At 40.3% G+C, this 144,179-nt stretch overlaps 2 protein-coding genes and 3 long non-coding RNA genes across 14 annotated transcripts in view; 1 reads left to right on the top strand and 4 right to left on the bottom strand.

The window, feature by feature from the left end:
• The window catches only part of zgc:113263 (uncharacterized), a 20,431-nt gene extending 8,062 nt beyond the window's left edge, over nucleotides 1-12,369 (bottom strand). Inside the window, exons 1-12 of one of the 2 annotated variants that reach the window (XM_025899756.1) lie at nucleotides 12,106-12,369; nucleotides 10,940-11,142; nucleotides 10,750-10,854; nucleotides 9,446-9,541; nucleotides 6,805-6,915; nucleotides 6,033-6,156; nucleotides 4,900-5,359; nucleotides 3,758-3,825; nucleotides 3,425-3,668; nucleotides 3,131-3,297; nucleotides 1,354-1,576; nucleotides 1,116-1,264 (exon numbers count right to left, since the gene is read on the bottom strand). In XM_025899756.1, the coding sequence (XP_025755541.1) occupies nucleotides 1,116-1,264; nucleotides 1,354-1,576; nucleotides 3,131-3,297; nucleotides 3,425-3,668; nucleotides 3,758-3,825; nucleotides 4,900-5,359; nucleotides 6,033-6,156; nucleotides 6,805-6,915; nucleotides 9,446-9,541; nucleotides 10,750-10,854; nucleotides 10,940-11,142; nucleotides 12,106-12,145 (1,990 nt within the window). In that variant the 5' untranslated portion in view covers nucleotides 12,146-12,369. The remainder of the gene's footprint in view (nucleotides 1-1,115; nucleotides 1,265-1,353; nucleotides 1,577-3,130; nucleotides 3,298-3,424; nucleotides 3,669-3,757; nucleotides 3,826-4,899; nucleotides 5,360-6,032; nucleotides 6,157-6,804; nucleotides 6,916-9,445; nucleotides 9,542-10,749; nucleotides 10,855-10,939; nucleotides 11,143-12,105) is intronic. The other variant, XM_005451696.4, reaches the window with a different exon arrangement.
• A 131-nt stretch (nucleotides 12,370-12,500) lies between these two features.
• On the top strand, nucleotides 12,501-13,467 carry LOC112842666 (uncharacterized). Its single transcript, XR_003214594.1, has 2 exons — nucleotides 12,501-12,609; nucleotides 12,714-13,467. It is a non-coding gene; the product is annotated as an uncharacterized LOC112842666 (long non-coding RNA).
• A 5,661-nt stretch (nucleotides 13,468-19,128) lies between these two features.
• Nucleotides 19,129-22,456, bottom strand: LOC102078788 (uncharacterized). 2 transcript variants are annotated; one of them, XR_001224363.3, is made up of 5 exons: nucleotides 22,084-22,447; nucleotides 20,943-21,323; nucleotides 20,497-20,746; nucleotides 19,416-19,582; nucleotides 19,129-19,287 (listed from the first exon to the last, which is right to left on the bottom strand). It is a non-coding gene; the product is annotated as an uncharacterized LOC102078788 (long non-coding RNA). The 2 variants fall into 2 exon arrangements; XR_002056680.2 differs by having other exon boundaries at nucleotides 19,416-20,746; nucleotides 22,084-22,456.
• Nucleotides 22,457-37,213: 14,757 nt separating this feature from the next.
• LOC102078923 (uncharacterized) lies at nucleotides 37,214-96,673 on the bottom strand. Of its 2 annotated transcripts, none has more exons than XR_003214617.1 (3): nucleotides 96,500-96,673; nucleotides 85,517-85,590; nucleotides 37,214-42,635 (listed from the first exon to the last, which is right to left on the bottom strand). It is a non-coding gene; the product is annotated as an uncharacterized LOC102078923 (long non-coding RNA). The 2 variants fall into 2 exon arrangements; XR_001224358.3 differs by lacking the exon at nucleotides 96,500-96,673 and adding an exon at nucleotides 87,161-87,314.
• A 14,515-nt stretch (nucleotides 96,674-111,188) lies between these two features.
• rassf8b (Ras association domain family member 8b) lies at nucleotides 111,189-135,416 on the bottom strand. Of its 7 annotated transcripts, none has more exons than XM_025899781.1 (11): nucleotides 135,013-135,411; nucleotides 133,676-133,802; nucleotides 133,496-133,534; nucleotides 121,682-121,838; nucleotides 118,055-118,405; nucleotides 117,752-117,957; nucleotides 117,400-117,603; nucleotides 117,169-117,243; nucleotides 116,101-116,223; nucleotides 115,319-115,445; nucleotides 111,189-114,782 (listed from the first exon to the last, which is right to left on the bottom strand). In XM_025899781.1, the coding sequence occupies exons 4-11, from the start codon at nucleotides 121,791-121,793 to the stop codon at nucleotides 114,667-114,669; spliced, it is 1,314 nt and encodes a 437-aa protein (XP_025755566.1). In that variant the 5' UTR covers nucleotides 121,794-121,838; nucleotides 133,496-133,534; nucleotides 133,676-133,802; nucleotides 135,013-135,411; the 3' UTR covers nucleotides 111,189-114,666. The 7 variants fall into 7 exon arrangements, with proteins under 7 accessions (XP_025755566.1, XP_025755568.1, XP_005451756.1 ...); XM_025899783.1 differs by lacking the exon at nucleotides 135,013-135,411 and adding an exon at nucleotides 134,510-134,708; XM_005451699.4 differs by lacking the exon at nucleotides 133,496-133,534.
• Between the last annotated feature and the right edge of the window lie 8,763 nt (nucleotides 135,417-144,179).

Below are 144,179 nucleotides of genomic sequence, written 5' to 3'. Positions count from 1 at the left end.
CATTCATATAATAAAAAAACGTATTATATTGATACTGCAATGGTTCATCCTGTAAGAAGATATATATTTTGTCTTATGCTTGAATGATTCGTAGGTCAGTGTTAAGTAGCTTTCATTTCTCTGAAAACAATAAGATACAAGAACTGCATTAAAAATGAGTGAAAAAGCTTCAGTGCTCAAAGAAAAACTATGAAAGACCTTAAGAACACTTCAGAATAACAGTCTGGATCCTTGGAATATAAGGAAATGATGAGTGGCTCAAGGCTTTGGCACAACACTGTGGTTTAAATAGATTCTGCTGCCATGTACTCTTCTTTCACATAATCCATCAGTAAAGTTTACATTATGTTATAGTGAGATGATTATGATCTGAAGGCAGATATCCATTCTGTGTATCTCAGTCAGTTAGTTATAAACAACACAAAAGTTTACGCTGTTAAATATAATTTCTGGTTTTCAAATTGAACCATAAATAAAGAAAACAGTTACTAAATACAACAAACTGACAACCGAAATAATAATAAATATACACAAAGTCGTGGAAGAAGTGTGGGTGCAAAATTTAGAAAAACAAGCTTTCACTTCTAACTTCAGATATCTGTTACATGTTCACAGCGCCCCCCAGAGGACAAAATCAGAAAGTACAAAAACAAATGACGGGGACTTTTATAATGTGGAGCTTTGGTCATCTATCTTGTACCTCCCTACATTTAACTGCCTAGACGTAGTACTTCATCTGGCTCATGATCAAAATTGTAATGTGGGAAGCAGAGAAAGAAAGTTACAAGTTTTTCTGTCATCGCTTGGCTGTACTGCACAAACAAATGAGAATTAAAATCCACAGAGAAATCCAGGAGGCTCACAAACAGTGAAATCCACTACAAATCAGTCTAGTTTTACTAAAACCTTACCAACGCTTACTGAAGAGTAGCGATTGCTCCTGCTATGCCATGCCATAGCAGGAGCTCATTGGCTCTTTGCCCAAAAGGACCAATGAGCTCAATAGATTCCTTGTCAGCTCATGTCTCGACCACACAATAGCCAATCAGTGCAAACAAATTGGGAAGCAAGCTGTTTATCTAAACGGTCCTCCTGAGCAGAGAAACTGAGCTTACCCATGTCTGGATGAGTGTAGGCAGGAAAGTCGCGTTCTTCGGGCTCTCCTGGTATTTCTTCCAGCTGTGGCACTGAAGGGAAGTCTTTCACTAGAATTCTTCCCAGCTCGTTGTAAAACTTGCACTGAACTTGCTCCTGTCCTTTCAGGCTACAGTGCAGGGATAACAGAAGAGCAGATATATTAGTTTGACAAATCGAAAACTTTTCTTTTACTCTTTCCACTCCGAGCACACACACTTGTTTTGGTAGCACTGCCTGAAGTTCGATTTCAGCCTTTTTAACCTCGTCTGGCACTGCTCTGGCGTCCGGGAGAAACCCTGCGTGGCCATTTTGTTGGATATGATGGAAAAAATGTGCCCGGTTCTGTGCATTCCTCTCAGCTCCTGCTGCATCTTATCTTCACCCCATGTGTTGATCAGGGCCAAGGTCTCCAAGTCTGTCCAGGGAACGCTTCTCGTTCCTAAAATAACAAATCACGGAATTTTGTCAGAAGTATTCATTCCATTTTGAGCAAAACAATACTGTGTCCAAAAAAATGGACACATCTCTACATATGATGTGGACAAAAGTACTGGACCACCTCCACATTGCACCTGCAAGAGCTGCTCATTTATGGAAACCCAAGCCATGAAGCTCCCATACACAGTTCCCGTGCTGATGTTAATGTTAAAGTTTGGACTATGCAGACATTAAGTTAGCAGAGTATGGGCGACTATTATGGACTCAGCACTCAGCAACCCCACTCTGCTACCTCACATGCTCTGCCACTTTGTGGTTGATTTGCTACGGTTAATAAATACTTTCACTTTGAAATAATACCACTAATAGCTGAGTGTGGAATATCTAGGAGGGAAGAAATTTCAACAAAGGCAACAGAGGCATCCTGTTACAGCATCACGCTTGAATTACGTAATATTAACCTTCCTTACTCCCCATGCTGCTGCCATCCTTGTCCATAGTCTTATTGTGTCCCGTATTGATTACTGCAATTCCCTCTAATTTGGTGTCCCTAAAAGGTCCCTTCATAAACTCCAACTTCTTCAAAATTCTGCAGCTCGGATCATAACTCGTACTCCGTCGAGAGCTCATATAAGCCCAGTTCTTCAGCAGCTTCACTGGTTGCCCACAGAAGCCAGGATAAACTTTAAAATCTTACTTCTCACATACAAGTGTATCCATAAATCTCCTCCTTCCTATTTGTGTGACCTGCTTCATATCACCACTGTTTCCCACCCTCTCAGATCCTCATCATCTTACTGTTCTGTTCGAACGTCTTATCACGATGGGGAACAGAGCCTTCAGTCGCTCTGCTCCTCGGCTCTGGAACTCTCTTCCTCCAGCCATAAGAAATATTGACACTCTTCGCGTATTTAAGTCAAAGCTCAAAACACATCTGTTCAAACTGGCTTATTCGCTTTAGTGCTGATTTTATCTGTTGTCAAGTTCTGTTTTGCAATTTTAACTTATTTTATGACTATTGCTCCTTTTATTAATTTTGTTCTTTTGTAAGGTGACCTTGGGTTTCTTGAAGGCACCCTTGAGTGAAATTTATTATTATTATTATGATTATTGTTGAATTCTTTGAGCTCTTTAGATCGACCCACTCTTTCACAAATGTTTGCAATGGCAGCCTGCGCGGTTTTGTGCTTGATTTTATACGACTGTAGCAATGAGACTTAAAACATCTGGATTCAAAGATTGGACGGACAAACAGCATTACGAGTCAGAGGAAAAATAGTAAATTTAGTTTTAAATAGTAAATTTAAGACTCTTTCGGAGTATGGTGGAATTAAAAAATGGCTAATCCTATGGATAAAGTTTTTCTGAGATTTCTTTTTAAATTTAACTGCATCTGTTTACTTCCTTTTTATCTGCACGGGCAAAAATTCTGTAATCCTTAGCATTTCTTTCAGATGCAAAATTGTATGAAGCCTTAAAAGACAGAAAAGCTGTTCATGTCACTAACAACTGTGCTGCAAGAGTTAAACTTAAGTACAAATATGTGACCTCGTACCAATTTCCAGATGGCCCGTTTGTCCGATAAACTGCAGGTCATCATCACCGTCTCGGGACTCGTCTTCATCGACAATTTCCTCGACGTCATAGGTGATCTCAGGAACGGCCAAGGAAGCCGATGAGCCGAGGACCTGATCCAGCTGCGTGTAAAATTTATGCTCCAGCCTGGAGTTCCCTCCGGCGACAGATCAGGGAGAAAACAACAGGAGATTTAGTCTAAGCATCCCTTCGCAGTGAACGTATCTGACAAACGTCAGCGAGAGCTTCAAAATCTGTGTCGTTAAATGCCCACTTGTTCTGACGGAAGCACTTCTTCAGTCGTTTGATCCTCGTCTGGCACTGCTCCACTGTCCTCATGTAGCCCCTCTCTGCCATCTTTTGTGCGATTTGGGTGAATATGTGGCGGTTTTTCAAGCAGCCCTTCAGAGCTCGCTGCACAGAGTCCTTCCCCCAGATGTCTAGAAGATGGAGCGTCTCCTCATCCGACCAGGGAACTTTTGTGTCCGTTACAACTGGAAAAGAGCCCTCCTGAGAGTCTGAAATGAAACATGACGCCTCAGTTAAAGCTATGCTTAGAAATACAAAACCAGATAATAGATTGAAACCATGTATAAACTGCACACACCTGTATAATCTCCCCATATGGAGATGAGAGGAGATTCACCTGAATTCTCATCATCCACTGAGGACTCCCTGCAAAGGTTAAAAAACTACGATTGGAGTTGCTTGCTTACAAACCTTTTTGTCATCAAATGTAATTATTTATTTAACGCTGTTCTAGCTGAAATGCAGAAGCATTGTGTAAAAAATTGCACTCTATGATTCAACCACCATTATCAATAACACTGTGTAACTTTATCAATGTTTCACATTCCTGTTGAGGAATTTTGGCCCACTCTTTTTTTATAGCTTTGCTGCAGTTCATTTATTTATGCACAGCTTTCTGTGAAAAGAAATGAAACAAAAAACATGCCTAAATCATCACCTCGCCACCACCGTGCTTGACAACTCGAATGAGGGAAGATTAGTGTCCTGAACGTTTTCCACTAATAAATAATCTTCCTCACTACAGCATGATGGCTTCAAATTGTTTGGAAATTGCTTTATTACCCTTTGCAGATTAACAGCTAACAGCTATTCTTCTCTAAGATCACTGCTGATGTCTTTCTTTGTTAACACACGCCTGGATGCTCAAGATCAGCAAACTGCCAGATCTTCTGCTTTTATAGAGCTGCTCACACCTGCTGATGATCAGTTATTTAAGTGAATTTGATGAGCAGCACCTGGATGCTACTGACCCAAGCAAGCGGTAAAGGTGTACTTAGTTTTTTTTTTTTTTTTTTTTACACACTGCTTATTCTTCTAGTTTGGCTCTTTTTTTGTTAAATTAATAATGACTCTGTGAAATATGTCACGCCTTGTTGTTCATCTGATGTTGTATTTGAATAATTTTAAGTCTTGATTTTTATAAACAAACCTTGTGAATGAGAGAACCTGTACTTTCTATTTCACATGACTCTATATTAGTATTCACGCTCTCTGCAGTGTAGACATCTGCTGAAAATTTAATAGGAAATCATTTATGTCCTGGGGAGAGATTTCAGTCTGGACCAAACATTAAAGGCAGACCAGCAGACCTACATGCTAGCATGACTTTGATCAAACAGATAAAGTTATGGATAGATGCAAACATAAAACCACACTGTGGTGTTGACCGTTTGTGTGCAACAAATGAATAAAACATATATTAACATATGGAAACCTTACAAGAAAGCTGAAGCCTCCACGGGCTGCTTTGTGGGAATGTCCACACCTCCGCTCAGCTTCCTCTTCCTGAGAATGCGAGCTGCCCTCAAGCTTTGGTTGTTCTCACTGGCTTCTGAATCCGTGTCTGCAGTCTCGTTGGATGTAGTGAGGTCTATGGTTTCATCGCATGGCAGTGTGCTAATTATGTTTTGTACTTTCCTCTCCTGAGAAATGTTTCCAGCTCTAGCCTGCAGCTGCCAACTGCCAGAGTCCCTCGTCTCCCTCAGTCCCTGCCTGATCGGCTCGGAGCTCCTCCTTGACTTCTCCGTGCTGCTTGCGTTGACGGGAGCACTGAGAAGTCCTTTGTGGTCGGAGTCTTTGAGAGCAGGCGAGCAGGAGGCTGTTTCCATGACAGTTTTGGTCCCAGGAGGCAGTGACAGGGAGGTGAGGATGCAGTCATCCATGGGTAATAATCTGGGATCTACAATTGAGCGTTTAGACTGTTATTAAAGCTCTGGCTCAACTTAAACACAAATAAAACAGCTGTCAGACACTCCAACTGAAATAAACATAAACTGGCTGTTTAGGCATTTCTTTGTGATCCCTTTTTGCTCTACTTTTCTCTCCTGGCTTTCCCTCCCCAACAGCTGATGGCGACAGATGGCTGTCCTCTCAGGGCCTGGTTCTGCCGGAGGTTTCTTCCTGTTGAAGAGAAGTTTTTTCTCTCCATTGTTGTCAAACGCTTGCTCACAAAGGGACTGCACTTCTCTCTATAATAGTGTAAAGCCTTTACCGCAGAATCTAAAGCGCCTTGAGAATAACTATGGCTTGCATAAATAAAACTGAATGACACAAACTCCAGTGAGCTTTTTTTTTAATGACATGGCTTTGTGACTCATAATTTAGGAAGCATGGGGAATTAAGTAGCAAAATTAATGGAGAGAAAAATATAGCACTCCTGTGACTGCACTCACACAACAAGAGTTCAAAGAGTAAGCATGAATATTTTACCTGTAAATAACATTTTCAATTTATGAATCTAAGAACACCCTCGCGCCACATTTCCAGTGCCGCTGAGCTACGAGCCTTTCTCTTGACACATTTCAGGACACGGTGAAGTGCAATTATCTCCCACCAGTGTGTGCCCGCAGTACCTTTCTCTTTAAAATGGCCGAGGTTTCTGTGGTGTTCAAGTACAGCCTTCATGTCCTCTGGGGGGAAAAGGGTTTGCAAACAGTCGTCTAGGAATGATGGAGTGTCTCTGAGCAAGGCGGCCAACTGAAAGAAAAATCAAGTTAGTTAAATTAATTGTTTATACAGCCAAAATGATCTATATCACAGAATTAAATAAAGAATTTAAATTCATTTGAAGAGACTTAATGCTAGAATATGTGATCCATGTAATAAAATATAGTTGATGTGAACACGTCTATTTCTAATACTCTGGACTGCTTCTAATCTAGCTTTGCTCTAGTGTTTCTCTCTAGTGGCTCAGTACTAAAAAGGGAATGAGCCTTCTGGGAGGCCCTGGTGAGCGTGCACCCTGTTAACCCTCCTTTCTCCACAGTGGTACAGACAGCTGAGCCCCAGGAGTGAGTCTTTGTGTTACAGTCAGCCTTTAATGGCTGTTCAGTTTGGAAACGTGCCAGTGGAGACAGATAAGGTACACTGTGTTAATATGACTACTACAACAGGTTTAAAAAAAGAAGAAACAAGCAAAACTAATCAACAATAAATTCACATGTTCATGTGATGCTGTCTCCACAGTAGCGCTAAATGTCTCTTAATGTAATTCCAAACTGGACATGTTAACATTTATACAGTTAAGTGGGATAGACAAAACAGAGCTGAAGTGTCATATAACAATCATTATCATGCAACAGGCTAGTGATGCCTGGCACGGATGAGCACAAAGATACATAGCACCTGTGTGAAGTCTGGGATGGGCAGCAGCTCCTCCAGTCTGGATATGAACTCCCACACCAGCATCTCTAGTGCTGCATCGTACTTTGAGCCAAAATATACTGGGAAGATTTCCTACAAGTGAGAAAGAAAGACACAGAATTATTCAGAGCCTAAGTCACCAATAGACGGACCACAGAAAAAAATTGATGGGTGGATGGATAGACTACACATTTTCATTATTTTTAAATTGAAACTTTATATCAAAACAGACTTCTCAAAAACTTTTTTTGGGTGTAAATTTTCAATGCAAACTCAAAAGAACATTTCATTCTTATTTTATTATTAAAGTACCATCCGATTAATTAATAATAAACATTGTTGAAATATTGTTGAATTTGTGCTTTTATTTGACACCCAATTGTAAACTATATACAGATACTGATACAATTGTTAGGTTACTTCAAAATATATTGCATTTAGTTATAATGAATTTATTCAACTTTGTGTGAGGAACTTTTCCCTAACTGGACTTCCTTAAATTTTAACTGAATGCCCTTGGTTAAGAGGGTTAAGAGAGGTACAGCTATAAAAGGGGTGCTGTCAGGAAACATTATCCAGATTCAACAGTGATAGTGTAGCAGGTTTGATTTTTGAGGGTTTTTAAAATCGTTTCCCTGATTTGCAGGTGTAACTTATATAAATATTGATATCTCATTTATACCAAGCGTCTCAGCACAAATGAGTCAGCACAACTATACTAAGCCTCCCGACCTGGCTCACACATACTGAAATCAGTATAAATGTGTTTCCCCCACTATGACAAGACAGGCTTTATTCCACACTTGGAGCTGTCTTCTTATTTATCACCTGTGCCTTATGTTATGGAGACCCGTAATTAAAGCACCTCCTAATGAATATACAGCCTCATCTCTTTTGTGGATTTCACGTGCTGACATGTCTAACATCAGTCAACTTCGCAGTTGTACCACATCCCAAAGGTGTCTAGGGAGGCCACTGAACTCACTGCGAACTCTCATAAAGCCACTTTAAGGCCACTTTTACTTGAAGTAGCCATTGGAAAATGTAAAGTTGTTACCACCTCCATCTCACAGTAATATTCAAACCATGATTAACCTTTTAAAACCCCAGGGGCTTTCTGAGGCTCCTGCTTGAAAATGTCATGCCCAAAATGATTTGATTAGTTCTCTACAATTACAAACTCTGTGTAAACCATCTTGATATCAAAATAAAGCTTACACTTGTGAGACTTACTCTTAGGTGTAACCATCACAGCAGATGCCACTGTGTCAAAGGTACTGAGGATGGAACAAAGAAAAACATGAAGAATTTTTTCCTGGACTCATTTTTTGTGTCTTTTATAGCACATAACCCCTTTGAAAATCTGCTGCAGGAGACCAAAAACTAAAGAAAGCCATGAATCAACATCTGGACAACGATAGACGCTGCTGAAGTGACACAGAGCAAAGTTACAGAGGTTTTATTGGAAGCATAGCTAAGCTTTTCGCAATTTGGCACCATCTGCGAAAACTTAAATTTCTTAGGTATTGAATAGCAGAAATTAGGCTTTTATTGTCAGAGGTCTTTTCTGCAAAATAAAAAAATAAAAACACGGACGGCCGCAAAGTACGCACACTGGTGTGTAATGCATCTGTGCGTAAACAAGCGAATAAGACAGAAAACAGCGATTTATGATGGGAAGCTGCTCTTGAAGCACACTGGGAGATGGAAGTGTGCGGCAGGAGCGGTTTTATCGTGGTGGAATTTTTGGAAGCAAGGGAGCAAAGGTAATTGTGTGTTTAGTTTAGTGTGGTAAATTTTGGTTGGAGCATGATCAAACTTGCAGTTTTGGAATCTTTCAGCAGAGACGTTGCTTGTCCGCGTACATGCCGGCAGGTGACTCGACACTTTGCGTTTACATCTTTTCGTGCAATCTTTTATTGTTTGTCGTTTTAGCTGTGTTTGGCGGTCATAGAAATAATTTTGTGAGCTTTTAGCTGAGATTCTGAAGTTTCTGTCGATACCACACGTGTCTATATTTAAACAACAGACCAGGGAGCACAGCCTGTGAAACCAGATGTTCTGCCTGTGTCCCCAGGAATTAGAGTTCAACAAGTTGAAGGACAAAAAATATCTTGGTGCTGGTGAGAAACCTAGAACCAGTACTATACATTTCTGATCAAGAAAGCCACAAAAGCCACAAACTGAGAGGCGTCATAACAGCTTCATACCAGCACCGGTGTCTTAATGGTTCAAAAGAGGCAAAAATGTGCCAAGAAACCATCCCCATATGACTACCCCGCTACCAGCAGCCTGTACAGTTGACACACTTTTGATGCCAAATTGTAACTCTACCATCTGTGTGCCTCAGCAGAAATCAAGACACATCAGACCAGGCTACACCCTCCCCCACCCCCAATCTTCAGCAGCTCAATTTTAGTGAGCCCACTTCAGCCTCACGTTTCTGTTGTTGGCTGACAAAAGTGGATCCTCATTTACTCTTTTGATGCTGTACTCCATCTACCCTCAAGGTCAGGCATATTGTGAATTCTGAGATTGTTATCAGAGAGAGAGTGTTATCAGAGTTACTGAAGTCTTCTTGAAAGCTTGAATGTGTCTGGTTTGTCTCTGCGAGATGTTTCACCTGGAAAAAATATTTTCTCTCAGAGGGATCCTCCAGTAACGAATGCACCAGCTCCACAAAGTTCACCTCCGATTCCTCCACGTGGTTGATGGTTACCTGATATAAACACACACACATGAAAAAAAAGGAATATATTCTTACAGCTCATGAAAATCAGAAATCCAGTATCTCAAATAGTTAAAATATTTCCTAAAATAAATCTCAAAACTATTTCCTGTGGATTTAAACACTAAGTAGGCTCCTAGTCGAGGTTACTTTACCACATCAGTGGCACTGCTGAGGTGACACTGAAGCCCAGGTTGCTTTGAAATCAGCCTTCAGTTCAGTCTGTGTTTTTGGGTCGGGTGTTTCTCACCTTCCTCTTCCTCTAATAGATTCTCTGTCGGGTTCACGTCAGCCAAGTTATCAGGCCAATCAAGTACAGGAATAACATAGCTTGCAAACCATGTAATAGTCACTGTATGCAGTGGGTAAGTCCTGCTGAAAAAGCAGACTGGCATGAGCTTCACAGCAGGTGAACACAGACGTGCTGTAACATCTCCAACTACCACCAACACCAGCAGATGAATTGGCACCCTGATATCCTCACAGGCAGCAGGAACTTCACACGGCACTTCAAACATTTTAGATTTTGTGACTCTCCACTCTTTCCTCTAAGATCTTGATTTCCAGATGAAATGCCCAGGAAATAATACTGACACCAACCCCAGTCCACTCCTTCCTCAAATTCTTTGAATCAACTTTTACTGAAAATCCTCTCAAAGCTGCTCCCTGTTGTCCATGCACAGTTTCCCACCGCACTATTCCCTTCCAGCAAACTTTCAGTTAATGTGCTTCGATACAGAACTCTGAGAACAGGCAGCCTTTTCAGCCGTGACCTTCTGTGGATTAACCTCCTTGTGAAGGGTGTCAATGATCGTCATCTGGACAACTGTCAAGTCAGCAGACTGAACTGGTATTTATACCATTTGAGAATCAATTTATTCAATTCTTCTAAAATGTGGTCATAATTATCAAAACAAACACAAAGAAGTGCTTAAATTATTTCACTACGTATAATGAATCTTGAATATATGAAAGTTTTTTTAATTGAATGGCAAAAAAACCCATTTAAATGACACTATATATTTTTTGAGATGTACTAGTATAATAACTCACTCTAGTTTTACTTAATGAGAAAACCCCCCCAAACAAAACAAGGATGACTTCTTCACTGCATACCAAGATTAAAGCAGGTATGTGCTAGGTCAACCTAGCACTCAGCTTTTACACAGCTGTGCATTTTCCTGCTAAAGTTCACTTACGTGGTGATCCTTGGCAGTACTGACAGGGGCTTTTATTCTGTCCAGATGTGGCTGAATGATCTGCATATCCACTGGATGCTCCCCTCGACACATCTCCAGAACCAGCTGGTTATACGCAAAAATCAGATATGTTTAAATGACTACAGCTTTAGCTTCCTCTCAGTATGACCAAAACGTAAACACTACTGACCCTGGCCCTGAGTCCCAGGATGAGCTGAGCCCTCTGACTGTAGCTCATCAGCTCTGGGACCAGCTCCGTCACCATGGTAACAAACTCTTCCAGCATCCCGTAGTGATCCACAAGTCCCTGCTGCACAACTTGCCACACTCCAGCTGATAAAAGCTGCAAGGGTGGGGCCAGGAGCCGAAGATAACGGAGGGGAAGGTCATTACCTGAAGAGGAGGAGAGAAGAAGTAAAACCACAACAGAGACAAATGTCTTATTGTTTTGTTACAGGCCTACATCACTGTGTGTCCTACAGCAGCAGCGCTTTATATCAAGATGGCTTCAAACTTTGTGAGAACTTCTTAGGTAATTTAGCAAATCAGCAAGCAGGTGAAGCTTTACGGAAAATTTTAGAAAGCTTTGTCATTCCTTTTCTTATCTGAATGTCCACCTCGCAATGATGATTCTCCCCTAACTTTTAAGAAAGTCACTAAATCACATCTCAAGCAGTGCTTTCGTATTGCTGTTATGTTGGATTTCTTTGTGACGTGAGCCTGTCTGCCTAAAAAGAGGAAGTAATTTCAGTAAATCTGCTCAGAAAGACAAAAACCAAAAACAAAACAAAAGGGAAACTACCTCAAAATAAGTGCAAACAAGCTGTGACAGCCTTCCTTTGAGCATCCTGAGTGAACAGCATCCACCTGACGCTTTATATGCTGGCACAGGATGCATAAGTTAACTTGACGTGTAGTGGCAAAGTGCTGCGTAAAATAATGACATGACAGCGCTGCTCCGAGGTGCACTGACAGCAGCATCCATCAAACTCCCCCACAAACTCACAACACGGATTACACGACTTATTGCTGACCTTTATAATGCAGGATGCACAAGCTATTGAATTTCTGGCAGAGGTAATACGGTTAGTAAATAGAAATAATGCTCTGATAGCACAGATGTTTAGCCCAAACCACTGACGGAGTGACGGAAAACAACCTTCACTTTCTAATGAGATCAACTGTGGATTAAGTGAGTCCTTCTCCAAATACTGCAGGAATATCAACAGAGAACAGAAGCAGGCAATCGCCGTTATCGTTGAGGTCACTGTAAAAATCACTGTTACCAACACAAAGATCGGGGATCATATAAGATAAGATACCGTGATTTTCCCCCGTTTATTAGGATACACGCACCTCGGTTGCTTCCACTTTCAGTTCCGCGTTTTATTTCCATTTCGCAGCTGACAGAAAAAAAATGGCCAGTTGTCCCCCTCGGGTTGTAGCTATCGGGAAAAAAATGTATGTATAAAGCCTAATGAATGAATTCTGCAAATGTTTGATTAATAAAATGACCATCTGCGATCGCCAAGCAGCAAAATACGAGCGCAGTGTTGTTGGAGGTATGAACGTTCTCTAGGTTTTACTCGGTACTGGGAGGAAAAGGCAGAACAAAGGTTTCTGGTCTCATCCGCCTCAGTCCAGATCACGGCAAGCCCTCTTTCCTGGTTGGTTGACGAAGACCGGATCGACCAGGAAATTTTAGATTTCATGACACTAGATGGCGCCAGACCGCCATCAGGTCCGACCAGGTTTTCCTCTGGCTCAGTGTTGTGTTTGTTTCTATGGAGGGATGCTGTCAGGGCCGTAACCAGAATGTAGACTTTACTGAGGCCCGCAATTTCTACTGCTGGAGAGCATGTAAGCACATTCGCCTATAACTGATCACATGGCTGATCACAGTTTCATGCTCATCTCTGCCTGTCTGAACAACCCTGCTCCATGTTTCCCCTCTCTGATTTCAGATCAGCTGCACTGACTTCTCATATTCTTCAAGCTGCTGGACCCCCTGCAGTTTGCTTACCAGGAGAAGGCGGGTGTGGAAGATGCCATTCCCTCTGTGGTGCACATCTGGTGCTGTGAGGATCATGTTTTTTCTATTTCACCAGAGCTTTCAACAATATCCAACCACTCCTATTGAGAGACAAACTGACTGAGATGGAGTGGACCCAAACCTCTTCTGAAACAGTGACCAGCAAATCTGGTGCAGCACAGGGCACGGTGTGCTCTCCTGCCTCTTTCACCTTGTACGCCTCAGACTTCAAATACAAATCGCAGTCATGGAGAAGGTTCAGATGAGAAAAGAAATGTCATGGCCCATGGTTGATCACGCCTCTTAGTATCTTGAGCCTTCATTTCTTTCAGTTAATGTTTGTATTTTGTTTAGTTTCTTGCTATTTCCTTAGTCTTTCCTCCGTGCCCATATGTGTCAAGCTTGTATGTTTAGTTTTCAGTTTTACTTTCCCTGGTCTCATTTACCCCGTCTACCTTGATTGGCTCTGTGCATTGTTTCTCAGCTGTGATCACTTCCAGTTCAGTAGTTATTCTTTGTCAGTGCATTTCATGTTTCCAGTTAGTTTTCTGTCTGTTTTCCTGCTCTCTTGTTACCCTTCGGACAGTTTCTTCGTTTGGGGATCCTCTTTCACAACTCATGACAAGCATCCCCGGACCATCACACTACCACCACCATGTTTGATTGTTGGTGTGATGTTCCTTTAATGAAATGCTGTGTTAGTTTTATGTAACAGGACTTAAATGTTCCAAAAAGTTAAAGTTTTGTCTCATTGGTCCACAGAATATTTTCACAAAAGTCTTGGGGATCATCAAGAAGTATTTTAGCAAATATGAGATCGGCCTTTGTGTTCTTTTTGATCAGAATTGTCTTCTCTTCAGCTACCTCTCCTCCTTCAGAATTACAGCATCCACTTCTGGCCCATTTTTTTTCCTATAATTTTGTTGTACTTTGCTTTGTTTAAACATTAAGTGAATTAACACAAAGCCAAAACTGGGAGCTAGCCAGAAGCTGGAAAAAAAGTACACAAACAGTACCAGACCCGCAGTGCTGAAGGAAATCTGCCTCTTTTAATAATAAAGTTACTTATGCCCTTTTTTCATATTAAATCTATATGTGACTTTTCCCATCACCAGGATCTCCTCAACACCAGCAACCCAAGTCTATAGCTCAGTGTTTCAGTTCCCGGTTTGAATTCATCATCATGGGTGATCCATCTTAGAACTCCAAGTCCTTATCCTAATTACAACTGCTTTACAACTGAGTACCATTTATCTAAAGTAAACATTATTATTGGAGGCTTTATAGTCTCGGGCCTCAGTCTCACCAGTACTGGTATGGATCTGTTTTTTTAATGGCTTGAGTATCTTTCCTCAAAGCAGCATCAGTAATATAACACTAATCAGAATCAGAATCAGCATACTTTATTAATCGCTAGGGAAATTATGTAGGTTACAGTTGCTCCTGTACCTTAATATGAACAAAAACAGACTTAACTATTTAACAATACAATATGTTAAGGTATAAGGAATAGCACAATATATACAAATCACCAAATAATAAATATCCAGGTTTGGCAGATGTGATTAAAAATAAAAAAATTGACAGCAACATTACCGAGTAAGAAAGAGTGTGTGCAAAAAGGATGTAACTATTGCAGTGTTTACAGTGTATTAGATGGAGGAGTTGTACAGGGAGATGGCCACAGGCAGGAATGATTTCCTGTGTTGTTCAGTGGTGCTTTTTGGTAATCTCAGTCTCTCACTGAACGTGCTCCTGTGACCGACCAGCATGTCATGGAGTGGGTGGGAGGTATTATCCAACATTGTCTTTATCTTGGACAACATTCACCTCTCCGACACCACGTTAAGGGAGTCCAGCTCCATACCCAAAACATTACTGGCCTTGCGGATCAGTTTTTTGTGTCTGTATAGACATACAGACTCAGACTCAACATATAGACATACATAGTAGTCAAGTTGATGTAGTTGAGCTTGAAAATATATATTCGGAAGTACCATCCATCCATTTTCTTCCTATTATCCGGGGCGGGGTCATGGGGTTTGCAGCCTAAGCAGAGAAGCCCAAACCTCCCTATCCCCAGCCACCTCCTCTAGCCACTGTCGACCTCTGAGATGCTCCCCATGTAATCTCTCCAGAGTGTCTATGGTCTGCCCCGAGGCCTTCCTGGTCAGACATGCCCAGAACATCTCACCCAGGCTCAGAAGTACCATTAGATCTTTATTTTTAGATAGTTGTAGTATAGTGTGACAGATCCTAGGTCTCTTTCTATCCCATATACATCCAGAAATGAGTTTATCCCATCTATGGAATTGAATTGGTGTTATATCTGCTGGCACTGATTAAAATAGGCATAGTAACAAATAACTAGAAATAAATTAACAAACAAAGAAACAATAGTAGATGTGGCATATATTCAGCTTTATTACAGTTAATTCTAACATTTAATCCCAAAGGGTGGTTAAACCATCATTCAAAGTCTTTTCTTATGTTGGTATCAATATAGTCATGATTGCTTTGGTATAGTTTTAACAGATTTATTTATTTTTTTTTTAGCTACATTCAGATATTTGAGAGCTTTATCTTCTTTTGATCTGTTAAAGGGCTGGGTACTTGCTAAATGTATCTAATATTTGGATCAACCGAGTACAGGGGTAAAGAAATCATAACATTGTCTAAGAATGAGCTTATGGTGTGTATTTGATTGTATTCCAGTTATGAGTTTACTTTGCTGGATCATTTGGGTAAGTTGTTCAATATACAGAGGAAACAGCGTAGGACTGAGACAACAGGCCCATCTAATCCCCTCTCCACTACAAAGCTCTTTATAAAAAGATCCTTTGACTTTTATGCTGGCTGTGGGTTTGTTACAGAGAGAACTAATGCACTGAATTGATTTTATATCGCCTGCTTTCAAGCATAGAGACACAGGAATATCGACTGAAGATGGTTCGCATCATGTTGACACCTACCCCAGCCTTCCAAAGGTCACAATTACTTCAGGCTGGAGAGATGATCTTCATGAGATGTAATGAATTGGTGAAGTGCAATTATTGGTGCAGAAAAGAACAAGAAAAACTCAGTGGATGCTTGTTCCTGGACTTCAAGCAGAGCAGTGGCCTTTTACTGCAAGCTCACCTCGTCTTCCTGTCTCTCTTTGCTTTCACTATTCAACGAAGGCAAAAATGCCCCCCAAAATAATATAAAAGATCATCATCACCCAGCATTTCCCACAAGGGAGCCTACGGTCAGTAATAAAGCTCAATCAAAGTGAATCTTGTGTCTTCATATAGTTTCTATAACTGATTGCAGACCGAATCTTGGGACTGATAAAGCACTACATGTCTGACATAGACTGGACAAAAAGGACTTGTATTGTGCATAATCTATTATTTCGGATGACTGTCCAAATGAACGTGTTTTATAATGAGGAGTTGTGTATTTCTAAAATTTTAGAAAGTAATATTTTACTTGTGTTGAAACATCATGTTGTATTTAAAGAAATTGCCTTTTGGAAATAAAGTTCAATCACCCAATCCTCAGTGGAAGCTTTCAAACTAAAGTCTTAAAAATACACCTTGAGCCCACTATTGTTCAGGATGAGAGAGTTGTATGGAGGTTCACCCAAATCCTTGTTTCAAACAAATGTGTTGATGAATAGTAGATGAGCTTCAGTTTATATCCTGGTCAAGCTATAAGAGCTGTCGTCGAGTACACTGTGAAGACTCATATGTGTAGGTGCCTGCTTGACTCCTTACTTAGTTAAGCAAGCACCCACAGATGCAGAGTCTCGGCTTTCCAGTATTCTCTCCACTGTCCTATCAAAATAAAGACTAAAAAGTTCAAAAAACATATTAACATATACAACAATCGTAATATGAGGTATAGACACAAGTGATTTAGGTGTATCACATTTAATATGCATTTAAAAATGCATTTCTGTAGTGATTTTTAAATTCTTCCTTTTGTTTTTCCCTCTACTGCATCGTCATCAGTATCAAATGATGCTCGCTTACTTGTTAATGTGGACAGGATGGAAACTTTCATGCAGAAAACAACAGACCAGGCATCACAACAGAAGCTGGTAAAAAACATTAGAAGGAAGCTAAGCTTTCTTTCGTTCCATTAGTTCCATACAAATGCAAATATTACATCTTTCTAGTGCATTTATCCAGTGACGACCATTCTCAAAGCACCAACAGCTCATTTATAAGTGTTTGGTCCACGGGACAGTTTTACTCAAAATCCATTATGTCCATGAATTAGGACATGGCCACCTTAATTTGGGTCATCCAGAACACCCATTTACAGTAACGTGCGATATTAGCGCACAAACTTAACACTTAAATTCAGTGCACAGGAACAAAATCTACATTTTAATACACTATCCAAATGCAAATTATTATTTTTAGCATCAAAACTTGTCCTGACACTCAAATGAACGACATCTGTAACAAACTGTGTCTCCAAAAGCTCCCACAGCCACTTTGCTAGATGTTCTTGTGGACTTTGAGATGTATTTTCAGGTTGGATTTCTGAGCAAACGTCTTGTGACATGTTACACACCTGTGAGGCTTCTTTCCTGTGCGCGTAAACATGTGTTCCTTCAGTCCTGTACAACTACTGAACATTTTGTTGCACTGTGAGCAAGGCTAGGGCCTCTCTCCCGTGTAGGACTGCCGATGTTGCATCAAGCTGTATGTGGTAGGGAAGAGATTTTTGCAGAATTCACAGATTTGGCCGTTCCCCCGCGTGACAGCACGAATGCACCAGCAAGGCTCTGGAACTACAAAAGGACCTACTGCATGTGCTGCACAGGTATGGCCTCTCTTGCCCGTGCATCCTGAGGTGGATGGTGAAAGGATAACTCTGTGTGAATTTTCTGTGTACGGACACTCGCCTGTGTGAATGCGCACGTGAGACTTGAAGACCGAGTTCGTCAGGAACTTTTAATCGCAGTGCGGACAGTGATGCGGCCTCTTTCCACGGTGACACAGAAGATGAACTTTATGTGAGGAGTGGCTATTAAATCTTTTATCACAAAGATGGCAAGCAATGGGCGGGACTCCAGGATTGGTGTGAATAAGAACATGACAATTAAGGTCTTTATGCTGCCTATATGCCTTGTTGCAATAAGGACATTTGACTGGCGGGACTGTCGATCGAGGACGCTGAAGATATCTACCTATTCGGAACCATGATAACAGGGTTGCTGATCGGAGCTGGCTTGGCCCTGGCTTATCGGAGAATTAAGAAAGTGGAACCGGCTGTTCAAACCCCCCCAAAGCTGCCCGCTGGGATTGAAACGATGGGACGAGGCGCGACTTCTCAGAATGGGCTCACTGAGTGCAGCATGGTTAAGATCTTGGAGAAGCTTACGGCTGCAGTGAATACTCAGAATAACACCTCTGAGCGTACATTGGATTACATCAAGGAAAAGTCCACTCAGAACAACACCTCTGAGCGGAAGTTGGATTACATCTTGGAGCAGCTGACTGCGGTCATGAGGTCTCAGAATCTGCTCTTTGAGCACAAGAATGACGAGACCATGGAGCGCAAGTTTGAAAACATCATGGAGAAACTCGCGGCTCTCCAACGGGAGATTGAGAGACCAGTGTCGGAGTGTTAAAGAACAGCTTTGAAATTCTCATGAGCTGTTGCAAAAGAAAAATCACCATCATAATGCGGATACCCCTTCGGCGCCAGCTGTGGGCTCAAGGCTGGAGCTGAACAAAAACTCCCTGATAACGACTGTGTTTAGTCTGTTCCTTCCCATTCCATACAAGGCCACCTGGGTTGGCTGGAAGACTGTTTACTTAGCCTGGTAGGCCGAAGGACACTGTCTCAGCTGAACTATGGACACGCATACACATACATATACTGATACTGATAAGCACTCACTGATACATCACCCCCCCTACCCCGGATCCAACGCCTGCTCCAACGCTTACCTCCCACCCGGTGTGGACACCGGATCAGCTGGAGGCGCAATCACAGATTGCAGCGGTCCCAGATCAGCTGTACACACTGGAACACTTTCCCATGTTGCTTGTCTGTGTTTACTGTGTTTATGTTGTGTGGATAGCTGTGCATTCCTGTATTATCCTTTTGTGTTACACATTTCGATGTTTTTTTTCCTTGCTACCTAGCCTGACCTGTCTCCCCAATGTGATGTTTGTGTATTGTATGTACGGTTGGCAAGGTCTGTCATCTCGGTTGTGGGCAAAAGAACTGCAACTGACAAATAAAGGCTATCTCATCTCTCATCATCATCATCATCAATGGCTTAACTGAAGAGTGAGTCAAATCATGGTATTTCAGTCTGGCTGAAGATGGAAAAGTCTTGCCACAGTCCGAACAGACGTGTTTATTTGCATTGTTCTCGCTGAATGGAGAAGACTCGACGGTGCTCTCTTCAGCAAACTTCTCGATTCCCCAGAAATCCAGATTTTCCATTAAGCTCTGTGAATACTAGAATGACCGGAAGGCTACTTCACCAGCTGTCCCTGTTGACAAAAGAAGAAAGACTTAGCCTTTAATACTCAGTATAAATTTCATGTAATAGTACTTTTTAAGATATAAAAAGAAAAGCCACAGATGCACATAATGAGTTCTGATAACCACAGTCACTCACCTGGGCCCTCAGTCCAAGGATCAGCTGAGTCTTATGTTTGTAGCCCAGAAGGTCTGGGACCATCTCTGACACCAGTGAGATGAATTTGTACAGTTTTCCTACTCCCCTACCTTTCTCTCCTGAGCAACCCGCCACATACACGCTGATATCAGCCTGAAAGGCGGAACCTAGAGGTTCAGGGAGGACAGGGGAAGATGGAAATCTGACAAACACCACATTATCACCTTACACCACAATCATCAGCCACGCCACTATACGGCGAGTTCTGCAATAACGAATACTGCGATTTAGCACCTTTTTTTTCCAACTGCAAATTATGCCCTCAAAACTAAACTTCGTCAATATGCGTTTTATCCAATAAGATAACGTTTTCTCACTTTAATCATTACGCTGCAAAATGAGACTGTCAAACATAACCAACACTGTCATAAATTCTTGCCATCCGCAGTTAAATGGAATGAACAGTGATAAATCATCGACTCAGTGTTGGGTGATTTTTCAGTTCCGACGATTTAATCCAAGTTTGCTCGGCTAACGTTATCCTAGGATATCGGTGCACTTGTGCTCTTTTCACTGTATTTCCACAGTATTCTAATTTATTTAATGAAATATTGATATCTGGTGTCCCTGTATTGATACAATATTGCAAATTAACACAATACTGTGGCTGTATTGATATGCCACAAAATTTCACCATGTAGTGGCACAGATTTGTAGAAGCTTCTTCCCACATGTTAAACCACACAGACGCAGCTATACAAACATGTTCCACTTATGGTGCAAGAGCTCAATTGTGACCACACTTTTAAATGTTTATGGACGCTGCAATTGTTACTGTCAGCACAGTCTGTGTGTCAAAAGCTACTTCAGAGTTGCCCTTGTTCATTGCACACAGGCCTCGAGAGAGAATTCAGCCGAGACAGAAATAGTAAGATAAATTCATGAAATAAGAACAATAAAATAAAAATATATATCCTTTTTTATCAAATCACATGAGCAGAACCAGTAATGTTGAAGCTCATTAATACTACAGTTCAAATAAATGCACCCCTTGGACCTGTACCCATCACAAACATCATACCCAAGTCTTGCCTCTTCCTCTGATCTTCTTTGGCCTTCTTAATAATCTTCTTAATCTCCTGGAGTTTGTTTTGAATAAAATCCTCAGTGGTCGCGGATGAGGATTTTTTCACGACAGTTGTTGATGCTGAGTAGGAGGGATTGAGTGGAGATGGCGACCCCTCTGTAGGTGATGCTGTTGAGCGGTGTGGCGAATCGCTGAGATCAACAGTTTTCTGGAGGAGGGTGACTGTATCACTGCCTTCCTCTGCCTGCAACAAATAAGAGCTTCTTATAATTTCATGTACATTTGCACATGAGATATAAAAGAAAATCTTCTTAAACCACCCATCTTTTCAGGTCAACTATTCACTGAAGGCTTGTCCCGCCTCCTCATCAATAAGGGTCTCAGTGGAAGGGTGTATGTGTGTTTGCACATTGCTCAACGCTTTGGTACTAATACGGTACCTTCAAAGATAATCGACATTGCCTCTTCTGCAGACTTGGAATTTAACTCCCATGGGCTCACAAAGTCAGAGAGCCAGCCCATCAAGGAATATATATGGGGAGCAGAAGCAAGGTTGCACAGCTTCTTCTCTTCAGCTGCAGCCTCTTCCTTGTCTTCACAAGCTTGTCTCTTAAAGATTTCCACTTTATCCGACCAGCACTTTCACTCACTCCCAAATTCTTTGCAATTTCCCTCCACAAATTGCTGTCCTTTTCCACGTCTCTATTATGTGTTAAGGACCCATCATAAAGACACGGGCAACGTTGCACCTCTTCACACAATCTCATAACGTCTATTTGGATTTTTGCAGGTTGGGTTAAAGACATCCTCTGAATTTCTGCCTGTAATGAAGACAAAAGAAAGAAAAAGACATTAAACAAACAACCTAAAGGTTTCTCACATGACATCACATGCACATGTCTCAGGAGCTGTGTGCCATTTTGACACAACCACTCCATTCCCCGACTGGCTTTTTAGCTAGCGCACATCTTCTTCACAGAATCCACAGGAATCGTTCTTTCAGTTGAACCATACATTGACTTTTAAAAGTCATTTCTTTAGCTTTGGGCAGAACTGACCAAATTCCTTTTTCTGTCCGGGTTCCTAGAAACAATGATTTTATTTTGGAAAGAATATTTATTATTCCAAAGAGGTCTATTAGGCAAAGTAGTGCAATCACATGCAACACAATGCTTATTTCTGTGAGTTAAAAATTATAACAGAATTTTTATTTTTCGCAAATACACAACAATGGCTGTATCACATCTTAGTGGGTGGGTCGCTGTCCACGTGCAGTTGACAGTCACACGCGCTCCGTCTTCTTTACGTTTTTAAGCGCTAAAAACAAAGCACTGCACTGTATTGCAAGCGATGTACGAATGGCTCTAATTTGCTATGGTGCAAAAGAAATATTCATTTTCTTTGCTTTTCTGACTTTACTACTGTAACGCGCTCATCTTGAGCAATGACACTCCCACCTCGGACATCCGAGGTAAATTGAACGCACCTTTACTGACGTTTATAATATTGTTAGTAAAGGACTTACGTTTACATAAAAAACACAAAGAAAAAACAAAACCGGGCTTTTGTCGTGTTTCTCACCTCCATCGTCTTGTATTAAACAAAGTCCACCAGCCATGACAGCGATTCTAACAACAGTGAGGCGTTCGCGGAACCGCATTCCGCCTTTTTCCTGGCTCGGATAAAACGGTTCCGCAAGCTTGTTTGTGATTTCTCGCCACGATAACAAGCGTTAATCCGTTTGTTCATGTAAAACTCATGATCTGGATCGTACAGGTTGGGATAAAGGGCAACCTGCTCAGCCAACTACTTGTCAAAGCCATTCAGAGAGGCCATGTCTCTTTGGTGTGATGGTCCCGTCTAGAAATTTGTTATTACTCTTTCGTCGAGATTTTTCGTCTTTGGGATGAACTCTGGCAGTAGGTTTCTTTTCCGGTTTAAAGCGGCGTCTTTTACCAATCAGCGTTCGACCTGTGCATAGCGTCATCCAAGTCGAGCGACTGCAGGGGAGGACGACAGGCAAGTATAAAAATTTTATTAACGCTTTTAATGTCTTTCTTCATTGTTACCGTCGTTCTCTCATTGTTTGTTTGGTTACTTAATTATTTATTCTTTTTTTTTTTTTTTTTTTTTTTTTTAAATTTTACGGCATTTTTCTCTTTCCCCTATATGTTTGTGTATTTGTACATATACATACCATATCATACCATAATTTATTTATATAGCACTTTAAAAAACAACAAATTGCCGACCAAAGTGCTGTACAGCAGAAATATAAGAAAATACAAGAATTACAAGAATTCTTGTATTATTACAAGCATAATAAATACAATAAATAAATAATAATATTTTTGTCTTAATTCAGGGATGATTCTAGGTTTCAAACTTTTAGGGGGGGCTCAGCTCCCAGTCATAATGTCATGCATGTAGTACTTGTATTTAATATTAATCAAATGTGCTGTCTGCAAATGAAATCATCCCTTTTCAAATTTGCAAACCTCTATTCCATTGGACTATTGAATACATTCTGTCTAAAAATAATTCAGAGTGAATAATCAGAGATTTCAAGCTAATCCACAGGTTTTAGGGTGGAGCCTTTTGTTGTCAAACTCGAGGCAAAGGCTCAGTCATTAAAAAAGTCAAAGAACTCCCCAAAAGTTGGTTCTGTTCATCTGGATGTAACGTTTTCTAAATGCTACGTCCAGATGAACAGAATCAACTTTTGGGGATTTACTTACCTGGATGATTGAGCATGCATCAAGAAGTTAAAGAACTATTTGTGGCAAAGCACATTATTTCAGTCTCAGTCTTCAGTTAACCACATAGAGGCAGTCCTCCAAATCATCATGCACTTAAAGTAGCATTATTCAGTATAGACACTGGAAAATCATAGACAAAGGAAACTAGTAATAGAGTTGTTTTATTACGTTTTTAAACTTAAAATACAAATCGTCTTTTTGTTATGTAGTCTCAGCACAGAACATCATGTATGGTAATTTCAAGAGTGGAGAATAGATTTGTAGTCCATCACATTAATGTTGTGGCAGTCATCGTGTTCAGCCATGTTTAGAATGATATGAATCCTGCAAAATGCTACCATTAATATCAATATGCTCTGTTTATGCTTTGTTTACCAGCATTTTTACAGTGTGCTACTGGAAAGCCCGCAAAACATCCATGAAATACCAAGGCTCAGTGTCTGAGTGTCTAAATGAGTCTCACAGTCCTCCCCCAACCAAAAAAATGACCTCTGACAAGAGCCTAATTCCTGCTATTCAACACTAAAGAAATGTCAACATTCACAAATTATGCCAAATTCCAACTGCTTAGCTATGTCACTAATAAAACCTCTGTAACTTTGTGAAAAACAGAAAAGTCCAATAAGTCGTGCTGATTTCTTTCTTTGTCACAGCAGCTTTTTCTTTATCATGTAGAAAAATAGATAAATATGTAACCACTTTATGCTTAAGATCAAAGTGTAGGCTGTATGTGGCTGGCGATATAAAATGAGTTTGACACCCCTTCTTTACACTGGAACAGTAGGGAATACTGACATTAATGTTCCCTTCCTCCCAGATGGAGATAAAAAGTCATGTGTCTTTGGGGATGAACAATCTCCTCAGTCTGGAGCAGGGAAATGACAGCAGCATTTCTCTGAAACTGCTCCTCTGTCTGGAGATGATGCTGTGGAGTGGGTGTAGTGGATTGTCCATGATTGACAGGAGTCTGCTTAGCACCCATCACACTGCCACAATTGTCAGTCTATCCAGCTCCATGCCAACAACAAAGCTCGCCTTCCTCTGCATTTTTTCCAGATGTGAAACACTTCTTTATGCTTCCGCCCCCAGACCCCACCCGGACACCCTAAAGTCCACCATTAACTCCTTGGTTTTGCTGCTGTTAAGATGGAATTGTCTGGATTCACACCATTCAACAAAGTCTGCGATTAGTTTTCTGTACTCCTCGTCCTGTCCACTCCTGATACAGCCCACGACTGCAGTAGTGTCAGTGACCTTCTGCTCGTGACAGCACTCCGAGTTGTATATGAAGTCTGATTTGTGCAGGGTGAGCAGGAACAGAGAAAGCACAGTCCCCTGCGGCACTCCCACGTTACTGACCGTAGTCACCCACCCATACTGAGGTCTGCCCAGAGCGAAAAGCAAACAACAGTTTGAAAGCAAACAACTATTCGTAATCACTGATAAATTAGGTTTTTCGTGTCTGGCATTTATGTTTTGGGGTGTGGTATCCAAACTTTTCAGTACCACTGCTGAGGTTTAGCTAGGTTTTGCAGTTTATGCATTATTACAACTGGAAATATAAATGTAAAGACTGACAGCAGACAAGATGAAACTGCACCATCAAACTCTCAGGTGTGGGACTGTGGGCTGTCACCTCTCACTTCCTCTACCGGAGAAGAAGCTGATGCAATTTGAAGTGCCAAGTCATCCAAATTATCAAAGCTGACTGGATACTGGAGGCTTCTTATATTTCCATTTCCCCTGGGCAGCTCAAGAAGATGGTTTGTAACTAAGGCATCTTATAGGCTGGAAGAAAATTGAGAAAAGTGGTAATAAAAATGTGGTATTGTTTCTTTTTTAATTTCTCAGACAGGTAAGCAAGCGACCGGAGTTTATGCTAGCTGGTAAAGCAGCTTACACATTGGGCATATTGCCAGTCAGTTATGAGGGTAATGCAGACAACAACACACTCAAACCCACACTTCTGGCCTATTTAGAACCACCAACTAACATAAAAAGCATGTGTTCTGACTGTGAGAGGAAACTGGAAATCCACAGGCACAGGGAAAAGCTACAAACAACACACACACACACACACACACACACACACACACACACACACACACACACACACACACACACAAAGGCACAGGCGGTCCTTCATGTGGTGTTACCGAACTGAAATGACTGGTATTATTGAATGTGCAGCTGTCAGGTCATCAGCCAGGTCCCCTGCACTGAAACGTCACACTAGTAATCCCTCTTTAAATAACACCAGTCTCTATGAAGCCTTCGATCACTGATCAATCAGCCGTTATGCTGTAATATTTCACACAGATAGGAAAATGTCTGTCACAGTTGACATTTTGTCAGTGTGAAGCTAAAATGGTGAAATTGGACTAAATGAAATTTAAAGTGAGTTTTTGGATCCATGTTGCGGATAGTGTGATGTCAGTATGATACTGAACACTGAAATATGTTCATGTATTGAAATGCAATAAAATAAATAAAGTTGAACCTTTGAATCTTTGTACTTTCTATACAACAGATCTGGAAATTTAAATTTGAAATCACCAACATGAGTCTTGCTGGACTGAGTTAATATCAAATATCCACAGGTAACCTGTCTTTTCTGTTTGATCCATACTTCTAATCATATTTTTTGTTGTCATTTACTTTTTGTCCTTTCCAGCTTACAGAATGAATTATCTTATATTGGGCAAATTACAAGTGAGTGGTCAGCAAATTCAATGACTCTTTCCTGTTTTCTAAGATAAACCTCACAAATAGGGACATATTCATATTCAACTGAACTAAAATGTCTCTATTTTTCTATATGAATCATGGCATCGGAGCCGTCCTTTACAGTTTATTCATTCGTCCATTTTCATCCGTGCATCTATCCAAAAGCAACGATTGGACGTGAAGCCAAGCAGTCGTCGTTATTACTGTATCTTCCACTACAATCTCATGTGCACGTGTACAGCTTTTACCACCAGAGGGAGACACATACCTTTTTATATCACAGCTAAAAGCGGACAAAAACACAGATAAAGGGGCCTGTAAGAAATTCACTTCCCTAATGGCATTCCTCCCAGGAAACAGAACTCAATCATTTTTAACAGGCACTCATAAATTTCAATGAGTTTTTAATTAGGAGGAGCTCAGAGTAATTGTCTCTCAGGCAGTTTTAACAGGAGGAAGATCATGCTGACAGATTGACAGAGTCTGTGTGGCAGATTGCTGCAAATCACCTAATTATGAGAAGAAGTCAAACTTTCAGCTTTTGATGATGATTATTTTGGCTTTATTGGATAATTTCACCATCAACAGAGAAAGGAAGGGCTGCCGAGTGTCTGCATCAGAGAATTATGTGTGACGAAAGTCTCAGACTCATCTTCAGGGCACTGTAAATTTGTTTTTCTTGCCTTTTGTTCAGCTGTTTGTTAAAAACCGCACAGTTAGAAACTTATATATGTTTAAAACTCAAAGGTTTGTTAAGTACTATATTATTTTTTTGTTAATGTTGCTTGCATATTATCTAAAACCTTCCCCTGGGCCATGATTAAAATCATAGAAACCCTTGCTGAATTTTTCCATAAATAAGCTGAATTTCCTGCTGAGAAGTCTTTGAAATGACATCTGCGAAAAATCCAAAATCTATGAATATGCAAATATTATCATATGAAAATTTTGAATTCTTAAATACTTCACTGAAACGGCCCCATTCCCAGCACTTTGTAGTTTGGATTTTAGTTCCCCAAGTTGCCTACTGAAGTAGAATGGGTCCAAATTTAGTTGAGAAAAATGGTGCTTACAAGTAAATGCTCCGGTTTTAGGTGAGCTGGATTTGAAAACAAGGTGAACCAATGTTTTCTTTTGCAGAGGTACTCAGCCACGAGAAGTAACGTCACACATTTTTGAGTGGATTTGAACATTAATTATAATTCATTATGGAGATGTTCAGCAGGCTCAAGCCCAATTTCTGTTTTACTTATAACTGGAAGAGCAGTTTTAGTTGTACCTCTAAGATTTTTTCTTTAATTATCCCACAGGTTTCCAGCATCACCTGTGTTTATAATGTCTGTATGGTAGGCCACAGACATTATTATGCCTGCAGCCTACCCCGTATATCCTAGTGCTCAAATATTTAGTGACCAGATTCTCTTTGGACTCAAGCATCAGAGCCGTTTTAAGATATCTTGTGTGTTCCGATTTCTTTGTGTTTGATTGGAATTATTTATTTTGCTTCCATGATTATACTCCCCTTTTCAAGCCTGGTCACGAAGATTTGGCTTTAGGAGTTGTCATTTGTTTGGATAATATCTGTGAACTTCTATATTTTGGATATTTTGTTGTTCAGTTCTATAAGAGTGAAAGAAAAACAACAGGCTATATTTCCAGGACCAAAATAAGATGCTTTTAGTGTCACTGCAGCTAGAGAAAGCACAACAAAATTAGCTGTGTACACCTAAAAATCACATTTCACACACTCAGACTTGCTAACAATGCACACAGATAGCAATTAGACATCCTCACATGCTTGTGGAATCATGCCAAATAATATGCATTTACACATAGACCCACTGTATATGAGTATTGGTGTGTACAAATTATCCACTCACTCACAGAGGGGTGAGTTCCAGTGGAGTGGAGTGTGTCCTGAAGATGTCCTCCAGTGTGAGGAGAGAGTCCGATGATTTTCTGTAAGTTGCTTATGACTTTCTGGACACTTTTCCTTTCAGCCTCTGTACTGTAATGTATGGTTGTATGTTAGAACACTTTCATTAGTGCAGTGATAAAAGGCCTTGAACAGCTCTGTGGACACATTGGTCTTCTTAAGTGTCTTTAGTTAATAGAGCTGCTGTTGGGCCTTCTTTATCAGAGCAGTGGATTTGGCTGTCCATGTGTGGTCCAAAAATCTAATAGCAGAAGATCCTCTACTCTATCCCCGCCTTTGAAAATTAGCGGAGAGAGGAGCCTCCCATCCATTTCTTTTTACAGATCTAGAGATGATCTTTTAATTCTTCAAAAAGAATTAGACTTCTGTATTTTTGTGGCAAAAACACTGAAATATAATTCTTATTGAGCCAAGTGGTTTTAAGAGTTATTCATTTTGATACGAATTTAAATTAGATGAAAAGCCTTAGTGAACTTTTGTATGACCACTGGAGTAAGAAGCCAGTTAGCTTATCTTAGATCATATATGTGGAAAAGGCCGCCCTGTCTCTGTTCAAAGTATAGAATATAAAAAAGGCTTTTTTTGCAAGTTTTTTGGCAGGTTTGCAATAACAAACCAATGCAGAAGTACTTTAAACCTGCATTTCTTCGAATGGCATAAGGGGGAGACTTCCCTGATTTCAAAAACAAGTGCAATAGTAAAAGACTCTATAAATACTTTCCAAATGATTAAACAGCTTAAGCCCCAGTCATGCAGGTGTGCAGACCAGTTGGCTACTGTCTGGCAACCACTGGTCGCTAGGGAAAAGTGAAAACTCCTCAACCAACTGTGAATGGTTGCTGGAGGTCGTTTGCTGTTGCTGGGTAAAATTGGTCACAAAGAGGTCTGCAGTATATGGCTGCTGAAAACCTCCTTCCAAAAGCAGATTGCCTCATTTGCATGGAAGGTGTCTGTAAACAGAATGAAAGGCAAAAATGAAAACAGACAATGTTCACCTTCAAAGTAAAAGTCACTCCTTTTTGAAATATGTTGGTTTCAGCAATAATTCAAACTTTTAATTTGAAGGAGAACATTCTCTGCTTCCAGTTTGAGTTTCACTTTCTGACCTTTCACTGCATTGCTGGCTTGTTAGTGAGTGTTGCAGACAAGCTTGCAACCAAAGCAATCACAAGTAGGTTTTTGCAGCAGCACCCCCTTTAAATCTGATGCTGCATTCCAAACAGCTCGGAAGTTAAAAATCACGTTGGAAAAACAGGAATTGGTTTTGGTCCTTAGCGAGGTACAGCAAAATTCCTAAAAGCACCGCTGCACCACATTCATGGACAGAGCTTGGTCAATGCTCTGCATATGGCTTATTCAGTGAGTCACAAATACACAAATGTAACAGTACAGATGAACAGTTTTACAATTTTACTGCTGCCACCTTGGATTGTTAATTCAACGTTGGTGGGGCTGCTCCGGTTCTCTGGGTAGGAAGTTAACACGGCCCTCCAAATTAAAATTCTGACTGGAACTTGAAAATTCTGACTTAACCTGGAACATAGCATGATTTCACCCAGCAACAGCCAGCAACCTCCAACACCCAACTGGGGAAGACACATTCTTCCCTAGCATTTCGAGGTTGCCAGGGGATTACCGACTGGTCTTTAGGTCTGTGTGACTGAGACCTAAATTACAAAATGGTGTTTTATATCAGGGTTTCTGTTTGGGTGTAGCCAACGACAAATGAGTTGTAGGACGTCACTGTAGGCCTGAGTGTTAGGACTAGCTTGTTCTTGTCTTTATGCTAGAAAATAAATGACTTCTGGATCCAGATGCATACTGGCATCAACCTTTGGATGATAAACTTGGCCTTCAAGAATATTACTAAAACAAGATAACCTTGGACCGAAAAAAATATGGATAACAGGCTGCCAAGTACATTTGCTTGACTGAATTGCTGCTAATACAGCAGGGAGATGAATAACATTGAGGTGCACTAAAGCGGACAGTGTAATAACAGTAATCACTTTGTGGGGTTCAATTACAGCAGTAAAACAAAGGTCACTGACATCTCTTTTCAGGATGTCTCATGGATATTAGGAAGTATTTACTGATGGTAGATAATTTAGTGAGATAACCCTGAAGGACTGTAGCTGGTGGCTGTGCAGGGACATCCAGAGGTATTTTGTATGTGTGCGAGCGCATGAGCTTTGACTTGGCAGGAGACACTGGACAGGTGGATGCTCAGCCAGCCAAAGTCCCATTACTTGCTCAGGGGGCAGCAAGTGTGTATGTCCCTGAGTGTGTGTGTGCGTGCATGCATGTGGTAATTACTTTTTCTCTCTATGTGTATCTGTTTGTGTGTGTGTGTGTGTGCAGACAGGGTGATTAGAGATGGGTGGTGGGTGGAGGGCTTGTCAGAAGTTATCTTCCCATCTCATCTCATCATAGGCAGTCTGGCGGATTCCCTCGATGGCTCAACAGCCCGACGCCGCAGTGCTGCTGTCAATCGGGCCGTCAACGCCTGCAGAAATCGATGCCAATCTCCCTCGGTTTCTATTTTTAACCGAGGCTTAGCACCCAGGCCTTTGATAAGGATGCTGCCTTCTTTTGGCTCTCCTCCTCACCTCGGATGAGCAGCCCCACTTCCGACCTCGTTCTCGCCCCCCGCTGATGAGGGGTGATAAGAAACAGACAAGATAGAGCGAAATGCACACACCGACCTGACACTCTGAAAGAGCCTTTCATGATGGAGAAAATGATTATTGTTAGCCCAGGTATTGATAATCAGGCTGTAATAATGCAATGTGTGGGAGAGGCATGATTGCATTTAAATTGTTACCTTTATCAACTAAAGTTAGCCACAGGTAGTACCGCTGCTATTGATGGATCTGCTACAACCTTAAAGAAAAAAACCTTTTCATCTTTTATTGGAAAATATACAGGACAGGAAAGAAACCTGATTAAAATTATACCTCATACATAGATGAATCAGCCTAAGTGAAACAATAAAGAGCATAAATTAAATTTAAATTAAAGAGCTCCAGATTTTTTGATGAAGTGGTATTAGACATGTTTTAACTGTCTCAGAAAAAGGAAAGCTTAACATTTGCATCCATGGGTCTCTAGGCAGAATCCATCTGTTGATATGGATAATGCAATATGATGGAAAGCTCCAGAACACACTGAATGGATCTTGAAAGGAGCCAGCTTTGGTAAATGTACTGTAGCAGTGTATTTTGAATATGCTGTCTCTTTATTGAGGAATTTGGTGATGCATTATGTTACATGAGTTCAGACTTCCTTGAGTTTTCAGGATCACGTCTTTGCTATTTGACGATGATGCTGTCCTCCTGGCTTTAAGTCGTACTTCCAGCTTTCACTGAGGCGTTTGGATCAGAGTGCAAAGCAGTGAGGATGTGAATTAGCACCTCCATGTCTGAAGCCACAATTCTCACCCGAAAAAGGGTGGAGTGCCCACTCTGGGTGCTTGACAGAAGAGGTGAAAAGAGAGCTGAGTGTAAAAGGGGAAAACTATTGATTTACCGGTCAATCAATGTTCCTACACTCACCTGCGCTCAAAGGCTGTTAGTATAGTGATGGAAAAAAATGTTGCGATTACACGAGATACATGGAACCTTCAGAGCTTCCTCTGATAAGTGTCGGGGACCAGCCTTTTTTGCTAACTGTGAGGATCATTAAAAAAAAGCCAGTTATGACTGACTTGGATACCTCGTGGGTGAGTTGCTTCAGGCATATCTTACTTGGTTGGACACCCCGGGGCAGAACCTGGACATGCTTGGGAGACTATGTCTCCTGGCTGGCATGGATGGCAGTTGTTTACATATGTATTCAGAGAAATGACAAATAAAATGGAAGTTGTTTGTTCCAGAGTAACCATAACCTCATCCACTGATTTTAGGAAAGATTGCCCGATAGGCAAAACAGGCAACTGTCTCAGGGTCTCAGACTTTATACAATAACACTCAGTGGAACTGTCTTGGAGAAGTGACCTAATTTTAATATTAATATTTTAAGTAAATGCCCTTACACAATGCTTGGACTGCCTGTGATCCAGTATGAGAGGTCAGGCGCTGCTAAATTAATGTAGCTGCTATCAGTATACTCTGTATTCAGTTGGAACTGGAGGCTTAAGGAGGACATTTTTGACCTCCAACAATATTATGTTTTGTTTATAACCTTTATTATATATAAACATTTTACTGCCTTTAATGCTTGATTCTGTTTCTTATGCTCCCAGTGGTGGATGTCAGCCAGCTGAGGTTGCTCCTTATGCACAAATGACCCACATCTATTCACTTCTTGCACTGCTGATATTGCTGTCTTTCACACACTACTGTTAGTTCATTTTTCATTTTTTCTTTCATTTCAAGTAATCTCATTCCAGAGAGCAAACACATTTAGTTTAATCTTGGCTTCTTTTGGCACTCACAGCTTGGTTATGGTACTGGCAAATGTTTTGTTGGCCAGATGATGTCCAAATGTCACCACACCTGACATCTGGCCCATATAAGGTGGAACTGTGGCTGAGTTGAGGCAGCCAGACTCTCCCCGGGTTGCCGCCATCAGTCAAAGCCAAATGCTGTCAATAGAAAACTGCACATGTGGACTACACGCTGTATGGGCCAGATGCTTGGGGTTTCTGTCTTTGAGCCAGTTTGCAACAAATCTGATGTAAACTTATATAATATTGAACTGTTTGCCATAAATATGCACCATTAATTATTATACAACCATCACGTCTCGTGATTTTGAATGGTCATAGCAGGAGAGGCACAACAGGTTTTTGTATCCCAGGCGTCCACTACCTCTATTAAAAAAGGAAAAACCCTGCTTTATTCCTCTGTGAAGTTTAAGCGACTTGTGGAATCTATGCCAACAAGGACCGAGGATGTGGAGGTGTTTAATGCTGAGTATTTTCCCCCTTTACTACACTATATATCTATATATACACTGGAGTAGCATACCCTAGTGTCAGCAACTCAAAACTCTTATTAAGAACAGAACAAGACAGAATGTACCACCTGTCTACTGTTTCTCCTCCTCCTACACTGCTCAAACTTGTGTTGTGTGTGTTTTGTAGCCGGCTGGGGATCTCCTCCCCTCTGTGGACTTGGAGGTACTTTGTCACAGCTCATTGTAGGAACTCCTGGAAAATTAATTCCCCCCTCAAGAGTTAGACTTCAGATGTTGCACATTAATAATCACTATTGCCTCGCAAGAGTCTACGTCGACAGCAATCATGTGCTGACAAGAGGGAAGTTGTGCTGGGAGTTGTTGGAAATGTATCACAGATTAATCGTATCTGGCACAATGGTAATGCTGAGGAATGAAAAGTGTTTGCGGTTTTTAAATCAATATCTCGCATTAATTCAGAGGACTGGTTTCAGAAGCGGAGGATGTTGTTGCTTTGATGATATCTAGAGTTTCTGTACACTTCATCTTACTAATTTGGCCATAACTTATGATTATGTTGAGATCCCTTTCATGGTTTTAATTAGAACAAAAATACAACATGCACCTAATTAGTGCAAGTTGTGTTAGATGTTTTAAAAGCCTCCTTCTTTTTGATGCAAAAACAGCAGCAGCAGTGTGTAGGCAAGGCAGCTTGCTGGTTCGACAGAGCCTTATGTAACTGAGAGGTCACAGGTTTGACCCTCGCCACAACAAGTGTGCGCTAACAGCTGTGCGCTTTTGCATTGTGCCCTTGAGCAAAGTAACCTCGCCTCTCCTGAAGTCATGTTAAAAAAGAATTATCGAAATGCAATAAACAACGTTGTGTTTTAAATGTAAAACAGGAACGAATAGAATTTAAAGCTTCAGTTATTTTCTTTTTGTAGAAAATCTGTTGTAGAATTTCTTTTTGTGCGTGCCCCATTTTGCTCTGAAGTTGTTGGCAAAACTCTATTCAAACATTTTCCCTCTAATTGGGTGTTTTTGTGGATGCAGGATTAATCAGCCGCGGGGTATTTAATGTTGTTTGGGCAGCTGAGAGGTAATACAGCCAAGCCATTAACATATCATTAAAGAGTCCTAAGCACTGTAATTGCAGCCAGAACGCTGACGCTACACTCTCATTAAGTGGACTCTAAGAGGAGACGTCTCGTTGTGATGGGTTTTAGTGAGATGTTGGGGAAAAAATCTGTGTAACTCAGCATGCTGCTGTCACAATGAGAAGTCCAGTGAGCAAAGATTGTTTCCAAAATGGCATGCAGGCTGATGAAAGGCACCCAACTTTCATCAATCGGCTGCTACAAACAGGTTTTTAGCCATTTTAGCCGCATGACTCCATGTATTGCAATGCTGGTCCTCTGGTCAGTCCATCACTTGAGTCCAGGTGGAAACACTGCACAAAACTGTCAGTGCTTCAAACAAGATGAAACCCACTGACTGATAACTCACTAGCTGAAATGAAAACACATCAAATTACCATAAAACCAAGTAGAATACTCAAAGGACTACATAGAGAAGGCGTGGTAGCCAAGTCGGTGATCTACTCCATCCTGACGAAAAAGAACAAATATTTCGTGTTCATGGACACAAATTGCAGATTTTTTTTTTATGTCAGTGAATTAGAAAGTGATCTATCTCAAAAGGAAGTTTAGGCTATTTCGTGTGTAGAGAAAATGGAACGGTGTGACCAAGGCAACCAAGAAACAAAGCTTTAAAAGATGTGCCAACCATAAGCACAAACATCTGCCATGAAAAGTGTTATTATACACCATTATACCGTCAAGCAAGATGGTAGATTTCACCACAGTTTTGTAAACTAATCATTTCAGTCTGCACTAAACTATGTACTATTTTTATGTACATGCACAATATCTCATTAAGAAATGTAGGAGAATTTATAACCTTAACTAAGTACCAAATTTCCAATTTATCAACGGAGCAATCCTTACCTTTGAAAATATTCTCTTGCTGTTTTCTCCTGTCTTTTCTTTGCTCTTTCTTACATCTTCCTCCATCTCTGAGTGCATTTATCATGACTTAATCATTTTTTCATCCCTGGATTTACAGCATCTGTGTCTTGGTCACTGGGTCTTGGTTCCAGGGTTTTGAGTTGTGTGGTTGCTTGAATCGTTTTAGTTTCGAGTATATAACTTATACCAGCATTTCCTGGTTGGTTTCTTATATATTTATTTTTTGAGGTTTTAGTTTTAGATCTAGTTCTGTTCATGATTGTCTGGGTCATAACCAATTCTTTGAGTTCCTGTGTAATCCTGCCTCCCTCATGTTTCTGTGTCTTGAGTAGTCTCCGCTCTGTCTTGTTACTTTTAATTTGGGTAATCTTTTGTCTCGTGTTTAGTTAATTCCTTTTGAGACATTATGTTAGCTGTGTTTCCACCTGTTTGCCATTTCTATCGATATCTGCTGTGTGTTTATATTATCAGAGTTTCCTTCTTTTCATTGTCGCATCATCTTCCATCAACGTGTTACAGCAATGTGAAAGACAAAAGAACGTATTGAGGGTATAAGTGGGCTGTGGGATGACATTATTTTCTTAATGCTGGTCAAGTATCTCCATGCCTTCAACTGAAGTCACATTAAATGCCTACCTAATGGCTACAGCAGAGGAAAAATTAACTCTTTGCAGTATCATGTATTAAACTGTCTATTAGATTTGATTAGACATTAAGTGATGTGCCTGGAATGCTATTCTGGATCATTTCAGTCCGCTTTAACCCATGCTCATAGCAAAATGAGCAAATAGTAGCTATATTTGTCGGTGTGATTGCACCCAAAACTATGGCACTATGTGATATAAGTATATAAAATTGAGCAGTAGATGACTTTGTATCTGTAAAGGGATGCAAACGTTTTTATTTAGACGGCTCATTATATTCATGGATGCCTCCTTGTAACACCATTACTACCATTAGTCTTGAAAGAATCATTTCTACTATGTTGGGGTTTTTTGCTCGTGTGGCTGTCACACTTTGAAAACTGTGGATACCTGCAGAGAGTGACAGACAGTGCAACACTTGCTCTTTTCATGAAACTCTTAAAAATCTGCTGAATGTGAGTCTCTTCAGAACTCCTCCCTCACTGAGTCCACCTGCTAAACCCAATGAGCTCATGACAGGATGTGTCAGTGAACATGAGGAGACATGTCGCTTGAGGATTTAAAGCCAATTAAACAAAAAGATTATGCAAAAGTTTATTAATTTAAAAAATCTGATGGGTTTTATTCATAAGTCATTTTCTTCTCAGATCTAAACGTTATGACAAAATGTCATATTTTGCCCCTGTGCATAAAACTGTGGGATTCTAAAAACTTGTTCGATAATGTTGACTCATCCTCAGTATCTATACTTTGCAGGACTCATCTGTGTCAATATTTGACAGACTTTCTGCTTTAATTACAGATTCCCTTTTGTGCACTCTCCCAAATTTCAGGGATTATCCAATTACTGCTTGCGTGCCGACAAACAAGGGGGCCTCTTTGCCTTTCACTAATTGGAATGAGGAGTGGTGCCAGTGCTCAAAGGAGAGGCCTATCACTGAGAATTATTGAATAGTGAAGGAGTAAAAGGGGGGAAAAAAAGAAGGATGTGTGGTCCGCCTTGGGCTGCTTGTGGATTTCCTCTGATTTCATCAGAAAAAAGATGGCTGAGGCGATTCCCCCAGACAACAGCCAGCTGGTGTGTGTAGGCGAGCTTTGCAGCCCAAAATCTCTGAGAAAAGAAAATGAAAGAATCACGCTGTGCCTCTGCAATTCATCCTCTGCATCAGAGTTACCCCTAAACAATCTTCAGCTCGCCTGCTGTTAGACAACTTTGTGATAACATGGTGCAGCAAGAATGACATCTTTATTTTTTAATGTGGTTCTGGTGTTATACATATATATGGCATTTTGTGCCTTAAAGCAGCTTTAACATACATTGTTAAACAACACAAGCAATTATGGCAGTAATAGGCTGATTAAATGGCACTTACTGGCTCTTTATTAAGCATTTCCATACCTCATATCTATCATTAAACCAATTATTGAAGCATATGTACAGTTAAATGTGCTACTAATGTGCTCCTGATTACTACAGCTCATTGTTGGGCAATTGTGGACTTAAAGTAGTCTTGAGTCAAGCTTTTAGCGAATCCAGGAAGAAATTAGGAGTTAAATCATCCCATCTTAATAGAAAAGAGCTCTCCAGAAGCTTGCCACACGAAGGCTCTAATGTGTGTTTGTGTGTAGATTTGGGCTGAGATTGTGCACAATTTGCAAAACAACACGGAAAAACAAAAAGAGCACGACAGACAAATGAAACGAGAGATATGCGGCAGGTTGAACTGGCGTGATTCATAATTTATTGAGCAGCACTGAGGTTACAACAGGGAACAAATGAAGCACAGAACACAAAAGAGCATTATTTATTACAGGAAAATCAAAGTGTAGCCTGAGGGGGGTGTTGATAAAGTAGAACAACACTCGTACATAACACCTACTGTACACAAACGCACTATATTATTGCAGCTGTCAGATGAAAACCCCATTATGCTGTTGTGGATGATTTTCATGTTTTTACCTGAACCTGGGGATTATGTGACCTTGTATAGGACATATGAAAGCGTTTGCATAATTTAAAGTAAAATGCACGGCTGTCACAATGAAAATGAGGCTGTGCCGTCTCATTTCTCTGATCATTTTGACATTTTTGGAAAGCTGGGGTCTGCACGGCAGTGCAGTCATAACTGAGCATTGCAGGAAAAGACATACACACCCTTAGGCGAAACAAAGAATGGCAGCAATCTATTCAAACACAACTTCCCCTGCATGTGCCAGTGGTGTTTTAAATAATGCAGACTCTTTCCCATAGATGCCAGGATGGTTGATTCCCACCTTTACATTCCCATGGCCCCCCGCTGGTCTAGGATCAAATCCTCTCTCAGTCTCCCCTCAGTCTCCCCTGCTCTACTATTCTCTCAAGCCTCCTCATGTCTCTGTAAAGTAAGAGAAAAAGCCAATGTAGGAGTGGGAACCTGAAAAATAAATTAAACTGATAATGCAAGCAAAAGAAACTTCCCAACCCACCCACTGAATATTAGATCACAACAACGTACAGTCTTAAATAAATCATTAAACCTCTGCAGACCTCCTCTATTACAATTTCATCTTGAATAATTATCTGCCCCTTTATTGGTGCTGGAGTAATGTCACACAGTTGCAAGCGTCTGCCAAAATCTTGTAATATCGTGGGATTAATAATTCATTATTTTTTTGGGTTCTCAGCAACAACCCATTTGGGTTTTATTCGGATTCTGTCCAGGGGGAGACTGAACGAGAACAGCTCATTGCACAGCAAATACAAACAGAAGGTTGACATTTAAACCCAAGCCCCCACAGCACCCTGCTGGACCCAGCAGCAGGATAATTTGAATTTCTTGCTTAATTGGTTGACACTGAGTTCAGCTCAGGCAGAAAGTTACCGCTGATAAATGCCATTATTAGCCATTTTGAGCTGGTGAAAATTTGGACCTAATTTGTGAGCAGACAAGGGGTTCACACTGAGCTGAGTCACTGTTTTCATGCTGGTGCTTAAGAGTTTAAAGGGGTTCGTTTTAAAAAAATACACCCTCACAAAGAGAGGTGGGCTCTGATACAATGTATCAGAATGTGTTTGTTCGTGGTAAAAACTCCTTATCAAGTTTTCAACCATGCTACCTATGTCAAACTACAGATGGTGATGTCATTGAGTCCAGGCTTGAGTTTCATTCATGGTTTATGGTTCTCAGATTGAGAATCCTAACATTGGGAGTCTTATTACTTCTCCTCCGGTGCCGTAAGTTACTTAACTTTTATGGTTTTAAGAAATATGCTTTAACTTCTACATGATGGATGACGGGGAATTTTGGTGTAGACGTTTGAGACCCCCTCGAGCTAAGCTGTAATTACTTTGGTGATCCTCTGATTTCTCATTTAGCTCTATTACTTAGTCAAGATCAAACTTTTTTTAAAATACTTTGGCTCATGAGCTTCAAAACGAATGACATTCTCATCTCAGTACCATTTACCTGTTAATTACCAAATGTCAGGACGAGCTAAAATAAAGATGAACCAACTAAGAAAATGTTTTTTTTGATCAAAGGGAAATGGATTTATTAAAAATAAAAGAAACATACAAAAAAGAGCAATTGTTTTACCCATAATTGCCAATAATTTTAAAAGAGACAACTGCTATAAATGTTTACCTTTCTAAAGTCTAAGTCTGTCACAACCTTCTGCAGATAACCCAAACCCTTAGTCACAACTAACTGTTACACAAGCGGAAAATCCTTCTAAGGACATATAAAAGGATTTAAAACATCGGTCCAAAGAGGAAAAATAATAAGTTATTTTCAAACCTTATGGCCTTGCTTCATTAGATTACATTATTTTAAAAAGGTGTTTTACTTGAGTTTTAAAGTAACCTACGAATCTATAGTCAAAAGTTCTTTATTAATCTAAGAAGAAAACAAATGTAGAAAAATGTGTTTGATTGTGGAAGGATTATGTAGAATTAATCAAAAGTATTTTCATTTAACTCAAGTTTAACCTAGAGGATTAAATAATATAAAACTTTAAAAGTTGGGATTATAGTAAATATAATAAATGTAATATTCCTATCCATTTTAATTATATATTAGGCACCTTCATGACTGATGAGGGGGTTACAGCCCACACAGACTTATGCAGTTTTTATTAGCACAGTAATAATATCATTTAACTTAAAAAATAATGTTTTTTCTTGTTTCCTTTGCTTTGTTAGGTTTGGTTTTGGGTATTTTTTGTGGATTTAAAAGTTATTTCACTTACATCAATAAAAATCACTATAACAACTTTAAAAGTTCTTTGCCAAAGTACAACTTCACAGCCTCACATCTTACTTGGATGACAATAAACTATTTTAAACTGAAGCCTTTTTCAATTAGTAGTTAAATTAATTTACGTGTATATAGCGCTAACTCACACCTTCCTCTCATGGCACTTTATACCATTAGGTAAAATGCAAATCATGTTAGACCTGATGTAAAACATATTTAAATACAGCAGCCTGTAACAGGTTTTCACGTACAGCATTTATTTGCATTCAAAGGAGAAAACAGACTACGTCGCGTACGTTACCAAAGAATATTGATGACCTACCTCTGCACATTGTTTCACTTATTTTTCCATCCTCATCTCTATTTCGAGAACTCGGCACAATGACCCCGGGGCAGAGGAATGCAGGAATGAGTTTGAAATTCAGGGCACATGCCAGCGTGCAGGTGGGAAAAGTAGGTCTGTTCACAACCAAAGATTGACTCGTCAGCCCTTACTTGCCGAGCATTCTGCTTAATTGTTTGCAATTAGCTGTTTAATTTTCGATTTTTCCCCCACTAAAACTTTTATCCAGAGTGGTAAACACTCTCGGCAGGGATCACCCTTGTTCTATTTATAATGTGTGTGTACATTCTTGATAATAGGCAGGACATTGATGTGAACATGGCAGCTGTCATATCCACAGGAAGCTCGCTGCATGTGTTGGCCAGCGTGTTGAGCACTCGCCGCGTGTTTAGTGGCTTCTACTCCTACATGAACCCATCTACCATCACGTAGGAATAAAAAGCCATAAGACACAACAGCAATCTCACAGGAGGAAGGAGAGAGAAGGAAGGAAGGAGGGAAGCGTATTAAAAAGGAACTTCACGTAGCCAAAAAAGGAGATAGGTTGTTCTCTCAGCTGGAAGGATGAGGAAAAGGAGGAAAAGTGATTCACAAGTGGGTAAAACACAGGGAGGGTGGGCGAGGAGAAAGTTAATTTTGCAAAGGGATGATACAAGGAAAGCAACAAGGAGTCATTTAGAAGGCAGAGGTAATCCACAGTTGATAGGTATTCAGAAGGCCATGCTCTCTGTTTGTCTTTCTTTCTGTTTGATTATGTGCTTCTGTGTGCAGCAGATGACTATGTACTGCAGGCATTACTAGATTCAGAAATTCCTCTGTGTGTAAACTATATTTGATATGCTGGAAGCTGCTCTGATGAACCTAACCAAACTCCATCTGCTCTGCTTCCAAATACACACATTTTTCTCCAGGCAGCCGCACATGGTTTAATGTGTATTTCAAATGAAAGCCCGTGTTTCTTTAGATGTTTCACAAATAGATATCTGCTTTTTAAAACTAGACATGCTCCTATTAATATCCACTTCACAGTTTCTGTTCGCAGCCCTCTTGCAGTAGAGAACCACTCACCCTTGGTTGCAAAAGGGGTTACAGTACGAGTGTATGCATGCACAAGTCAGGCAGATAAATATGTATGACTCCACGGCGGTAGGTTTCCTGCTTTGTATGCTAATGATCTTATTCAAGTTTAATAATGCAACGTAGGTGCACTGAGGGTAGGGTGGTGGAGGAGGGCTGACTGAGGAAGGACCTCGTGGATGATCCGCGAGGAGCGAGAAAACTGATTACATTTTTTCTTAATAATCCGTAGAAAGACTTTGGCTTTCTATGGAAACCACAAAGACTGCATTCGATAATCGAGACTACAATGTATGTGATTTGACATTTTTTTAATGGCCAGTAATGGTGCTGTTCAAATTAAGTAAAAAATTCAATTCACTGCAAGGATTCATATGCAGGCTTCTATATGCTGGTTAGATGTTTTGCAACCAAAGGAATCAAAGTGAAGATTCTATAGACTGTATATAAAAGATGGATGTGACTACTGTGACACTGCCCGTTTATTTATGATATCCCATTTGGAAATCTTGAGGCGAGCATTTTGTTCGTCAGGGCCGGGATATTTCAGTAGGTTGAGCGGTGGCCCCATGATCGGAAGGTCAGGGGTTCGAATCCACTGAACGGCTACCCTGAGGTGCCCCTGAGCAAGGTACCATCCCTACACACTGCTCCCCGGGCGCTAGATTGGTGGCTGCTCACTGCTTCACTGAGTGAATGGGTTAAATGCAGAGATGAATTTCGCCCAAGGGGGATCAATAAAATATACATTCTTACTATCTTGGCTCTTTGAAACCAAAAGTTGAACTTAAAAACTTACCTTGCTTTACTTGATGTCTGTTTTACTTTGAACCAGAATTTACAAAGTGAACGTCATGCTGAATTAAATAAGTCTTGAAGTTAGGGTTAGATAGGCCACCAGGAAAACATTTTCTGAGGTCATAGAGCTAGTGACAAGTAGGCTCATTTGCCTATGAGTTTTTTTTTTGTCTTTTTAATCTTTTATACAGTCTTTGACTAAAAGAGTGTTATCCAGGTATTTCAAGCTAAAATCTATTATTTATTTAATGTATTTGAAGGTGAACTGACTGTCTTTCTTTTGTTCTAATTTATATTTTTACTTCATTACATTTCACGTCATTCCCTTATCATTTAAAATATGGTGTTTCATCAAATTACTCCACTTTAAAAACTTTCTCATGCCAACCAGCAAAAACACTAAAATGCATCACTCACGTAACATGAAGTTGTTAATAGTTTCATAGGTATATTACAGGTTTATTTGGTTAATATTCTTTTATCTTCTTTCATCTTTCATTGCAGTCTTGCAACAGATGACAGCGATGGAAAAGATTTTCATTAGTAAAACAAAGGGAAATATGACGAGCGTCTGTGTTGGTGTACGTGTGTGGAACCATATGCGATTCCCTGCGTCTTTCATCTACACTCAGATGAAGGTAGACGTCAGTGCTCATTCGCAGGTCTCTGCATGAAATCCTGAAGGACCCTGGCACAGAAACAGAAGAGAAAGAAGAAGAGTGGAGATGAGAGGTGCGCTCAAACAAGAACTCATCCTGAATAGTGAAATCCTTATTAATGCACTGCAGCTGTTTGGTCTTTTAATAAGTCAATTGTAAGGTTTTAATTATTAAATTAGAGATCATTATGAGTAGCTGCAATGAAAAATGTGCACCCTGGAAGAAGTTTTATGAGTTGTGTGTGTGTGCTTTCAGCTGCCAGTCTGAAAAAGCTGTAAATCTTTAAAAAGTGCTTCTTCCTGGGAAAGAGCTAAAACTGTTATTTTACAGACCCACTGACACAAACAAGCATTAACCACAAACCAATTATGCCAAGTAGGAACCTCTTGGTGATGACTTGTGCAGTTTACAGTGCCTAATGAAAAGTTAATAGCAAGCACACACACGTCGACGTTTCTGCACCTGCTAACACCTCCACTGAGGTAAAAAGTGGGAGATTTCAACAAGGCAGCCATAAAGCGTGTCGATAAAACTTTGTTTGCTCAAAAGTTTAGAGCGCCTATATGTTTTGTTCATACATGTCTGTGAGGACTGACCATCCTGATGGCCAAAAATAAACGGTTTACTTTTAATTTATCATCTAAATGGCGAGGAGAATTGTTTAGGATAACTCTTCACACAATGAGCTGTGACATCTTCATTGAAAAATGATTGATTGGTCTGCCAGGGAGAGGAGCTGTTTGAGAGACAGATCAGTCAAACAGTCAAGCTGTAAAAGCCCAATAATATGATGAATGGTCTATTTACCCAACAGATGAGGGGAGACTTGCATAAAGATTAAACGTGTGGTTTTTGAACGTGTCCTGGTCACAGAATAGATAGAAATTTGAATAATATGTCTGTGTTCTCTGTCAGGGAGCAAGTTGGAAATAAATTTAAGTTGCGAGTGATTTTCAGCTTTGAATAATGCAGCTTGGCTCATTCATCACTTCGGATTGTCTTGCAGCAAGAGAAAAATGGATTTATCGATTATGATGCATGCATTTCACACCTGTGTGGATTTCCACCTGCGCAAATCCCACAAACTCGATCCGCTGAGGATCTGAAAGTTGACGGAAAAAGTGTGGTTCTCTCTGATTAATTTCCCCTTCCTATTTCCCCCGTGCACAAAGAAAGTTTCAGCCACATTATCATTACGGCATAACCATTATTAGTCGTAACATTATTCTCCTTCACTGGAGGCCATTGCGTCTATATGCTCGTGTATCATAAATGGACCATTTAACATGCACAAACTGTATCTAAAGCCGAGCCACTAATCACTTAACTAAACAATGTCTCTGAGGATCGGGAGCAAGTGTTGATAGAGTGACCCAATTTTTTATACGTGGCATTTATAATTGATGTGCAATAGATGTACCAGCCTCAGATCTGATAAGGGCTTGGCTCTGATGGATCTCCAGATAGGCTTTCGTGGGGGGAACAGATGTAGAGTCGTGCATCAGAGAGGGATGAGGGTTGCCTGTGATCGTTTCCACCCTGCAGCGAACAAAATAGCCCTCATATATCCCTGTAATCTGCATTAGCGCCGGAGCACAAGCCAGGAGACGGCACAGAGGGGGATGAGTAATGGGGCTACCGCTGATTTGGCAGGGCTATATTACACCTCAAAACTGAGGCATGCCCAACTGGCAAGAATATGAAATGAGGATGTCATAAATGAACACCATCCCCTCGAACATGATATTCTTCAATCCATATTGTATGCTTTTAGTAGGCAACAGGCAGGTATTGACTTTTTTTTGGTGAAATCTACCAGACTTTGAGTGTTTTTATTTTATTTTACTGCCTTATTTCTATTGATTGGCATGTTTCATCATGTATTCTGTTTCTGTCCAGAAACCAGTAGGTTGTGAGATGACTAATGACCTCACAATGCTTTGGCAACTTCTGCCGGTATGAAAATTGCAAAACTTGAGCCACAAGTAACGCTCTAACTGGCGAGGGTATGAGCACGAGCCCGGAGCCAGAGGAAGAAATGAATGTTTCTGTCCAGCAGCCACAGTGGAGTGTACATGGTGAAAAAAAAAAAAATCATCCAAAATAGTGTATTGCACTCCACACCCAGAGGGGGAAGGCAATTAGTTACATCTACTTTGTGTCTCTCGTTTTACTGCTTATTCTGAAGCAGCCTTTAGAGAAGAGAATTAAGCAGTGAAGTTATTTCCAACTGAATATTTTTAATCATGGGAGTAAATTTTGCAAGACAAGAAAGCCTAGCTGTAGCCCAAATAGCAGAAATCTTTTCATCGCATCTCAAACAGAGCTAAAACCTAACAAGTGGGGATATAAAATGAGAGCATAACAAACACCATCCCCAACACAGCGCCTGGCATTAAAGCCTTGTAATGGCTTGTAACAGGATATGCTCACTTGGTATCTGAAATTAAAGCGTAGATATTACATCCCTTGAGGCCAATCAAGTAATTCTGTGTATATTCTGCTGGGACGCTAATGCACTACAAACTGTTTGTTTGTGGGCTCAGTCTTAGTTGGTTCTCTGTGAATGAATTTAGTTTAATTTCCTCTTATAATTTATGCTTTCTTGCATTGATAAAGTCTGGTGCATTCCTTTTTCTATTTACAATTAAAATATCTCATAAGCAAAACACACAGCTCAAGGAAAAGAGCTCAGCATCTACAGTCTGCTAATGTTGTTATTTTTGCTCCACTTTGAACAAAAATTTGATTAGCAGGAGGAGACAGATAGCGCGCCGCAACATGACAAATGATGCGAAAACTTTACTTCTTCATCAGATAAAGCCGAATCATTTAATCAACACTGGTGCAGGGAAACATCAGCATATGGTGGTATTAAATTTACATCTTGGAGTGATGTGCAGCCACCACACATCAACCCATCAGCCTCTACAGGATATGTACGCAAGCTTCTGCTGCATGGCTTTTCATTATGTGAACGACAAAGCAGCCAAAAAAAAAAAAAAAAAAAACTCAGAAAAAACGGAATCTGTGAAAAGATGAGAATAAGACGAAAAATGCAAGCAATAAGAGCTAAAGTTGTCCCTGAGATAATGAGCGATTGTGTTCGTTTAATCCTTTCTTGCGCCTTTTATGTTTTGTGACGACGACTTTCATTAGAGAGCTTGCTTTCACAACAGGCGAGCCTTTTTCGGCTTTATATAAACCAACTAAAGGTCCAGATCAGGTCATTAGGAGAGCAGGACTTTCATTAGATTATCGTTAAAGTGTGCATGTGTGAAATTCCTTCGTTAGTGACCTTTATACTCCAGCTAATAGCCTCTAAGTTTCTGCTGGTGCTGTTTTTTTCCACTGCAGGGGCATTAGAAGATTGCTTTTTCCATTTCACATGTCTCTACGATAAAAAGTGCTTGTGGAAGCATTTTGGAAGCGAGTAGAAGATTAACTTTCTGCTCCCTGCAACATCCGGCTGACCTGAGAAGTTGAAAGGTGTTGGTGTTTTTCTGTTGATATGTGTTGCACTGCTTTGGAGGATGCCGATTAATGAGAGTATATAGGAAAAAATGAAATGAATAAAGACCCCCAAGATAAAAGATAAGAAGGTTAGAATGCAGTGTGTCGTGCTTTTATTACTCAAAAATAAAACGTAGCGCCGACACTAAGCTTCAGGGAAAAGTCGACTAATCTGATTTTCACCAATTTATTCCGGGTATAAGAACATGCTAATATTTTAGGCTATTAGTGTAATTGTTTTAACTTTGGTTTGATACATCAAAATGCTATACTAAGCACAAGCTTTTGAGATAGCTGTTACATTGTAGCATCGTTGCATTGCTAAAATGCTTTTGTCAAAGCTGAGGGAGGATTCACCTGAGTCCTATCATAAAGGATGACCTGGGACATCAGTGCGTGAAGGGGGTAAAAAAGAACACTGCTTAACCAAACATACTTCTAAAACTTCAATATATTGGGGAAGACGTGCAGAATAATTTGTAAAATTTTATGGTAAGTAAACTTTAGATCTGTCTCAAAGCATGACCAACTACTGAGCTCAGCCATATTTAGTCCGGAAGATTTAATGAATATGCACATTTTTCTTAATCAGCATCACAGCATTTGATTTTTTGTTCTCCATATTTCTCTGTTTGGTTTTTGGAATTTTTGTATTATTTAGTTTTATATTTGTGGGTGTGGATGTATATGCATGCATTTCTGCTATGTTGCTTAGTTGTTTAAATATTTCATGTACTTTAATAGGTTTTTATCGCTGGAAGCCCTTCGAACCTCTATATGTGATATTTGGCTGTACAAATAAACTGAACTGAATGAATTTTGAAAGGAGAAAATTTCTATTCTGGTCAACACTAAGCTCCTGGCAACTAATTTTTCATCCATTTTAACTGAGATAAAATCGAAAAACCTGCAGAAAACATTTAAAACTGAGTCAATTTTAAGTAGGCAAAGTTAAACAGTGGCTAAAAAAATATTTCCCATGCAACCGCTAATCAAATATTGCTGAGTTCTGCAGCACTTTGTACCACGCATAATGTTGCAAACACACTCACATTAGTTTGCAGAGTTTGGCTTACTTTAGCAGTGCTAGCGGCAGCAGCTGTTTCCACATCCTGGTGAACTATGGTTACTCCTGGCCTCTGTTTCTTGGTTCTTGCCATTTTACTTTGGCAAAGCCAGAATACAGCTGTTTTTCTTCTTCTTCTTCCTCTTTATTTCATATTAATGTACTGGAAAAACAGCAGTGGCTAGCATGGCTGTCATCTGTTTCCTTTCCACCTATTCATAAATAGTGAGAGACCCATTTTTCAGGGCTGCACCCAGGGCAGCAGCATTGCATCATTTGCGAATAGAAAGCAGCCATTGTGCATTATTAAAATAAGAGTAATATGTTCAACCAACTAGTGTTTCTGATGCTAACTGCCTGAGAATTTTTTGTGATGTGGTAGCTTTAGTTTAAAATCGATTAATGTGCATGCACCCCAGGTAGCAGACTTCAAGTGGAATTCAAGGAGGTGTAACAGTAAGGACTACTCCGGCATTGTTTCGCCATATTTGCAAGTATAATCAACGCTTAACATTTACAGTGACAGTGACTCTCATCAGTGCACAGCCATTCTAAAAAACAGAATCTTATTCTAAAAGTAATTTGTTAATGACAAGTTATTAAGACGTGATGAATGATCTTCTGATGCCAAGAAAAATTTGTTCGATTTGTTAACGTTGACACTACAATCCAGTGCCTATCCCAAAACCCTGTCAGATTGGCTCACAAAACCCTGCAATACATATTTTATGCACAAATGGGTTCATTTGAACTTGGATTTGGTCTACTTCTAGCCTATTTATTTATTGTCTACTACTTGTTATGTTCACTAATCCTTTTAACAGCTAATTATTATGTTTAGTGACCACATTCAATCTTTTTTAGTGAACATTTTCCAACTGTTATGATTTCATTTTACAATTTTAGCTGCTAGAAATACTTTTAGCTAATAAATCCAACTTTTCATTTGTAACTTAGTAAGCTATTTTAAAAGCATATTTCGCCAACAGTTTCATTAGTTTACTGTTAACTTACAAAATGAAAAGTTAAATGTATTCTTTTACAAGTTTTCATACTATCAGTTAACTGTGAACTATTCCTCATACTCTTATTGAGCTATTTTAATGTTTTTTTAAAAACTTTTTTTTATTATTAATTTCTTTTTAAATTATTTATTTTGACCGGTCATTATGCATCATTTTAACTTAACGGTTAACTTTCCTTCTCAAACATGTGCAGCTCTACTAAATTCTCGAGTTAAATTATAAGATTAATTAAGCTAATTTGTCTATGTACACCCTAGGTGTTGCAAAATTACCCAACAGTTACACCAGTGATTGGAAATCACCACTGTAGTCTACCTCACATCCGTCAGTGCTGCATTACATGGAGCCACACTTGTTTAAACTCGGTTTAGCTCACTTTAAAAAATAAATTTGTGCAGTTTTTTTTGCAAATCATGCACACACGGTATACTGTATACTTGATGTTTATGTGGAGCGACTAAATGAAGAAATTATTAATAGCCTGAAAATCAAAACCATCCTCCCAAATATGCAACAAATCACCCTTATCTACTCTGTCGTTCCTCTTTCTTTCTTTGCTCCCTCCCCGTTTTCATTACTCACTGAAGATTTTCTCTCTCCCGTTGACTCTGAAGTGAGAACATTTTCATGAAGGCAATAAAACGCTCATCAGCAAAGGCCTGAAATGATTTTTTAATATGACGACATTTTAATGAGGACTGAAGGAGATGGCTGGTTTGGCTGATGGCAGCACCTCTTTATCAATGAGTGGCAGGGAAGAACTAATGGCACTAAAACAGGCAAGCTGCCTCGCCTCCCTCTCTCTCTCTCTCTTTGTGTCTTTATGTCTCTCTCTCACACACAACACATACTTTATATTCTTTATTTGCAGGAGCTAAATTAAATTTCAAGCAGTAGAAAGATACGAAACCATTTTTTCCTCCAGCAGGATAGTTATTACTTTCCCGGAGATGCTGTATAAAACCATATTTGACCTTTTTTAGACAGTTACACACAGACTCTCCACTCTCCATCTCACTTTTCGCCCAAGTAAGTGTTTACGTGTTAGGCCATTGATTGAAACTTAATCTGAGGACTGCACAGTTTAGCTGCTTGAGAAAACCTGTCAGATGTGAGCGCCGAGATTGATTGTGCTGACAAAAGGTCGTGTTATTGGACTGGAGAGGTTATGATGAAATTACAGATACAGCCCCAGACAGGGTTCAGCATTTGAAATACACAAGTCACAGGAAGTCCACATCTATCAGCTGGAGGAAAAAAAAAATGCTGTCTGTACAGTCTCACATGCATTGAGATTCAGAGTTTATAAAACTGCTTTCATGCTTTCATGTTCAATGGAAATTACACAGCCTTTGTAAAGATGACCCAAACCTCAACACCACAATACCGCTGAGACGTGTTGTAAATTAATGTCACAAAAGGTGGAACCACATATATCACTGCCAAGATGTGCTAAATTACTGTCAGAATGCATTTTGAGTATGACTTTTACTTGAAGCCTTAAACCTAATAAGTTGTCGCGCGAGGATAAAAGACGGTGCTTTGAAACTATAGTAAAGCTATGATAAGCAGCAAATTAATGTCAGAACAGTGTCACTCACAAAGATGCTTTGCTCATTACATGCTGCTTTATAACACAGTGTGCGATGTAAAGTGCTTACCAGCGTACATTACACCACTACACCACTTCATATTTTTTTAATGAGACTTCCACTTTATGATCTTACTCCAGCTAGTGGCCAGACTTGGCTGACTTTACCATCCAAGGTCAGGACGGGAGCGCTTTGTGGAGGAGAGCCCCCTGCCCACCAGACGCTAAACAAAACCGCTTTCCCTGCCTCCTTCCTCTTATGCCACACAAGGTCGTCTCATGCTGGCTACGCCTCCGCAATTAGCATGCAGCCCGTGGCGTGGCCTGTCTGGTGGCGAACATGCAAGCATGGCGCTCTGCTCTCCTAATGAGATGCCAGTCAGTGAGGGTGCCTGCGGGACTGTGAAAGTAAAATACTTATATGTGTTAAAAAAAAAAAAAAAAAATTAGAAAACCCTCCCGGGGTGTTAGTGCACCATCTCGTGGGTGGTAGGAGGCACAGTGGCTTGGGCAGGCAACTAATTTTACATAACACGTATTATTTAGTGGAGGCTGTGCCTTAAATTGCAGAACTCTACTCATGAAGGCGACTGTAGTCACCTTCAGTAACCCCAAAAAAGGTTTTGTTGTTCCAACCTTTGCTTTGCTAAAGCTTTTGTTACACTGGCTTATTGGAGGACTAAACCAGTTTAAGGTACAAATGCCAAACTGAAGTCCCACTAAATACTTTTCTTTATGTGAAATCTTAACAATAGCACAGCCTGATCTCTTGATTTATATATTATATATTAAGATACAGGTTTGAGTTTTGGCACTGACAATCAGGCAAGATTTATACACAATCCAAAAGTAAAGTGATTCGGTTTCATTAAATCTGTAAATATAGACCAGACTCACACACACCCTGGTCTATAGCTAATTTCCCCCTTTTATAACAGGTTCTACCACTCACCAGTTTAAATTTTAGCGAGACAAGAAGTCATGCATATTTAGGAGCAGAGATGTGTTTGACTGACAGCTGCCAGCTACACCGAGTCACTACTGAACTGGACCTCTCAGCCACAATAGTGATGTTGGTGCTTTCTGGTTCACTTTTAATACAATTATCTGACAGTTAACCTCAGTTGCGATTATCTCTGCAACAATCTGGTACTGGTGAATTAAACTGTAGTGTTTTATTTATGTGCTACGTGTCACTAATTTCCAGATGTGTTCATCTATGCATTCATGTCTTCATCTCTTCCGAATATGGTCCCCTCCAACAAAGACCAAGCTGGCGAAGCGCAGTATAGTCTGTCTCTATAATAACATCAAGGACTTTTACTTGCATGTTTGTAGATAGATTAACAAAACAATTGGGATGCCCAAATCATGTTTTGTGTTGCTGCTGGTCCTTTAATAAAGTCCTTTAATATGGAGAATCTGCCCTTGTTTTATATAGTGCCCTAATGGATCTTCTGTAATATCAGTGGATTAGAGTGTGAGTGTAAATCCGCTGTGGAAGGAGGCTTTGGGGGCTTTTCACATGTCTGTGAGGCTTATTTTCTCATGAGCTGCCCACACATATGGTGTTTTTTAAAAGAGGAAAACCACCAGGAGACTTTTGTTTCAACAAGCCGTGTGTGCAGCATGACAAATGCGGTGTGCATGCAGACACAAACTAGTTGAAAAAACTGCTTTTGCCTTCACTTTGACCGTGCGGGAAAGCACGAATCAAAGAGCGCATAAAGGGAATGTTTCTCTCTTTTAGATAGTATTCTGTCACAACTTCTGTTTACAATGGACACAATCACGAAATGTGTCAGGTATATCAAGTACATGCTTTCACCTCTAAGCAGATTTTTCATCAGCTAATTACCCAATTTCTTGTCTCTTATTCTGTAAATAGCAGCTGCTAAATGCTTCAGTTATCAAGAACAATCCAGTTAAATATAACAGAATAAAAATACTGAGAAGGTGACAAATAAAACCATGAGTGAAACCATGAAAATGTTGGTCTAAATTAAGGTATTAACAGACTTCTGTGTCAGATTTTTTTTTAAAAATGTACGACTGGTAACGTGACCTTGGAGTATAACTGTGCTTTTTTTAATCCTAGTGCCTGTGTAGAGTTTAATATTATAACATCTGGGTGGTATCTGACCGGTCTTTCACCATACAATACAAAGAAGAATAAAGAGGAAACGCCAGTGCACCTAAAAAATATGTTATCGCTGCCGTTTTGCTTCAGTTATCTTCTAAATGCCTATTAATAGTGCGCAGATCTAACTTCTTACGTACAGCATGTACTGTTCCTAAACACTGCAAGAGGCATTTAAAAAAAATAATAATCACAAAGCACATTTTCCTACAGTGAGGAAGTCATTATTATGCCGCTCCAGTCTCTAGCACTGCCTTCAGCAAAGAGAAGCTTTTACGATGGGTGTGCATCTCTTTAAAAATCTTGTGGCAAGAAAATCTGCTCAAAACATGCTATTAGGTGATATTAAACCCTGCATATGGGTAGGATTTTTTGCACCTCTGCATGAAAGAGCAGTGTGAAACTATGCTTTTATTAAAAGCAAACAGGAGGGTTTTGTTCCTAAGTCAGTACCCAGTTCTGGGTCTCGTCCTCTGAGGCGCTGTGGCTACACAGTGTGCCATGTTTTGACCCAAATTGCTTTATTTTGCAAACGGGTCTGTTGTAACTAGGCCTTCAGAGAGATGTGCACCAGATGTTTTACCTTGTTACATGAAATTTTATTTAAGTGGTGCATGTTTCATAAATGCCTTATCTATCTATCTATCTATCTATCTATGTCTGGCTCTGTGTAAGGTTGTCTTAAAAAAGCACGGGGGGCTAAAGGCATGAACAGACGACACGCCTCACAAAGCCTTGGTGCCTGCTAATGGCCCCCTGTTTGTAATGGCATCCGTATAGCACCGCTTGACGAGCTGCCAAAGCGGGTGTTCTGTTATTGCGGAGCCAATCACCCACTAAGTATTTGCTGGCTCCTATTTCCTTTCTGCTAATGTGCGAGCCTCCCCAATGCCGCAGCTAAATCGACTCTTTACGCCTGACTTGTCACCCTGCAGCGACGCGCAGAGAATCCCAAAGATGCATCGGCGGAGGGCAGCGCAATGTCTCTGTTGCCATGGATACGTTTATGGGCAGGGATGTGGCTGGGTGGGTTATGATGCTTTTACTGCAACCCTAAATCATGGAAAGTGATGGCTTTCGGTGATTAGGATGATGACGCTGACGTGACCTTTGCAAGGGTGTTGTTTGGCGGTGATTGCTCACTTTAATGCGTCTTTGAATCTTCTGTGTCAGACGCTGCGTGTGGGCAGAGGATGTGTGTGCGTTAACTGCTTCCATAAGGGCCAGATTCTCTGGATCTTTAAGTGGAAAATGAGGAAAAAAAAATATGTATGTTAGTCATACTGTTATGGATAAAAAGACAAGGAATAGACACAATTGTTACAATTATTGATAAATTGTTTGATTAATAATTTTCCCAGACAAAAAAAAAAAAGTGGTTTAGGTTGAAGATTTTTAGGTTTTCTTTGTCTTAAATTTTTATCAAATTAGTCAACCTAAGTGGTAGGTAAATAAATAAGGTTATTTGAACTACTGTAAGTAAGTAACGAACTATGACAGTATGACTTGTTACTAAGGCTTAACTATCAAAGATGTCAAAGAGAATTCTGGTCAAATTCTGATCAAATACCCCAAAATATAAATACCAATAGTTGGGTTTAAAAAAAAAAGACTTAACAAATAAATAAAAACTGAAGTTCACAGGAATGGTCATTCACAACGAAACTTTACTGCTCGCATAGCTGCTCCCTTCCTTATTAGAAATCCAAGGTGTTATTTGAACGGCCTATCCAAAGAAGCTACGTCTTATTTAACATTTGCCTATCATTTGATGCCCTCAAATATATAACTAGAATTATGTTAACCACTTAGCATGGCCATGTCAGATGTCTCCTCAAATACTAGTGAGATTAAAGTGCAGCTTGCTAATTGTGTATGCTTTAAAAATTAATCTTAAAGTAATCTTTTAATGGCTCGCTTGACTGTAATGTAGCACCATGTTTATTATGCTACTTATACCATCCTCAGCCCCAAAATTCAAACTGATTGAAGCTGAATGTCCCACCTGAAATTGATATATCCATTCATAGGAAATGTAATTTATAACATAAATCTTATACGGCCTGAATTCCTGGTTATAGAATCATTGGCCAAGGGCAGCCCCTGGTGTGGATTTAAATTTTTGCAGTTGGGTAACAGTGTCAGACCTGAAAGTCCATCGGCAAAGTAAACAGAGAGGTGACCTGCTGATACGGGCTTTAAAAAGCAAAGCTATGAAAGTGAGAAGCAAATAAACTCAGAAAGATGTAAGTCCTCAAGAGGTCTGTGTGGGAATGAGTATGTGAAAGCCAGGTGACGGCTAGAAAGCCCAGACATTCTTTGCCCCCTGTTATCGGCCTGCACAGATGTGCCTCAGCCTTCTCTGCAGCGCTCCCATTCGCCACATCCATCACAGAAGTGCACCTTGGGAGATTGAGAGGATGGTGCATGCGCCAAACCCACCATCTGCCGTCGTTTAGAAATAAATGACAGGCCCAAACCTAGTGGGAGCCCGTCTCATTCCACTGCCAGCGTCAGCGCGGTGACGGGTCCGCCCAACCTTCCCTTCTCCCTGAAATCGATGTGTGAGACCCCCGCCAGTCATGCTGGAGTGTGCCTGCGAGAGAGACTTGGAGTGGATTTGGTCGGTGAAGCACAGCCCTTTACTCAGGGGAGCGGGCAGGTGGAACAGCGTGGTGAAGCCAGCTGTCTCCCCACTGATTACAGCAGCCAACACGCGGAGTTGGAGAACTCGTGGATTCGAGGTGGATCAGGCTGGAAAGCAGCTCAAGCTCCACTTTATTTGATTAGCGGTTTATTGATGGGCTACAGATAAAGAAACTATCAGTTACAACAAGCTGGGACTTTTACAGGCTTTCTTATATTCAGACGTGTTCCTGCTAATTAATATTTCACACACAAGTAATGTTTGCAAAAGTCTGCTCCCACAAAAGTATGCTATTTCGCAGTTTTCCCAAGGTAGAGATTAGAGAAAATTAAGTACTTAACTAAACCAAATGGACAACCCAGCCCCTGTGCAAACGACAAATGAAGCCACAGGAATCATAAAACTAACACACAGTCATAACCCTCGTCAGGGTGAAAAACTGCAGCCCAGATATCGTTTGCCTAAAACACAAAAGTGCTTTTCTCTTGTTCTCTTGTTGTCTTTAATCTCCTAAAAGGATGATTTCCTATAGCTCCTCCTTGCCAGCTGCATGAATAGGCAACGTGCGGCTACACCGAGTTCTTTTATTTGACAGCAGTTATAAGTTTGGCCCCGGAAGTGAGTTGGGCGGTAGACTTTATTAATTTCATGGATTTGGAAATGAGCCGTAGTGATAAGGCTATCACTCTCTTATCTGGGGATGGTGGGGGCGTAATTAAGCCGATAGCCGGCGATGATGAGGAAGTAGTGTGAAAAAAAAGAAGCCTTGGGGATATGAGGGCGGAATCTTCAGGGCTCGTTTACCAGAGGGATGATTAGATTGGCATTTAATTGCCACCTTTTCTATTTTTAGGGCGAGAGGCTTTTCTTATGAAGCTCCCGCCTCCATTTTCCCCCCTTTTCTTCGTGGTCAAGGTCAGATTAAAGAATGTTCGATTGTCAGATACGCTGAGGTTAAGTCAAAGTGTTATGTGGCAGGTTAGACTGAGGAGGGTGAATGTGTCCAGCTCCCCTGCCTGCGTGGATATATGGGAGATTGGGGTCAAGAGTAGGTGGACTGCAGTGTAATAGCACAAGACAGAGCGTTTGCTTGAAATGGCTAAGTTTCATCTCTTGAACTTTACCAAGAGCCCGAAACTCTGGTAATTGTTTTGCAGCCACAATCCAGGCTTACCAATCAGTTTTTATTGATTCCTCATGTCACTGTCTCGCTGCGACAAAAAATCCCAACTCCAAACCTGGACATCTCGTGAATCTTCTGAATCCTATTTCATGGCCAATAATGGCTGATACGTGTCAGAGAAGACTATTCCTTAGGGAGGCGACTAGGATTTAAAAACACAAAAAACAAATTAAAAGTACTTAATACTAGTTGGAATCATAAGTCTAATCATCAGAGAGACAGACGAAGAGCCCAGAGGCTAGCAAAAGTTGAAGGAATGGGTGGATCTGAGTATGCCAAGTCTGAAATCACAACTGGAAGCTGGGGGTCTTCACTAGACTGGTGATCTACCAGGCAGACACTTGGTTAAATTAGACAATACACGCTTAGGCTCAAAAGAGCAGTCAAATGTTGGTATTTGCATTTCTTCTAATTCCATATTTCCAGCTGTTTTTCAACTGGAATCATCCCAGGAAAAAAACTTAAATGTCTACCTTGTGGTAGATCACTGTAACTCTGAACTAATTTTGCCTGTCCAAGACATTATGAAGGTGGTTCTGATGGTAGGTGGGCATACAGCATGTCAGGCTCTCATGTAGATGGCTTGAGTTTGGTCTTGCTACATGTACACTCTTTTATTAACTGTATATGCATCGTTTTCAAGTCATTAATTTGGGTAACGTACACATAACCACAATCAATAACATAAAGTAAGAATTTTAGAATCGTTGGATGAATTATTATAACTTTTTCCCCAGGATTTATTCCTAATGGAAAAGAAATGTCTCACAGTAAGGTTGAGTTTCACTGTTTTTGTGGTCAACTTTCTATTATTTTTCCTTCCCACTGCAGTTGAGGACTATTTTCAGCTGTGGATTGACACAGACTCTGGAGCATAAGTACTGAAAGCAGCAGGATGTTGCGCGAACTAAGTAAACTGAAATTACAGTGCCCTTGCTCCTTATAATAAAAGAACATGTCATCCAGTGCAATGATGCGACTTATGGTTGGGGTTTTAAGAGTTTATTTTTAATAGGATAATAACTGAGCTCTACGGTATGGAAAATTAGGCTCTCTCTGGCTACTCTTAATTAGCTGGATCAATTTATTGTTGGTCTTTCCATGGGATTTGTTGACAATAAGAAAAAAACAGACATTTTAAATGTCATGAACCAACATTACTGGAGTATGATTTGTGCTTTGGTTGTGATGCAGCTCTGCAAGAGGACAAAACAAACTCCTTCAGGTAATTTCTCCAGGAATGTCCTGGGAATAAACTTTGATAGGATGACTTTAAATAACCCGTCCACTAGGACATGATTGCACAATGTGAAGCAAAGCTAAAAACTAATGAAGACCTTTGTGTAAGACAGATGTAAGACTATTTCTTTGGTGCCCCGTGACACCCATGATACCTTCCAGTGTAAACATCCCAGCCTGCAGAAAGGTGCCGCATATCGGCAGAGCCTGCCTGTAAACCCATAATCCCCGCTCTTCCGACAGACACGCAGGAGAATAGAGTGTTATCACCCTGGTTGACACACTCCTGTGTTTTCTCCCAGCATTCTCGGGGGTTTATCACTCCTGCATTTCATTCCATTATCCCGAGTACACCGAGGCTGTCCTTGGAGCGCAGGGAACGAGACAACTTGTCAGGGTCGCGGAACAAAGAGGGAGCATGTCGAGCGGCGGATTAGACTCGGAGAAGTAGCGAGGGGCTTCAGGGGGAGGAAATCAAGGAAAAAAGGGGATGCAGGAAGAGAGGAAAGGGAATGGAGGGAGAGAAGGGAAACAGAAAGGTAGAGGTCTTTCTTCCAAAGCTGTAACATTGATTTCCCCCTCTGGTACCTGTTTCCTTTATTTACCTGATGCAAGTTTTGCTGTGAATTAACGAAACCTCCTTTGTTCTTATTCCAAGACACTTTATTATAGAAAACCCTGTGAGGAAAAGTGGCATTTGTTTTTCTTCTGTTGTTTGTAGTGAATACTGCCAGTTCTTTTTATGACATTGTAAAAGAGAAACAGAGATTGAGTTGTTTTTTTTTTTTTACTCTGGTTGGAGCTCATTAATCTATGGCTTTTTACAAGGCAAACAAAGTCCAATTAATGAACTGTTGATCAACTAGCAATTTTTGTTTAGCTCTATATTTTCTTTAATGTTACAAATTCATAAAGTCGGGCCTTTTCAGCTCTTACAAAGACTATAACAACAGCGTGTTTGAGATTTCTTTTAATGTTGAGCCCAAGATTTGACTTCAAAGAATAAGATTTGGGTTCTTGCTTCCATTTTGTTTCTTTTTCATGTGCTTTTTCATAAACCGTTACAAATATAATCATTGTTTTCTATCTGTATCTTTGTATGTCTAATGATGTGTTTGATGAATTCAAAAATCGAGAGCTTTCACAGCAGGTTAAACTTTACCATCTGCATGTAATACACACAGGTGACACATCAGCCCACAATACATCCAAAAAGCTATAAGGCGCAGACAAGTGCGCACGGCAACCCCCAGATCCCACACTTCATTACGCGTCCAGCCATCCCTGACTGGAGTAAATCGATGCAGGATAATAGCCACTACCCTCACCCCTCCATCACTTCATCTCCCCCTCTTTCTCCCCTTCCACCATGCCTCCATCCTTCCACCCTTTCCTCCCACCTTGCCATTTCTCCATGTTCTCCTTCTCCTATCTTTCTCCCATCTTTTCACCCTTTCTATAGTCCAACTCAATACCCTCACTCCATCCCTGTCCTCCACCAGCCTCTCGCTAACTACAGCTCTGCCGCTCTTTTCCCTCCATCCATCCATCCCCTCTTTTCTCCCCATCTAACCCGTCTGTTTTCATCACTGCCGTGCATCATTCCTCTTATCAGCCGCGGCGCCTGTAATACCGCTGTCGTATATAACATGTCTGTTGTGATCACTGACAGCTTGGCCATGCAGCATCAACAGTAACGGGGATAATAAGCTCATTTTGCATGCGTTTCTGTGTCACTTCTGTCTGTCTGGGCTGCTTCCCATAATTTAGGTGTGCTGCATCTCTGGGGAAGGAGGCGTTATTAGTCTGCTGAGGATTGTCTGGGGTGTTTAAAAATTCCATTTCGTTAAGGGTGTCGGTTATCATGCAAGTAGAGAACCTGCCGCGGTTACACTTCGTAATGGCTGCGTTACTTTCATTTAACTAGCCGAATTGATAATGGCTGCCAGCGGAGGGGCATGAAAGCCAAAGTTTTTGCAATTCTTCAAACTAGCTTTGGAAATTATTTATTGTGGTTAATGGCCCACTGCAGGCTTGTTGCATACAATTAAAGGTGCAATCCATTATTGCTAAAAAACAATAAAATGGCCTGTCACGCTTCCTTTATTCACATTCATGAGGCCGGGAAACATTTGAAGTTTGCCCCTGTTGTCGAAATACAATCTGCAAACTGTAAATACTCAGGAGGGAATAAATTATGTTGAATTTTAAAAAAAACATGCCTAGCAACTTTGCAGCACATGCGGTGACGCTACATTTAATGACTTGTGAACTAAAATCTTAAGCTTTCTTTTAATGTGACAGCAGCGTTGCATATGCATTATACACGAAACAGAGAGCGCTCGCCTCATGCCATCCACAGCAGGAAAGCAACAACTTCACTTTTCTCTGTCAGTCATACCGCACACTCAAAAACACTGAATAATTGATAATTAGGCTTTAAACAAGGACATGAGATGTGATTTTCAAGATATTCTGGTTGCAAAACAATGAGAGTGGATTGAAAAAGGAAAAGAAAAAGACATGAAATATTCAGGGGAACTGTGATAAAGTGAGGCTGGAGCAACAGGAGGAAGACAGCTCTCTGAGAAAAATCGGAGATCAAAGACCCCGAACCTCCCCTGCAATATTTCACACGATCGGGCTGCAAACACATTCCTGTGGCCTGAATCAAAAATCACTGCTGACTGAATATAGGACAATACGGAATAGATAATTCCGAACAAAAAGCGCACGTTTGCAAATGTTGGCGAACCTGAAAGCAAATGTCAGTGTTGCATTATTAATGACCTTTGCTTTGTGATAATTATGTGGGTGGAATTTAGATTATTGAATGAGCGAGCGAACATATGTGTGCCCAAGAGGTGTTTCTCCAGTTTCATGTAGTTGTACTGTTGGCATCATTTTGACTTTGTAAAATAAGATTTTAATGAGGCTGAAAATGATATTTTAAACATAAATGACGCACAAAGAATAGCTTGGTTAGTTACTCAGAGAAAGACTAGGAGGCCAGGAGATGAGAAAAAGCCCTCAGGCAGGATCAACTTTAGGCTGGAAACACAGACATTTTGACTTGTCATACTCTGAAACAGCACAGGTGTTGCTGACAATAATGATGGCTCAATTCTATTTGAGCTTTCTAGTAACTCACAACAGTGTGTGACAATGAGGCAGCACCCACATCTTTATCATGACTCACAGCAGACATTTTAGCAGTTTATGGAAAAAGCGCAGGGGTAATTGATAAAATTTAATTTGCGTAGTAGACTGCCTTGCTCACTTAAAGCAGTGAGTTATTGGAAACTTGTTTCACCTGTACTTTCTTGCTGCTGCTGGGAACAAAATGCATGCCAAGTAAAGTCTGATAACAGAAAAATTAAATCTAAAGTAGCTAAAATATTAAGTCACAAAAACCAAAATCAAACTGCTGAAAAAATTGGTTTTCTTCTTTGCCGGTTTTGAAAAATTGCCAACATTTGGAGGCGTTGGTGGATATGTTTAATGAACTGGGATGTCTATCTAATATTGTATCACATGCTGGCAGCTTAGTCATCAAGAGGCTGCACGCTCATCTGGGCACCTGCTGCAGCCATAAAGTAGATCTTCTCACCGTAAGATGCCGAATCTGAAGCTAACGAGGTATCCTCTACAGGTGAGACGTGTCATTCCCCCAGTTAGCCAGTTCACCTGTGGGAGTTCCTGCTATAGCTGCTCTGTGAGCTCCCCTCACTGCAGCCACTGCATCCTCAGGCTAAACAAGGAGAGCGATAAATCTAAAATGGAAGGCTCAGCTCAGCTTGCCAGGCTTTGGGGGATCCACCCAGTTATAAACTATTGTTTGCTCCTTTTAATTAATTAATAAAGAAGACATCCACAAGAAGACATCAAATCTGAAGTTAATGAAGATTCCTCTGTAGGTGAGATGTGCCACTTCCTCAGCCAGCCAGCCAACTTACCTGTGGGAGTTTCTCCACAAGCCCCATTACTACAGCTGCTATATCCGCTGGCCAAACAAGGAGATTTTAAAATAGCTCAGGTAGCCAGGCCATTGGAGCGTCCAGCAATAAAACCTGCCAAACTGAGGCACTTTCTCAGCCAGCAGGCTTTGGGGCAGCAGAGTCTCCCCATACATTTGTTCCTTTCATTTTTTTTCATTAATATACTTTTGGATTTCAGTGCTCTTGCAAAATTTTGATTTACCGCCACATTTCTAACTCCTCAAACTTTGGTGATAGGCTTCAGGCGTAAGACCGCACCTTTAGGACAGCAGATTTTAATGACTGATACTTTAGGCAGCAAAAATGCATTGCTTGCAACTTCAATTTAATTTCAAGTCACGCAAAACATTATAGCCTCCAGACTCTTAACCTTCCACATAAAGAAATAATAAGTAAAATTTATGCACAACGGCACTGAGACTGCCACTCTTACTCGGACTCTGCGTCTCTACCTCTAGTTTTACCTCTCTAAAGCTCGCCTCATTCCCTCTAATGAAGGCGTCTTCTCCATCTACATCTCTGCCTTGCCTCAACTTCTGTGCAGCCACTTCTTTGGCTTGCTCTGAGTTGAAGCAGCTCTCCGCTGTGGCTGAGAACAAAACACTGGGATATGATGTGAAAGGCAGAAGAGTCCTCAGTGTCCACGGAAGAAGAAGCAGACTCAAACACGTTTCTGATTTATTTCTGCTGATTCCTTTTAAAATTGTTCCCACACCTCATTTACAGCAAAACCTGCATTTTTTTTATTAACTCACATTTCGACTTATCTGAAAATGTTCACTATGTGCCTCATCGTTTTTTGCAATCTCATCCATTATAGCAAACTAGAAAAAAAACAGAGGGCAGGGGAACAAGAGAATACAGTGTTCCAGCACTCACCAGTGCATTGAAAGAGACATACAGTTTTTCCTCTGAGCTTTCCTCACTAACTAACTACTGAATCTTGGCAACCAACCTAAAACCACACACAAGTGTTCCTGAGTAAACTTCAGCTCAGGAGCTTTAACTCCATGCACTGAACTCAAGTTCCTGACTCTCGACATCTTCAATTTTCCACTGTTAAACAGAAGAAGCCCTCTGTTTAATCCAGTCTCATGGCAAAACTATCTATTGTTCATGTTTGCGGACATGAATAGTGCTGTTTTTTTTCCTTTTCTTTTCTTTGTGTGTGTGTGTGTGTGTGTGTGTGTGTGTCAGTCAGCATGTTTCTGTAACTGATAGGAAGTATGCATATAGTTGTGTCTGCAGAGATATGCTCTGCAAGTTATCAAGTATTCCACAACCAAACCAGTCTTTTGATGCCCAAGAAAACAAATGAAAAAAGTTTTTCTGAAGCTATTCAGGAATTTTTAAAGCCTAAAAGTGTAACTGAGTACTTTCTAATGACAAGTAACTTGCAATAACACAAATGAAATGTATGTAGCGCTCTAACTGTGGTCTCTTGTGTGAGCAGCACACTGCGTTGCCAACATCCTGCAGACTTTTTTGCCCTTTAAAAGTGGAATATATGTGTTTTGTTTACATGGACACCACAGAATGGAAAACTTGTATCCACAAACATAAATCAGTGGATTAGAAGTTGTGACACTTTGTTGAATTGAACTGAACAGCTAGCAGATCACTAGACCGCACTCAACAAGAATGTAAAATATTTGATTTCATTGATGTAAGGTTAAAGCCTGAAGGTCAGTAGATGTGCTACTAAATGGCCTATGTGGACATAAGCAAGGAATGGCATGTGGTGTGAATATGGCACAGACAAAAATGGGAAGGTGGAATGTAAATAGCCCTGTAGAACCCTTGTCCGGTGTTCTCTTTTATAGCTAAACCTCCTCAGCTCCACCCATGAAATCCCGCAGCAGGTGGACATGCACCACCACTGCATACCAGATTATTCTAAGTCCAATATTTATTTTACTTCTGTCTTTGGTGTTTGCCAGCTCCTGAGGGAAAAGCCTGACTCCTTTGAAGCTGTGATCCACAGCAAGGCTGTGTCTGTGTTTTGGTGCTGAAAGGTGGAGCACATTTAGATTTTAGAATTTTTTGTTGTTGTTGAGAATAACAGTTGAAAGTGGTGAGAGAGAATAAATAGCTGGGCAGCTACACAAGCTGACAAAGAGCCAAAGAGAGCTCAGTTTTCAGGGGAGACTCCTAAGTACAGTCATTGCTGTTATAACATTCTGTATCCACATGTTCATTAATACACTGTCAATCATAACAATGTTCTTCTTACTGGATTTTACTGAGACAGATCTGCCAATGATGATGACAAATTTCTGGTGCATGTTGTAAAGATATTTCCTATATCGCTGTAAATGAAAGCATATATAAATTTTATACATTTTCTACAGAATTCCTTGTATGTATATGCTATAGACTACAACTGGAGCACTGTGTAACATTCAACATGTTAAAATAAATATTTAATGGATTCTGTTTGGAAAAAACAAGTAAGATAAGACATATGAGACTTCATTGTCGTTATGTCACTGCTCAAAGCATCTCAATGAAATTAATGCTGAAGAATAAAAGCTGCTAAATAATTCAATTCAATACAATTTTTCTTTATATGGCACAAAATCACAACCACAATCGCCTCAAGGCACTTTATATTGTAAGGTAAAGACCATCCGATAATACAGAGACCCCCAAAAAACAGACAACCCCGACTGAAGAAGCACTTGGCGACAGTGGGAAAGTAAAACTCCCTTTTAACAGGGAGACACCTGGAGGGAGATGGAGATATATATAATATAAATACAAATACTATATTCTTAAATGCTGTGATTTATCAAACAAGTTAAGAAAAATGCATATATTCAGTTCACTTTCACTTGTTTTAGACTATCAGTAAATGTCCTTCCTTTACCCTTTGTGCATTTACATGCGTCTGCTTTTATCCTAGCAATTTAACTAGGAACATGCATGTATTAGTTGTTTTATTGAGTGTAGGTTGATTTCCAATCCTCTGCTGCAGTTTCACTTTCTAAATCTTTATTCAACAAATTTAGCTTATCGTGTTAACTGACCTGAACATGGTACACACGACTTATAATTTACGATGCCCTTTCTCAAACGGTCCTTTGCATCATATTTTTAGTAGGTGTTTTATGGCGGTATAGTGAGCGAAATATGTTGATGTGATTTTACAAAACTTCTCAGCTGGAGATCTTTAAAAGATGCTTTCCACTGAGAGTGAATTCATGCCTCAGCTCTTCAAAGGACATGAAAACATCAGTATTTGGATGAAACGGATCTAGAATTTTTTAAGCTCTTTAGAGGCCCAAGGATTAAATGTAGCATCTGTTCTTTCTGGTTAAAAAAGGTTACTCATTACTGGCCTATCTGGAGAAAGAGGTCTTTAAAATAATTTCTTACTTCATACTAAATTTTAACCATACCTGTCTTCTTCGAATGGTTTAAACACATGGAAGAAAGTAAAATAGAGCCAATTAAATCCTAATGCAACTATAGACGCTTGTTTTCTTGTCAAAATAGACCTCCCCAATAACGACTGATTTGATTATTATCCTTGTGCTCAGCCACACTTACTTAAAATGAAAATTCAGCTATTTTAAGTACCAGCAATCGCATATTTACCTCATTCCCTTGGGAAATGTGTGCCTGATCTTAAACCATCGGTTCACCTGAGAAACAGCTCAGGAGGATCTCTGTGTGCTTTTGCTTATTCTACGCAACACAAGCCAAGCCATGCACATGTGTCAGATCAGCAGTATGGTTTCTGGCAGTCTGAAAAGTCCATTAATTTTCTGCAATCAAGATCATGGATCTTTTCAATGCTTATCAAGAGCAGACATCTTCTTGGATGGAAAAACTTGTCCCCGTTGGTGGATTATTGAGCAGCATTTCCCATCAGCTCATCATGTGATGAGCAGCGCACATGTATTACCTCATTTATTGCCTGGAGTCTGCAGCAACAATGCCTTATACAACTACCAGTTATCAGCTACCTCAAATCAGCCAGCGCATTGTACCAAATGTGAGCACTATTAGCCGTCTGCAGGAGAAGGTTACAGCGGATGTTGGTACAGAACAGCAGCCAGATAAAGTCGAGCAAATGTGGACAAACTGAACCCACAGCAACCTGAAGATAAAATCGTAAATTTTCGAAAATGACCGCATAATGAAGCTTTTAAATGCCCACTTAAAAGAAAGATTATCATATTATTTATATATATATGTGGCCTTTTGTCAACTCTGAATGAAAAAAAAACCAAACTATCTAGGACTCTTCAGAAGTGCAACAGCCTTTAGGGCAGCAAAAATAATACAACTGTAAATGTCAATAAAAATCCAGTCCTTAAAGCACAAACTCATCCCAGAACTTAAAATGAACTTCAAACTTTTGTGGAGTGTGCCTGCAGCGTACTGAAAATCAAATATTCATTATCTCACCATAAGAGAAACCTATGGATCAGTCACACTGATGCTAACAAGGGGGATATGAAGTAGATGTAACAGACGGATGGCGAAGCACAGCAAACACTGCGGCAGCAGCTGCTCTCTGCAGTACAACCATTAAGAGGAGGCGACACTCCTAGGAGGAGGCACGTAATGAATGTGCATTGGTGGCGCGCCTCAACATCTGTGCACCCCAAAGCCCCGCCATGCCTTCATCTACTCGTCTCTGACTCCATTTCGTTGTTTTAAACCACACCCTGCTTGTCTGTTTGTTCAATTTTCATCTTTATTCTGTTTGCTCTTAACTGCATTTTCCTGTGCGAAAGTGGCAGCGACAAGGGAAAGGTGGATGTGTTAAAAGGTAAGAGACATAGTGACAGAGAGAGAGAGAGAGAGAGCGGGAGAGAGAGAGACCGGGGAATGGAAGGAGAGAGGGAACAGGAAGAGCATCCCCATCCCCCCAAAGCCCTCCACCCCTCCTTACAACTTTTCTTTGGGGGCTTCTTATAAACCAACCATCTATCTCCATTATGCCCCCGAAATTGCTATTTGTCGCTTTGCGGGGAAGAAATAATCAATATGTCTTGTGGGGGCAGCGAGCGCATTAGAGGAAGCAAATTGATGTCTCTCGCCCCAGCGCTCCTCACCCAGCACACTGCACCACAGCTAATGGGAAGCCTCGCTGGCTGGCAGACAGGGAGCCACTGTGTGTGTGTGTGTGTGTGTGTGTGTGTGTGTGTCAGTGCACATGAGTGAATGAATGAGCGAGTGGTCAGGCAATGGGGAATTTGTTCATGCAAAGTGAATGCCAGTGTTGTGGCTGTGTGTTTGTGCATTTGTGTGTGTGCGTGGGCAAGTATGGCTGCATCCTGTCTGTGTGTGCGTGTGTGTCCTCTCTGTTTGTGTGTGTCCACTGCCGACAGAGCCTTATCTCTCCCAGCCATCCGGTTTTAGGTCTTTGGGCTGTCAGAGGCAGATAGCCCTGTCACTACCGCAGCATCCCCTTTCCCCGAGAGCCTTGAAGGCTTCCTATACCGACTGACACTTCCAGAAAATCCCCACCTGATAAGTGCATTGCAGACGGACGTGACTTGCCCAGTAGTCTATCTCCTCTGCCTGGTTTTTATTTCATTACACTTCTCTATCGTTCTCGATCACAGGCCAAAGAAAGTAAATGTCCTTTTCTCGATTTCGAAAAGACACCCCACCCCCCTCTCCCAAGTTTTTCAGCTAAAAGTGCAAATTGTTCTATGTGCTCCGTTAATCTTGCCCATCATCAATATGATCTAATTTAGAAGTTTTGTGCAATGCAGAAGCTTCATTTTTCGCTTTATGTCATATTGTCTTATTATACTTGAATACCTTGAGCTTTATTTGATCAGATGGCTGGTATCGCCTTATTTGAGTTTTGTTTCATTTGAATTTTCCTCTTTAGAGAAGGTATAAAGACAAGACAAGGTCACTGTTAGACTGAGGGATTTCCCTGGCATCTGCAGAAACCCCTACAGAAACTCACTCTCATGCTAAAATAGTTTTATTTTTATTGGTGTTATATTTTTAAAAAACAAATTAATGCATGTTTTTTTCTTCCAGTCTTTCATATTCTGCACCTCAACAATGGATTAAAAAGAAAAAAATCCAGAAACAAGGAAAAGGAAAGAAAAATAAAGGATCAGATCAATAGGATTTAGAGCAACGACATTATTAATGCAAAGAATCTAACTGAAAGTAATGTAATCTGTATATAAAGTTAACAAAAAATCCCAGTGTTAACATTTTAGAGTTGCTGGGCACTGTAAACTGTTTGACTATGTTCTGTGTTGCATGTCTCTCTAGTTTATTGACTCGGTTTTTTTTAAAGCCACTCTATCTAACCAAACGATCTTTCCAGTAGTAGTTTTTGGAGCGTTTTATCATATTATGCAGTCGTCTTCGGCCAGGCTGGAATTGCACATCTGCAAATTTCCAATTTACCAAGAACCACAAGGGCAATAATACCAACTAGCACTCATTAGCTCCAAGTCCGTTCCTGGAGAAGTTTTTCCTTCTCATCATATCGGTTTGTGTCTGAGCGGGTAAGAGATAACACCGCGAGAGGTCTAAGCTTGACGCGTGTCCCTGCCTGTTCATCAGAGGTCTGCAGTAAATGCAAAGCCGACAACATGGAGGCAGCAACAGAATAACATCGCTGTCACTGCATTATAATATGAGGAATGAATATGTAAATAGTGTGACTGACACTACGAAACTAGAATAAATTCATCTTTCTGTCACTCTCACGAACACACATGCAAAATCAATCTCTGGCTGTGTCACTGGAGTGCTCGGATGTCTGTGCGTCTCATCTCAGGCGCAGGACGGGGGGCGTCACAACAGGATTCTCGATTATCCATTTATTCGCTGCAGAGGGCATTAGGGGCCTGTCAGTCCTCATTTAGCCAAGGCTGCACTTGCACAGCGCTGGAACCGTGAAACATATTTGGCATTGCTACTTTTAGTGCAAAACCCATGTGTCACTTTCATAAATCGGAGTATTTTGACTTTGACATGGACTGGATAGATAGAGCCAGATAACGCATTAAAAGTACAAATGCAACAACGTGGTGAGTGTGTGCCTGTCTCTCAAGACTTTTTCTGTTATATTTGTGTTTGTAATCCTTGGTTCTTCTCACTTCTGCTCTTTTTCCCTCCAATTTTCTGCACCTAATTAGTTAATCACTCTACCCAGTCCTCTGCTGTGTCCTGTCACTTACCAGGGCTTTACTCGTGTGCTAATTTCTTGTTTGCATTTGTTGTGTTTTCTTTTCTTTCTTTCTTTCTTTCTTTCTTTCTTTCTTTCTTTCTTTCTTTCTTTCTTTTCTTTTGCCCCTTTGCTGGTTTGTTGGCATCATTGACTGCCTACCCGTGCATGACCTCGGCCTGGATTAAAGATTTGAATTTTGAACATTTACATCCGCCTTCTGTGTCCTGCTTTTGGATTTGCTTTCCTCCTTTCACCAGCGCTACTTGCAACACTATTGCACTCAGTTCTAAGCGTAAATCTTTTAAAACAACTACAAAAAAAACCCTGGAAAAAAACCTTTAAACACAAGGAAATATAGCATTTGTTGGACTATTTTCAGTCACACACACTTTACACTACAGTATTTACAGCCTCAGAACTGACTTTAAATAAAACATGTTCAGTATAATGAAGGAACATGTCTCCAAGTGTCACAACAGTGTGATTTATTAATGGTGTTTTATTAGTGTGTACACTACAGTGAAGCTCTTTGGCACAGTGGAGTAAGATAGGGCTGTTTAGTTTAGTTCATTTGGTGGCACATTTTAACAAGCAAATATGAAATTACTTTTGCTGCTATTAGTCGAAATGATTGACTAGAGTGCATTTTTTGCCACCATTAGCTCGGTGACATCTAGCATCTTTCTTTGTTGCAACATCTTTGGTTCTAACCGAATGCTTTTTGTGCTGTGTGTTCAGTGCACTTCCCAGACATCACCTGTCAGTCACACAGTGCCTCCACTACTGCGGTGTTTTCCTTTGGATTTTCCTTTGATGAACTTTCGGGTGTGAAATGTGTTGCTCTCCTCGCTTTGCTCCAGGTGCTCCAGTTTTCTCCTCACAGTCCAAACACATGCGGGTTGGCTTAATTACACACTCTAAAGCCTGCGAGTGTGAAAAGGCTTCTTTTTTTCCCTCTTTTCCACAGGAGTTGCACAGGTGTTTCTAATAATATTAAGGATGGTTTCATTCTATTTAACTTTGTCATGACAGTGCATCCAGATACACAGTAACAGGGCCCTGATTTTAAAGCAATAGAGCTCAGCTGCTGTTTATTTCTTAAATGCCCTTTCTTACTGTGATATTTCTAAGGCCAAATATATACTTGCTTTCAACTGTGAATTTGCTTTATGCATGAATAGATGCATCATGGTTCCAGGGTTAACGGGCACATGAACAGTGACAAATGTTTTAAAGTTTTCTCATCTGTGTGAGCGACACAGCGACAGCAGCGCTGTTATAAAAAACCTCCAGTTATAAAAGGGTAACACGTCCGCTTATTGCTCGGTAACAATGTGGTAATAGTGGGGTAATAAGGCAGAAAGAGGAAGATAATAATATGGACATAGTAAGTTATTACTACTTAATTCCAAAATAGTCAAATAATAACATTCTGTGGTTGAGTTAATATTTTAAGCTAGAAGAAAGAGACTATTGGCCATGAAATGAAACATATATTAAATTCAAACATGCTTAAATCCATTGAGTTAAAGCTGGATTTCACTCTTGGTTATATATCCTAATAATTTCACAATATTATTTTCTTATTTCAAGATGAATCGCTCTCCCACTAACAGTTAAGCAAAGATGTCATTAATAGGTTGATCAGAGTAGTGTTGAAAGCCGACGGTTATCATTAATGTGAAGTCTGACTCATTTTCAGAGAACGTTTTCTTTATTAGCCAAAGGCAGCTACTGTAAGCTAAAGTATCATATGTTCAGGATGTTAATGTATGGCATAGCTACATATAAATCATTTACCTTCCAGTGGTTTAATTTTAAATATCCATAATATCCGTCTGCCATGGATAATTTTTTTGGCGTGCCATTTTTTTCTTTTGTTCTTTCCTTGGTGTACGGCATGCTCAAATAGACCAGGTTTTCAGTCAATAGCTTTTTAGTAATCACCTTATTTGTGCAAAAACACAATTTTATGCCTGCCAAACTGTATTATGAAAGAGCTAGAGAACTATTCCCCAAGACCACTTTTAAAAAAGTTGGAAGAAAGTTTGGTCTTAGAAGCAAAAACACAAAGAAAGACGGGGAGTTCAGGACTTTTGCACAATACTGTATTATCCTGATATGTTAAGCCAGTACTTTACTTTATTGATTTATATAGCACTCTTCACAGGATAAAAACCACAAAGTGCTTCACAATAATATAAAACAGATAAACATAAAACAGTACAATCAAACATACAGCACAAATCTAATTAAAAGCTATGCTAAATAAATGAGTCTTAAGATGATGTTTAAAAGAACAAACACAATCCAGGCAACGTGGAGATGGAGGGAGAGAATTCCACAACCTGGGGGCCACCGCTCTAAAAGATCTATCACCTCTGGTTTTAAAACGTGTTCAGGGGACTACCAACAGCCTTTGACTAGATGATCTCAGGCTGCGAGAGGGAGTGTGACGTTCTAAGAGATCAGAAATATAGGCAGGAGCGTCATGATTCAAAGCTTTAAAAGTCAGTACTAAGATTTTAAAATGAATTCTAAAATGTACTGGAAGCCAGTGTAATGAGAGTAAAACTGGTGTAATGTGCTCTCTTTTTTGTGTCTTTGTTAAAAGCCTTGCCTCAGCATTCTGGACCGACTGGAGACGGTTAAGATTCTTTTTGCTCAAACAAAGAAAAAGACTGTTACAGTAATCTAAGCGAGAAGAAATAAAAGCATGGATAATCATTTCTAACTCTGATTTAGACAAAAAAAGTTTGCAGTTTGGAAATATTTCTTAGCTGAAAAAGGCAGTTCCTAATTAACTGTCTAGAGTGTTGCTCTAGAGATATGGCAGAATCAAAAACAACACCGAGATACCTGAGGCTCGGGTGAACAGATGATCCAAGAGGACCAAGATGCTGTTTGATTATAGATATCTGGCTGTCAGGGGCAATAATTAATGTTTCTGACTTCTCAGAGTTCAACTGCAAGTAGTTTTCTCCAAGACACTGTTCAATGGAAGCTAAACATTTTATTAAAGAGGACAGTTTATGGACTTCCATTGGCTTAAAAGAGCAGTAGTATTACTGATATTCATGATAATAAGTATTTCCTTATTACCATGAATCTACCAGCACTTTAGAGTAAATACGTCAAAATTCGAATGACCAGATGTTACTATTTTAGTGCTTACAGATTATCATATTGTTACCTATATATTACTATGCTATTACTAATAGGTTTTGCTTGATAGGCAAAAAATAATCAGGAGATATAATCAAGTCTGAAATAAAGCTTTAATTAAGTGAATTAACCACATTTGAGCTTCAGTATGCTTCATTTTTTCTAGCTTACAAAATAAACTCACCCACAGAGTGCTTCTCAGCTAAAAACATTCTTGATACAAAATATTACCTGGTTATTACTTGTATATTTGTTAATATCGAGCTGTAACAGAAAGTACGACCAAAAACTGGACAGTCTGAGACAGTTTTGTTTGTGCTTTGTGGAAGATGTTGGAAACACCAAGTGGGAACAGTGCCGATGGTGTGTTTTGCTTCACTAGTCATTGGATGCGTCTGGTTTGTCAATCATAAGTCTACTGATGCCAATTTTCCACAAAACATTAGAGTCTAAAGTGTTGCCATTTCTGTTGTCTATATCTAGAAGTTTTGTATGGTGTTTTTTTTTTGGAATAAGCCTTTTAATGGAGTCCTCTAGGAGTACATGTTGTACACTGGTAAGTATGTGATCAATTCTGTTCACAACAGAGCCACTTGTCTGTGAAGAAGCATGGTTAAAAAGCAACTATATGTCCTTCCTAATGGCCTTTAGCGGAAACGGCATCGACTTGTTTGTGTACACATGTTTGTCCTATGACAGACTGATAAGTTATCTAATACTATATATTTTTTGCCCTGTGAGAGCCCTGTGTGTTCCCACGCAACAGTACAACGTTGAGATAATTTAATGATACTGTAGACGAAGGTTTGATGATTTTGTGTGGGTGGATTTGAGTGTGTGTGTGTATGTGAGTGTGTTTGTGTGGAACTTGTTTCTCAAGCTAACCACAGAGTTCTTCCATTTAGGGCATGTTTTATTGGATGCTATTTCCATCTCTCTCTCCCCTAATTTCCTGTCATCTCTCCGCTGACTGCCATTTAATAAGGGCACATAATACAGCCGCGAAAAACACAGAATCTAAATTACTTAGGAGTCATCACTCATTTTTCAATGCAACGTTGCGCTGCAGAATTTCCAGCAACTAGTGGGGACAAACTCTTTCAATCACTTATGCATTTTTTATTTTTTGGGGAGGTGGAGATGGAAAAACAAAGGGTTTAAAAAATGTTGCCTGCGTAATGTGTCAAATCAGGTGCAAATTGTACAAGAGGAAAGCATGAATTAGCCACCATCGCGTTGTAGGTCATGTATCCCGTGATCTGGATGCTTAATGCTTGTTTCAAGAGGCTATTTTCTGTGCTTGCTTTTAGTCAAGCTCTAAGTAAACTTTTGAAATGGATTTATGCAAAATAACTCTTGGAATTGATGCAGTAAACTCATGCTAGTCGTCCAAATATAGAGTTCTGTGTGACTCATCTCTGCAACAGGTGCAACAGGGCAAAGAGAGCATGACCTGTAAAATAATAATAGCTATATTAATTGTGAAATAAACTTCAATTATGCTTTAAGTGTGTCATCGTGTTTCGAAGGCAGTGGAGGTAAACACTGAGGGTTTTACCAGTTTGCAATGAAACCTTTCAGCTATTCTGTGCACAGGTGAAGAAAAACCTGCCTATTGTTCTGAATTTCTCCATCTCGCAGTAAAACTCTCCGCAGTGCCTCCCACAATGTAACACTACTGTGTCAGAAAAATAATTCCACTTCCAGCTGCATGTGACGAACAGAACAATTGCGCGGCGCCGCAGGTTAATTCACCGCTTTGATGGATGCTGAATCAAGGCTGTCGCTGCGAGCACAGAAGAAACCATGGCAATTAGGAAAGCCCTGTGTGTGAGAGTTGGCTGCTGCATGCACCGCTGGGCATAAATGAGTCTAGCAGCCCGGGCAACGTAGGCAGGGCTTTAACACAACACCACAGACACGCCTAAGACTCCCATTGTGCCTCTCGCTAATCCATTTCCATCCTAACAAGCTGCTGCCTTCGAACCCAGCCATCCAACCGCAAGCCTGTCCACCGTCTGCTGGGCTTGGTTCAGCGCCAGTATTCTGACTTTCAGCAGCCATTTTAAGCTCTCTTTGGCAACACTCGCCCTCCTCTGTGTTGAGACAAAGCTGCTTTTGCATTGAAGTGCTGTTACTGTACATGTTTGAATGTATGTGAGAAAAGTGGCTGTTGTTACTCTGTGTGTATGTGTGTATTAGTCTGTTTTTAACCTTTGCATGAAAATTGAAATCCTGGCTTCTGAAAGACGAAATCAGATTTATCCTCATGAAATGTACGTCTTGAGATCGGCTGCTGTTGGAGAGACTAGAACTGGAAAGACAGCAAGCAGACACTATTATCTACTGACAATACACGGCTGTCCTCTGAATCACCCTGAAGTTTTATTATTTGGGGTGCATGTTGATTGCTTCTGCAACCAGGAGGCATTCACAGTTTGAACGGAGCTCAAGAGACAGTTTCTTTTTTTTTCACCGACAGAGGAATAAACAGAAGGGAAAAAATGTGCCTTTAGTTCTTTGCTAATAAAGCAGCTGAGACACCGCCGAGAAATCAACAGTGCATTTTCTCTATTGAGCTGAAAATTGTAGAGGCACTTGAACAGCACTATTTATCGTCCCCGCAGCCGACATTTTTTCCTCAGGTGAAAGAGCTGAGTAGCCGACAAACAAACGAAATTAATAAGAGCATCCAAGCCCTTTCTTCATGGGGCTTTAAATAACGCAAATCTCTGAAGAAATGAAAAACAAGTTTCCCCCTGCCCCTCTCTCTCAGTTTAGCAGCATTAGCAACTTTCTGAACAAAATCTGCTTTTGCCTGAACGCACCTCTTATCCCACCTGTTTTCAAAGTGACAAACTTCCCTGTGAACATGATTACCGACACACACCCACACCGAGACACTGGGTGTGATGAGATAAAATGATATAGGAGATAATACGGGGTGATTTCACAGGCGCGCAGGGGCGGGCAGCTTCCAGTGAGTCAGCTCCATGAGGTATAAATCCAAAGTCTTAGAAGCAAAAAGTTTTGTTGTTATGTTTTTCCTTTCTCGGGGCTGTTTCCCAGAGATGTTGTGTGCCTTACTAGGCATCTAATAAACTAAATTTAAACAAGATAAGAACTCCTTGTGTTGCCATAATACACATTCTCCTGCATTATAACAGCAAGAGGATGGGTAAAGATTTATAAGCAAAATATAGCTATTATGTGAATGCTACACCCAAAAATATGAATGTGAAGATTTCCCAGTAGTCATGACAATGATATGTTAGTTCCTTTTAAAAATCCTTGTAAAGTCTAGACATGGTCCTAAAACAGCTGGGCGTTGAAGATGTTGGCATGTTACATAAACAGGGGTAAATGGTGCAATCTTTGGGGACTATATTGATGAGCATATTTGGTGCTTAAGTGGATATGATGACCAGAAGGATGGTATTATTTAAAGCACTTATCACAAAGGGTGAACTTATAAAAATGTTCATTTAAAATTTTGTCTTTAAGTTTAAAATTTATACAAAACATCAGCTCATCCATTTTCTTACATGCTTATGTAACTTAATGGGAGAATGGAGCCTATCGGAGCCGTTGTAGGGTGAAAGGCGGGTAGATTAAATATTGTTTAAAAACTGATTAATTAAACAAAACCTGGGATATTAATTACATATTATTCTTTGCTAACTTAATCTATTTTTGATCCAGAGCACATCTTATATTTAGTTACTGATGGGGAAAGTCAAAAATGAGCTGTGCCTGTCAGCTGGCAAGAAGAAGCTGTTAATAAGGAATCAACCAAAGCAACTAAAACATGTCAGGAGGTCAGAAAATTTTCCTTTTCAAAAGGATCGGCGACATTCTTAAGTTTGGCAATACATTTATTGTACACATGACTATAGAAGTATTTAAAATAAAGAGTAATAAATGTCAGTATAAAAGTCAGTGAAATATAAAATTGCACATGTTATCTTCCCCCCCCTTCCAGTGGCAGGCATCAGTCCAAACTGATGGGTGACTGTGTAATTTTCAGTGTAATAGTAAAAAAGCCACCAGTGGCTTCAGAGTTTTACACTGAATGCCTTTCCTGACACAACCCCAAAGGGAATTATGTCTCTTTCTTGGATCAAACTGTGGAATTTTCAGTTATTAAACAAACGTGTAGCCCACTATGCTATGGAGCCACAATTTTCAGTGTAATAATATGTCTGTATATCTGCTCAGGTACAGATGACTGTTGTAGTATTTTAGCTAGAATAACTACACAATTACATTCTGTCTGTGTTTAATAATTTCAAATACAGTGTTTGCTTCTGCACCACTGTATCAATATAAGCACAAAAGCCTTGAGGCTGAAAATTAAGAGCCATTTGATTGCATTTTGGGTTGCACTTCATCAAAATGTGACTTTGCTGTAAGTAAAAATATAATAAATGAAAAATTAGCTGATAAAAAGGAAACAGGGTGAGGGTTTAAATTGCATTTTCTTTGTGGTTGTACTCATTTCTTAGTGCAGTTGTATCCAAATTAACTCAAAACTATAACTTCCAGAAAATGGAACATGAATAAATTCATTAAGGATTCACTGAGTATGCACACAGCTGATCAGTGTAAGCTGTTGGGAAGCCGTTAGGTGTTTGCTGGTTTTAAGTCCCCTTTATCATGATTGGGTGTAATGTTCCTTTTCTAGCTGAAAATTCCCCTTTAATTTTGTTCTGTTCCACAAAATAAAGCATTAATATGTATTTGTGTCCTGAAACAATTGCATGAACTAATAAAAATGCTATCAGAGGATTAATGTGATTTCTGCAGCATATTTGTTGCCTGAAATTCCACAGCTGCCTGTGTGTCTCTGAGCCCCTCGGTGTCAGCCTGTTTAAAGTAACTGCTTCTTGGCACAAAGGCAGACACAGTGAATATGAACAGAATAAACTCCAGACAATAATAAGGCAGCACATCAATAACAGCTAGGCTGGGCTTAGCAGGGGGGCTTATTGGTTTAATTCTCAAAATACACCAAGATGGGAGAGTATGTAAGAACAAACAACTGAAGGGGTTTTTTATGTGTGTAAGGGTGTGCTCGAAATCCAATCCACCATATTTTTCAACACGTACAGCCGGCCTAGTGCAAATATTAGCACCACATCTATTGGGAAGCAATCTGGCTGTCACCATATTGTTGGGTGGGTGTTTTTTTTCTGTGCAGAAGAGTTCGCAAACAGCTGAACAGACACTAAATATTGCCTCAGTTGTTTTGCAGCTCCAGGAGAGGTTGTACTGGTAATGAGCAGTAAGTTCAATGGCTTCCATCCTTACCGCCGCAGTGCCTCAGCTGGCTTGTGCAGTGTACTGGAACAATAGCACTGCTTGTGTGCTGTTTCACTTGACTGTCATTTTGTTTAGTGTGTTATAACATGAGCAGAACAGCGTACGGGGTGGCATGGCAGAGTTATCCCATTACTTCTGTGTGGCAGCTAGTTGCCTTTTGTGTTGGATTTTTAATTATAATTTAAATTGGACTATTATCGCTTCAACACTGTTTACGTTGAGCAAACAAATAGTATTATTCAGAACACCTGCGTTCAGTGTTAGCTTAGCTTCGAGGCTTGGAAATGTTTACTGGTAGAAATGAAAAGGAAAAACTGAGGTTGTTCTTTGCAATTATGTTGCTAATGGAAAAAAATTGTCTCATCTTCCATTATTATTGACATCAGTTAAGTATTACATTACAATATTGCTTTGCACGTAACAGTGGAAGCTATAAAACCAACTGGAAATATAAGATTATTGAGCAGACATCAATATAAAGACATGCAACAGTTCAATAAACTAAACCTGTGTTCACATAAACATCAACCATTCATTTCAGTTTAATTCTGTTTATATAGTGCCATTTCATAACAACAGTTGCCTCAAGGAGCTTTAGTTTAAACCATCAGTTTCTTTGATACTGATGATTGGTCCCTAGTGGATGTTCCATGCTCTGGTTGCCTAGGTAATCCTCTGATGTATTTACTTTCCTGCCATATGTCAGTCATTAGTATCCTGCACTGACATTGATAATCACTTAAAAATGAGACAAGTTTATCTCGGGATCTGCCCACTTTAGAGTAGTTTAGTAGTTGCTTGAAAATGCCAAATGGCTTGAACCATTTGCTAAGCAGCTTAGGAAAGAAAATTGTGAAATTTCCCAGTTTAGCTAGGTTGGTGGTCATTTTTTGTGTTGGTCTGACTGAGCTTGGATTTATGGTCTTAAAGCAAGAAGGACCTAGGTTCTAAACCAGGCTGGGGTTTTAAACCTCCCAGTGTTCATCCTAAAATTCAAAAACATGCATGGGTTAGGTTAGGTGATCCCAGTTTGGCTAGGATTTGGCAAGGATCAGTTAACTTATTCACTTCTTAAATTTTATATTTGCTGCTACTGATGACTGTCATGAAAGGGAAAGGTTTTGTTCTTAAGAGTCCAAAAAAACGTTTTGGTTGAAATGCATTCAAGTTTTTTAGAATAATCATGACCACTCCATACTTGAAAACTGACAGAAAGTAAGTGAATAAATTAAAATAAAATAGAGTTCTTTGATGATTTAGCCTATGTAGTCGAATAGCTGAATTTTAAGGCTATTATTTGTCCTCTAATTAGCTACGCTTTGGCATCCAACAACTACGTGGCTCTTTATCAACATTAGTGAATGTCCATCAGCTAGTTGCAAACTGATTGCTAGTTACTTCTGAATATGTATTGCTTTAATACCAAAACAGCAGTGAAGCCAGAAAACCAAAAGTACACAGGTGAAAAGCTGGGTAATAACCAGTTGACGATACATGATGCCTGGAATCGCCCATTGATCTATTGTTGTATTGTATTGTTATATTGTATACAAACAAACGATTTCCGCTCTTAAGATAAGGTATCTGTGCACACGCTGATGTCTTCATGCATTGAAGCATTAGCATGTCACACACACATACAAACACATGCAGAAACATCTAAGAAGTTGTCTCTGTATTGTTGCCCTCTTGAACGGATGACTTTCCTTCTGTGATAATGTGAAGGCTCTATCTTAGGCGGGAGCGCTGACGACTATTAGATCTATAAATCATGTTAGCTGAGGGGTTGGGGGGTGGGATGGGTGTGAGGGGGGTGCGCAGTGAGAGCTCAGGGTCGTAAATCTCATTACCTGAGACTGCTGCCGACCCCCCGCCGCCTCACCCTGTCCTCAATCTCTCCCATTATCAGCTGACCTTGACCGCCAACGCAGACACTTGCACTCAATCAGAGCTGCAGAGAGAGAAAGAGCGAGAGAGTGTGTGTGTGTGTGTGTGTGTGTGTGTGTGTGTGTGTGTGTGTGTGTGTGTGTGTGTGTTTACCCGCCATATTTCTGTCTGGTGTTTGGAGCTCCACCCAACTCAAATGAGGTGCTGGGATTTTTCAAATTAAAATATCACTTTATTTTTGCTCCTGTCATCTTGCCATCGGCTTGTTTTTATCTAGACTGTCTGTCAGTGCTTCTTAAAGGTGAACGCCCACATTTCACTTTACAATGTCTGCATGTTATTGACAACACCTTTAAAAACCAAAGAAAAGTATTATTTTTTAAATACAGAAAGAACCTACATGTTGAACTTGAGCTGATGAATTTACTCTTTGGTCAAATAGCTTCAATATCTCAGGAGAATAGGAGTGAACCTTACATTATAAATCAGAGCTGTTTTTTTCTTTAGTGACTAAACAGATTGCTTCGGTCCTTACTTCTGGTTAGCTGAGTCACTTTTGAAGCTGCTGTAAAACGGCCAATAAATGCACACCTGTAAGCACATCATGGCTCATTTGAAATGTAAGAATCTAATGTTGAAACACAGACCTGTGGCTATGTAACACTCGTGCTTTAACGACTACCCATCTGTCAGAGATGTGGAGCAGATTATGAGAGGTTTCTTGGAACACAAACATCTCAGGTGATTGGATTTTTATGTGTTGCCAACTGCTGTTGGAAGGGGAAAAACAATTCTTATTGAATTACCTGTGTGATTCTACAGATAACACTCTGCTCAATCTGCTATTTTGGTTCAGTCTGAATACTATTAAAATTTAATTGTTCACCATGATGGCTCCCTCATGACTCTGTCAGTCCTCGGATTTGCTCTCTTAACACAGCAATAAAGTTGACATTTGTATTGTTTTTTTGCTTTGTTTGTTTGACAAACATCTCTCTACACTAATTGGACAGACAACTTGTTAAATACATTAGAAAAACCTGCAATAACCTATGCTGCTGGCATCAGGAGGGGCACGGTGGTTAGCACCCTCATCATAAAGCAATGCTTCAAATCCACTGGCTGGCCTTCTCTTTAAAGTTTGTATACTCTCAAATGCAGGTTGAGGTGATTGGTGATTCTAAAATGTCCATAGATGTGACTGTGTACCCATCTGAGTCTGTCTCTCTGTGTTATGGGCCCATTTTATTTGCCAGCTTGGACGTGTTGCAAGCAAACAACACTGGTCCAAATCAGCGCCGGTATAGGAAGTGAAGAAGTCAAAGCTGAAGGCAAAGAAATTGTAGAAGTTGTTTTTTTTTTTCCCTCTCCAGAAAACCTCGCCTTTTCAAACTGTTGCAACATCTCCCTCTGTATAATCTGATATAAACTGGCAGTAAGAACTCAAACAATATACTCACATACTCATGTCTTTAACCTGGCGGAGGTTTGACCTGCACGAAGGGCCAAAACGACACCAAAGCATAGCTCGCATCACGTGTTTGCTGACGTCACATTTGCTGTTCATGACAGCAAGACGAGACCGCTCCTCACATATCGGCCTATGTGAGCTAATTCATATTGGTGAGCTAATTCATATGGAATTAAATGAATGGACGTTTGCAGCCAAATACCTGAAAAATCAAAGATATTCTTATAATCTTAACTCTGCTTTGTGCTAGAGTTAAGTGTTAAGACAATCTGCCTGTCAAATACTCTATTAGCATGCCAGCACTGTTCTTGTAAGTATATTAGCTGATGCAAGCCAAAGACTCTTAGTCATGTTGCATTTATTTATGGCATTAAAGGTTATTTATGAAAATAAAAACAGTGATATCAACAGGTCCGTCAATATGTTGCAAAGGCACGCATTCATAACACGATACCTGTGCCATTTCATATATTCTACCAGTTGTCAGCTTTATTCTTATGCATTCTTCTTTTGTAATGCACTTCCATAAGGGCTCAGACTCTAAACACATTTGAATTTTAAGTGAAGAAATGGAACGAGAGAGGAAACCACATTCTCAGAAATGATATAATTACATGGTTTGCGCTTTGCGAGCTGCGTGGTGCTGTTGTGTCTCGGTTTATTACTGTTGTTTATAAAGGCAATCACTGGGTTGAACTTAGTTATTTTCTGCTCTGCGCAATGCCAAGTAACATCTCTTGACTCCTCTATAATGGCAGACCTCAGTGTCTTTTTGCAGCCTAAGTAAAGTTCAAACTTCATGTACCTGTTGACAGAAGCCGGAGCTGCAATCAACACAGATGCAGCAAGAATAGATGGATGCAGCGGGGGCACAGCGGCCAACATTCACAGCTCGTACTAGCGGAGTTTCCTTTTGGCAGCTGCAACTACATAAACTTGGCAAAACTTTGAGAAACAATGTTAAAGTCCTGTTCAGGTCACATAGGGTGAAATGTCTTTTTGTTGTGTAAATCAAGCCTCTGGCAGTGCCCTTGGTTCCTCTGCTGGCTGGCTGCGATCTCCTACTAAGCTCTGACTAACAGCACCAGTGAAACAGACATAATGAATGTTAGACTTCCAAACAGAGTCTGGCGCTGCATGCAGTCTCCATATTTCTCTGAGTTTGTCTTTTCTCTTGCTTTCCGTCTTTTTTAAATGTTTTTCTTTTTCTTTCCTTTCTCTCTCTCAAAAGTAAAAATGCATATTACAGCCATTAAAAAAAAAAATCATTCCACATAATTACATCTGTCACTTCAAGAACGCGGCAGTATGCCGTTATGTAATCAACACTGGTTTTGGAAAAAAAAAACAAAAAAACCCAGAAATGATTTGACTGCTGACAGAAAAATCGTTTAATTAGAATTAATGATATTAAAGGCAGCCTTGTGTAGAAGTGGTAATAATTCTGTCTGCTGCCTCCTCCTTACATCATTTCTTCAACTTTTCTGCAATGCATCTTAATGGGTTTTCATGCCTGGAGCGGAATCAAGGCCAGAGCGGGAATGTGCTGCATTGTGGTATGTCTGGCTGGTTCAATAATAACTCATATGACAACACTCTCAGCTATCACACAACCCCCAAACTGTCACCGTTCCACCACTGCGCCTTTGGGTAGACGAGTTCACCCTGAATAATTTCACCACAGAAGCAGTGAGCGAGTTCACCCAGAGGAAGCTCCTGAAAAGTACATCATGTTTACCCCAAGGCACGATTCATGGGATGCTGACAGCTTCAGTCATGTTTGATAGCTGACGATGTGCACAGCACTAATCACTTGTAAATCCAGATATGTCACTCTATAATAGAGGACATGACCTGGGGCATGAGAGTCTAACACTAATAAGGAAGTGGATCCTGAAGTCATCACTCTCCTGCGACAGGACAGTTTGAGTACAGCTGACGGACATATACAGGTTTTATTTTTGACAATATGTTCTCACATTAGGGTGGAACTACAACTCCCACAAACAGATGCGAATGTCTTTGTGGCTCTATAGTGTTATGGATAACTGGGAATCACATTTTCCAAAATTTCAATAATGCATTTTGGAGACCTAGATTTCAACCAGGCTGCTTACCATAAACTGTATATAAAAGACTGACATGGCTATTCTTAGCCTTTTAGTTTTTTTGAATCCTGAATTGATTGTATTTGCCTTGAAGCAGGGCCAGGACATAATAGAGAGATTATATCTGGCTTGGGAACACCTTGGTGTGCCCCTAGATGAGCTGCAGGAGGTGGCTGGGGAGAGGGGGGTCTGGGCGCCTCTGCTTAGGCTGCAGAAAGGATGAAACTGACCCTTTATGGACGTGTGGTACAAAGGCTAATCTAGCAAATGAAATTTACACATATAACAGCTGTTGAGTGCTAAGTAATACAAACAAAATACTATAATTTCAGTCAAAAAGCAAGAAAAAAAATCTTTTTTTTAATTTTCAAAAGATTAATTTTTCAAAAAAAATTGCAATAAAATTCGCTGTAGTGCAGCCTAGCGGACTACGTTATCACCCATCTTTTTCCTCCTCAGCTGCTCCCAATATTTCATAACTTTATGCCTTAATATTTTTTGATTGAGGGCCTTTAACAAAAAATTCCCCCCACATAAAGTTGTTATCTGTCATAGTGACCAAACATGGTTGTAAACATGTTCATGGACTACTACAGCTGTGCCTTTTAATACAGGAGTCAACGGGGATTGACCTACTCTTGGTAGTCAGCCTCAAGTGGCCAATTGATGAACTGCAGTTTTTGGCTGCCCCTTGGTTAATTTTTCAGACTCTAATTTTTCTGCTTGGTCAGGATGCGTGTTTTAATAAAACCCAAAATTACAACCTCCAAAAATTTGCAGGTGTATTTTTGTTTGTTTGTAACTCTCTTTGCTTTCATAGCAACTAAATCCTGCCATTACACTCCTCGCAATTCATAGCTACCTTTGTAGTTGCTTCTTTTACACTTTAAACCACCATGTGTGGGATTTAAATTCTGCTTTCTGTAACTTGCTGTATAAAATGCGAAATTCTTGAGAACATTAATACACTGTAGATGTTCAGTACATTCAATCCAATGCACAAAATCATTACAGACCGAATCAATGGCTTTTGAAAGTTGCCGTCAGCTCCGCTGTGATTCAGAGCATTTCAAACAATCACCAAGCCGATGACTCATTTGTAAGTGCTATTTTATGTACAGAGCTTCTAAGTACTGAGGTACCTCTGAATGTGATTTGCAATTTTAGAGTGATGCAATGGTTATGAGGAGGTTGGGGCTGGTTTACTATCTGTTACTTTCTCTGCACATATAGCAGATTCTGCTGTGACGGACTCTTAGGAGCACCTGAGGGTATTACATTGCAGCTTTGTTTTTCCTGTATCTGCTTCATCAGAGAATAGCGGGGCTCATTAGCGTGTGGCCCCTGTAGGGTCCTGAGGCCCCAGAACCCACCCAGCCAACCTCCAGCGGCCCCTTCGGCCCTGAGCCACAAACACAACAAATCATTGAAACAAAAACGCGTGCTAGCATCCCTAATGCCCGAATCTTTACACTTCAAAAACACAATTATGCTAATGCCAGGAATCATTTGCCATTCCAACTCTGATTTAATGCGGCCTTTTAGTACGGGAAGCTAATTAGAGGCTTTAATTAACATGTGCGACACAAACTGGAGAGAAGTGTGAAGGAGCCTGTCGATCATGGAGGAGCACAGCGAGAGCGATGAAACAGGGAGAGTGAGGAAGGGAAGTCTGAAAGCTATGCAAATGAGGCGAGGACGCACCGCAGGGAGGCGCGGATCTCTGCCGCTACAACGGTTTCTGTAAATATCACCGTGACCCGTAGACGGAGTGGAGTCATCTCATTAACACAGATTGGAAGGTGTTACCAGAGCTCAGCCCACGAGGGTCAGCGCTGATACGTCGCAACCTGAGCTTAGTGAGGGCACGATCATTAAAAATGTGACAAAACACAGCATTTAAGGCTGTGTCGGTAATGCGGATATTTTGCTCCACTTGCATCATCCTTTCCTGTGTAACTACCTCAGGGAGGATGAGCCCGCCGCACAGCTGGACATTCACTAGTGGTATACTCAGCGTCGAAAGCTGCATATATTCTATAATGCACACAATGACTGCACTGACCGTCTTCATACCGGCAGCATGCAGGTTTCTGCAAATTAAACAGCAGCATGTGGGTGCAGGAGTCATCTCATTAACACAGACTGGAAGGTGAACTCTGCATAACGCAGTGTTTTTGTTGCATCTTAAGCTTCAGATATCATCATCATCATCATCATTATTGGGAGATACAAACAGATACCGAAAGTAATCACCTCGGCTTTCTACACCGATGCAGCTCCCCCCTGAAAATAGAAGATTGAATCTGAAAATAGGAAAAGTCAAGGAAATGTAGCTATTAACGTGTGAGCTTTCCACTTAGATTCACACCCTCAAAGTTCTGCTGCACAGCCAGTGCACTTTAGAAAGCAATATAAAGATATTTCAGGACTTATTTCATTTCTCATTTTACTGCTTAAACTACCCTTTAAAGTTTAAAGTGGTTCTTTTTTAGAGTTTCATTAAAACACATTAGGCTGTCTTTTCATGCTTTCTAAAAGCGACAATAGTTCTTGCTAACTCTGTTTTCTCCTGATAAGTAGTTTATTGCTTGGCAAAGACTTCAGCACCATTGCCTTTGCAGTATTTTCAATACCTTATAATAGTGTTTCATTATGCAGGGCAGCCACTGAGTCATTTCATTTACTTAATTTGATCATGTAACTTCTCATTTATTTATTTATGCCAGAGTTGGTTTGGTATGGGCACCTATGCATGGATTGTTTTATGTATTCCGAGAAAATGTGCACTTTGCAAAAGCTATATGTCGTAGGAAGTAATCATTATTCTTACAGACTTTGTGTCTCTGCAGGCTGAATTCACTTTGTTCTATTCTAAAGCTCAGGGCTAGACCAGATAATGGCTTCAGTGCAGTATGGGCACAACATGTTTTCCTCATGGGAGTGACTGCTGCAGCAGGCGAAGGAAATGGATAAATGACGCAGCTTCTCTGATGGTTACACGTGTTTAACTTTAAAATTCATAGAAAGAAGAGTCCAGCTAACTCAAAGACAAGAATAGTTCGAGTATTGATCTCTGAGACTCGTCTTTTTCACTTATTTGATGTGTTTTTGCCCCGACGCCATGCAGACGTCTGTAAATGGCAAATGCATGATTGATTTTTAAATTTTAATCATGTTTCTGTTCCAGTAGATTACATAGAGGTGAATCAATGTAATAAAAATGTCAGATCCCTTCTGGTATAAAACACTATAAATATTCCGAGGGATTACTTGACTTATCATCCAGGCATTGCTCACACTTCACAATGTCTGATGTTAACTTCGTACTACCATCCATCATTTCAAGGATCCTTGTTATTAGGAGACAGCAAGAACAGTGAGACTCACCTGTGTGTTCAGGGCGATCAGTCTTTTCAGGTTCAGTCACAACAAACACTCTTAGTACATCGTGTTCTCTTCACCTGCAAAAAAATGGCAAGAAAATTCACCACCAAGCACACACTATTCTCATTTTCATCAAACTAAATTATTATTTTTTTGGTACAAGCTTTTAGCCCGGAGGTTGAAATCTTTGCAAGGCTGGTGTTTCTGTTTAATCATTTTTAGGAAACAGTCTTCAGAGTTTAAGCAAACATGACAGGAAATCTTTAGGCAGACAGTGAGTTAGGCTTTTGTTACGTTTCTTCTGCACCTATACAGTGTATGCAGTTCATCTTGGCTAATGAGGTGATTATATGCTTTGAACTATAAAAGAAAAATATGAACTACAGATAAACATCTTCTGGCAAAGAATGGCAAATTGCACAGATTCAAAAAGTGTAACGTTTTAACAAAAGCAGCTATAAAGAGTGTTTTTATGACAACAAAGGATCAAATCATCCCATCTTGGTTTGCATTTTGGTTGAAGCAGGTAGCCATTTGCATTGAACAGCTCTACGAAACCTGGTGTGCATTATTTACAGCAAGAAAACACAAAAGATTAACCTGCATATACGCTCTATATTTAGTTTCTTGGGAAACTAGTTTTGTATTACTCAGAGTGCAAAATAATCCTCCTTTATCTTATCTTGGTGCACTGGGTGTCCAACATGACCATCTATGCAGAAGAGCTATTTATCTCTCTATACGCTGACCTCATGAGCATCGATCAGTACCCCACATATGTACAGTATGTAAGAAAATAAGTGTAATGGCTTTAGCTTAAACAACAATACTTTTCTCAGAAATTGGTGAAGACCAAGTATAGAGCCAAAAGAGGGATTTCTGGGTTTACAATAGTCATGTGGCCTGAAAAAAATAAATTAAATAAAATACTGCCACATTCCGCTACATTTTGACAGTTTCTCCTTTAATTACAGAAACTGGGAAACTGGAAAATTGAAAAATTACATTTATTTGACCGATGAAGGCGCACATTAAAGATTAAAAGTCAAAGTCTGAAAGGCCACATTTGCAACATTTTTGCCGTGTTCTGTTTAACAAAAGCAGATCTCCTTACTCACAAGTCCTAGAAAATGCATGAATAATTACTGATGTTTCCTTGCTTGCTTGTCACTTGATGCCACGCTGAAGCACTTGGACACACATCTGCAATGTGTCAAACAAGGTGCTCTTGTTTAAACGGCGCCTGAATTACCAATGCAGCAGGGAAACATTCATATGCACTTCACTTTCAAGGTCAGTGACTATTAAGTGGTTCTACAATATGTTCTTTACTAATTTAATACAGCAGAAACTTATTTCCTCCGAGGACATCAAGAGGAAGCACAAGTGCTGAAAGTGCTTAAGAAGAGTTCAAACTGAGTGTGCAAAAACAAAAAAAAAAAAAAAAATATATCAAGCATAATCACATTTAGTAGAATTACAATTACTATAAATGCAATTTTGGAGTAATTTCACATTACAAATCATCTGAGAGTGTTTAAAAAGCTCTTCCAGGATTACGATTTTCTCTTTTATTAAGATTGATCTGTTAGGCACTTTTTCAACTCCATATTTTTTTATTCTTGGACTCTACTAGAGTGGACTTACATGGAGCGTAGTTTCAAATTTCTAACTGTGCCTTGGCACAGTTCCTGAACAAGTCTGCTTTGGCTCCTTTCCCTTTGTGGCCTCCCCCTCATTTAACCAAATTTCTTCTAATTGTCTGACTGGTTTGAACAGCAGGTGGGTGGGGCAGTGAAAGCTATGTGCCTGAGATGACCATATAAGGCAGGGGTGGGGAACACCAGGCCTCAAGGCCCGGTGTCCTGCAGGTTTCAGATAGCACCCCGGATTAACACACCTGAATCAGATGATTAGTTCGTTACCAGGCCTCTGGAGATCTTCAAGACATGTCGAGGAGTTAATTTAGCCATTTAAATCAGCTGTGTTGGATCAACGACGCATCTAAAACGTCTTTGATATCCACAGGTAAAAACATCTGTAAACTTGAGCGTTAAGATCAGCTTTTGGCTCAAATGGTTCACTAGTGCATGCGGTGATTTCATAATTTAAAACATTTGCCCTGTTTCATGACAGCATCCACCACTGAACCGGTGTATATGTGACAGATAATAAAGAAAAGTATGATAGATCCCCTTTAAAAACACATTAACTCATAAAATTCCATAATTATAGCACATTTAAAGTGTTTACATACTTAATGATTCCACCAAGAAATTCCAAGAGTGATCTCCTCTTTAAACCTCTCAGTTTTAGGCCTGTTATCTGTTTTTTAAACAGTTATTTTCAGGCCAACCCGACCACATACAACAATAAAATGGATACAGCTGCAGTTCTTTCAGTATCATTTTTAATTAACAGAGTCAAACATTTGCTTGTTTATTTATGGAAAATCTTTTCCACAGAATATTTTTAGGCTTCAGTAAATTTCAGTAGACTCAAATTTATTCTGCGCTTTTAGACATTTTCAGAAAAGGTGATGAAAATAAGTGCTGCAGACCTATAAAACTATCTCAAATTTGAAACCATCCAACAGCGCAACACTATTTGCATCTGTCCAGAAAGAGCAATAAACTCTGCAAATTCTCTTTCTGAGGTAAACAGCATTTCATATTGCTCATAAAGAAATCAATATAATGGATGGAGCTGGGAAAAAAAAAAACAAAAAAACAAAATGGTAGTGTTGCTCAGGTTGGCATCAGAGGGGCTTTTATAGTGAACTTGATTAAAAGAAAATTGCTTTCAAGTGCTCTCAGCAGGCTGGAGGTTGAGTGGGTGTGCTCTTGTGTGCAGCGACGGTGGTGTTTCACAAACTGGGCTCGCAGGGGGAGGAAACAAGATGAAGAAATGCTCTGAAACTGCCCGAGGACAAAGAATATGGAAGCACTGGTGACATGGTGGCGCAATATTACTTCTATTATCAATTTCAGTGCGTTGTCATTTACATGACTCGTCCAGGGCCATCGAGATTGAATTCATTTTTCTGTTTCTCCAATGTAGGGACTGTTGTGTTGATGTGCTTTCCTTTAGACACTTAAAACTCATTTTAAATTCCACTTTTGATTACGCTTTAGCATCTGCTACCATAAATCAAAAACGCATTTAAATTGGTGCAAGCTTTTGTCAAATAACCAAAGTGAAGTGTGGAAAAAAAAAATCACCTAATTGTAGATTTTATCTGGATAAGTGACAGGAGATCTGACAGGGAGAGGTGGAGGAATGGGCTTTTTAATTTTGGAATTTGTGTAATTTATTCCCTCTTGAATTCAAAATGACATCAGGAGATCAAATGCTGTCCCCGATTTCCATGAAACCTTCACCTAATTGGCTTTTAAAGAGTGAAAAGAGCACTGGTGAATATTTTAACTACTTGGTTTTAAAGTAGTTTGACTTTGGTGAGAATACTATCGGAGATCCATTGGTATGCAAGGTTATTTTTTAGGAGCACTGTTCATAAATTAAATTTGCATTTGATTGAACTTTGAAATTTTTCACCACAGCACTCATTGAAACATAATGTCATTCTCACCATGTACGAACTCCAGCAGAGGAAATACCAAGAAAATAAAGATGTAGCCACAGCACAGAATCAATGAACTCAGGGTGTTGCATCACCATGTCATTGTGTTTTAAGGTTTTCTTAGAGCATCATGAGCTTTGTTTACTTGCTTTACAGGTCAAATGGATCACAGAATCTGCACATAATGAGAATTATTCACGGTTTCACCTCTCTGCATCGGGTTCACTTTGATACACACTGTTTCAGCATAACATTCATTGGCGCCTGAACATCATCTGACATGCATTAGCATATGCACTGTAGCATAGTAAACAGTGAATCCACAGGGGCTTTTTACTACAAATAGTTTTCTTAGTGAATAATTAATAGGTTTGCTTCTACAAACATGCTGTAAGTGCATTCGTTCTTTTGACATTTGCATATTCATTAATTTTGTTGGTGTTTTCATTATTATATAGTTTAGGAACAGTTTTAATGTAGAGAGTTTTTATGGTTTCCTTGTTTTAAGTATCAGGTTTTAGTTTACCACAGCCGATGGTTATCTCTTATGTAAGGTACACATCAGTAGGAACCATCACCAAGGAACATTTGATGAAAATTAACTTTGAACTATATCAAGTACAGTCACAAAAACACCTTCTTTCGATTCTAAGGCCATATCAAGACATGATAAAACTCATCCAGTTCTCACCAGGTTTTATATTCGGTAAATATAAAATGATATAGTACACAATGTCAATATTTATTTACCAAAGAAGCCGTTTAGGAAATATTAGGTATATCCTATGATTCACAAGCTGGTAGAATCACCTTTAGCAGTAATAACTTATACTACAGAGCATTATCATTCCCAACGCTTAACATACCAACAATTTGTCACGCCCTTAGGTGTGTCATAGTAACACAAAAGGTACCCTTCTACATCCTTATGAAACGCTCTGTGTTCTCAATTGAATTCAGTAGAACTCGTGGCATTAAGACACGCTTAGAGCAGAGGCTCCAGCCCTAACTCTAACCTTGACCCTATCAAATAGTGTTTTCCAAAGCGATTCAAGATCTGAAAGTGAACAATTTTAATGTATATAATGCTTTGTTAGGTTGATTTTCATGTCACACATAAAACACATTTATAGCTCTCATGCCTCCGAGCACGTAACATACTGACAATTTGTCACATTCGTCGGTTTGTTACACGTTGGGATGAGAACGTTTTGTATACTAATAGTAGTCTAACAGTATTTTGTGTTCTCTATAACTCTCTCACATCACTGGGGAGAAATTTTGTTGCTTCAGTTCATTGAGGTTAGCGGGCTATTGTTAATGCACGGCTCTCTGGACCTCGACTGGGTCATTGCAGCACCTTGATTCTTTACTTTTTCAGCGATTCTCTTCTAGATTTATTGCTGTCTTGTTGTATGAGCCAATTCAGACCAAGCTTTAGCTGTTGGCTAGATGGCCTCACATTTGAATCTTTAATCATTTACTTTGGAGACTTCAGACTGTTTGGAAATGGCCTTATAACCCTTCCAATATTGGTTGCTTCTTGCAGAAAGAATTGCTGATGTCTTTACCTCCTTGGTGTTGTGTTACACAGACCTGAATGCTCTCAGATCTTCTGCTTTTATAGAGCTGCTCACACGATGATGATGAGGATCAATTAACTAAGTAAATTAAAACTTATAGCTAGTATGAATATAAACTCCACAGAGATCTTAAGATTAAGGAATAAATGAAGATCAAAACTTTAACATTAGAAGGTATATTAACAGTTAAAATTTGTTTTTCAAATTAGTTTTGTTGAATGCATCCTAAAAATATCAGGCTATAGCATGAAACTGTTTAGCTTAGCTGAGTTTAGTATAAAGTCTAACACAGTAGGCAGCAACCTTTTTTATCTTGTAGAAACAAAAGCTGTTTAATAGCACCTCCAAAGGTCATTGAACAGCAGGAGGTCATTTGTTTGTCCAATACAAAGTCTCGAAATTATTTCCTGAAATCTTGACCAGATGCCTGAAAAATATTTCCAGCCCAAAGATTTTGGGATACCCATTTCATTTGAATAGCATTAAAAAACTCATTGTTTTAAATAGCATTTTGATAAAAAAAAAAAAAATTCTTTTATTTGAATATTTAAAACAACAAAAAATAGTAATATATTAAATCTAAATTATTGCTTTGGGAGGAAAATGGAGAAATAAATAAATATTAAATAAATACATAAAACTTGTTTGCCAATCGCTGACTGAAAATATCCACAGCTTCTTAAATTGGTGGGGTTAAAAGCAGAATTGCTTTGCCCAGACATAACAATCAGACAGCAGACTAATGGACAAGATTAAACATAGAGGTACTGGTAAAAACAAACGGTATCATAAATATCTGCAAAATGCACAAAAGCAATCAAAAAAATACAAGATAATTAATAAAATACATGTTAAGTGTTAAAGTGCTAAGACTATCAAGGACCACCATTAAACCTCTTAAATATGTAAATGTAGCAGCAGAGGAAGGTTCTTCTCCCGTTTTGGAGCTACCTCTATAAAATCTCCCTTAACCACTAACATCAATGGTCAAAATGTCTAAAAGCAGTTTTTGCCACATACCTTTTATATAAGTACTGGTACCAAGCGTGGTATTGCACATAGTAAAGCTTTCCTAAGATATGAACCTCATAAGAAGACGTAACGTTTATAAGTTTTAGAGGTGCCTAAAAACATTCAGGCAAGCTACTGCTAGTTTCCAGTGTATACTATATGCTAAGTCATGCTAATGGACTAACTGCAACCTGAATGTGCAAAATGTATCAACAAATCAATCAATAATCTTTAACCAGAAAGTGTTTGTGTAGCTGGATTTGCAGTAAGCTTGGGGGTGGTGCTGTGGTTAGTACTGTTGCCTTGCAGCTTTGGCCTTTCTGTCCTCCTAAAGCAATGAAATGCTTGTTAGGTTAACAGGTGATTCAGTGGTCGGTAGGTGTGTATATGAGAGTGTTTGCTCCGTCTGCCACTGTTGGGCTTGTGATGGACTGGCACTCTGTCCAAGGCGTACCCTGCCTCCTTCCCTATTACAGCAGGGATTGGCTCAAGTGGTCACTTGAGTTAAATAAACAGTTAACAGATGATCTGAAATTGACCAGTAAACAGTTTGGCAGACAGCTGTGATGTGTCAATCATAAACAGTAACTGAATTATTTTTGTAAGCCCTCACCCTAGGGGGGCGGTAATTTAAAAAAAATATAATCTTATTGTTAATATAAACTTATTGTTACGCATCACATTAGCCTTTGTATTATTAAATACACATAAATGGGTAAACACTAAAAACAAATAAAGAAGTTAAAAAAGAAATAAACAGCAAAGCTTTTTTACTTTTTCATCTGATTTCTGTCCACTTATTGCCATTAATGTATGCTATCTAATGCCAATGTAATTGTCCTATTTATTTATTCCTTCACTCCAAGCATTTTCTCCAGTGCTGCAAATCTACTCTTGCTTTGCTTGTTTTTTTGTTTGTTTGTTTTCTTTGCAGCCTAACATGATTTCTATCGAGGCTTGCTGCTGCTGGTGATAAGAGTTGCTTTCCAGCCGTTTTAGCCACCGTTAGCAGTTCAGATAACGGGAATAACTGTCCCTCACATATCTGCCTTTCCATCGGCGTTTCATATTCTGCTCTCTTGTTGGATTCAGGGCAGCGTTGACATCACACAGACGTTACATCATCTTGTTATTACACAAAAGTCTGCTCCATACAAAACCATTGTACATAATACATTAATGTTTTGGACATAACATCATAGCAAATGTTTCTTATGCAATCTGCTGAAAGCAATAGGTATATTTGGAAGGCTGCAAACCATTTTAGTGGTTAAATTAGAACCCTTAACACTACTTGTTGTTCTTGCTTTAAACTATTTTTATTGTATATATGTTTGGGGGTATTTGAGTCTGAAAGCAGATCAAATAGTTTGCCCCTAGCAGTCTACTGAAGTTTTAACAGAGCAAGGAAAATATCTTTAAAAGGTCCAGTCTATAAAACATTCTAATTTTATCACCCAAAACATCTACAGTCCTTCTTTTTACTTTGCAGCTCACATTTTGGACCAAAACTGTGTGAGATTCAGCTGACAGGAGCTCGTAATGACTTGGCATTCGACAGAACATGTAGCCCACAGACAGACAGAGACAAGACAGAACACTTCAGTGACCACGCTCAGATGGGTGAAATCCCCCGGTCCGACAAACTCATCCCACACGATCGATAGCTGCTGTGACAACAGCCCTTCCCGTCACAGGCTGGAGAACAAGCTGTTGTGAAGGTCTGAGAATGGGAGATAGGCCCCGGAGGGGAGGCTTGATTTACGACCCCAAGTCAAGATGGAAGCACAGTCGCCCACATACTGTAGACGGCCTTCCTGCTACATCACTCTCCCTCTCCCTGCCTGACTGCCTTCCTGCCTGCCTCTTTACTTGTCCTCCTTCCAGTGTCTGTTTGCCCGCCTGCTGACAGCAGGAATGGTCTGAAATGACATACTGCCAAGAAAAACATTTCATTGTGTTCTTTACCTTCACCTGGATTTAGTGGATGGAGAAATCCTAAATGTCACCTTTGGCTTGTTTTAGTTATTTATTTTTTATAAACTTAGCCAGAGAGGGGGCGGGGGAAGATGTTTAGAAGGATAACGCTGGAGAAGGACCTAATTTTAAAATGCCATGTAGCCATCGATCAGCGGGAGAAACAAAGGAACGACACTCAGGAGGTGCTGCTAGACAAACAACCACCCTGCAGTAAGAAACATGGAGGGAACATGTCACCTGCAGGCAATGGTACACTGCACAACACAGTGGCATGTGTTGAAGCAACAGCTTTACACAGGCAGCATGCTTTGGTCCACCACTCCAGCTGTTTAGAGAGGGATTTTTCATGTTATCTCAAGTAAAGAAGGGCAAGGGAGATTTTTTGGATTCAGTTTTAGATTATATATCTCGCTTGAGTTTTAAATATATGTATCATCACTGATTATTCTGGTGATATATTAGCAGTTCTTGGATTTGGTTGTTTCTATCGTGGGAGTTGTTGTAGGAGTTTAATGTTCTGCTCATTGAAATTCAAGTTAAAGTATTGACGGCTTTAGCGCTGAAACACACTGAAACAGCAACACGAGCGTTTTACCCATTCTAGGGGAGGTTTGTCATCAACATATTCTAGCACGGTTTAAACCCCAAAGCACTTCCGATGTACATTCGGACCCCCCACTCGTTCCCCCACCCTCTTCTTTAAAAAAAAAAAAAAAAACTTTTCTGGATGCTGTTGAGCAAGGGAAGATACCCTGCCTCCCTCTCTCTCCCTCCTGAGCGGTATCAATATTCATGGGTCTGCCGGGTGCGTTTGTGCGATGGCTTTCTCATTAGCCTTTGATCCCCTTGCGCGAGGCCTGCCGGAGCGTTGCGGCGCCAACAACAGAGCAGCGTTTGAAGTGTAGAGAGAACAGCTGCTTGCATTGATCTCCATATACTTTCTTTGCCATCCACAAGCACGTCCACACATATGCAGATGCTGCCCACGGGCACATGAATACATGCATCTACTGTAGGACTACACTTGCAAGAGCACGGATAGATGGAGCTGACAGCAATCGATAAGAAAATCAATCGTGAAAGTTGATAAGCCTTTTAAGCTCAGCGTCTTTGAGTTTTAACAGTCAACACAAACCGAGGTATCACCTTGGGTTGTGGAAACTTTAATGCCCATTTTTCAATATTTTATTTCACACTGTTTAGACCAAAAGATTAATAGATTAAGTCAGAAAGAAATTGCCAAGTTATAAAGATGAGCAAATTAAAATTGTATTTATTTAGTGGGAAACTCTCCTACTTAAGGCTTATCAACAGGTATTATGCAACGCACACTCTATCTTCTCATAGAAGACAAAAGTATTTTTAAGAAAACTGAGCTGACATGACACAGAGAACATTATGATGCTCATTCAAATTAATAATGAGGTACTTCTTCTAACAAAATAGGGATTCTAAGCCGCTAAATTATACAGCAAGCTGGAGCAAAGCAGCACAAAGCTTGGTGAATAGCTCTTATTTGCTACTGCGAGGCTGTGGAAATTATGATGATTACAGAATTATTTGCTAAAGCCAGGAATGCTTTGTTGGGGAAAAAAGAAACGTACACACACAAATAATCAACTGAGGCTCTATTTTAAAGCATAATCCACCTTCTGGCTGTGAAATAGCATCAGCGTTTTGCAGCCGAAAATAAATGACATCATCCCACATTAAGCCCTTTAGCACAATTTCTGCCATATCACAATGTCAAAAACACAGGCTCATGTCACAGTCTGTGTGGTCCATGCTGAATCTTCAAACTACCGCCCAACCCTCTTTTTTTGTTGTTTGACTTTTTTTTTTTGTTTCATTTTTTTGTTCCCTTTTGTTCATTAATGTGAAAACATGTTCTCCTGTACAGCCAGGAAGGACGAGGTCCAGCTACTATGACATCATAACATCTGCACAAAGACAATCCCTGCGCTATTGCACTCAATAACTCTCCCCTCTCCTCTGGTATCCGCTGCATAAAAAGCACAGTAAAAGATTAAGACTGGGAGCTCGTCTGGGCTATTGCTCCACTGGGAACGGGTCAGCAGATCAATACAGCCAATGTGTCTGATAACATTAGACCACCCTTAATGGCACTAATGAAGAGAGAGTTAGGTCAGGGAAAGAGTTACAGCAAAGATGGGTTCATTAGATACGATGTGGTTTTGCCACTTTGTTTTTTTTGGCACTTTGAATTTTGTTGTTACTTTTTAGCACGAATCAAACATGGCATTATATTAATTAAGTGTGCAAAATGATCAGCGTGACTCTTTTAAACCAATAAAGATTAACGCCTATCAAAAGAATAGCATTTAAAGCAAGCTTCACAAGAAATAGAACCAACACGCATTTTCCCCCAGTTTTTGCTCAGTTGTGTGCCAGTAGAAAGAAGAAAAGATGAAAGCAGAAGGACCCACAGAGTCAAGTTTCTAAACTAACCAACTCTTGTCGGTGTCCTTTGCGACATTAGGTCACAGTGTGCCGAGAATGACTCTGATTGAAGGGAGTGTTATCAGTGTTCAAATGTCAAGAGAAACTACATCTCAGCAGAATCGCCTCTGACATTATAATAAATCACACCCCATTGTGCTCCATGTAGTCACACTCACACTCACACACATATAAACACATATAAAGAGAGCGACCTGCTGCTGAAAAAGCCTTGTACTTGGCAGGATCTCTGCACACACACACACACACCCTACTTAACATCACCAGCGCCTGACTGCTGCTGCTGGCTCACAGTTCTGATAAAGATGAAAGGAGGTGATGCACAGAAGGAGGCAGTGAGAGGCAACGTACCTCACAACGGATGTCTCGGTTTTAACTTCAGGAGCTGCAGGAGACGCACCGGTGAGGCGGGACTGTCGACTTCTCTCTGTCTTCTCCCTCTCTGTCTTCTCTGGGATGGAGGCTCAGGAGGAGAGCTGCTCCTTCGCTGCCTCCTCCCTGCCTCTGGCTCACTCTGCTACTGTCTCAACCCCTCTCACTATCATACCTCCCCTCCCTCCCGCCCATACGGCTGCCCCACCCCATCCTTTTTCCCCTCCTCTTTCAACTCCTCCCCTTTTCTAACCTGCTCCTTTCTGTCTTTCCTTTCTCCTACACCACCCTCAAACTCAAGGGTGACAAAAGAAATCAGGTCTTTTATCATTACTTTCAGCTTTGCTGCAAAGTATGTTGCCTTGGAACTGAAATTGCATCCAAAACTCATCGGCTAAGGTGAGTTTTCTGTACTCCAAGGTTAAGAAAATGCAATTTCTGAAACTCATGAGGCTGATTTTAACGATCTGATTATTTTAGAACGGACTAATGCTTAAAAATAACTAATAAAATGTAAAAAAAAAAAGGGCACTATGGTTCCTCTGAATTAAACTTTACAGAATTTAAAAAAAAACTATCCAGTCAATCAAATATATTTAATTTGCAGTATTCAACAAAGAAAGGATAGATTTCAGGAACAACATTTTTCATTCATTTTCTGCCCATCAACATATCTTTTAATCAATTCAACTCCATATTTTATTGATGCTCCAGTGTAACATCATAGTTGGTGAATGACTTTATCATTTATTGATCGGTATCTTTTTAATAAGGGAAATCAATCACAGAAGAGACAGGGGATGATAAAAATTGGTTGAGGGGATATTTAAGGATTCGAGCATGTCTGATTGTGAAGAGAAACTGCTAAAGTAGTGGACTGAAATAAGAAAGGTTGGTACTTATTGCACAAAGAATTTAAAAAAATCCAACAAAGATTTGCATCTAGATTTTCCACATCAAAAATACAAACAAAAATCATTCGCTCCCTGCCTTTTATTTGAATAATATCTGCATCTGAAGACCACTCTTGGATTCCTCAGCACCGGCCAGTTCTTAGTCTTTTTTGTCTCCTTTTCCCCTCTCACATCGACAGCCCTTTGCTGCCTCGGCCCCTGTTTCCATAGTGACACTTTCCCCGACTCTGGCTCGACATAATCAAGTGAACGGGATGGGGGTGGAGGTGGGGGCTGGGGGTGAGAGAGGGAACTGTGAGCAGGGTGCGGGTGTGAGAGGTTGAAGAAATGGCCAAGATGAAAAAGACTGAAAAAAAAAACATCCCCCCCAAAACAGGCAAATAGCGAGAGAGATAAAGGAGCAAATAATGAATTAAGAGAATGTCAATAAAGAGAGTTTGTCAACGACAAACAGTGTCTTTGCCTCGAGTCCATCTCCGCCTGATGTTGGGTTTTGATCAGGTGCTTTGCAAAGCCTTGGCATATGGCTAAAATAATTATCATGCTCATCAAACATCTAGATGGCCACTTGTTCTCTGTCACAATGCTCCCACCAGAGCAGAAATGAATTATGGGAGGGTTGATCAATCTGAATTTTAATGGGAGTGGTGCTCAGCAGGGGTTTACCGCATGATGCCAGGGAGAGATAGTGTGAACCCACTTGAATGTCAGAATAAAATTATGTACACCATGCAGACTAAATGTGGAGCTATAAGCCATTGTGCTGCGGAGTTTTAGCCATGCTATCGATGTAGTATAGCAGGGCTAACTCGTGGCACATCAATATTTTTGCTGGCTTCTTTGGACATTCGTGCCGCTGTGACGATAAAACTGGCCAAGTTTGGTTAGCCACTAACTTTTCCAGTTGCTCAAAAATGAAGTTAACATTTCTGGTTTTCAGTGAAATGTGTCAGCAAGATGGACTGCTATGAAATGTGGTGCAGACTGGACGAAAATATCCCAGTTTCTACTGGATCACAGACTTTATATAAATATAGATGCTGAGTCACTGCTTCTGTGACTGTGCAAAAGTTAAGGGAGAATTTTGTAGAAACAGGTCATACTTTTCACGGTCATTTGCAACTGGAGCATTGATGAAGTAAGCCCATTAGGGCTGCCATGATGACTGGTGTTTTTAAGCCTCTAGTCAAAAATGCTGCCCCTTGTCACCTCTGAATTTTTCAACTGGGCATGACAAGATTCTGATTGAGGAGACTGTATGCTCATGCGGGGGCCAGGCCCTAAAGTGTACCCTGATGCTATTGACTTTTTTCTCTATATGGGACCATTGTTTACAAAATAGACTTAACTCTATTTAAAATAAACAGAAAATTATCAATTGGGGTCACGGGAAGTTGATGGCTCTCAGTGGGTGAAATCAGGTGCTGTAGGCCTGACTGGGGCTTTCTCAGTCATTTTCCCAGTCACCGTCATCAAACTCTAGCAACCACTCACAACTGGTCAGGGAATATACATTTATCCACATGGTTGTGATAGTTGTGGGCTCATCTCTAGGCCTTATTCTACGGTGGCCCTGAGAGGCCAAATGGGCTGCAACTTAAGAAAACACCAGCAATAAGAAAAACGCTGCAAAAGCACACAAAACACAACGGAAATAGGAAAAACGAAAACAGAAATAGCAAAAAACAGATTTCCAAAAACACCAGGGAAGTGTTTCTGGGGAGACAATAACCCAACGGACCAGTTGAAGGAACCCAAAACATGGTAGGTGTGTTTTATCATGATTCATATAATAATGATGATGGAATTTTAGGCTAATAGTTAGGCTAACACACTTACCTCTCATCTTTTCTTTCCTCACAAAACCGATAGATCCTCCACTTCTTTTAAGTGTCTTCCAGCACAATTCTTAGCACCAGTTGGCTCCTTCAACTAGTCCGTCAGGTTATTGTCTCCCCAGAAACACTTCCCTTGTGCTTTTGGAAATCTGTTTTTTCCTATTTCCGTTGTTGTTTTTCCTATTCCTGTTGTGTTTTGTGTGCTTTTGCAACGTTTTTCCTATTGCTGGTGTTTTCTTAAGTTGCAGTCCGTTTGGCCTCTCAGGGCCACCGTATTATTCACTTAATCCTATATTGTCACCACGGTTGTCGCACATCCACAATGGGGAACAAGTTAGCATTACATAGTTAGTCTGCAAAACCTCAGCAGACATCTACATCATTCCAATCAGAGCTTTTTTGGTGAACCAGGAATCACCCCCTGCTGGCCAGTATAAAGAATGTGCATTTAAGTCACTTGCACATTGCCTGCAAATTTCTGGAGACTGGATGGTGTAGAAAGGTGTATGTCAATGTTTAACTTTGCTTCATGTTTTAGATGCAGCCACTGTCACTCTGCGCTTTGAAGCCTCGATGTTCGTGTTTCTATCACCTGCCATTATGGTTTTGTGGAGCCAGAAGTGACTTTACATGGATAAATGGGTGACGTGATAATTTATCAACTAGCGCTAGCAGGCATGGTCAGCAAGCTGCATTCATGAACTCCATGAGGACCAAAATCAGACACACATATATGCTAATTAGTCCCCAGTAACAGACCAGTAAAATACAAGAAAGAGAAAAAAATCACACTGTACCACTCAGGTGTTACTTTCAGAAGGACCAGCACCTCAAACACTAGGAGTTTAATGACTCCAGCTGCCTGTTTCAGGACACATGTCAATCAGAGGGCCACACCCTTAACTATATTATCTAAATGGATGACTTAATAAAAAGGGGGAGTAGTTTATTATCTATCACTAATAAAACAGAGACACATCCTTATTAAAACACACAGCTTCCACGGTCTTTGGTCTTTACTGTGATTCTGCTCATTGCAGGGACAAATGCTTAACAAATCTGTGCAAATAGCTCAAACACACAAGTATATGTGTGCTCTAATTACTATTGTTTACTTTAGAAAAATCAGTGAATGTCCCCAAGAGGGATAAGAGAAGATTGTGTTGCTGCAGATTGTCATTTTGCAGGATTAATAACAATTGAAAGGGATTACTGTCAACTGCCATCCTTCCTGTGTGATCAAGGAGCAGAAGCAATATGGCTTGTGAATCTTCTAATTCTCTATCGATCGCCGAGCTGCTGTGTTAATGCCTGCCTCCCCCCACAACGAAGGTCAGGTGGCAGGGTCAGCCACTCATGGACCCAGAACAGATTTAGAGCTGTGATTAAAAGGACACTTCTGCTGGCAGGATGCTAAGGGTCACAGAGATCAAAGGTGAAACTTTATGGCTTACATGATGCTTTTTTTTTTTTACAGCACAGTTTTTCTGCTGGTGTTTTCCTCAAGGGAAACCAGCACTTTGAACACAAAAAGAAAATAAATTACACTTTATTACTGCTTTGAAAAGCAGAGCTGGTTATTAAGCTACCACTTTGGAGAATATCGTCCTTTAACAAACAGCCAACCAGAATTACAAAAAAAGGAGAAAACCCTTTTTTTTCTACCCCCTTTTGTAAAAATAAATTACATGTTTATCCACACTTTCATTTAGTAAGCACAAGTGTGAGTGTGTCGGCAGAAAAAACAAAAGTGAAAATATCTGGGGTATGTTGGTAATATCTTGCTTGTTCTGGAATGACAATTACCTCATAGGGAAGCTAATATTATGTTAAGTCAGATACCTGAATTCACAGATATATATAACAAGGCTTTGTTTCATTACTGTTGGGAGTATTATCAAGAATCTTTATGACGATATAATGAAAACAATATATTTTCCTTTAAAACAAACTCTTTGTTACTAAGCATATATTCAAAGTTCCCTTGAGAGTAGAGGGCTTAAGCATTTGTTGATAGCATATTTATTTTAAGAATAAGTATTTTAAATCTTATAGGTTCATGATCTGAGGGTGCTATATACATTCACTGACCACTTAATTGGGTATACCTGTTAACTGCTTGTTAACACATATCTAATCTGCCAATCATATGGCAGCAATTTGGTGCATTTAGATATGTAGACATGTTCCAGATGACCTACTGAAGTTCTAAAGCATCCGAATGGGGAAGACAGGTGACTTAGGTGACTTTGAATGTTCTGTTCCACTCCTTTATAACTAAGAAAAGGAAACTGAGGCAACATCAAAATTTGGAAAACTGTTGCTTTATTTGGATGGTATGGTCAGAATTTGCATGAACAACATAAAAGCACGACTCCATCTTGCTTTGTATCAGTTGTTCAATGGTAGTAGTGAGTGGGGGAGTCTGGGGGAGATTTTCCAGGGAAAAGTTTAGCCCTTAGTACCAAATGAGCATGCCATAGCCCACCTGGGTATAGTCTATCCCTTTATAACCACAGTGTACCCATATTCTGATGGCTATTTCCAGAAGGATAACACACCATGTCAAAAAGCTCAGATCATTTCACACTGGTTTCTTGAACATGGCAGTGAGTTCACTGTACTCAAATTGCTTCCAGTCGAGATCTCAATCCAACAGAGCACCTTTGGGAGGCGGTGGAACAGGAAATTCACATTATAGTTGCTGCCAACAAATCTGCAGCAACTGTTTGATGCTGTCATGTCAATATGGACCAAAATCTCAGAGGAATGTTTCCAGCACCTTGTTAAATCTATGACATGAAGAATTAAGGCAGCTCTCAAGGTACTAGGGGTCCAACCTGTTAGTAACAAGGTGTAAGTAAGAATGTGGCTAGTGAATGTATCAGCCATGTTTGGTTTCTTTTAAAACCGGGACACTTTTTATTTTAATGGCTGGTGGAGAAATTTCAAAAACATGTAACACAAAGTTAGAGTTTGATTTCTATTAATTGGCAGCAACATTTTAATAATGTATTTGGTATATATATGTATATATATGTATGTATTTGGTATATATATATGTGCTCTATACCAAAAAGGCTGAGACGGAGCAGAAAATGAAGTGTTTATGTAAATATTTAGGCCTCTCTATTGGAGCTAAATGCCCATTCAGTCTTGCTTCGGCTGTCTTGTTGTTGTCACCTTTACATATTTGTAAAAAGAAAATTGCAAACCCACTTACTGTGAAAAAAAAATTATCTGTTGGGCTTTCCCCTAACGACCATGTTGGCAACATCCGTATCATCTAATTTGGTGATACCTCTGCCTCTAAGAGTGCTACCTGGCCAAGCACAAAGTTGTCGGAAAGATTTATGTCTCTCTAACTCTAAATTCCAATCTCAGCCTGTTAGTTATCCCCAGCTTTAGTTTAGTTGGCAGAATGATTGACAGCCGGCTGATTGGGGAGCTGCGGATTTCTGTGCCCTCAAGTCAGATTCTGGGGGGATTCAACCAATTACCGCTCAAGGGCATCAAGACAAGGTGCAGAGGGTTGACGCCAGTGCAGGTTCTACTCTAACCTCTAATGGCGTTTGTGCACGCCAGAGGGTACAGTAGGATGCAGAGAAACGTAGCAGGAGATATTACGGTAACACAATGAGACCTGGCAGGTTATGTTTCTTGTAATTGGAAGAAAGAAATTGTTTCAAGGTTTCTTTCCCAGGCTTTAGAAACAAAGTGGCAAGAGGTGAACGATAAGCATGTGTCGTTGTTGTTTACTGTACAGTGTGCACTGTATCTGCTGGAAGCAAGCAATGAGCAAATGCATGCAAATTTGCAAATTCTCAATCATTTCCTTGTAATTTCAGTGTAAATTGTCCAGGGGGTACCCCACCTTTCTTCCTCATCCGACCTTGAATTGGATAAGCAGAGAAAGATGGATGGATGGTTGGAATATGGGCATAGAGCTGTTTTCAGTTGCTTTTTGGTTGGATTTAGGTTTAATGTGGTTTGGTTTAGCAAAAGCTCTTGGTTTAAGCTAAAATGCATCCTTTCCCACCAACAACTTTAAACATGCAAAAAGCTTCACCTCCTTTTTCTTTATCACCAGGGTGACACTCCATTACACCCATCCACTCCAACCAACTCATCCTAATATATGCTCCTGAAAAGGAGGTACCAATTTTATATTCCATTATTCGCACAACTGCAAGAGATCACCAGTATCACTATTGCACATACACTGTGCAATGACTCAAAGACTCTAAATATGCAAGCAATTAATTGGAGGATAGGTGGCTGAGTAGTCACTGTCCTCAACATCCAAGTAAAGTTCTTTGAAGGAAACTTGATTGGGAAAGTTCAAAAGAATCTCAGCTATCACATTACTAATATGTCAGTATAGGAATTTTATAGCAAAGTATGAAGACCGTCTTCACTCAGCTAAAATGTTAAATCTCATCTTTAGGAAATTTATGAATCTGTTATAAAAAAGCTACAGCAAAACAGTATAAATATAGAGCATCTATATTATATTAACACCTCTGGAGCAACCATTTAATGGCAGTGTGGACTTCTATGTTCTATTAAAAGGTGTAACTCAGCTTGTGCCAAGTTGAGTTATTAGAGCATCTGTCTTTACACCCTGACATTACAGTTAGTACATTTGGCTTGCATGCTGGAGATTTACAATTGAGAATTAACTGCAACAGACAAGTAAAAAAAACATAAATAAAATTAATAAAAATAGTTTTACGAAGGATTCACGTTGATTTAGAGCAACCACAGAAACAAAATGTCACTGAATATGTGACAGAGACTGAAAATTTTCATTCTTTGATATCATCGCGTATTAGAGATGCCGTGGTCTGCTCCTGCATAGGGTGTGTGCACACATGTGTGTGAAAAATGGAGCACAGAGGGAGAGCAGACACCAACTTGTAAATGATGTCTTTCATCTCTTGACTTCAGATGTGGCTGTCATCCACTTCCATTATACGGCAGGATGAAGTGGGACACACACGACAGACTGTAAGACTGGAGTGTGAGAACAAAGGAAGCTGAGACATGTGTGCATATGTACACACACACACCTTCTCGGTTTGGTTATGCACATCATAATCACAGAAACTGGAAGGAATTCTTCTTCTTACTTGAACTTGCAATAGAAGATTTCAGGGCAGATAATCTCGGGGATGTCTAGGTGTGGAAAATGAATGAGCAATACTCTCGACACCCTCGGCAAACACCACTGTGGTGCCCTTGAGGAAGCCACTTAAACCCCAAATCGCTCCAGTGGAGCTACTCAGTGGCCAGCAGCAGCAGACTGTGGCTGCACTGAGTGAATGTCTGCATGAATTTGAAGAAGGCTGAAAAGGAGCCAGCGAAAACCCTCCTAGGATATATATATATATATATATATATATTTTTTTAGAAGGAATCTCAATTGGGGCATTACTCAGAAATGGCAATTCATTCAAGGCAAAGCCACAAGGTGTAAAATAAAAGTCCCTCTGGGAAATTAAAGTCTGATAAAACAGGACATTCCCATATTACAGTAATACAGCCAGCTGTGTTCACCTTAGATATCCCGGATCTCTGGGAAATTCCTTTCACTCTGTGCTATCTGAATATTTTCAGCGGTGGCTTGGACAGCTGTCAGCAGGAACCAGCTGGAAACTAATGTCTTGAAAATCCAATTTACAGGAAAATTTCCATTTGACTGAGTAAATGGCTGCTCTACAGGTGGAAAAATACAGCACAGTACATCCAAATATAACATTTAACAAATGTAACAAGTGCTCAGAGCGCATCCTGGCAATGTCTTTGATACTTTACCAAGTGTGTGAACTCCTATAATAACAGTCTGACATTTCTCTTCTGATAAGTGAGGTCATTGTAGAGATATGTTCCCAAAGACACACCTATAATACCTAAAATCAGCACACAAGAAAAACAAAAGTGCAAGAATGACATTGAAAAGCTGACATATTTGCATAATTTTGAAATATGCTTATTGATTCAAAATGATTCAAATTAAGTAAAGAATTAAAAGTGTATCCACATAAGAGAGATTACTTAAATAAAAAGAACAGGAAGGAACTTCAGTTAGTTATTAACAGTTTCAAATACTTATGTTAACAAAACATTATATTGAAATTCCTAAATTAAAGAATTAGTGACATTAGAGCTCATCTACAGTACCTGGGTCAAAGTCCAGCAAATCTGTCATGGATATTATTGGTTACATAATAAGGTTCATGACATACTACACTACCTCTTGGTTAACACATTGTCAGGGCAAAAAAAGTTGCTGGTTAACATTAACATGCTTTGGATGGTTCATGGCTGTAGAAACTACTAGTTATCTCAAAATAACCAAGATATAACAGATCTGGTTTTATAAGTACTTTAGAAATGACTTAAAGCCCCTTAATCCAATAATTCAATGGATAATAGTGATATAAGTTGATAGATTTATCTCTTTTACTCTTTTTCTTTAGGAACAGACGAGCGTCCCGTGATCTAATGCGACATTCCGACTAGTTAATTTTTAAATGGATGAGAAGTTTCGGTGGGGGGGAAAGCCTTTTTCTGGGTGTTTGTTCAGCTTTGTTTGATAAAAAAAAATCCTATTTCCTATGGCAGTCTCTTATTAAGGTTTAATCTGAGCTGAAAACACAATTAGATAAACCTATAGTACTTACAATTTACAGAGCATCAGGGCGACAGTGTTAAATAAGTTTCGTAGACATGAGCTTGAGGAAAGAGACAGAGGAGAAGGGGGGCTGCAAAACTGATCTTAATGAGAGCTGCAGAAGAGGATAAGCAGCACTCTTCACCTTACATACCAAGACCCTGGCTGCTGAGACGGCTTCATTAAGCCCACCAGACTATGGACTGTCACTCTTGAAAACGGCCAAGGCGGCTAAAGGAATGGGAAACAACAACACAGTAATAACGTTGACATTTACAATAGGCGTTGGATATCATATCCAATTTCTCCCTGCACACCCTTAATTCCTTTTTAATTGCTTTTCCGTGTTGGTTCCGGGATAAGGCTGTCTCTCTTCATTTGTGAAAGTTGAGAGATGGGGACAGTGGTGTGTATATGGACAGCTGATGATGGTGTGGTGGCGTGCATGTGTGTGCAGTAGTGGGTGAGGGGCTGGGGTATCAGATGCTAAAGCGGGGCTGTTGCAGAGAAAGCAGAGATAATTGCGAGCTGTTTCAAACAAATCAAATACTGTTTAAAAGAGTTTTGATTAAACGCTGCAAATCTAACTTTGAAGGAAAAAACGTAAGAATTAAACGATTATCATACAGTCTGCATGATTAATTATCATGCAGCATGCTACTGAACACTCATCCTTAAAGGATGAATTATGGTGCCAAATACTTCTTATATTCATAGTATACTCCCAGAACAGAGCCCACAGGACTGTTAATAACCTGCATAAATCAATATAATTTGACCAGAAAGTAAGTCTGGCTCTAACAGTGAATTTAAAGTGGTTGAACCCTGCACTTAAAGGAATAGCTCAACATTTTGGGAAATGTGCATTTTCGATTCACACAACAGGATCCATGCCACTTTTGTGTTTGTACATTATGAAGCTGGCAGCAGTGGACAGTTAGCTCATATTAACAAACACTGGAGGGAGACAGCTAGCCTGGCTCTGCCCGAGCCAAGGGGAGCAAAGTGTTTGTCAACCAGGAGCTCCACAACTCAACAATAAAACCAGCTTGTTTTATGTGTCAAAAATAAATAAATACATAAAGCAAACAGACAAATTAAAAAAAAAAATAAAAATGATGTAGTTTTTGTGTGATTTTCATTTGAAAGTGCGACTGGCTTTGTCTAGTATGTAAATCTAAACAAGGTGTTATTTACGGTGCTTATGGGAGAGGTTTAAATCTTCTGTTTCAGCAACAAATGCATTCCCTCCAAAACCTAGTATAATAAAAAAAGAAAATCTTTCTAATAATTTGGGCGACATAGTGCAGTGTTATAACAAAGTCCTCCATAAAACCACAACTTGTTTTTGACAAGAGAAACACAGGTTAGCTGTTAGCAGTGAACTTCTTCTTGTACATCCTCACATTTTCTGCACACATATCAGATTTTTCCACCAAAGTCTGGTACCCAATTCCACCAAAAACTGCCTGCAAAGCTCCACCAAAGGGATTGAAACCATCAGAATTTGGAAGTGCATTTTCCCTTGGACAAAACCTAACAGGAAGCACAGTATGAACAAAGTGTCCGTTTTACTCTACTTTCTTTTAAATACTGAACAGTAAACAACATCAATCAAGCATCAGGTCCATCATGCTGCTGAGTGACTGACGGCACAGCCCACTGCACCACATAACTTGGCAACCCTGGAGTTACTTTTATCCAGCAGAGTGTGTGGTGGTTAATCAAAGCCCATAATTTCCATAATTCATGGATGCCCATCTGTTTGCCACCTACTCCCATGCCCAGTGCAGAATAAACAAATTCAGGAGCGGGGCCAGGGGGCTATTTAATGACAGCATCAGCCGTGGCTTGTGCAAATATCCACACATACACACACGGCAGGGAACGCGCGCTCGCCACGCGCACACGCAGCATAGCCTAATCAATCTTCCGGCATGAACTATAATTTATTCTCAACACAACTGTTTAATCTATCTAAGGTGTGATATTTGCATTGTAATTTACAAAGTGAGGTTAAATAATTAGGCTTCACCAGACTACCACTCATCCCATTCACACTGTGCCTTTACAACGTTTTCTCTCGCGACTGATCTCCGCCTAGACGATTTCTCACAGAAGTCTTGTCATAGTTCGTCACTGTGCAGAGTCTCTTCTGATAAAACGCTTGATGTTATTGCAAGCCCCGGGAGAGCTCTGCTTTTGAATCCAGAGAGCTCAAGATAGAGAAATACGTCGATGTGGGAAGAGGATTTGTTGTGTGATTTAGAGATAAATACCCCTCTAAGCTGACATGTTAGTGGTAATAAAGCCCATATCTGACTATATCTGACTGAGATTATTAAACTTTTCTTATTTTACAACATTTTATAGAGTGTAATCAATTTTTATATTCACTGAGTAGCACTAATAACAAGGTAACATAACATACAAACAGTGGTGTTGTTAGGATAAAACAACAGGCACAGTGATGCACCTGTTTATATGCTCACTGGCCAGTTTATTAGGTACACCTTGCTAGTACTTAGCAAGGTTTAACCTTTGATCAACTGTACTTGATCAAAGGTAGGATGGATCTAAGCTTTATCGCAGCCAACTCAAGAGTCATCTGACCAGGAAAGGTTTTTCCAGTCTTCTGTTCACCAATTTTGCCAAGCCTGTGTGAAGTGTAGCCTCAGTCTCCTGTTGTTAGCTGACAGGAGTGGCACCCACTGTGGTCTTCTGCTGCCTTAGCCCATCTGCTTCAAGGTGTCATGTGTTATGCATTAAGAGATGCTCTTCTGCATACCTTGATTGTAAGGAACAGTTATTTCTGTTGCTGTTGCCTTCTTGTCAGGTCTAGCATCAACAAAACATCTTATTTTATTGTTATCAGACCATTACCTTCTTTATAAACCCGAGATGTTGTTTCTGCAGTTTCTGAAATACTCAGATCAGCCTGTGTGGCACCAACAACCATGCCACATTCAAAGTCACTTAAATCACCTTATTTTCCCCCATTCTCATGCTCATTTTGAACTTCAGTAGGTTGTCTTAACCACGTCTACATGCCTAAGTGCACACTGAGCCATGTGATTGGCTGATTACATATTTGCATTAAGAAGCAGTTTAGCGAGTATAGCTAATACTGTGGCCGGCGAGTGTATGTTTGAGATATATGGGCTGTAAAATTAAGTAATCTTTGATAATCCCTTAAATGAAGTGTAGGTTTCAGTTAGCACTTACCTTGCACATAATGTTTACACTGGACTTTGTGAGCTGCAATCCAAACTCTAATCCCATTTTCTCCTCAAGTGTCCATTAAAAATCACTCACACTAAACATGTTCTAAAAATAGTTTTAACTGAAGAAGATGGTTGTGTTTTAATGGCTGGAGGCTTAGCTGGTGCCTGCATGCTGAGGGCTGCTGTCACTTACTTATGAGATTTATTCCCTAATGATATATACAGTATGGCACAGTAAAAATAGCAAACTGTTGAATGTAATGATGGCACCTGATAAACAATAGGAGACAGGTGGGGTTTAGAAGTAATCAGGTCAGATAAAGTTAACAGCATTTAAGGCTACAAATCTTCAAATATCTTCTGGTGTGAGAAGGTCACAGATGTAATCAGAGCCCCTCTGACCCAGCTGTTGAGCTCCATTTGAAGTATTAAAGTTATATTACAGTGGTGAGAGCGGGAGAAAGGACTTCTGCTAAAAACACCTGGTGCGATAACCCAAGTTTGCTAACTTTGTAAAGTATCAAAAGTATGTCTCCAAAGTTGAAAACAACCCTCTGAAATTGGGTCCTTTTGTAGAAACTTTTACTCGAGTCGATCTCGTCTCTGTGTCTCTCCTCCAAAACAAAGCCGGATGGCCAGAAAGCTCAGAGTGATTCTGACAGTTACTTGACTTGTGAAGTGAAAGTAAGGAGGCTGCCGCAGCTGTGCTTCCTGCAATTCAGAAACATATTAAAAATTAAGTTGTTTTTATCCTTCACAGATTTAGAGAAGGTCATCGCGCTTGTATCTTATCTTGTTTAACTGCACGAGTTGCCCACGCATCTGCAGCTTGGTCAGGAGGACTTTTTTTCTGCTGGAAAACTGAGTGCGAAATATTCCGAAGTAGACCTGGCACACACAAATGTAAATGTACCACTCCTCAGATGAAAAGTCACTTTGTTTTTGCTTTTTTTCATTTCTTTTTAAGCTGATACTACCAGGACTATGAATGTTGGTTGCCATTTGAACTTTTGGGGATGATGCTAGCAGCACACATTTCTTCTCTCTTAAGTCATCTCTGTCCATCAAATACTGAATTGCCACCTAGGCAGTTGCCCCAAGATGCTACTTCAGCCTCCAACCCCCCCACATTTGCAGCGTGTCACTTGGGTTTCAGTAATTGACCAGTTGCTAAATCCCTCCCCACATGGCTACAACAGCTGTCGTGTAACGTGTTAGATTTCTTCACATAGTGAAGCTGTGTTCACAGGGCTGTATGCAGTAATTCATATGCAGCCTTGTTTTATTTTTTCCACTTTAGAAAACAAAGAATACAGTTTAAAAAATGATTACATTTCCTCTTTTTTCTGCGCTAAACTTCACCTTCAGCAGTTAAAATGCTAAGCTAACAAGCTTGCTAGCTTAGCATTAAAAATGCAATTACATGTGTCATTTTATATGATCTATCCTTTAAAAGAAGCCAGTTGGAAATAATAAAAATCTACCACAGAAACCATTCAAACCAATTCATGGCAGTAACATGAGCTATATTGATATATTAGCCAATAAACATGTTTGCTTATTGCATTTCTTCTATTGGTCACATGCAACAAAAGATACAGAAGTGCTTTTTGAGCTTTCTCAAAAATGTGTTTTTTGCAGACCACTGTGTTTCAAAGACATGACCTCCACCAGTTTAGATTGGCTGTAATGGACAAACTGTTGTAAAAATTAAAAGTACAATAAATAGTTTACTCCTGCAAGCCTTGGTCTATTTTTCTCTGGAGATTGGTGAAAAATGTGCCACCTGTGAACTGGATCCTAATAATATACCATCCTATAGTGCTGTAATCTCATTGTGATCCAAGTAACACAATGACCCATCATCTTTCAAAAACATCTTCATCTTCATCTTTATCATCTTTCCCTGTCCACTTCCACGTTCTCGTAGACTAGCAGAACGTGAAATTTTCAGCTTTTTCTAGTCTAAAATGAAAGAAAAAATGGAGAAAAGTTAGAGGAACAATAGCACAATAGTAGCACGGCATAGCAGTTTATTGATTTCTGGCATCTTTTTTACAGTAGATAATAATTTCTTCATATATTTTACATTGTTCTCGATAGTTTTTATTTCTTCCATAAATAGCGGCCCAAAGACTAAAACTGAATCAGTTCTAGTTCTGACAAAAAATATTGTTAATGATTTCATAGTTAAAGAATACAAAACCATAACATTTTGAATATACAATTTGTCATGATGTTAGCCAACCAGTCCATCCAAGTGTTTTGTAAATGCTTTGAGATGTGTTTCAAGAACACAATTGCACTGCAAAATCATCGGCTTGAACGAAACCCCGGATTATGCCTCTTATCGCGGGCCTCGTCTGGTGTATGTCTCCATAATACATGAGATACAAATTGCACTAGTTTCCATGTGAATCACCAGGCAACAGAAACACTTCACTTTGAGTACATCTCTTACTTTGGGGATGTGTGTTGTGTCGCATCTAGGACCCCGTGCTACACGTTATACTTGTCAAACAGCTGTTGAAGTCCCCGAGAGACCAAACAACCACTTTAACTTGTCAAATGGCTCGAGACATCGTGAACAGCGTTTATCCATAATTACTTTCAGTCCATTCTTGTCTGGGTAATTCTGTGTATCCCTGAGCCACAACATTTTTTTTAAATAGCTTTCAAAACCTCTTGATGGCTGTTTCCATAATGGCTCCATCATCTCATTTGTATATGCACTTTTGATGGCATAATAGACGCCAATTATTGGCAATGTCTCTAAACATGAAAACAAGGAAAAGAAAAAAAGAGCAATGCAGGTAAACGTATTGCCGTCTCTCTTTTACATTCATGAATGTTATTGTTTGTTTGTTTTTTGCCAAAGTTAAATGAAAAGGCATGAAAATGCCATTTTTTGACTAAGCTCATTCGTCATCGAGGCAGAAGGGACAATGCGAACCAAAACCAAAATGAGTCACGGCTTGCTGGGAAACCAGTGAAACCAGTCGCACATTACTGCACGCACACGCTGCCTATTGAGCTACAGCATTATAATCTAACATCTTAAGCACTCTGCATGTATCTGACTTCAATCTACTTTAGAAACAGTCCATAGATTGATGTGATATGTAGAAATGTACAGTTTTTGTTCTCTTTATAAGGCATGCCATTGTGATTCCTTTCTCAGCAGGTCACAGCGTCTGTGTCACAGCTGGAGTTGCTGATAATGCTGCAATCCTCTGTAAGTGTCCCCGGACAGTTTCAGAGGACTACGGGTCCCCTTTGCACAGCAAAGCAAACAGTCAAGCGAGGCTCTTCACACCGGAGGGAGGGTTTCACTTTATTATACACCTGCAGCTTCTTCACATGGGTTCAAATAATAGTCGATAAGATTTGGAGCCTGTGAAATGAAGTTAGCTACACAGAGAACACTGCGAGGGAAATTCAGGTTTGTAAATGAGTGGAAAAGATTTGTTGTCGCCCAAATTAAATCAGCTCGAAAAACAGAAGGAACGTGCTTCTTCTGAAGACCGGATTCAAAGCATTAAACTGCGTGTGATATTCTCGACTCTGAAACTTTAGTTATATTTGCCCACACACTTTTGCAATAAGCACCCGCAACTTGCAAGTGGGAAATTTTGGCTCCTATCTTTGGGCTGGGGGAAAAAACCCACAAAAAAAACAGGGCCAATATTGATTTTTTATTTAACAGCTGCAATTTTTTGCAGTTTTCTGAGCCCATACTGAGGATTCACAAGCAGTTTGGGTTTCTCCAATTCAGCTGGCAAAGGTTCATACTAACATCTTCTATCTCAGACTTCTAATGCTGTCTTTTGTGATATAAACGTCGTCTTTCTGCGCAACAGAGCTGACCATAAAATATAAAATATGTATGGTGTGCAGCGCAGCCACCATTTGAATGAAGCTGGTATGTTTATTAAGCACAAGCTGCACATACACAAAAAAATACATTCATCTAACCATCTGTTGTGTGACACTAGCTTTGGTTCATAGAAGACATCTTAAGTTTGTTAGAAATCACTGGATGCTGTTTTGATATGTTCCTGGTAAACGAACACAGTACACAGTGAAACATATCAAACACTCTCACCTTAACACAATTAAAGCTAAAGTGCAGAGGCTTTGTTACAACAACAACAGGCATACAGTATGTGACTCATAAACACGCACTAATCAGATCACTTAAAGAGCCTTTCGCCTACCTGAATGATAGATGTTTTGCTGCCACCTGGTGGTCACAGTGATAAATTATTCGAGCCTGGATTTACACCCAAGTGTAGAAGCTTGTTTCCACCACTGTTTTTTGTCATTTTTTTTTTTTATTAATTCTTATATTTTTTGCATAAGTCAACTGTAAGAAAAAAAATCTGGTTCTTATCTCAAAACTGTAACATGCTTAAACTTCTTAGAAAATAACTCTGAGATAAGAAGCTGAAATTCTGACTTACAGATGACAAAAAACCCCTTTTTTTTAATGGCAGCAACAAGCTTCCATACTAAAGACATTTTCATTATGAGAAAAACAACAGATGCATGCCTACTGCACAACACATAATACTTAAATTGGGCCACATTACAGCCACCATGTTCTACTGAAAATATCACTTCATTGGCCTCTTTAGTCGCCCTCTTTTAACTCTGCCTCTGACATACATTTTACGATAAATGTTTTCATTTGCCGTCTAAACATATACACGAAGCTAACTTACTAGTAAATAAAATCAAAAAATAAGTTCAAACTCTTTTAGAAAAAAAGAAGACTAACCCCACGTGGAGGTGTACTGACATCAGTTACCGTGACAAGGAGTCCCCTGAATCGGCGCATTTTATCAAATTCACACTGCGCACAGTCTTCAGTAGCTACCTTGAGTTCTGTTTCAATATTACATTTACTAACGTCTAGTTTTAAGGCAATCAGATATGGCTATGCTCGTAGCACAGGAGTCACTGTTTGTGCATGCTCATGCATCTGTCTCTTTTTTTGGATGTAGACGAGTACGCGTGTCAAACTGCTGCACTCCGAAATTCTCTCATGATTTACTGCACATGTTACAGTTTTTTTGCCAGGAATCACTTGACTAATAAATGATTGTGTATTCAAAGTGTGTCTGGAAGTGCTAAAAAAACCCAAACAAACAAAAATAAAAACACAGTAGCTGGTATGTAGAGAAAAATGGTGCTGTTGCAGTTATCCTCACTCACTCATGGGAGCTCAGACTGTGCATTAAACGGCAGATGATGACATCAGTTTAAGTTCAATTCTAGTGAAGAGGAGGCAGTGCAGTTTTCTTGTCACACTCTTTTTTTTTTTTGCAAAAACCCTCCATATTGAAGTGCCACTCTGACACTCTGTTGCCTTGTAAGAAAAACATCTATTTGTGGAGTCATTTCTTCGGTTTTCTGTGTGTGGAAATAGTTTCAGTAGCATAAAGCTGCCTTGCTACCGCCACAAAAAAATATGCCTCCTGGACATTTAGGGTCAAACGTAGATGCCTTCAGGGTTGAGGGTGGAAGAGACGGCGCTCTGAAGAGCACGAAGGTCACTGGGTAAGAGACGGGAGGAGCCGAGTCGTTTCAGGGAACCGCACTCCGTCTCTGCAGCACACAAAAAAGAGAAGGTCCTTTAGCTCTGAAGGGCATGAACATCACTGATATATGAGTCTGATCTGACATCCATCAAGTGATTAAGTATCAACTTTAAGTAAAATTACTTCTTTTATGAAAGGAAAAAAACTATATTATTCTATGTGACAGCAACCCGGAAAGAGGAAGATGCAAGGAAAGAAGAAGACGATGCTAAGGAGCAGCCAAAAGAAATAAAGAAGACAAAGAGAATGGAGAAAGTTTTTTTTATGTAAAAAATGATGCGATTAAAATAAAAACAGAGGATTTTTCTTTGGCTTTATATTGAGTATTCCATTGCTGGTCCATGTAACGGGGCAGTCCTGCCTCACGTAGTCTAACAGGTCATTCTCAGTATGACCATAAGGTGGCACTGTGTCCATACACATGTAAAAGCAATACAGTATGTAGAATACCTCAGCTGCAATCAGCATTTACAGTAAAACTAAATGCTTTCAAGAAGGTGGTGATCTTGTAGAGTTTCTGTCAGTGTGTACGTGTAGTTATACCGCTGCTGATCTCTTCTGATGGTTCAGCCGGCAGCACAGTGACCTTGGTACCAGTCTGCTGAATGAACTGCTGTAGGTTGACCTGTCGAAGCTCTTTTGTCAGCTGCTCCAGCTCCTGCTCTTTCTCCTGTAAAGGAAAAAAACACCAGGATAATAAAATGAACTGTATGGCTAGCACTGCACATGAACAAATCCACAGACTACCAAAGCTTTCTAGTGCAGGAAGTTACTCTAATGGAGGTGAATTTATTAGGTCAAAATGAAAAAAAGATTCATGTTCTGCTCAGGATCTCTCCAGAGTCATGGTGTAGTTGAGCCAGCCAAAGAAAAGTATCAGCTCACAGATGATTACACAACTCCAGGCAGGGGATTGCGTACTTATTCAGGCCCCTCTCTAATCAGGCAAAGAATGCTGCTAATTCCCTCCCTCCTATTCCCTTCTCGTTACCTCACGCTTCCCACATCTTACTGGACTTCACCCTACTTCATACTAGGATGCATGCAGGCAAAGATCCATCGCACATCGCTGCAAGCCAGAGATAAGGCTTTGCTTCACTGCCCACAACGTAATGAGCTTAGATTTCTATGGTTCCACCTGTGTGCTGAGGACTAAATTTTTAAACCAGCGTCAGCGGAGCCAAAGTTTTCCGACTTCTTAATAAGATTTTTTAAAACACTTTCCTGAAATCTGAATTCTTCAGCCTCTTCCAAAGTTAATGGGAACACAATATTTTGAGCAAAATGCCAGGCTCTAAAATAAACAACTAAACAGTTGAGCTGACCTGTAATCTCTTGCCTGACTGGCTGAGCGAGCGTTCCAATGCCCTGCAGCTGTTCTCCAGCCGTGCTGTTTGTTGGCTCTGCATTTCCAACTCTGCCCTCACTTTCTCCAGCTGGGCTTGTACCTGAAACCCAGAGTGGAAGGGAAGTCAGGAAGCCAGCGCTCATCGCAATTTTCCAGGAGAAATATGCAAAAGAAACTCAACCATGTAGGGAGACTTTTTCATGCTTTGACATGTTTTGAATTTAAAAAAAAAATTTAGCTCTGCAAAACTATTCATCCAAGTTTAGAACACATATGTCTGTTTAAAAAAACATTTTTCTCAACACAACTTTATTTAAATAGCATCAAAACACAGCAGCAGTTGCCTCAAGGTGCTTTATATTGTAAGGTAAAGACAATAATACAGGGCAAATATATGGTGTGGAAGAAAGACAGATTAATAAAAACTAATGACTAAATGCAGAGTGGTGTATAAACACATAGTAAGTGACAAAGGTGACCGAAGAAGAAACACTCAGTGCATCATGGGAATCCCCCAGCAGGCTAGACCAACTGCACCATAAGTAAGAGAGGATTCAGGGTCACCTGATCCAACTCTATATGCTTTATCAAAAAGTTTCAGAGTGACGTCTGAGAGTGAAGTGCTCTGTTGGAGTGATACGGTACTATCGGGTCATTAAGATAAGATAGGGCCTGATTATTCAAGACCTGTATGTGAGGAGCAGGGTTTTAAATTTGATTCTGGATTTAACTGGGAGCCAGTAAAGGGGAGCCAATATAGGAGAAATATGCTCTCACTTTCCAGTCACCGCTTCAGTACTCTCGCTGAAGCATTTTTCGATCAGCTGAAGACTTTTCAGAGAGTTTTTAAGACATCCTGATAATAACAGTAATCCAGCCTAGAAGTAATAAATGCATGAACTAGTTTTGAAGGACATATCCTGGTCAAAAACCACTGCATGAGTCCTCACAGTGTTACTGGAGGCCAGGGTAATGCCATCCACAGTAAGTATCTGTTTATGTGATTGATAGAATGTCCCAAATGTTAATTTTTCAATGACTGTACCTCTTCCTCATTGACCCTTTGTTTCAGCTCAGCCTCCTGCTGCAGTCGCTCCTGCTCCACGCCTGCCTCCATGCTCTGGAAAGTAAATAAAAATCTCATTTTTTTCAGCTTCCTTCTTCAGTTAAAGCAGCGTGTTTGTGTTTACTGACATTTATAGATTAAGAGGTTTAACTTGTAAAACCATCAAAACAGGATCTGGTGAAATCAGGCAGCTCGTGATGCTAAGTTCACCTGTATGTGAGCTAGATACTCCGAAAGCTTGGCTTCACAGTCGCGTACACGGCCCTGCAGCTCGGCTAGCTGTTGCCGCAGCTGCCACTCGCTCTCCTGCTCTATCTGCAACTCGTTCTGCCAGAATTCCTCCTCCTCCATCTCGGCGTCATTCCTCCTCACCTGCTGCTCTAAAAGCAGCAGCTCTTCCTCCAAGTTTCCTTCCTGTAAGCCATGGGATTAAAATATGATGTAGGGATGCAAAAATGAAGATATTGGAAGACATGAGAGTTTAAGGTGCAGACGATCTGAAGATCAGCACATATGCAATGTTTCTCTCAGTGACTGCACTGGCAACTGTGGTTTTACTCACATCGCTGGCCTCGCCTGTGGCCTCCTCCCAGTCTCGCAGCTCAGCCTCGCAGCCCAGCAGGCGGCTTTCCAGGGCCTGGAGTTTGTCTCTCTGCAGCTGCACCAGTCGGCTCAGCTCTCTGGCTGGACTCCCAGGTACAGATGCTATTCCACCTCCTCCAACTCTGCTGAGGTTTAAACTCACACCGTGCTGCTGGGACTGTTTGACTAGATGCACAGACAAAGAGGGAAGATTAAGATTAAAAGAAGGAAGCTAGCAAAGAAATGACTGGTAAGATCACCACTAATATTTAGCTGTACACACCATCAGTATCTCTGCTTTTTCCAAATATTTCCCGCAGACCCTTGGCGCCTCCTGTGAAGGTCAGAGATTTGCGTTTGGGTTCCTTTCGTTTGAGCGACCGGTCTGTCCCCGATGGGCGGAGCTTGGCCAGAGGTGGAAGGCTCTGGCGGTATAGACCTCGTTCTGGGACACGAGCCAGCCCTTCAGAGGTTGGCCGCTCGCTGACAGACGGGCCGGTCCGCTGGAGGATGAGCTGCACGTCACTGGCATACTGGCCCCACTTGTTCAGGGACACTACAGGGTTTTCATTTGGAGCCAGGTGGCGCTCTGTCTCCCGCCATTTCTCGATCAAAGTGTATCTGCCTGTCCGTCCTGGGACAAAACAAAAAGTAGTTAAAAGGTCCTGACATTTTATGACAGCTTTTCACAATCAGTGGAAGGGAATCCTACATGAAGGGAGATGTGATGTTAATTTACCCCTCCATCCCTTGATGTTCGACCGGTTTCTGTTGAGACAACCTTTATATGGTGCAAGCATTTAAAAAGTTTTCAATTTGTGGGTGAAAATGAAGTTTTGCTTGCCAAGTATGTATAATGCATAATACTGTATATTATTTATTTATATGCAGTGTATTGTTTCCTGTATGACTACAAGTCTCTTAGATCATTGTGGAGGAATTTTGCCCCACTCTCCTTTAATTTGAGTCAGTTATGTCATGGGCTGGGTGACCCAGTGCTTCCAGTTGGTTTTGATCAATTTTGCTATATTTTGAAGATCATGTGGAGTTTTGGATTATTATTAATTGGCTGTGAATTTTAGTTTAGTCTGTTTCACCCAGGCCTTCTGTGCTAGTTGCAATGTATTTCCTGTCTGCGTGTTTCATGTTGTCAAACCTGTGTTGTCAAACCTGTGTTGTCATGTCTATGTCTCTCCATGTTTCCTGTTTTATTTTGAAAGTCTTGTGTTTCTTTGTTCGATGCGTTTAGTTTTACTCTTTTCCTGTGACGTCGTTGTGTTCATTTGTGTCAGCTGTTTCCCTATGCGTTTCCACTTCCCCTGATCACCTCCTCTGTGCGTTTCATTCAGTCTTGGTCAGGTGGACTGTTTACCCTCCCACCATGTCACATCTAGTTCCTCTTACGGCATGATTCAGCTCAGGTCGTGTTCATGTCTCATGTTCTTGCTTCTTCATAGTTTTCTGCACGTTCCTGGTCTGAATCATATTTATGTCATTTATCACAGTTTCGTCAGAGTTAGGTTTTAGTTTAGTTTACGCCCTGTTGTCTTTGCTTTATTCTGTATCCATGTTCAGCCAGCCTGTAATAAACTGCTCACTTTTTGTTTAAAACTTCAGTTCCTCTTTCTCCCTTCTCACGGTCTGACAGTGCAAACCATGACAAGTTCAATGATGTTTGCAGGCATTTGTTTATGCACAGCTCTCTTAAGGTCCTGCTACAGCATTTCAGTCAGCTTGAGATCTGGACTTTGACTGGGTCATTGCAAGGCCATGATTCTTTTCTTTTTCAGTCATTCTGTTTTGTTTAAATTAGCCACAGATTTGCTGCTACGCTCAGGATCATTGTCCTGAGGTATGACGCAGCGTGCCCAAGCTTTAGCTGTTGTATAGATGTCCTCACATTTCTCTAGAGTATTTTGTTGTACCGAGGAGTTCACAGTTGAGTCAGTGATCTCATACCCATCTCATGCACTTGGTATGAGGTGTTTGTGTTTGGTTTTCTCCAAACATGGAGCTGTGTATTATGGCCAAATATCTCCATTTTGGTCTCATCTGTCTAAAGGACAGAAATTAAAAGTTACAGAAGTGGTTTTCTCTTGGCAACCCTCCCAAACAAGCCAAGTTTGTTCTGTAATTTTCTAATTGTGCTGTCATGAATATTTCACATGCTAACCGAGGCCTGTGGAGTCTCTTGGATTCTCGCAGCCTCTCTTAAAAAATTGCATGGTCTGACCTTGGGGTGAATATCCTGGGATGTCCACTCCTGAGAACATTAGCATTATCCAAACACATACCTTTATGCTCCAGACCATCAAATTGCCAAATCTTATGCGTTTAAAGAAGTGCTCATACTTGCAATTAATCCGTAATCAAGTGAATTTGATTAGTAGCACCTGGCTACTACTTGCTTAATTACTGTGGAAACAATACAACTTTTCCACAAGACTATAAGAAAGTTTGGTGCAAACTTTCTTTTTGACATGACCACCCTAGCTGTGATGTCCCCAAACTTAAAGATGATAAAAAAAATGAAATGTTGTCTAGTCTTTCTGCAACTGTAAGTGAATATCAGTTTTCATGTTGACAATTTCTTTTCTGAAGTAAAAACAATCACCACAGTGTTAAGACATTAAAAAAACCACTTTAAAATCTACCTTCACACCACTTTAAACACATGGGTTCACATTACTTTAGAGAAAAACTATTCACTTAAATTCCACAGTGAGTGATAAAGAGAGTCATTGATCTGTGCTGTCTTTAAATTTTTACCAGATCACGGTTGCCTTTGTCCCGTGTCATCCCTCAGTTTTAAACATTTGTTCAGTAAAATCAACAAGGGCTGAGAATGATTCAGCTCACAGATATCCATTAAACAACCTTCTGTATCTGGGTGTGCGCCCTGAGATGTTTCAAAAATCAGGCTGCATGCTGTCAGAGTAAACACCCCGTGGAACCTCTGAAAGAATCAATCCAGCCTTGTAAAAATGATCAAAATAAAGTTTAATGTGTTTTTGCAAAAATGACAGACGAGACAATGACAAAAGGCTTTTTCACAGCTCTCCCACAGGCGTGCACCACTGGCAGATATAAAGGACTTAACCACGGTGTCTAATGCAGTGGGAAAATTCAAGTCAACAAACAGCGTTTGTGTTAGCCAAAGAACGGAGTTCAGTGGTTCAGGGCCTTTTGTGTGTGTCTCCTGTATTTGTATCTGTACACATAAAGATAAGAGAAAACAGTGCCCACTGCACAGCCAACCCCCTTCTTCCACAGTAAGGGTCCTTACAAAAAGAGGTGCATTCATCACTACAGCCATTCACACTTCAAAGCGGCTTGGCCAGTACAAAAGGCACAGCGAGCACAAAGGACAGTGCCATAACTCTTCCTCTGCTGTCACTGTGAAAGACCCCCACATTTTAACTCTAACCACTGGGGCTACTGAAAAATCAAACATTGGATGTGTTCATCTAAAAAATGTCTATACATGACTAAATGTCACGATGCCAGACTTAAATTCACAAATGCATACGACGAGCAGCCGAGGCTGTGCCTGAACTTATTTCTCAGCAACTGTCAACACAGGAAAGACTGCAGTATGACTCATCGTGTTTCACGGAGTCCCGTTATGGTGAAAATCTATTTGTGCCCTCTAGTCACTTTTCATTTTCAAGCCACTGATTGCCTCAAGTGTCTGCATGTATGCGGCCTGCCAAATACTGGATGCAACCCACATAACAGAATATCCCAGCGTGGATTTATGCAGGACAAAATATAATTTGCACTGATTTTCCTGGACTTAAGCAGTAACCAATATTATTTTACTTCCTAGAGACACAGGAAGTAAAATAATGTTTCTTAGCATTTGCCACCTGTGAACAGGTTATGTTGTAGTGAGTAATTTGTAGCTTACCAATGGCTTGTGCCAAAGCGATGACCACTTCCTGGCATGTGGTGAACTCCGTGACCCCGCACACAATGCGCTGCACTCCGTCCACCCACACTTTTAGCTCCATGGCCTTCATTCCTCCACACCACAAGGAGCCGCTAGAGATTGTTTAGTTTGCATCCTGGAAAGCGAAAAATTAAACAGGTCAGTAAAATAAATCGTGTTTAACTGTTAAGCATCACTTAACCAGTATTCACTCCTACACAACACCCTTAAAGGTTCGATTATAAATATTTTTAGTGGTGGATCCAACCTGATATTACACGTAAAGCATGTAATTGACAAACTTTGCCTCTCTTAGGCGTGAAATGGACATGCATGCTTAAGTTGCAGTACATAAGCCAACACTACTGACCAAGGAAGGTATAAAGTACATTCCAGGCTCTTTCAATGCCAGGTAAGATGACGTTTCTTTAAAAGTTTGACTGTTTTAATGTTTCCTTTAAATAAATTATCACCCTCTGCTGGTACTGCAAGGTAATGCAAGTTAACTATGTGTGTTCATTTCAAGCCTAGGAGAGGCAAAGCATGACATGCACATGAGTCTATTACACGTTTTGCCAGGACACTGGGTTCATCAGATTAATAGGTGTGAAGTGTTCTTGCTAGAAACAAACTCCTTTTTAGTAGAGCCTAGCAATCAGCACCATTGTGTGACCATTTTGCTGACTATTGTGTGTTCACTGTGCAGTATCGCTATTTTGCGAGCTCCTAAATCAAACAAAATCTTTGTTCTGCTAAAGTTGAAAGAAAATCCTTCCAGCCACGATGAAAAACAAAAGATAAAACTAAATCGAGCTTCTTTATGCATGCTTCCTTACGAGGTACAAAAAAAGCAATAGATCCAGGACCATAACTGTTTACCTTGATTTACTTATCCTGTGTTTTGGTGGTTGCTTAAATACCAAGACAATTTCACAAGTACAAGCCTTTGGAAGTCCACGATCAGCTTATTAAACTTTGGTTACAAGCATCCAAACTGTGGAAACACTGCTGTTACAACAAAGGTATGTAAATGGAATCACCATCCCAGCTTATTTGAAGCACTTATCTTTGCACTTATTAGTACTGTGTGTAAGCACATGCACCTCACTTTACTTTTGTCATGCCATCTCAGAGGAATACGTTGACCGTTCCACTTCATACTTATAAGTTGACATTTGCACAGAAACACGCAAAGAATGTCGGACTATTGTACAGCTTCACCTTATTAACTAGAGATAATTTATCTGAATTTCAGGAGCAGGACCACACCCCAAACACTCCTCTTCCAGTTATATGTCTATAAATAACTACTTGCGCCACACACACACACACACACACACACACACACACACACACACACTTGTTCTGTTGACTCTTCTATGGAGGCATGAGTGGTCAAGAGATCGAATTATACTTATACAGACAAGCCAGCCTTGGTTGACATGATCATCTAAGATGGAAGCAAATCCCATCTTTGGCTTCAGCTAATGTGGCTAATTTTAAAACCTTTCACTTCTTTTCATTCCAGTTTTCAAAATGCCTTTTCTGCTTCCACAATCAGTTGTCACTGCTAATTATGTATGAATAAATCCATTCTGTTACTGGGAGTATGTCTGTGAAGGTTCTCAGTCATCCAGGTCATCGTAGTCTAAGGAGCTTGGAAAGAAAAGCGTCTGGTTTTCTTTTCAGGCAACTTAAAAAAGTCCAGACGCTTTTCTTTCCAAGCTCCTTAGACTGTTACTGGGAGGCTTTCTTTGGGGATCTGCCAGGCCTGGAAGAGCCACTGTAGATCCTCAACTAGGCCTTCCCCAAACTGGAGCTTCTGGTCTAGCTTATCGCTTGTGTATATATATTTTATATATAGCCATAAAAGCTACAACTTAATTTAAGGGCTAAAAATCTAAAAAAAAATATTTAAAAAACCCTGTAATAACTCAAGGCCTCTTATGAGTTATCTGCACCAGTCAGCTACCTAAATTGAGAATTTGGAAATTCAGACACCAAAAGCCAATTTTCTACCACTGGGATAACTCAGACATGGACCCATGTAGGTGCACTATTATCCAAACCTTGGGCTATTCTTCGTATACGTGGGACAGACTGTCACAGATGTTCCAGCAAATTGAACAGTAACTACACTGAATTGGGATGGGAAAGTGACCAACACATCTTCAGCTGTGCAGAACGCAGCACTTGACCAGACCGTAAGTGTAAGTCCTGCTATGCGAACAAAAAGGATTCATGCCCTAAAAATGGAAAATCTCGACAGCTAGTTTAGACTTGTCACAAATGCCTGAAACACTGGAGCACAGATAAGTTGTTGGGTTGTCAGGGCTTGGAGAAATATTACAGACCACACACAGAAACAGCGATGCCCTCCTCAGTCACTTCAACATCCCTGAAGCGTACACCAAATGTGAGTTATACAGCAGCGCTGTGAGAAACACCGCCATGCTGCAAGTGTAAATGATGCACAGGCTGCAGGTATTCAGACATACACAAGGCAGTAGCAAAAGTCTTCTGCTTGATATTCATATCAGGCTGGAAAAATTACAGCTTGAAATATGCAATTGCCACCAGTTTGACAGTCATGACACAGGTGTGCAACCCACACTGCACGGTGCCAGCCACTCACACCAAATGGAGCGTAAAGCACGAGATGGAAGCTTGAAAAGCCACCCTTTGAAGCACAGCTCCCATCACAGAAATCTTAAAGTTGAACAGTGTAGGTTTTTTTATAATTAACATCAGCTCAGAGTTCTGAGCCGCTAATGATGGAGTAGCATGTGATTTCTTTCCTTTTAAATATAGAACACGTAGCATCCAGAAGTCTTTGGAAACAAAAAAAGAAGTATTTCTGCTTCCAGTTGTGCAATTATGCTCTTGAAGTTAAGAAAATGCATTGTCTCCACACATAAGGACAAATTATATATAACCTGTTATGCAGAGATGGATGTAGCCATATAGATGTGGAAGAGAGCCAGAGATTTCTGGCTCTCTTCCACAGCATGTCTCTCATCCTGTCTTCCTTCTCTCACCCCAACCGGTCACAGCAGATGGCCGCCCCTCCCTGAGCCTGGTTCTGCCGGAGGTTTCTTCCTGTTAAAAGGGAGTTTTTCCTTCCCACTGTCGCCAAAGTGCTTGCTCAAAGGGTGTCATACGATTGTTGGGTTTTTTCTCTGAATATAATATTGTAGGGTCTACCCTACAATATAAAGCACCTTGGAGCGGCTGTTGTTGTGGTTTGGTGCTATATAAATAAAACTGAATTGAATCAAGTTGAATGTGTAAAAAAACAAACAAGACAAAAAAAACTACACTCTTAAAGGCAAGTTCCCGATATCTGCATCATCATCATTTTAATAGAAAGATTCAACATACATTTGGTCGAGTTTACAGAGGTTGCACACTGAGTGAGAAGTGGGGTCATTTTCTCAAACTTCTGTACAATTTGACTTCTTTTTTCCTCACCTCCTGCTGACAGAAATAATGCAGTTTTCAGGCACTTCTGCATTGGCTTGACTTTTCAAAACCTTCAGGCTTTGTCTGTTTTTATATAAAGTCTATAATTTTAACGGTCTCTCAGGTTATTGATTGACAGAGCTGGCAAATAACTTCAGTGAAATGGCTCTACCAGCTGAATATAATGGAGCGCATAGCAGCTAAAGAGATCTCCCACAGGAGTTCACAGAGGCCAACATTCATTACATGTACTCTATCAGGTGAACACAACAGTGACTAAGAAGTGGTGCTAATTCTGGAGCTGCACCACCTTTGAGCATTTAATAACCGTGACTAACATTTCTTCTGCAACAGGTAGATTCAGGTGGAACAACATGATATTATGACCAAATTATCCAGTCAACTTAATCACCCTTGTTTTAGTTAAGTGTTTCCTAAATGGGTTAAGGGCCACTAAAGAGCTAAAACCTGATGCCATCTCCCAACAACAACAACACACAACACTAGTTCTCTGTAAGAGATTTCATGTAACGCTGCTGATGAAATGTTGTACCATCAAATGCCTGTGGTAATGTAATTGTGGTGTGATCGAACTCTTCCGAAATATTTTTCATTTCCTGGTGTTCAGTGCAGAAAAGCTTACATGCACACAGAATGAGAGTCATTTCAAACTGCTGACACAAGCGCCTCGGCAGCGAGGCAGTCATTATGGCCTTGGCAAGCCTGAGCAACAGAGCAGTGAAAGAGCAGGTGGCTAATACTCAGTCTTGCAACCATACTGGGCAGCATTGCTCCCTGTCTCCTGACTGGGCCATCAGCTCAGCTCTGATCCTTGACTGGCCTATCGCTTGAGGCGATAACAATTTAAGCACCTTGCATCTTCGTCACAGCTGGAATGGGAATCCCATCTCTCCTCCAATTTAACTACTGGCCCCCCCGGAGGCCTTTTTCTACAGAGACCACATTATGCTGCACACTCCTCTGCGCTGAAGGCATCTGTTATGGGCAAGGTGTGCATTTGGAGTGAAACTGGGTGATTTGTTAAATGAGACAGTATGCATTCGAATTGAGATAGATCCAGCAAATGAGATTATTCCCATGAAAGGAGCTCAGTGGCTTGGAGAATAGAAATGAGACAATAAGAAAACAAAGAGGCACAGTGAAGGTGAAAGAGTAGGGGTGCAGATGAATAAACAAAACCAAGCAGGATAAAATTAAAAGGAAAAGGTTGGATCGTCTGAAGAGGGAGTGCAAACATTTTTGAGATGAATACCTTGCATCCTCCTGAACACTGGATTGACTGTAGAGAGTGTGCTGCACCATTTAACCTACTTGTGTTTGTTTTGGTCACCTGGAGATTAAAACAGTCGTAAGATGCCGACTTGTCTGCAAACACTCAGCATTTACTCTCCGAGATATAGTAAAACTTGAAAAATGTGACGCAAAGCAAAAATGGTTTGGAGTGGATAATATGGCCTTAACTCTACTGAAAATTTGTGGACTACACTTAAAATGCAGCTCCATCCCAGGAAACCAACCAACTTAAATGAATTCTACTAATTCTGCCAAGAGGAGTTGTCAAATATCCGATCAGAATTATACCAGAAGTTTGCTGATTGCTACAAAAAGCATCTGGTTGAGGTTCAACATGCTAATGGACATTTAACCAGATATTACTGGGGATGTATGTACATATTTGAGCCTGCATTGATTACACAAAATGAAAAATAAACTTGTGCACTCAATTATTGTTTTTAAAGTCATTAAAGATGCATGCTGTACAATTCATCCACCCTGGAAAAACACAATTAAAAATTGGAATTTAGACATTTGACCACACCTGTATCTTTAATACAAGGTTGATGACAGAAGCCAGGTGAGGCTGAAATGTTGTCACTGAATGTTTATTATGATGAGTAACATCCACTGAGGTTTAACCTGGGAGGAAAAGCCACTTTGACACATATGTGGTAATCTTTTGCACACTTTTATGATACTCTGCTCACACCAATGTGCATACTCACACTTTCCATGAGCACTTCTATGTGAGACATTTGGATTTCATTTACTCCAGGGTGATGCATTTATTATAAATATATCAAAACAGAGCAGAGGGTTAACGTTGAGACAGTCGACTTTCTCGTGAGGCTTTACTTTACAATGCTCATATTGAAAGCGAATGAGTTACTTAGGGACAGTTAACACTGGATAAATGTATTTTTATGCAAATGCAAAGATGGTAAATGTTGACATAAAACTGGCACAGCAGTGACTGGTTGCAGCACCTTTTCAGCACTGCAACATATTTTCCACTAAACTAGCAGTTATGTTCGATTAGAAGATGATTTGCATAAACACTTTAAGGCCACATGTGCAGCCAGAGTTGTGAAAAATATCAAATAAGATATCAAACAGCCTAAAAAATATTAGATTCAAACTGACCTCGCTAACATGGTTCCCGGATTTTTTTTTCATTTTGATGAATTTTCATTCCTTTACTCATAGAGCTCTTACTGTTCCCTTGACAGAAACAGCATATGCTGATAGATGTTTGCTTTTATCGGGAGCGACACACAGGACCACAGGAGCAGGCGGCTGTGCAGAAGCAGATGTTCAGATCATTTTTAGTCAAAACTTTATGCCCTCAAGTTTTGATCCCAAAACAATCAAATTGCAACAACTTAGATGCTCCAAAGCAGGGAACGTCAAACTCATTTTACATACATACTTTGTGATCTTAAGTGGGCCAGACCAGTGAAGCATGAAAAATGTGTCCAACTTGTGATAGTGGACACTTTCCACCCAAATCACATGCAAAAATTTTTATTTTACTGTTTCTACACTTTGCACACAGTGCTGGATCATTTTTTCCACATAGAAAGTTAATAAAGAATCAATCAGGGAACCAATAAAGAATTAAACCGTATGACCAGAATCAATAATAGCATTGGTGTCAGTATACTCTCATTAGTCTCTATCCCAAATCACCATCATTCAGTTCTGAGCTGAACTTAACAGGTTATTGAAGGTCTAAACTGGAAACCTGAAGGTCAGAACAACAAACTGTCGACAGAGTCAATAACTAATTGAATTCTCTGCTCAACTGCTCCAACAACATGGCCTATGAAGCCCGTCACCTTGTGCAAAGTAGCTTTGATTTTCTTTTCCTCCTTGCTGAATAGTTCCAACAATTCCTCCAGAGACTTACCTCAGCCACACTGATCACTTTCTCTCCCTCGCTCTCTCCTTTTTTGCAGCTATTGCTATTACTGCTCTGAATTTGCATCATGCATTTTCCCTTTCCTCCCTGGTTATGTCTTTAATCTAAATCACATTTACTTTGATGCTCCCGCTGCCAGCGTGTGAATTAATAAATCATACAAGCGAGTATAAACTAATTAGTATGCGGCGACACTGGTTTCTATTTTGGTTCGGCTTCATTGTAAATGTATACTTCCATATTTAGATGTGTTCAGTGAGCCACAAGTCCGCACAGTCATAGTTTCTAGAAAAGGAAGTGCAGGTGCAGGATATTTTTCTTCTGTTAGTCATTAAAAAAAGACTCAGTGATTCACATTCCAACTTTATGCAGTAATCCATACACGAAAATCCGTCCCACCACTCCAAAGCACCCGCTAAGTACACACAGATTTGACTGGAAATCTCTTTGACGTCACAATTTTTGTCATATATACACATATAGTACTGGTAGAAAGAAAGTACACCCTCTTTCTATCCATCTTTTATATAACAGGGCATAACAACAGCCTGGACCAGAGCAGGTTTTAAAATCAGATAAATAAAACCTCAGATGAACTCCAGCTGTGACATTACACTGTGTCATTGTTTAACAGAAACTAAGCTAAAATGCAGTAGCAGTGTGTGAAACAGTAAGTACACTCTTACTGTTTCAATAGGAATTAAAAGGATAAGTAGCAGCCAGAAGCTGGTAATCAAATGTGCTTGATTAAGGAATCATCAGCAAGTATGAGCACCTCTATCAAAGCAGGAGTTTTGGCAGTTTGCAGGCCTGGAGCATTCAGGTGTGCAGTAACACAAAGCCAAGGAGGAAAGGCATCAACTGTGATCTCTTACAAGTGATTGTTGCTCAGTCTGGGAAGGGTTATAAGGCCATTTCCCCCCCAAAATTAAGTAAATCATTCCATGGTGAGAAAAGTTATTCACAAGCAGAAAATATTCAAGACAACTGCTTTTCTTTCCAGGAACGGATATCCCACCAAATTCAGCTTAAGGTCAGACCATGAAGGCTAAGAGCTACATCTCAGACTCCTCAGTTAACATGTTAAATGTTTAAGTTCATGACAGTCAAAATTAGAAAAAGGACTCAACACGGATGACTTGTTTGGAAGAGAAAGCCTCTTCTTTCTAAAAAGAACATGGCAGCTTGGCTTAGGTTTGCAAAGTGGCATCTGAACAAACCGCAAGACTTCTGGAACAATGTCCTGTAGACCAGCGGTCCCCAACCTTTTTTGCGCCACGGACTGGTTTATGTCCAACAATATTTTCACGGACTGGCCTTTAAGGTATCGTGGATAAATACAACAAAATAAAACCAGTACCGGTACCAAAAGAAAAAGAAGATTTATTCATAACACACGGGAAAAGACCCAGGGAAACAGAGTTAACAATAAAAAACATTACGCTAAAAACCGATAAAAACCATGAAAACCATAAATTTCACATCCGAGCCTCAACTCTTGCGGCCCGGTACCAAACGACTCACGTACCGGTACCGGTCCATGGCCCGGGGGTTGGGGACCGCTGCTATATACAGAAAATATATGTCCACGTTTGGAGAAAACGAGACACTAACAACTCATACCCACTGTCAAGCATGGTGGAGGATGGCTGATTTGGGTGTGTTTTGCAGCCACAGGACCTGGGCACCTTGCAGTCATTGAGTTGACCATGAATGCCAAAGTATTCAAGGGTCTAATGTGAGGCCATCTGGGCGACAGCACAGCAGCAAATCTACAACAGCATAGCTAAGAAGCAATCAAGGTGTTGCAATGCCCAGATCTGAGCCTGATTGAAATGGACCTTAAGAGATTTGTGCATTAATCACTGTTGTAAAGAAGAGTGGAGCAGAATTCTTCCACAATGATGTCAGTGACTGATAAAGTGATACAGGAAACAATTACTTCAAGTTAGTGGTGCTAAACCTGCTTCCACAAGCTACTGAATGACGGCGTGTACTTAGTTCTTCCACATACTCGCCATGCATTTATTCCATCCATCCATCTTCTTCCGCTTATTCGGGGCTGGGGTCGCGGGGGCAGAGCCTAAGCACAGAGGCCCAGACCTCCATCTTCCCAGCCACCTCCTCCACCAGCTTGTCCGGGGGAACATGAAGGCGTTCCCAGTCCAGCCAAGAGATAAAATCTCTCCAGCGTGTCCTCGGTCTGCATTTATTTATTTATTTATTTGTAATGATGTCCTGGTATGTAAAACCTTTGAACTGAAAAAGGGTGTACGTTTTTACTCTGTCTGTACACTGTTAAGAGTTGTGGCTGATCACATTAACACGTGATTTTCTACTGTTGGCTCAGAGAAATCCAAAATAAGTTTTCTTTCTTGTTTGTTTCTTTTTTTTATGCATTCTTGGCAAATCGATTTAGCATTTAACTACTGTGTAATTTATTTATTTGCCCTGTTTTATGACTAAACACTGAAATTGCTGTGCTTTTCTTTAGATCTATTTCTGATGCTACATATAATATGCTTTCTACTTATTGTTAGAGTTTCTGATGTTTTTTGGTTTTTTTAAATCTCAAACAGTTAGATTATTCGATGTTTTTTTGTATTACTGCAGCTTGCTGTGTTTGCATTCATGTATATTTTCCTTCAACGAGCAGAAAAACATGTTGCATAAGAGACAGAATAAACAGATATAAACAACACAATGATCCGAAGGGAGATCGAACCACGAAGACAGAACATGCTCGGTATAGGAGATGTTATATTCATGCTGGTCATAATCTCAGGAAATGCTTGAAAAGATTGAAAATGACTGCTGTGGGAAGGAAAGGCTGCAGCTATCAGTACAAATCCTTGCTGTCAGACAACTTCTGCCACTGCCATTTGGTTTCAGACATGAAAAATATTGTGTTGTCTGGGCTGTGAACCATTGAGCTAAACTTAGTTATGACTCCAGTCTACCTCCCCTGAAGTTTCATTCTCAGGATGCCAGAGGAAGGCAGAGTTAGGGAGGGGACGCAGCACGAGAAGTCCAGGCTTCTTATTTATATTTCCTCAAACATGGATAGCAGCTCATGAGAGGGATCAGCACAAAAATGAAGCTAAAAGCTCCTTTAATAAGCTGTGGATGAGCATTGAAGGAACAGACTGAGAAATGTTAACATAAAGCTTTTCATTTCACACCGACTTAAAGGTGGAATTTAAATGCAATATACAAACCTAATAGTTAATAGTTCATTTCCTGCCTTGGTCAGCTCTGTGCCATCTCAGCCTCTTGCTAAATTATAGTTTAACAGACTCAATGCCAATCTTGTTGCTGCGTGTACCCTCAAACATCTGATCAAACCGACACATTCGCTTTGAAAAGTCAAAACTCTATCATATTTTTTTTTAAAAACACGACTGTCAGTCAAAAATCTAATTACTAATGGAGACATGGCATTCAGTAGATGAGACTTAGGCAGTTCAAAAAACAGATGATGCCAATTTTTTTTATATGTAACAAGGAGGTTGTGGAAGGAGGGGATCCACTGAAAAACAACAAGCAGCGCACAAACAAAAGAGCACGCTGTAATGTGCATGCGTGAGTCCACATGGCCAGCAGCATGACTGGATGCAAACAATCCCTCACCATGGTGACGCAGCTCAGGCTTTGTCCCGACCTTACACAGCTGACCGGAGTGATTGGAGGGTACGGTCTGGGAAAGTAGACCACACAATCGGCAACAATTAAGAAGCAGTCCGTGCTTTCCTGTCACTTCCTCTTTGTTTCCTTTGAATGTGGGCAGCGAGAAAACATGGAGGTGTGCTCTGCAGCGGGGGTTCTTGTTGGAGATGTAGTGGAGTTTTGCTGGAACATCTCAGAGTTGGCCTTATGGTGGATATTGTCTAGTTTTAGCTGGAGCGGTCATGCCAAACAGATAACTCTATCCTCTATGTTCAGAGGTCAATGGCCTGCATACAATTTAAAAAACTACTCCTAATAAAAATGTCCAGGCTCTATGAGCTTGCTAAAATCACTGGATAAAAGATTTCTTCTGCTGAGAGTTTTTACTTCACAATTGTGTAACCTGCCTAAAATGATCCACAATGACTCCCAAACTAGTTGTGAGACTACAAATCTAGCTCACAGACACAAATTTTAGGTGTTAGCTATAATCTCATCTGAAGGTCAGAAATTAGCTGTGTTAGTTAGCTCCTTCAAAGCTAAACGTCAGAAGGTTACTAATGTTCAGATGATCAACTAATATCTTGCCACAGTTGTAAAGACTAAAGCCTGCAGCTGTCATACAGTGACCCACATTTGCATCCAAATTAGCAATTTAGAATGAATAATTAAGCTAATGTGCATGTCTTTGGATTGTTGGAGGAAACCCACGCAATCACGGGTAGAACATGCAAACTTCATGCAAGAAATGTACCAGCCAACCATATTCAAACACAAGATCTTCTCGCTTTGAACAACAGGGACGCTAAAATCCTAACGTCAGCAGGTAATCCAAATATAAACCCTAAATGAAATTACATTTCGACCTCTGTGTTCAGACAAGATGTCACTGTTCTTGATGGAACATCCTGGAGGTTCACAGGCCCTTCAATACAGCAATATACTCATGACTTTGCTTTTAAGTTGGCACACAGCCTTCATATTATACACCAATTTCCCACTCCCCCTGTCTGTTTCTCTTTACTTATATACTAATATAATGTAATGCTTTTAAGAGTCCATGAGAACACAGTGGTTCTCCTAAAACTGATGATTCATATTGCAATCTATAAATGAAACCTCCACCTTTTAGCCTTTTGTGCAGCTTAATGCTGACATCTTTTAGAGATTACCTCCACATCAATTTTTTCAGCTGAAGACAGTGAGATGGCTGCATATTCAGCAAAAGCTTGCATAAGCTGAGTGAAAAGCTTGAGAACAGCTTTGTAATCAGATACTATCAATCATCTATTGTGTAATAAACAGTGTAAGAGTTCCCTGTTATTAAGCAAGCAGTGGTATTCACACGAATGCAACATGCAGTACTTTGTGTTTAACAATTTAAAGGCAGCTGCAGGTTTTTGTCACAACTGCTGGTGTCATGGGTAACAAAGCAGTGTACTCACATTCACACTTCAGCGGTTTCACTGGATGTTATAATTTTTCTACCGTTACAGGAAAAAAGAAAAATCACCATGTTCAAGCAGAGTGACCAAAGTGCCCTCTTGCAGTTTCAAAAGTTAAAACTAATCAGCTTGCTGAAGACAATAAGCCTTTAACCCGGTAAGACCTGCAGCTTAACTGACCACAAGGTGGTGGGAGGGGAAGTCTGCTGAAAGATAAACTGGACTGGATTTACACTGCAAAGTCTGTTGCGACTCTTCCACTTGGGCAGCATGGTTCTGACATCTCAGGCAAATGCAGACACAGCAACTGTGAATGAATACCAACAATGCAAAGTTATTGGTGCTTAGCTGGCATGGAAACTTGTGTGAACTGGGAGATTATTTTTGGTCAGGATTTCTTTGTCTTATGATGCTAAACTGAATTCGTGGACAAAATTGTAGCGTTTAAGTAGATGTGGGCAGACTGATCCAAATATTGATTGTATCGATATCAATGCTGGTATTGGATCTATACTAGTCCACTGTTTACATTGCAGGTCTTCAAAAAACAAAAAAACAAAACTGTTTCATAAGACATGAAAAGCCGAAAGGTGTGTTTTGTTAACTAAGTATAGTGGAAAGTAAAAGTCACAGTTATTTAGTGATCATTAAAATGTATTCAGAATTTTTAAACTGATGATGATTGATCTGATAAATCACGAACCACTACTCTTCCCTATATAAGCTGCCTTTATAGGTTAAAAGTATGGTATCAGTATAAATACTCGGTATCTGATCGTACCAAAATTTGCAATATGGCACTACTTTTTAGAAATAATGACAGAAGTGTTTAAAAATAATAAAAATTACTGACACACTGAAAAAGGCTCAAGATTCACTGATACTGAAGATACCTGTAACAGTTTCTCAAAGGGTTTAACCGTTACCAATATATCAGGAAACAACAGTTTAGTAGCAGAGTTAACAGAGTCCAGTTTTTCTCAGAGCAAAGTATTCCTACTACAAACAGTTTACCCTTGCGTCCGCCACACGTGTGCTTCAAGGACTTCTTCCTGTGTGCTGTAGCTGCATGACTCAGTTGAAGGAACTCTGATTAAAAAACCACTGCTGAGTGCGCGCTTATAGCCCAACTCTATAAATTGCATTGCAGGGCTCAGAAGACAGATCCCACTTACGCACTGACCACTAACTCACTTCCTGGATGGCTCATGGATCTGGTATTTTGTGTCAGGAACACTGACTGAGGATGTGGGTTAGATTTCTTTAAAAGGGAGGACGAGAAGGGCGTGAATAAATCTGTCAAATAAAGTTACGCAACTGCAGTTGATCGGTCATTTTAGTCTTTCTTCTGTGTTTGTCCTCCTCACAGGCTTTAACACAAAACTGCCAACAGTGAACTTATTAAACGGACCCAAATGACAGTCTACAAGCTTGTCTAAAGGGCAGCAGCTTTTAAATGTTGGCGTGACTGACGCATTCACTGCGTTCAATCCAGTGCAACAAACGCAACAACATACCTCTTTCCAGCCGCAGCTCACTGTGTCTTAGACGATTGGGAACTCTCCCGTTGTTCTGTAGCCACCGAATTTCTCTCTGGGATAAAATCCAGTACTTTCTTCGTCATGGTATGCGGGCCACTTGAGGGAGATCCCGGTTTATTCTGTGCCGATCGGCGCCTGCATCATAGTTAACGGTGTGCGCGCATCCCCGCCTCTTCTAGAAACCGAGTGGATGTAAACACGAGTGCGTCCAGTCATCGGACATCCTACAAGGGGGCTTTCGACATCTGCTGCTCTGCCTGCTCTGCTATCAGTGAGAGAGACCTCACGTGTAAATCACGATCGGAACAGAACTAGGACACCGCAAGGCATGACGGACCGGTTAAAGCTGCACCGCACTGGCGACGCAAATGGACCGAGACCCGCTCAGTTAAACGGAGGGTTCTGATGGGAATAACAAGCGTTGCACGTGTTTATAGTGCTGAAAAAAACCCTTAGCGTTACACATCTGCAGCATATGTTTACATGGAGCCCCGTATTTGCATGACAGCAGCTTGTAAAGCCCAAAACAGACTAAAAATGCCTTAATCAAAATGAAAAGTGGAGTGATTTTACCTTCTACAGTGCCATTTAGTAAAGAGAAAATAAATAATAACATAAAATGACACTGAAATATATTTGACAATACACTGAAAAGCAACATGTGCTAGTACAACTATGTAGTTTTAATCCTTGGTCCCCTCCAGCAGTACTTGAATACTTAAAACAGTCCGCTTTTAATGCCTGCGTGTGATAAAAAACTGATTGTCTTACATTGAAATGTAATGTAGGCTTTCCTGCAGTGCAGAGATCAAGATCGAGAACCAAGTTTTTAGTGCACTTATTGAATTAAATTCTATTGGACAAGCACAAGGTACAGTTTTTTTGTGTAGGTTTGGATAATGTATGCCTATACATATTGACCTTGAACACTGACCTTGATATACCAGGTGCACTGCTCCTGCTTTAGTTGGAACAATTTTCAGAGGCTCAAATGTTCAAGATTAAAAAAACTAAACCAGTACGACTGCTATGTTTAGCTCCCCATGCAAGTCTTGCCTTTTCTTATCTTTGACGTATAATTGATCTCCACTGTGCCAAAACAACAACCTGCATGTCATCTCAGGGAAGAAGATGGAGTCACAGCAAGACTAGTGAGTAAGGTGCATGAAGGTCAAAGGTTGTGTTTGTATACACCAAATAAAGCGGGTGGGTGCACAATGGCATGAACTACAGTTCAGACCTTATCTGCCAACAGTTTTCCTTCAGGAGCAGAACTCTGTATTGCATATATTAGCCTGGGGGACAGATTTATGGTGCACAATGAGCGTTAGAAAATAACCAGAATGCTCCTGGCCTTTTGGCTTGGACACTGTGAGCAATTCCACTGAAAACAGTTGTTTGGTCTGTGGTTTGGCGATCCGGCTCTCATGACCAGTAAAAATCCTCAGTGTGAAGTTCACATCAGTTTGTTACTGAAGTCTGCACAAGTTTGACATCCTTTCCTTTCACATATTTGAATGGGAGTTTGGCCAAATTTAAATCATGTACAATTTTGCTTCTTTTAAGCAGAACACATGATAAAACAAACAGCTTTTTAAATCTCAAACTTTGCACATGCACATTGAATCTTATGTGTGTGCAAAAATGCATATGCAGGGGCCTTTAACAAAAATGTTTGAGTATCTTAACAAGAATCAACCTCCTAAATGTATAGTTCCCATAATTGTATTAATGTTCTAAACATAACTGATTTGAAGTAAGTCACTACTGAAATTAACTTATTAAATTAAAGAAACATCATCATTTCAAAGCACATATTTAAAGCATACTGTTTTTTAATTGCCAAATAAATGACTGACTTATATATTTTAGTCAGTTTAGAGGCTGTCCCACATTGTCAGATGATCTGGAATGTCAAATATCATGTTGCAAATGTCACACATGTACGTAAAAGTAGAAAGGAAGCAGAGCCTACAGGCCCCTCTTCTGTGGGGCCAGCTTCCAGTTTGTCAAAAAGGTAAGTTTTAGGCATGATGCAAAAGGCAGAGAGGGTGTCTGTCTCCCCAGTCCAAAGCATATAGTTTGGGATGTGCTCCCCCTCCCTCAGCTGGTTTCTGCTGGAGCTTGCTTCCTATTAACAGGGAGTTTTTCCCTTCCCAAATGTCACCAAAGCACTCGCTCATAGGTGGTGGTGATGGTAATCGGGGGCAGGTGTAATATGACTGTTGGGGCTGTCTCTGTTTTCTTGGGATAATTGTATGGCTGTACTTTACAATAGAAAGCACCTTCAGGTAACTGTTGTTGTGATTTGCCTCTTTATACACACACACACACACACACACACACACACACACACACACACACAACACAAGCGCCAGTCTTTTGGCTCACACTGCACAAACTACAGGCACAACATTGGAGACAAAGTTCTGGTTGCTCATGACCCATGACTCCTTTACTCAAGTGTGCTGTACGTGGCTGTGGAGGAGCTCTTTAAGCTGTGGAACGGAAAAAAATCCAGTGAAAAGTCCCACATTTATGCATCCCTTCTCAGTTTTCAGTGGGCCAGACTGGAGTCTGTGATGGGCCCCTGGGTCTGATGTTTGACTCTCTGGTCTAACTTGTCATGAATGCGGCAGAACGTCAACTCTCCGTATTTGCTTCTTGTTGTTGTTTTTGTTGTTATGTTTTTGTTTCCTTTGCCTTCTCTTTGCAGATTGTGTGTGTAAGTGTGTGAGAGAGAGATCAGTGGTTACAATAGGTATTCCCTCACAGGTCACTGTGGCTTTGGAATTACGGCAGACTGGGGCACATTGAAGTAGAATGTGGCAGACAGCTAACAAGAGGAATGAGATTTCAGATTGGTTGTTGGTGATTTTAATCAAACGGAGGCAAATACAGTCAGAGCTCAGGAAAACACGGCCATGCAGGACACTAACGATACTTTGGGAGGTCATTTCAGTCCACGCAATCCCACATTCACCTGCAAGGGGAGGAACCCGTAAGGCAGACGGATGAGATAGGGTTGGGTTGCACGGGCTCCCCCTGCATTTATATGTGTGTATTTGCACAGGGATGGACACAGTGCATTTACAGGGTAGACATCCAGCAAAGCCAGAAGGCTTAAGTGACTTTGCAGCAACACGGAGCCGAGCCCTGGCACCACTGGAAACCCCTGCACACGCAAACGGCACCAGTGGTGTGATGGCAGCGTGAGCATTCAGACATGTGCCACAGGCAGATGCTGGCAAGCTCATGATGAACCTGATTGGTGGGGGTCTTTGTCCATTTCCCCTGGCTGAACACGCTGCTTTTCAAGAACTTTTATTCACACTGAATCCTCAATGGCAGCTCATCGCCGGACCCAAATACAGCCAGTCCCCAGTCGGGCAAAGAAGACGTCAGCATCCCATCTCAGTCCGGTCTCTGTGAATGGAGTGCACACATGCTGAGCTGTTTAGAGAATCCTACAGGAGACGGGCAAAGACTTCAGAGTCAACGTCTGAGTGTCAAAGCGTGACGTGGCAATAAGGAGCGCAAAGCAGTGCCTGAGCCTCCGACGCTTACTTATTTGTCTGATACTCGTGTGAAACGGTCACAATTTCCACACTCTGCCACACGTTCAGCACATATTTGTGCGTGACATTTGCCAATGTCTCTTTGTGTCTGCTTCCTGTAAACAGGCCGAGTCCAGCTGACACTGCTTTCCTGATTAGCCGCTGCACTGAGACCAAGCCAGCGGCCGAGGCTCTCAGAGGCTCTTCGGGGAAAAAAAGGGATGCTCTACGGAATCCAGTCGATGCCTCATTTGTGTGGTTTGTGACACCCAGTTTTGTGGGATTGCGTGCACTGAAATGACCTTCCAAAGTATTGCAAGTGTCCTGCATGGCCGTGTTTTCCCGAGTTCCTGCACTGAAATTTCCAGTCCTTTGATTAAATTCACAAACAACCAATCTGACATTCACATGCTCTCCCCCCACAACCGGGTGAAGGGACACTTTCTCTCGGTTGAACACGGAACACACACACACATACGCATGTACACTGACACAGACCTACACTCACCCCCCCCCAAATGCCTTCAAAGCTTATGTCTTCTACGTTGTGAGATGTGATGATTCATGTGCTGAGGTGTTTTTTTCTGTTCTCAAACGGATCTCCCTGTTGGAGCTCAGTCTGGGGGGGGAGTTCTTTTTTCTCCTCGTCTTTCCTCATGTTGTGCATTTTCCATTGTTATACCTCTCTGACCTGTCTACCCCATGTGATGTTTGTGTAATGTATGTATGGTTGGAAGGGTAAGATGGCGCTGGCATGGCTGGCAGCCTTAACCCAATTTCCCTCTGGATGAATAAAGTATTATCAATCAATCAACCAACCAACCAACCAACCAACTAACTTCTCCTGCTGTTTAAAAAAGGCAATACTTTGAGTACAGTCGAATTAAACTACTTTTTCCGTTTGCTGAAGACCATTTATAAGACCACTGATTGTTCTAACCTCCTAGGACCTGGCGTCCACATATGTAGACAACACATTTTGAGTTGTCTAGACCAAAATACTAAATTTTGCTCTACAAGGGCCTAATTTCCACTTACGAGGACATTATACTGCCACTGTTCTCTAGAAATTTAAAACAAATGTCTTCATATGTGGATCTCATTTTTCCTCGAAACAAAAATCACGTATAAAAAAAAAAAAAAATCAGTAATTCTATGTTTTTACACTCATTGTCCCAATCAGCCCAAATGGCAAAGAAAAATTAAAAATGCATGCCATGAAAGAGTTCGGGTCTTAGGAGGTTAATGTTGGAGTAATAGTGCTTTTACTGGAGTAGAATACTTTTGTCTTTCCACCTCTGCTGTTCAGATAAAATATCCTGTGGCCAAAGGTGATTGAGTGACTGACGGCACGTGAATGACAACAACAGCAAAAACAGCAAGCGATTGAGTTGAGACAATTTGAGTGCCAGAAAGCCATCGGAAGACATTCACGAGCGTTAACACGACAACAGCCGATGGAGTCCTTTGAGAAAGGTCCAAGTGAGAGTCAGGTGGGCAGAAGGAAGGACTCTGCAGGACGGCATGGACTCATCTTAGAAGACTGTTTCTGCAGACACTCAGTGCAAAACTTGCAGTTGCAAAAAGCGGCCATTGAGAAGAATGGAATAGAATAGAATAGCCCTTTATTGTCCTTGTGCAAGCACAGCAACATTACAGATGGTGCAGGAGTATTTTACTCCTGTGCAGGAGTAAAATACAAAGAGTAAGACAGCAGGAATAAATAACAAACAGTACTGATTCAAGGGGACTACTTTCTACTCGAATGTAAATGCATGTGTGTTTTAGCAATGCTATGATGCACAGCAGATGGACTCACTGAAGGTTTGTGGACAGGTTTGTAGAAGATATACCACCAAATGAGTTCTGTTTTCTTTTCAGTATGCACCCTATCAACAGAATTAAAATAATGCAAAAAGGGCATTTATATCACATGCATTGCTCCTTGAAATGTTAAACAATTGAAACATTAAGTGTTATTTTTTCCCCTCGCCCTGTCCAGGCATCAACTTTTTTCATTTACAGAACATTTTCTTTTGAACACTTTGTATTTGTCCTTATTTAAAATTCTACTGAGCACTCAAGTCTTCATGTCTCACAGTGTTAATCATGACAGCTGCCTGTTGTGCTGATCAGGCAGAAACACAAATGACCTTCAGTATAGTGTAATCTAATTGTGGTTCTGCTGCTGCTGGTCCCAACTGGAAGAAAAGCAGATTTTTTCCTTTTTTTTTTGCTCTTCTTCCTACATGTCTATACAATAGCCTCCTAATTAATCTGTATTTCCCATTCATTTTCTCCACTGTTGTAGGTCTGTATATCCATTTAGAGCCAAACTCTGCAATTAATCCCCAGCACGAGCTTCAGCTGTAGCAGTGATTTGTGATTTGTTTTCTTCCAGGCAGTGGTGTCGAGATTTGACAGATGCTTTCAAGATTTAAAGCCCATCTTCAAACACCATGCAGGGTACAGCCAGAGTGCCGCTGATAGAGTCATAGCTCTGATTTAGACGCAAACTGGGCTTAGTTAATTAGAGAGTTAGAGCATCCCCTAGCATGAATTTGTTATGAAGAAAAAGGATTTGAGTTAGATTCTGGATAGAGATGTTTAAGCACAAAACACTCTGTTTCCATATGGAAGCTTGGTTGTTGCACTGTATTTACATATTGAGATGTTTCTCAGCCCTGTGCACAGACTATGCATTGGCATTTCCAAGTATATTGTGTGGTGTGGCTGAGATGAACACATTTTTTTTTTTTCAATGTTTTAAGTCGACTTTTTATTCTTTTCCTTATTTTTCTGTCTTGCATTTTTATGCTGGTGGATGCTCACTGGTGGTGCTCACCGCCACAAATGGGGAAAACATGTGTTGATGCAATAATTTCTTCTAAGTAGCTTGTTTCAGATCGGATATAAACTAAGGGGTGCACCAAGTCTCAAATATAAACTAAGGATTATTTTGAATGTAATCATGTAAAGCTACTCCAGTAAAGTCCAAGAATAAAAGCATGGAGGGGGACATGAGGACAGTAGACTCACCCATACACAAGTTCTCGTTTCTCTTCAGCACTCTGACAAATTCTTGAAATTTCTTTCTGGCACAACCAGCTACTTTCTCCAACAGGATCCCCTTCATCAGACCACTGCCGCTGACCTTCTGTCCTTCCCTATATCTGTGAGGGATCGCTTTGTTTGCAATCAGGCCAAGAAGCCAGCTCCTGACCCCTCTGCTGTCAGGCCTACATACCAAAATCCAACTCTTTTTCTCAAACTCTTCAGCATGCCTTCTTCTAACCAGCCTTCTCTGTACCAGCCACAACACAACCTCCTTGACCCCAATCAGTTAGGAGTCAAGCAAGCACTCGCGCTTGCTCAATTTCAAAAGCGCTCCACTCTTCTCGCACTGCCTCCCTTTTCCTGGTCCTCATCCTTGTCGACCCGTCTGCTATGTGTGGCTCAGCCAGCCACCAATTACTTCTTGTTCCAGTGACATGTGCATGAAAGCAGACCTCGAGGTTTGAGGACTTAAAAGAATATGGTCTCTCTCTACCTGGCTGACTCCTATCGGTTTGGGCTCCCTCAAGTGCTCAGTCCTCAGCTCTCCCTCCTGCCCTCGCTTTCCGAGTAGTGAGCGGATCTTTTCTTCTCAGGTAAAAATTTCATATTATGTCTCAGAGTGGAAATGTTTAAACTGACAGATTATACTAGGCCCAGGTTTTTCGCATGCAGAGGTGTTTGCACACAAATAAATAAAAGCAGCACAAGAGTGACCAAAAAGCAGTCACAGGGGCCACAGCATATCAGAAAATTCTACGAGATATAAATACCACTGCACGTGTAAAAGTGGCTGAATGTTCAATGAGTAATAATGATTGTGACCGTACCTGCTGCCTCCATAAAAATGCATTTGGATACGTGGCTGTCCTGTAACAATAAGTCTGCCACTATTTGGATGTTACGATTTGTATCTGGAGTGGAAATGAGATTTATATAGAATTTAAAGTGACTTTTTAAATCTTAAATTAGGAGTCTGCATAGTTTCAGTATGTCCCCATAATTCACTATTATCATTAATAGTCCAGCGAAGACGGACAAATGCTGGACAGGCCCCTCGGGCCCTCCATGGAAGACGAATGTTGGCTGGACAGGCCCCTTGGACCCCTCCAGCGGAAACGGAAGGCTGAAGCGGTCCCTCGGACCCTCCAGCGAAGACGGACGAATGCTGGACAGGCCCCTCGGACCCTCCAGCGAAGACGAATGTTGGCTGGACAGGCCCCTTGGACCCCTCCAGCGGAGACGAATGAAGGCTGGACAGGCCCCTCGGACCCTCCAGCTGAAACAGAATGCTGAAGCGGTCCTCCGGACCCTCCAGCAAAGACGAATGTATCCCGGACGAGCCCCCAATTCTGTTACGACCCGGCTCATAGCCGCAACATAAAAGAAGATGAATACCAGATTGTGGGATGAGAAGAGGCTTTATCTTAAAAAATGGACAACCAGGTTGGCTAAAAATGGCTGGTGCCGCTAAGGCAACCACAACAAAAGAGATGGACAAAATGGTAAACGGAGAACTAAACTATACTGGGAAAACTAAACTATTGACCCTGAACAGAAACACAAACCTGAACACGAATAACAGCCAGCAGAAAACAGATGACGGTTGGGCAGCAGGGAAACACACGGATGAGACATGGTGGATACACAGACGGACCAGCCAAACTACAAAGACAGAGGACGCGACTTAAATACACACAGGGAAACACAGGGAGATTGCACACAGGTGGGGAACACAGCTGGGAATAATCAACAAGACGAGACAGAGGTAAAACTGAACACACTCACATGAGACGCAGACCTTCACAATGAAACAGGAAACGAGAACAAATCCTTAAACATAACATAAAACAAAACACTGACAACATTAAATCATAACAACCTTTAAAGACTGACGTACACACACTTTCACCTTTATTCTGTTGTGTAATTTGAACAAAGCTTACACACAAAGCTTGCATTCTGGTGGATTCAACAAAGTCTCAGATGTTGTTTTTTCCCCCCCTCTTGCCCTCTGCATCTCAAATCCCACATTTTAAGAACATTTTTAGGACATTTTTTGCTCAACCACCTCTGATTTTCATGAAAACTGTATGGTTTTAAACTTCGACATGTATAATGATTGCTGTGAAATGTTAGCTTTACATGTCAGAATCCTTTTTTTAAGGCCCATCCATCCCCTTCCAATTTTAAACTACCTGCAGATTTTTTCCATTTCCAGCACCCAGTTTGTAGGCACGCACATTGTCTTGATGGAATCTTAAAAGTCAGATTGAGCTTAAAATGTACTGATAGATGATACAAAATGCAACAACCACTGAGATTAAATTTGCTGTACAAGACATAAATATAGCAAAACAGTCAAAACTAATGAAAAAGGGAAAAACAGTCTCACATGAGTAGTCTGTAAGGCCAAGTTACTGTTTGATACATGACCCTGATTCCCTAACCCTAACATCATGACTACCACAGGCAAACAGGGATTAGGCAATCTGCATGCTGACCACTAGAATGACAGATGCAATACTTTAA

Source organism: Oreochromis niloticus, linkage group LG17, assembly GCF_001858045.2.
Source record: "Oreochromis niloticus isolate F11D_XX linkage group LG17, O_niloticus_UMD_NMBU, whole genome shotgun sequence".
NCBI classification, from domain to species: domain Eukaryota; kingdom Metazoa; phylum Chordata; class Actinopteri; order Cichliformes; family Cichlidae; genus Oreochromis; species Oreochromis niloticus.
This window is presented reverse-complemented; position numbering and strand designations above follow the sequence as displayed.

What these genes read in the sequence shown, in the direction of transcription:
- rassf8b (XM_025899781.1), bottom strand. Translation starts at nt 121,793, where the DNA reads ATGAAGGCCATGGAGCTAAAAGTGTGGGTGGACGGAGTGCAGCGCATT. An exon ending in AAAAAGCAGAGATACTGATG is followed by an intron (nt 117,958 to 118,054) that starts GTGTGTACAGCT and finishes CTGTGCATCTAG; the next exon opens with TCAAACAGTCCCAGCAGCAC. An exon ending in ATCAGAAGAGATCAGCAGCG is followed by an intron (nt 114,783 to 115,318) that starts GTATAACTACAC and finishes TGTGTGCTGCAG; the next exon opens with AGACGGAGTGCGGTTCCCTG.